We start from the raw sequence: 103,458 nt of genomic DNA on the forward strand, positions 1-103,458 counted from the left end.
ACAAAATTCGGCAGAGTTAAACATATTTTTTGGAGATCTCAACCCACCCTTATACCCTTAGCCAATGTAGAAAAACAGAAATAAGTACAGTAAAACTCAGTTTGTAAAAAATTCCGAGTCTAATGTCAGAAGAGGTAACACAACAACCTATGCAAAATGGCAATGATACATAAATTAACAAAGGACTACAAGAAGTTACTGACATGCCATCTCTAATCCCCAATTATCTTATCCGAGCTTAAGCCTTGACCCAATTTGCCTCATACGATACAGGGATCAAGCTAAGGTAACTGAATATAATCCAACTGATAAGTGATATTGCAACGTTAAGCAGGCTGTAACAGGGCTCCTTTTACGATGTGTTTCTGCTATTATAGGTATGCACAAAAAAAAAAGATAACAACTGTCATATTCTCATTAAGAAAAATTGTGGATTAAACCTGATTTTATAACTAGCTAACCCGTTCACTTGTAAAGCAGTCGCATAAAATTCCGTTAAATTGACAACGATTAGTGAACAAAACAAACAGACATATATTTTCACTCAAAAGCCGTTTTTTTAACATCAATTTTGGCACTACCTGACAGACAAAAAAAGAAATACAAACGACGTGTGCTTCAGAATAACAGAAGAAAGAAGCGTGCAATAGCGTCTTCTTTGAATTCAACTGGAAACCATGCAAAGACGTCATAATTTAGAATTACGGTTGCTATTAACGACATCTCTAAGGGGGAATAAAAAATATGTTAGACTCACAGTACAAATGAACAATATGAATAGCGACAACCATGATAGAGCAACCGACGATTCCGATTTTTCCGCTGACGAGTTTCTATGTGATGTCAACCTTATTGTAGAAGAAAAACCTCTATATACTAGTCGCAGTTTGTTAGCTTTTGCTTCACCTGTGTTTAAATGTATGTTTTCCGGGGAATTCAAAGAAAAGGAACAATCAAATATTGATCTCCCTGACAAGTCATATCAGGATGTTTCAGAAATGATTCGTTTCATTCATCCAGGATTCAGTGACGATTTAGAAGCTGGTACGGATTCTGCGTTTCGTCTATTACCAATTGCAGAAGAATATCAAATAGACAAGCTAAAGGAAAAGTGTGAAGACGTTCTCTTGTCCAAGCTGAAAAGTGGTTCATATACTCAAGATTTTGTAGCTGACAGTTTGATAGTAGCAGATAAGTATGTGTTGCAAAACCTGTTACAAGAATGCATTGAATTATGCAGTAAATCAAAAACTTTATGGCAAGTAGTTAAAGATAGTAAAACCATGTCACTAGAAATAAAGACGAAAGCTTTCGAATCTCGGTTGCGGAAACTAGAATTCGAACAGGATAGCTTTAACATCATGAAACAGAGAGTTAGTGCAGTGGCGTATAGGTTGAAAGAAATAGTGCATCCTCACGAAAATCACTGCAGGTGTCGAACAGAACTAAAACTTCGATCCCCTCTGCAGCGAACGTGTGTTTACTGTGCGCGAACATGGTGTTCTGAAAATGTCAGCACAGATTCATATCGGAACTCATACTGGTTTTACTGTAACCATAGGATAGGTTATACTGTAGCAAATGACACTATAATTAAAAGCTTCTTGGAAACTAAAGAATTCCTGAATTTATGACCAAAATAGACATTTTTACAGTGTTAATATATCATATTTCTATAAATTATATTATACCGATCATTGGTCTTAGTTTGTTTTCTTTGTTTTGCTTGCAAACCATGATGAAAGTATTCAATTGCTTTTTTGATGTGTATAATTTGTAAAAAGTTTTGCATAACTTATAAAGGCAACGGAAGTATTGACTGGAATCATACGTTAACTTGATAGTATTGCATACAAATCATTTTGAGCTATTTTTGGTTGTTCACATTTTCAACGGTCTTCTTTTATTAAAACAGATAGTACACATGGCTTTTACAGATTTTTGTCTGTAGTTCACATGACTTTTAGGCCTATCATACACATACATGACTTTTGTTCTCAATAACAGAGTCTAAGGTGCTAGTACACTTGCCGACTATTTTTCTAATAACTGACATTAGGCTCTAGTATAAACATGACTTTTTGTCTAATAACAGATATAGTTGTCTGCAGTACACCTGACTTTTTTTCTTCTAAAAGCAGATATAAGTCCCTAGTACACATGTCTTTTTTCTAAAACCAAATATTAGGCCCTGGTACACATGTCTTTTTTCTAATAACAGTAATTAGACTCTAGAACACATGCCTTTTCTGGTGAATACCATTTGAACTTATCAAATGTTTGCTATAATACTTTTATCAATGACTATAAAATGGTGTATCATCCTTATGCAGTTAAAACTCGAGAGCGAAAGTTCAAATCACAAATTTTTCTCATATTCCTTTGTACTGGTTCCATCTAGTTTATATCACCCCCCACATTTTTTTGGTGGGGTTCGTGTTGCTTATTCTTTAGTTTTCTATGTTGTGTCATGTGTACTATTGTTTGTTTGTCTTTTTTTCATTTTTAGCCATGGCGTTGTCAATTTATTTTCGATTTATGAGTTTGACTGTCCCTCTGGTACCTTTCGTCCCTCTTTTATAGTATTGAGATAACTTTTTTTTCAAATAAAGACATAAGAAAACCGTACTTTGACCTATAATATGATTTTTCTTCTGCAAATTGTGACTTGGATGGAGAGTTTTCTCATTGGCACTCAAACCACATCTTCGTATATCTATTTGATTGTTTACCACCATTACCAAGTGTGTTACAAATTAAGGATGTCCCGAATAAGCTATACAAAGGTAAAAAAAATGTGAGATCATTAATCGAAAGTAAATAACTAGATTTTAATAAATAGCACTTAATAACAGTTTTTTTTTCCTAACAATGCTATGCATTAAAACAAATTTTGGCACATATAGAGAAGAAGTCAGACGCATAATTAAACACAGAATCACTCGTGCTAGTTTACAGAACAACTTTTAACCACGAAGATTGAACAGCAATATTACTGAATTGGCATTTCGTACATATCGTTTTAAATTGTCGACCACTGGCTTTGGTCAATACTGCTTTGTGATGTTTTAGAAACAATATTTTAAAAGAACTATGACTGGAGCACCTTGATAATTGGCTCCGGAGGCAATGCTCCTGGTAAAACTAGTCTATAACATTTCGGTTCCAGTGGACTGAAACATTTCTCTGCGGTACCTTTACGAGGATTGTTTTTCTGTTGTCTCCCACGTTGACTAACGGTTTTTCTTGGTAAATTAGCGATGTCTTCTCGGATACTCTTATATTGGTCTTTGTCTAACTCTGACGTGGAAATTGTTTTGTTTTGTAACTGATCTAGGAGCTGTCTAGCTATTTGAGATTGCTTCGAATAAGGGGGTAAAGACATAATGTATGCCTCTATAGCTTTTAGAATAAGCTCATCATAAACAGATGATACAATGTCAATTTTTGGTAAATCGAGTGATTTACCAGACCTGTATGATCTTCCGGAAGACGAATGTAAGAGGCGGGTTCCTGTGAGTGACTTTAAGTCACTTAAACTTTTTGACTTTTCTGAACTGAAGTCGGGAACTGTCAACGGTCTTAATCCAAGAGAAGGCAGAATTTCATTAAAACTGCTAATTTGACTTCCTTTTATAGATGGAAGGTCAACGGATTCCGCAAAATGTACTCTTTTTTGTGAGGAATCTTGAGATACTGATTTTCGAACGAAATCGAGAGATCTGACACCATATGATCCTGCAGTTCCTAACGCTTTCCTTTGTTCATCAAGGGAAATAAACGGTAATTCCAAACACTTGGTTGACAAAAATCTTGTAGATCCACGAAGTACGACGGTTTTTCCACTAGTTTCTCTCATTTCCCTAGTTTCAACTATTTCATTGTCTTCGCATATAGTCATTTTAATAGGTTTTTCATATATAGTCTCAAAATCCTGGTAATCCCAGTCTCTGCTGCCACGATGTCCAATAGATGTAGTTATTGTTGTTGCAGGAGTAGTCGGGGGATTTTTAGGCGTTAACTTTATTGGCAGCGGAAATACTATCTGCTTTTGAGTTGACGGTCTTTCGGGTAAAACCATTGGTTGTGACGGAAGTCCAAAATTATTTAGTGTCATCGTTTTTGATTTGTCTGTAAATATTCCATAATCTTCCTTTGTTGTAAACACAGTAGATCGACTAACTAGTTGTTTCCGTTTTTCATCGTCCCTCTGTCTCTCTTTCAATTTTGCTTTCACTTTTGTTACTTTTTCCTGTTTATCTGGCGAAACGACAAAATACACATACGGTACTTCTTCGCCTGTGTTTGAAATTGGAACCATTTCCATCGCTGTTTCCGTGTCAGGGACTTTCATGTCCTTCGTAGTTGGAGTGAACACATCGGCTACATGTGGAATGGATCTTGAGCAGTTCAAGGCTTGGTTGTGTACCTTTTCAAAATGTCTAGCTCTGGATTCTTCAAGCTTTGAGCGAATTAAGGTCATTCTTTTCCGTGTCAGTTCGTTTCTTGTTATAACGAGTTGCTTGCTTTTGTTGGTTTTGTTCTTTTTCACTTGCTTCTTTTCCTTTTCGGCTTTTTCATTATCTTCGCCATCATTAAACTGGTTTGGCGGAGTCGTGTGCATGATGAAATATGAGGACACTGACGAAGCCATTTAAATCTATGTAGAACACCCTACAAATAAAAAAAAAATGCACTGAAATATGTGATGAGATTTTGTTAATTGTTAACAAAGCAATACAATAATAAATGGTAGATATGTATATATTTTATAACATTTGATAACTACACAAGACATAAGTTGCACTAATCTGGTTGAATGAAAATGTTTTGTAATTTGCCAACAGAACAGACATCTTCGATGGCATTTGGTATCTGGTGGAGAGTTGTCTCATCGGCAAACATACCACATATTCTTATTCTTATATATCAACCACGCAAGATATCGTGTTGCTCGTTTAGGTCTATTCTACCCATACCGTATGTTGTCACGTGAAAAAAAAACCAACAAAGTTAAGAGACAGAGTCGATTCCTCTCTCGGTAAGTTTTCTCTAGCAAGCTCATTTTAAAAGTTATCAAGTCTTGATTTTTTTTTCGAAATAGTTCATCTTCTTGTATATAAAAAAGAAGATGTGGTATGATTGCCAATGAGACAACTATCCACAAAAGACCGAAATGACACAGAAACTAACAACTATAGGTCACCGTACGGCCTTCAACAATGAGCAAAGCCCATACCGAATAGTATCATACTTTATTTCTCAACATTCAACAAAATTAGCATTCTTATAGTTCGATGATGATTATAATGAAGCAAAGCGAATCATAGATGAAGACAAAGATTTCATGGTAATTGTGTCAATGGTACAATAGATATATATTGTCTCTTTGGTACACATTCAGCTATTTTGGTTCCAGCTGTTAAAAAGGATAAGACTTGAAGAGGTAAACAATGTTATAGGTGTTGTTAATTACTGTTTTGTTTGTATTTGTATTTTTGTAATCTCCTTACGATTTTATGCGGTTAAATGGAAATTTTCCAATACAGATTTTAATTGTACGGATTTTTTGCACCTTTTTATTCCACCTTCTATCGAGATTAAAATAGTACACTGATATCCTGAATAACATTCACCTCGCCACATGTTCAAGTCAGGAACCTCGTCAATAGTATTCGTTGTTCTTTGTTGGATTGCTGTCTTGTTTACATGTACCCCTGATCTTCTTTTATTCAATATGCAAAATTTGCAATAATTACCGTAATGGTCTTTAACAATATTATATCACTGTTTGTTGGAAAACCCGGAGCAATTTCATGACGTGATTAAAAGTTTGTTCTAGAACTTAGCAAAAAAAGATGGAATTCGCCAAGTCATTGCAAATAAGATAGATCACTTTTGTTAAACTACAATAAGTAACAGAAACAAATCTTGAAAATATCCCAATCAACGAAGTCAATACTGTGACTTATAACAATTCCATTTAATACAGTGAGAAATAGCAGAATGAAGTTGACTCATTAGAATTGCATACGGTATTCCTTATAAATAACAATACTTCATGTTCATAGAGTTATACAGTTCATAAGAGATAATGTGTGTTTCGAACAGTTAGAGAACCCATGACGGTCAAACTCAGTAAAATGCATTCTCAAGAAAAATTCAAGTCTATACTGTGATCAGGTGTTTTGAGAATTTTAGCTGTTGATACCCTTAGGGATCAAAGACCGCATTTTAAGACCTACGCCCTGTTAAATGAAATTATAGACACGTACATAAAATAGCGTGTTTGTACTTTAGCTGAATATGTTAAATAACAAAATGTATGTGCGACTTACCTCTTACATATTGCAAGTATTTACCAATATTTCACTAGGACCATTTAAAATGGCAACTCAATAATTATGTTACCCTAACAGTTAGAACTTTTTGTAAATAGTTTAATCCCGTTAATACTTCTTTAAAATAAAATAACACAATTCTAGACACAAAGGCTAATCCGGTTAAACCTCTTATATTAATATCTGTATTAGTTCGTTAGAGAGTTGATAATCCCAGATATGTACATTACTTTATTTAACCTATATCTGTAAATTCAATATGATATTATTACATCTATTGAAACTGGTTCCTAATTATTCAGATTGTGATCAATCTTTGTTAGGTGAAGACAATGCGATAGTTTTTGTGTAATTGTTGATGATTTCCATGTTAAAATGCTAACGAATGCGGAGGATTTTTCTTGTTTTTAATTATATAATTTTGTTTGGAACACCATGCTATGCAAACATGAGTACTCCCAATTTTGCAAATCAAGTTAAACAGAATACTATATATGTCTTTTAATACATTATTTTCTACATTTTTCAATGTTACATACCAATATGACACCATGTGTTTTAAAGTCGTGACTAGTGACTACGACACGAAAGTTAATTGGAAAACAAGTACATACAAAGTTCTTCTTTACTCTGCTCTTCAAAATTTAAAGCAATAAAGAAGCGAAGACAAGTCTTTTTTAACAGTGCTAAAAAATACTCCGAGTATTAGAGTTGCTCTACAATGGCCATTTTCCCTTTGTTTTGTGTGTGCTTTGCAAGGACGTTTGTTCAAGCTACACATTCACAGATAATAACATAGCCGAAGTACCAGTCAAACGTTAAAATAATTATGATTAATGTGTAAATTTCAAGTGTAGGAGAAACAATAGTTGTTAAAATCTAAAGCCTCGGTCACACCTTACCGGATAGCTCGAACGGACGCCTAACGGATGAAAATAAAAGTTTTCCGTTGACAAAATTGTTATCCGTTGGGAGTCCGTAGATTAAGGGTCGAACGTGTCATTCTATTTGTGTTGTTTCGAAAGGAGGCGAAGATAGAAGGAGAGAGGTTTTGGGAAAAGTTCCCAGATAGTGAGAACCGTGCTATCTTACAACAGTATGCGTCTGAAAAGACTAGTAGAGTGAGTATATTTAGTATGAGTTTATTATTCATAATGTTTTCTTTCACGTTTGTGGTTTTTTTTTAATTTCTTAGTTTTTTCGGTATCACTATGACTGGTCTTCCTTCTTTTCTTTTTTCTAATATCAACCATGTTTAGCAATTTATTTTTTTAATAGTTGCATCAGTTAGAACAATCTGTTGCTCTTTTCACAAAAAAAAACTATTACGACTTAAAAGAAAAGCATGAATATTTCAGCACACACAGATACTACGGGGCGCCGAATGGGACTCTTGTGGTTTTGTACTCAAAATTCAATTTTGTATGGACAAAAGTGACTTTTGTTCAACAAAAATAAGTTCAGTTTAACAAAATTTGTATCATACTACAAATTTAAAATTTTGTCATACAAAATTATCTATCAGCGGACAAAAGTCACTTTTGTCATGACAAAATTCATTTTTGTTACACAGACTTGAATTTTGTGTACTTATTTGAAAATTGGGCGACAAAAGTCAATTTTGTATTCAAATTAGTTTAGTTTGGTTTCTGTGAACTAATTTGCATACAAAATCGACTTTTGTTACACAAAATTGACTTTTGTGAGACAAAATTGACTTTTGTCTCAACAAAATTGACAAATTTAAATTTTGTCTCAACAAAATTGACAAAATTGACTTTTGTCTCAACAAAATTAACAAAATTGACTTTTGTCTCTACAAAATTAACAAAATTGACTTTTGTCTCTACAAAATTAACAAAATTGACTTTTGTCTCAACAAAATTGACTTTTGTCTCAACAAAATTGATTTTTGTCTCAACAAAATTGACAAAATTGACTTTTGTCTCAACAAAATTAACAAAATTGACTTTTGTCTCAACAAAATTGACAAAATTGAATTTTGTCTCACAAAAGTCAATTTTGTCTCACAAAATTGAATCTTACCTCACACAATTGACTTTTGTGATTTAATTTCCATATCAGGTAACAAAAGTCAATTTTGTATGCAAATATGTTTATATTTGCATACCTTTTAGACAAAATTGACTTTTGTCATGACAAATATGAATTTTGTCTACAAAAATGAATTTTGTCATGACAAAAATGAATTTTGTCTACACAAATGAATTTTGTCATCACAAAATTGAAGTTCTCACAAAACAAGTCTGTAGCACATAGTTTTGTAAGACAAAACTGATTTTGTTGTGACAGAATTGAATTTTGTACAAAACCACAAGAGTCCCATTCGGCGCCCCGTAGATACATTCTAATCGCGCCTTTTTGTGAAAAGAAAAACAAATATGTAGAGCCCGACTCGTAATCCGGAGAGAGAAGATGCACATTTTCTTACCCCGTTAAATTTCGCTCATTCCTTTTCTTGTAAGTCCTTTTTCTTATTACCTACTTTTACAGTTTAATACATAATCCAAAAAAACAAGTTCGATCGTATTAATGATCTTCATTGATTGTTACTGTGTAGACCGATTTTTATAATATATTGTAATTGTCTGCTAGAAGCTATGTCATATATAAAATCCCTGCAATTAGCGCCCTTTATTTCGTCATGTTATATATTTCTTTGAAACATAATATATTAGACATTTTATTACTAATTGACTTAGAGAAGTTATCGAATATTTTAACAAGAAAAATGTTATCGAAAACATAGAAACGGGCTTAAAATGGTCAGACGCTCCACGTATAAAAAAATGTGGATTCGCCACTGATTAACCTAAACCCCCGTTTTCTATTAAATGGTCATAGGCCAGTGATAGCGAACATCTGAATCAAGTTGTTCGGACTTCAACTTCATTATAAACTAACTTGCTAAAAACTTTAACCTAATTCGGGACAGACGGACGAACGAACGGTACGACGCACATACCATAAAACTTAATGCGCCTCTACTATCGTAGGTGGGGCATAAAAATGTAAATCATGACTGAAACAAATGTGCCGACCAAACATAATAGGAAACAACAAGGGCTGATGATATTCAACCGACTTTTTGTTAGTCAGATAAAAAAACAAATGTTGTATATAAAAAAGAAGATGTGGTATGATTGCCAATGAGACAACTATCCACAAAAGACCAAAATGACACAAACATTTACAATTATAGGTCACCGTACGGCCTTCAACAATGAGCAAAGCCCATACCGCATATAGTCAGCTATAAAAGGCCCCGATAAGACAATGTAAAACAATTCAAGCGAGAAAACTTACAGCCTTATTTATGTAAAAAAAAAATGAACGAAAAACAAATATGCAACACATAAACAAACGACAACCACTGAATTACAGGCTCCTGACTTGGGACAGGCACATACATAAATAATGTGGCGGGGTTAAACATGTTAGCGGGATCCCAACCCTCCCTCTAACCTGGGACAGTGGTATAACAGTACAACAAAATAACGAACTATAAAAATCAGTTGAAAAAGGCTTCACCACTTTTAATTCATTAGAAAAATCATTATAATATAAATTAAATTTACAATATAAATGTTCAGTTGATATTTCTACAGTTCAGTGATTATTATAACAACAAGTGAACTGATTTTGACATTAATTGTGCAATCTGTTAATTAGCCGTATAATATTTGTTACGTTATATATTAACAAAGACTTAAGGATTGTCACAGTTAGCACCCTTTATTTCATCTCATTTAATATTTTTTGCACATACAAAATGTAAGAAATTTTATAGCTAACTGAACATTAAAAGTGTCAAGAATATAAAAAAAAGTGATATGCAGATTAAAACAAAAAAATATGGTTCTGCATACAGGTATATGTTGCAAATTGTAAAATGTTAAAAGACCGGTGAAGTATGACATGTTCATTGCAATAAAAAGCATACTTTTTTTCAACATAGTGGTGTACTCCTACCTAATGAAGGTTAACTGAAGGGACGAGTACCGATGGACTGTGCTGACCACAGCCCTGAAGGAGTAGAACACCTGTACTGTCAAAGCCACTTTGAATGTTAATAATAATTCTCATGCGCATGGGAACAGTATTAAACTGAGAGGAGATGGGATTATGTATAGGAGTAAGGGCTACGTGACGTGTCGTGTAGGGTAGGGGGAATGACGGGGTGTATTTTTGTGGTGCAGTTTGGCGGTTATGGGTTTTTGGTTAGGTGTTTACAGGTAGTGCGAAGGGGTGAGCGAGTGTGTGAGGAGTGAGTGTGTGAGAATAGACATGGGGTGAATGAGTGGTGAGTGAGTGTGTGTGTGTGAGAATAGAGACGGGATGAATGAGTGATGAGTGAGTGTGTGAGAATAGAGACGGGATGAGTGAGTGTGAGAATAGAGATGGGGTGAATGAGTGTGTGAGGAGAGAGGGGATGAGAGAGGGGATGAGAGATGAGTGAGTGAGGAGAGAGGGGATGAGGGATGAGTGAGTGGATGAGGGGATGACTGAGTATGTGAAGAAAGACGGGTGTGTGAGGAGAAAGGGGGTGAATGAGTATGTGAGGAAAGAAAGGATGAGTTAGAGTGGATGTGTGAGGACGGTGAGTGAGTGTATGAGGAGAACGGGTGTGTGAGGACGACAGTGAGTAGGTGAGGAAAGAGAGAGAGAGTGTTAGGAACGCACAAGTAATTGAGAGAGAGAGAGAGAGGGTGTTAGGAACACGTGTGTGAAAGAGAGGGTGTAGATCGGGGGTGAGGCGAGGAGGAGAATGAGAATGTGGGGGGAGAGAAGAAAGGTTGTAAGTAGGAGGATGAATGAGTGTGTGAAAAGAAATGTTGTAAGTAAGAGGATGAGTAAGTGTGTGAAAAGAAAGAGTGTAGAAAGAAAGAGGGAAAGGTTGGTTGAGGAGACAGAGTGCGAAAGAGAGGAAGCTGTGAGAGGAGAGAGACGGAGTGTGTGTGTGAGAGAAGTTAAAGGAAATGTGTGAGAAGAGAGAGTGTGTGATGTGCGAGGAGAGGAGAGTGTGTGCGTGTATTTAGAAGAGAGGATAACCTTGGTTCTATCATGGTTCTTTGGTTCGAAACCTTGGTAACTGTAACAACATCCCGGGTTGTTTGGTTATAGCAATCCAATTATTGAGTATATCCAGGTTCCTTTCTAATATTTCTGTTAAATTTTGAGAAGGTATCCGCAAGTATCCGAATAAAATGATATATTGTTTGTTAACAATAGAACGAGATTAAAACGTGTAGCAGATTTTTCAGATTTATCTCCCGGTAGTGTTAGGTACCACTTAACAAAAAAAAAATCCGAAAACAAGGTGTCCACACCCTCACTATCATTTTCTATGTTCAGTGGACCGTGAAATTGGGGTAAAAACTCTTATTTAGCATTCAAATTAAAAAGATCATATCATAGGGAACATGTGTCTTAAGTTTCAAGTTGATTGGACTTCAATTTCATCAAAAACTATTACCAATGTTATTTCAACTGATCAGGTGGGGTTTGTTTTAAAGTGCATCAAAGGAATTTACAAATCAATGAAATCCAAAGATGGTTTGGTTTTTTATGAGCGAACCGGTTAGACTCCGCCCAGTCAAGAGAAATAAATTGAGTAATACCTTGACCAAAAACGTTAACCTGAAGCGGGACAGACGAACGAACGAACGAACGACCGAACGGAGAAATGGACGCACAGACCAGAAAACATATCGTAGGTGGGGCATAAAAAGTAATTTGGAAATAAGAAGAGCGAGAATGGAATCGGAGAGAGAAAAGAACGAATCAGAACGTGTCTAAACAGTGAGATTTTCCGTTGAATAAAGAAATATCAATTGCAATATCAATTAAAAATATCTTTATCCATAGTGTCACCATATTAGCACTTTTCAATATCTTATGTCGGTGATTTATTTTGGTGTTCGGAGTCTAATCTAACCTATACGAGTTTTCATTATACAAGCTAAATTGTTGATATGTGTAAAACAAAATACCAATAAAACCTAAATGCAACCAATAAATAAAAGTAGTTGCAACGAAAATGCATGTAATAGACTTTGATTACGATTATCAGATTGGTTTAATTTATTCTAACCGTCAAAGTCTGACACAAACCTCACATTAAAGAATCAGTTTACCATGTTCACAAGCTCTAAATATGACAGAAAAAGCGGATCCACTTGCCTTTCTGGGTTATTTATCGTCCTTCGAATTTTTTTTTTTATATCACATATATATATATCGTTTATTTGCCTTCTTTTTGATATGATACATCTCACCACTGTTTATATTATGTGCATCGATTTCAACGCCAGAACACTTAACAGCTCAAACTGTCTTCGAAGAACAGATTTTCAGGAAATGCATTGGTGCAACATTAAAGAATGTTACATCGTAGCTAATGATCCGAAAAAAAAATTGACTTTTAATTTCAATATTAGTGAAGAAAGTAAGTGAAAATTAATGGATTCTGAAATAACTCCTTGCGGGCTTGTTTTTTGTTTGAATTTTTTGTTTGTAGACAGGAACAACTGCTGACCTTGGAAGCACTAACTGTTTTAACAACATACTCAAAATTTTATGGAAGCCAATTTCTTGCAGATAATTTACAAATGTATGAAGTCTACTTCCGGTTTGGGGGTTGTACGAGAACGACGAAATATAATCAACAGTGTTGATTCCAAAATTATTTTTGCTGTAACACATTAGTATTTAGAGCAATGAACCGGTATGTGTTTTTATTTATCTTCAGACTCGTATTTTAAATTTTCTCAAGAGTTCAGTTATTTTGTGATTTTACTTTTTTTTTACAAAGGTATTAAAGAACAAGTCGGAGAGCGCGAAATTCTAGCCTATGTTCTAAATTAAAGAGTGAAACTTGTATGAAATTACTTTGAATGAAAATAACTCATTTGATCTTATGCTATAGTTATTTTTTGTTTTCTTTTTTGTTCATGTTCTTTGTCTTCATCCCTTTTTGACTGATACTGGGCCGATCAAAGGCTCAAAGTATCTGATGACAAAGGATATGGTAGCTGTAAGGTAGCAGGAAATGACAAATGAGGATGGACCGATAAGGAGGTTAAAAATTAGACGGAGGCGTTTGGGTAATAACCCCAACATGTCTGCCGGTGGTATAAAAAGGTTAAAGATTGAACCTAGGCATAAACAATCAAATTCACAGAGGTAATTTTCTTGCCATTATTATAACTAATAATCAGAAAATTTGAAATTCATCTGTATTTCAGTATTCTTAAATTCCTTGTGGGCTTGTTTTCTGTTTGGAATATTTGTTTTGTAGACAGGGACATCTGCTGACTTTGAAAGCACTAACTGTTTTAACAACATCCTCAAAATATGGAGAATTTATAAGTGTATGGTGTAAAAAAGTGTTTATGTTTTGAAACGTTTCTATCATGATCATATTCTTCAATTCCTCAATTACAATGGATACACGAAACCGGGAAAATAAATATGTTTAAACTAAACGAAACAATAATCCTGTCCTGTTGACCTCGACTGTCATTTCACGGAATGAGCCATGTCACTGAGTTTGTTAAACTAACATAAGCAACACGACAAGTGCTAGGTGCGGTATGAACACAGTTTCAATGTCAATGAAACATGCCCTCCTAGAGAGGTGTTATACAGACTTTTCTATCGTAAGTCCATTATTTACACAAAGTGTCTTAATTCACATATCTCTAATTGCCACTTTTCCATATCTCATCTCTCTTTCTCCATATCCACTGTGATGGCACTTGTGCTTGTCTACATACTTTAGAAAAAAGCTGTTTCCTATCTGCTCCTACCACCACCCTAAGGTCATGAGAGCTTGCCATACTGTCTGTCTCGCAAACCCCTACACCCTACTTCAATAGCAAAGCAACACATTCTCTATGCCCTCTGTTGGCAATCTTCTACAAGCTGTTGCTATTTTGCTTTTCGTACGCCTCAACCATCCTTTTTCTTCCCCAAGGGAGTGTCAGTTACAGCAAAACTGTCTGTCTAGTTCCCTGTGATCATAGTACTATATCTAGTTTAAGCGATGAAGCTGGTATTTCTGATGGGAAACTCTAACGCTGCTGAATATCTGCAGTAAGCTGCCAGGCTGTTGCATGGATTCCAAGGCCTTCAAGTGTGCTGTTTTAGCTCTCCCCAGCCTTCAAAAAGTTTACGAAACTGATGTTTTTCTTCTTCTTCCACCTGATTATGTCCAACCTCGCTGCTATTGATTTCAGTTCACTATCATGTCTCCATATGTACCTTTCATCTTTCAGTGCCACTTGCCATGATGACAACACATGTTGTAGAGATGCTGGTTTGTCTTTGCATAATTAGATGTACCTGGGATCTTCTATCAACCCCAATGTATAGAGATTTGACGTACTTGGTAGTTCATCGTACACTGATCTCAATAAGAAGCTCAAACGGTACCCCTCCATACTTCAAATCTCACTCCAGGATAAGGCCCTCCTCCTAGCTCCTTGTCAATGTAACCAGATCCCTTGTTGTTTCATGCCTACCGCCTTGATGTTCCAAGTCTTTTTCCTAAAAAATAACAATCGAAGATCTTAAGGCAAAATTTCCAATGAAAAAATAATAAACGAAACTATCGGCTTTTTCATCAAAGCTGAAGTCCTTACAATTGCAATAAAATATTCATTCATTCATTCATTCATACAACTAAAAAACAACGAAAAACATTACTTCTTGGTAAACTTAAAATTCAGCTCCATTCAAGGTATTAAACTAAACTATCTTATTATTGTGGTCGATCTATGTGGTATTTCAATTACTTTTATTATACATCGTGAAATATTCACTTTCAGATACCGACTTTTCCACGAATTGATAAAATACAAACAAGTTCTTGGTATCAATTTTCCTTTCTGCCTTATTACACATGATATAAATTTAAGTATCTTTTGTGCAAGTTTATGAACATTGATTAATATATTTATAAATACAAATGAATAAGCGAACTGTTTGTTCCACTATAAGGAACTTGTCTATTTTTATACTGGAATTTTTCAACTATTAATTACACGGTACTGTTTACTTCAAATGATATAATAATGCATAGCTACGTCAAACATATACTGTTTCGTTATTGTATTTTCGTTTTATATTTGATACAAATTAAGGTATGTTTAAGCATTATAAAATTTCAAAGATTTCATTTAGACAACTTTTATAATAGATTTAGAAAAATATGAGTATAAGTGTATATGTTTTCTTCATATTGTAAAATTCTGAATCCTGGTGTATCAATATCAACATAAGAAATATAGTAACTGTGAACTCTATTGTTATGTTCGAACCCTTATATTAATTTAAGTTTAAGCATATAATCAACACAACTACATATATTATCGAACGAGTACATTTGTTCAAGATATATTGCATAAACAACAACAACAAAAATAACATTTATAAATTGTTTTAGGTTTCAACTAATTGACCCGTCATGGAAGAAATAATATTTAAATACTCCTATGTCAGACCAGAACGAATGACTGATATAGAAATAGCTATCCTGAACGATTTAAGTGAGAAATCAAAGGATGAGATTGACCCAGTCCAGCTTTTATATTATCTGTACAAAACAAAAACTGTTGATCAATATTTGTATGAAGATTTTCATAAAAATGCGTTTGAATTACATTGGCCAAATCGTAGGCTGTGTGAATTTTTATTACAGAAGCTCCAGAACGTGTGTTCTTTCCGTACACTGATAAAGGCTCTTCGAGAATCTGGCCACCATAATATTTCTAGAATGTTATTAGAAAAGCAAGTGTTTCCAACGTCATCAGTTGTCCGCGTCTGTAGAACAGATACTTCAAATAGAAAACAAGTCCAACAGTTTTTTAAAATGTTAAAAAGAAAGGTTTGGAATGCCGAATTTAAAGATCCATTAAACACTTTGCGATCATTGGCTAAGAGATTACAGATGTCCATGTTACGGGAAAGGGATTACATGAAGAAACAGATACTCGCAGATAAGGTTGTCGCTGTTCTTGGCGCTGAAATCGATGCACATGCAATAACATTCAATACAGAATTGTCCGATCACGATCTTTTCAAAGAATTACGAGAAATTGTTCCATATACAACAAACACTATGGTCACAGATGTCATTTTATATGGAAGACTAGCAAACGCATGTGCTATCGGGAAATACTTTTCACAGGGTGAAAAATACCTTCAAAAGGCGAAAAGTTGTTCCGCTTTTATGACCCCATGTTTAGAGCTTGCAAATATGGTATACTGTGAAGTTTGTGTTAGGCTCTGGCAGTTTGAACAAAATCCAAACCACCAAATTCGAGAGTCGTTAGTTCAAATGGCTGAAGTTGGAATTGAATGTCTAAGAGACGAGGAAGAAGAGATAAGACTTTTGTGGACCCGTATGTTTTTGTTAAGGATGGCTTTTTGTCTACTTGGAATTGGACACCGGGCAACAATAATCCAAAATTGCATTTTAACTATTGAATGTATCCAAAGGGCTAGACATGTACTTGGAATATTAGATACAACTCTGGACAATATGGATACAAGAAGAGAAATGTTTTATCTGATGGCACGCGCGAGGCTGTTTGAAATCGAGGATGAGTTATCACTTGCATTTGAATACATTACTAGGTCATTTCGTCTGGCCATGGAAGGTAAGTTCAAAGAACAAAGTTTTATTTGCCAATATATGAAATATATTGAGCAACGAATGGTTGTTCCAGCTGCATCAAATGTTGAACATGATCCAGTTGAATTGAACCAAGACAGTTTTGAAGGATCTCATATTTCTGAAGAAAGTAGTATTGGAATAGAAATGAATCGACCTGAAACTGCAATACATCATTATCCCAGTAATCATGACAACACGGATCTCATACCAGTGAGATTGGTTTCAGTTCCAGTACTAGACTCAAATAGTATTTTAAAGACATCAAATGGTACTCCATGCACCGAAAATTCGTTTTGTGAAATATTCAATGAACAGAGTGAAAACAACGCCGGAAATGAAGAAACACGATCGACGTATGAGATGATAAATCTGGAGTCGGCAGCAAACATTGATTTTAACAGTTTTGACGTAATTTCGTCCGATGAAATTTCAAATACATAAACCACCAAATTCCTGATATTATTCGTGTCTTACAGGATTTTTTTTTTGTTTTCATACCTTTAACAAAAATGAATATATGAAATTCACGTTTCGTTTATTTAAATGAGCTCAATAGTTACATACTACAATATGAATGTTTAATGGCGCAAACAAGACTTGTTTTATGTCTCTTGTGAATCTAAGAATCTCAGTGAGTTAGCTTGCTCAACTCAAGTAGAAAAGTTTTTGTACATTAACAAAAGTATTCTCATCAGAAGTGGCTTAACACAAGCAAAATGTGTTGATATGTGCCGTCATGAATGGAATCAACGAGAGATACTTGGTATACATATCAATGTTGTATAGAACTAACTGCCTTCATATCGCTGATAATGATAGCTAATTGCGCCTCTTTTTTCATACGTTGAAGAAAAACCAAAACATAATGACCTAGGACCATTTAACAACACCATTAGAAACATTCTCAATATATGTGGCGATATGTTTTAGTGTCGATTCATAGTAAGGTTCTTCAGTTTATCAGCAGAAGAGGTGCTTGTCTTACAATCAAATCGAACGGGTTTTCTCTGATTGGTTAATAACCTATTACTTCAAATTTGGTTACAATTATAATAAAGATTCTTGGGTTATCATCCAATCAGAATTAAACGAGGATCGTTTTTGATGATATTTCATCCATATATATATATATAACTGCTTTCAAGTTCAACAAAAGTTGAATTGGAAAAAGGTTAGACATTCATTGATTGCAAAAGGTCACATAGTCTCCTAGGTAAAGTAACTATGTGCAACATATGGGTTCCTGAAATAAGAATTATAAACCTCTTCAATATGAAAATTCAAACGAATCAAATCATTACATCAATATTAACAGAAACCTATAATTCAATAATAAAGAATGTTTGAATGGTATGATAACCTTTTTATTAAGACACATCTCCACAAAAGTTTGGATTGTATGAGACATTAGAACTTCAGGTGTACACATTTGCCCTCTTTGTTTAGTGCAAAATGCAGGATAGAGTTACATTAATCCATACTATTATGTGTTCGTTTATAATGTGGTTGGAGGTTTTGATTTCGGCCATTTAATAAAGGACTTTTTGTTTTGAATTTTCCTTGGAGTATTTTTGTTATTTTACTTTTTACAGTTCTGATGTGGTCAAATTCCTCCATTAATTTTAACCAAGTTTCTACTTTTAATTTATTTGTTTCCCAAACTATGATACCTGGAGTAGGTTTCACAAAAAAAGTTACGATCAAGATCGATTGTAAGTCATGAAAAATTCAGTTGCCTTAATTAAGATAAATCTTAGTCGTATTTTTTTTAAGAAACTGACTTCTGTTTACTTATTTACATCTAATGAACCATTTTGAAACAATGCTGTTTTGTGGTTAATAGTTATCAAAGGTATCAGGATTATAATTTAATATGCCAGACGCGCGTTTCGTCTACATAAGACTCATCAGTGAAGTTTAGATCAAAATAGTTATAAAGCCAAACAAGTACAAAGTTGAAGAGAAGAAATTATACTTTTCTTAATCTGAATTCTATTGGAAATTCTTAGTTCTTTTCTGTCAATACTTTCTCACTACACGAAAGAGATGAAAAAATAAAGCTTCCAAGGAGCATGATAGCTCGTCTGGGATAGCAGTAGAGGCAATATGGTCCATGTTTGGTCCAAAATATTGTAAATTACTTAAGAAGATAAGTTAAGGAAATAAAAATTAATTTATCATTTGATAAGTGCGAGGTTTGGTTCACAACAAAACCAAGTTCAACCCTCCGTGTTTTCTTAATATGTCCTGTACCACATGAACATGGCATTTTTTTTTACTAATACTTCGTTTCTATGTATGTTGCATCATAGTTCGTTTTTGATGAATTTCAGTGTTTCTTTTATTTAATTGTTTTCCCCTCAAAGTTCATGTGTTTCCCATCAGTAGAAGTTTTTTTTCTCAATTGATTTACGACACTTGAACAGCTGTATACTACTGTTGCCTTTATTGATAATTTTTCATAGTAGCAAACCATGACTTTTGTAGAAGTTGATTGAGTATTTTCCTTGTAGTGTCAACATTTGAGCATATTTCGGATTGATAACCAAAACTATATGTATTCAGTGGAATTTCATAAAAAGATTAAAGAAGTCTTCATAATAAATACTGTTATTATTAGCCTGCTGATAATGTCTCTACCAATGAAATATGGTTTGTAATCTAATTTTTTCTTCTATTTTCATAATTCATCATGAAATATGTGCATGATGAAATGTTATAACTTTGTTAATCTTGTCTTAACAAGGGATTATTTGCAAATTGAATAATTTTGAAATATGGAAATTGATATTATAAACAAATGCATGATCACTATGACGTAAACTAACTCAACTTAATATGGTTTGACATGCTTAAAAGATTTAGTTCAATTATTGAAATATTAGTGAAAGTAAAATTAACCTTAGCCATGGCTAACCCTAATTGGTTCAGTTAGTTTTCATCATTATTTTCATGTATATTTCCTAACTGGATGTATGGTCTTATATTACTATTTTTGGCAAATATGAAGTAGTTCTCAAATACTTCCTTTTCTCTGGTCATAAATGGACATTCATGCCAGTTTTGATTAGCATTGGAAGACGAGAAACTTGTCTGGCATACAAAATGTAAATCCTGGTATCTATGATGAGTATATTTACCTCTTGGTTGCTCCAGATATTTACCTTGAGATGGCTTCAAATGTTCTCATCAACCACAAGCTTTAAAACTTCTTTCCCAATAGTTGTTGAAAGAGGTAAAACATATTGAAATAGACAATCACAATCAAAGATTACTTTGTAGTCATGATTTCCATCCAATTGGAACCAAATGGAGATCTTTTGGAGGAGAATCTCCCATCTTTTTCCTAACAAACTTGCACTTAAATAAACAAAGCAGTTTAGACAAGAATATGAAATGCCCCCATTTCTGCCAAAAGATCAATATCAAGATTTTGCTTTCTAGTTTCAGCAGGAAAAAGCATAATTTATATTGGGTTTAAAGGGAAACATGTGGAACTATATGTCACTATGTTTGCTGATGGATCAACATTATATGGAGAGCTTTTGTATTCAATGATCAACCTTTCCAAATAAGGGGATTTTTCAAAGGGATATTGTATAGATCTGAAAAATTATCATTTTTGAAATATTTGGATGATAACTTAGTGCAATACAAAAATTGTGAACAGAATTTTTAATAAAATGATTAAAGTTTTTAATTATACAACCACATGATGATTTCAGTTTTTAGTGGATTTAGAATGGTTCCAACTTTTATCAAAAACAAAGCATTAAAAATTGATAACAATACACAATTATTTTCAATATCTGTACATGTATTCATTTAGTGTGTAATTCCTTTTTTTATATCTAGTGTCAACATCACAATTCATGTATAAGTTCAAAGAATAAACTCACAAATACTTCTTATTAATATGTGTCATATCAATTAAACTATAACAGGATATTCAATTGCTTCTTCTTTTTGCAACATGATATACTTTTAATGTTTTAATTCATTTGAAAGCTTTTTCACTATAAGTTTCTGTAGTATTACTGTATCACAGTGTCACACAGTTAGTTAGGGTAAAATGTTGTAGATTCAATCCCTATCAAAGTCAATCATTATAATAGGTATTTGCCTCTTTCCACCAAGCATATGGCATTCAGCTATGTAATACTACATAGTAAAATACTGGTCAGTTAAGAGTCACCATAATGTGCCAAGGTAAAGAGACATTATTCCTTTTAAAGTTTGGATTCTAGGACAATTCAAATCATATAGAACAAATTCAATTGATGATGAAGATTTTCAGTTTACATCAACACAAAAAAGGAGGATGGAAGCAATTGTTTCTCAATTTAGTTTCTATTTTTGAAGAATTGCACTTAAGGTCAAGTAACAGTAAATGGGCTATGTCACAGATTGAAGTAAAATTTTGCATACAACTCTGGCTCGATGAACTCCAACTAAAAATCGAAAAAATAATGCATTTATCTCATTTATCATTTAAAATATTACTGATTGAATTATTACAAAATTGGTGAGCATTTGCATAGAAAGCACATAAAATCGGCATAAAACCTTCTAAAATTTGACTTAAAATCGCCAAATCTCTAATTCTACTCCATAGATTTTTCTTAAAAAACTATATGTTGTTGATACATAAAATACTGTTATAATGATGTTAAATAAAGATAGGGTCACCAACTTCGTTTTTTCGGTACACATCATTCAATGTTGTGTTCTTTGTGAAAAAATCCTATAAAATGTCGAATTATCGTAATGTCGCCGTGTTGGAGGCCGTAAAACGTTGATTTTTGACGTTTTTCACTACCAACAAGGTGAAAAAATTATTATTAGACAACAAACGAAGTCGGTGACCCTATCTTTATTTTGCATCATTATAACGGAATTTTATGTGTCAACAACATACAGTTTTTAAAGAAAAATCTATGGAGTAGAAAAAAAGATTTGGCAATTTTAAGACAAATTTTGTATGTTTTTTTGTCGATTGTATGTGCTTTCTATACAAATATTCACCCATATTAAAAGAAATCAATCTGCAATATTTCAGATAATAAAAGAGATAAATGCATTATTTTTTCAATTGTCAGTTGTAGTTCACCGAGCTAAGATTGTATGCAAAATTTTAGCAAAATCTGCGACATAGCCTATTTACTGTTCCTTGACCTTAAATGGAAAGGAATTTTAAAGCAATATTTAAAAATAAAAAAGGAAATTGAAGCAAAAACAAACCAATGGGGCAGGAGTAAGATACTTAATAACTAATGTAGCCAGGTTTTTTTTTGCATTATTTTATTACATTATACTATAAAATAAACATAAAATTAGAAAAATAAATGACAAAAAGGTAAAGACATATATATTTGTGTTACCAAGGAGTATGTTATATTTTGAAGGATAAATGCCTTTTTATACTTTAAACACAAAAAACAAATTTTTGTAACACATGATGGTTACAAATAATAATGAATTAAATATAAACTTTGTTTATAAAAATACAAAATATGTAAAAACTGAAATCTATAGAACAATAAATATCACAGCCTTTAGATAAAACATACATAAAAATATCAAAATATCAAAAATACTCAATATGATAATCACAGATCATCTTTTTATATAAAACATTTGTTTAAGAAAATAAAATGTGTCATACATTTCAATAAGATGTCAACCTGAGTTTCATGCAGACATGATGACTTTTCATAAATATTGTTATGAAAAATTACTTCTCCAATAGTAATGTTGCTCTCAGTATTTATATAATACTCCTCTGAAATTTGTTAATCTGTGTATTCAAATATTACTGGGAGAATATCATCAATGTAAAAAATAGGAAAGGAAACTTATTATTCACACTAGATTTTGCATTTCAATCTTTAAAATAATATACTAAAAAAAAGTTTAGAATAACATTGCATAGGTATTAAACTTTAGTAAAGGCAAGAAAATACCCCAATATTTTTTTTAATTTAACCAAATTAGAATTAAATTTCTCTATAATGAGTAGATTTAAACATTTCTACACATATCTTTATTTTTTTTTAATTAAAGCAATGTAGATGTATTGCATGTGATTGCACTACCCTTTTAAGTGAAAACAGATACTTTCGACCATATCTAAAAACTAAATATATAAATTAAGTCCATAAATAGTTCTTTAAAAGTGCATTTATACACCAAAATTTATAAGCCACTGCATTCAACAGAATGAACCATAATTGCTAGTACACGCATGTCATTTTCTGTCTGTGTAGATACATTGCCACACTTTGAAATATTTCCAACAATTTTTGACTTTGAGCCCAAGTATGTTGAAAGTTCTGATTTCTTCATAGCAAGAAGTTTCTTGTACATATCCTTTCCACGAAATATCCTTCCAGCAGAAATTTCTTCTTCTAGAGAAATAAAATTCAAAATGAAAATTAGTAATTACAGTGCTTTAACAAAATAGAAATAATATTGATTAAGAATACTTCCTTTTAAACTGTTACTAATCCCCTTGTTAAATTTTTGGTACATGAACAAATTGAATATAAACTCATCACAGATACCAGGATTTAATTTTGTAATTACACCAGACATGTGTTTTGTTTACAGAAGTCTCATCAGTGACGCTTAAATCCAAATAATTTCAAAAGGCCAATTAAAAGTACTGAGTAAAGAGCATTGAGGACCAAAATTCCTAAAAAACTTGCCAAATACAACTAAAGGTAATCTATTCCTGAGGTAGAAATGGTTCTAAATATTTGAAAACTGAATATTAAAAAATGTGTGTATGATCAATGCTTTTAGAACACTAAAAAAGCACAAAAAGAACATGATTCTTTTTCTCCAAACTGCCAGGTAGTCTAAGAAGGCAAGATAATTTATTTATTTTAGCATTTTCTATTGAAGCAAAAACTTACCAAGTGTGTCATAATCACATGCAGTACTGACTTCATCTTCTTGCCCAGCTGATGCGCTGCTATTTGAATCTTAAAATATATAGTTATACAAAATGATTGCCCAACTTCAATTTCAAAATTTGTAAAAATGAACCACTATTTGGTGGCAGATGTAAACATTTTATTATCAATAAGTAGCCTCTTAATGTTTATTTGTTTAAGAAATAATTCCTTCATGTCATGCCCTATGCTCATTTTAACATGGGTAGGCATTATATTTGTCAATATTTCACACTGAGCGTTAGTGAGGTGTAAAATGTGGTCAAATATAATGCCTACCCATGTTAAAATGAGCATAGAGCATGACATAAAGAATTATTTTGATTCTAATAGGACAAATACAGTATTTTTATAAGTAGAAGCGTACGAAATTACCGTAAAAATGTTTAGCTGTTCCCATTTCCTCCTCAAGGAATCTGTGCATTGCAGTTCATATTTGATAAGTTTAAAAACTACGAGCAGGGTAAATATGTGTTATTTCATAAAACTATATAATAAGAGTTTATGTTAGCTGCTTAAATGTATATATTTTAAAGGATAAAGATGGAAATAAAGTAAATACAAACAGTAAGTTCATGAGCATGTGTCAAACATATTTTATGCTCATTAGAACACGGCTTGTTTATAAAGCGTAATAAGGATGTCATATTAGAATATCATTCATTGATTGGTTGCTGTCTTATTTAGATTTATCTGATACCTTACTGCTAACTTTTCTTTACAATTAAATGTTTTTAATCAAATAATAGAAGTTCCTGTGTATGTTTCTTGCACAAATATTGGAATGTCAACATATACTTCCATTTCCTGCTTCACCAAGTTTGTAGACTTTAGACGCCACTGTGTTTTTACCTCTACACTAATGAGAGTTTAAGTGCTACCATTGATCAAGAATAATGTATTCAGAAGGGGTATGTTTTAATCAACCAATAGTTGGTGCGACATTGTTATCACAAATGTTTGCTAAACTGCCAAGGATGGAGAGGAGTGGATGGTAACCCTTGGCTAGTGAAGATGTCCGTTGAGAGGATTAGCACATTTTAAACCTACCTCCTACGTCTGATGCATTCAGTTTGCAGGGGGCGCTGACCCCATCTAATGCTGATTTATTTTTTATATCTGATACCAAAGTCAAAAACGCCAGTTCTACATTTTTGGATGTCTTTGCACTTGTTTCAGCAAATGATAAACCTACAGAATCTGCAAATTTCTGAAATATAAGTTCTTTTTTGTGTCAATGAGATCACAAGTTCATAACAGGAAAGAAGTTAAAGTCATAAGAAACGAGTGACCGGTGAAAAATTATGTTCTTCCAAATCTTGAACCAATGCATACAAACATCATAAACTTAGTCTTCTGTGCACGAATTTATCATTTTTTTCGTGTAAATTTCGTATAATCGTTTAATTGTATAAATTTTTTTCTCAATCAGTCAGTGTTGTTGTGAAAATATGGCAGGTAATTAAAGTTCGTGTTTTGAAGCCGAAGTTTAACGATGGTCACCTGTTTGTCAACAATCGACAAAAAATAAACAAAAAAGCATGGAAAGAGAGCACGTGTTTAACATGTAAATTCAGATAATAGTTTATTTTAAGGACATCCATGCTTATTGTGATCACCGGATTTTTACGAGATGGGTCACACTGAGGTCACTTTGCATACGGAAAATATGTCGGGGGAATTGTTTGCTGGAAGCAAGCTATTAAAATAAAGTAAACTTCTTCTAAATATGAATAAATTAAAGAATTTTCTTCAGAAAAAAGTATATGTACATAAGTTTTATAATGAAAACTATCCATTGAGTTATAAAAAACATATGCATTATTTTTTTTGATTTGAGGTTTCTTATCACTTTAATACAATTTTAATCCAATCATTCATGAATTGTACAGAAAGAATCTTTTTCTTTTCTGAGAAAGTATACATAATAAGCCGATATTTTAGACTTTTTGTATGTATTAAACACTCCTTGAACTGGACGTGACTGTCATAATTGATATATGTAGCATTAATAATTTCACAAGTGCAATCAATTAAAAAGTTCTTTAAATGATTTTTTGAATATATTGAATTAATGTGGAAAACCGAAAAAAATGCTTTTTCACTTTAAAATGTGTTTTCTTGAAACTTTGTCTGCAAATTTTTATTTTGAGTTAGATTTTATTGCATTAAATATTTCAAGTTTAATGATAAACATGTATTAGAGTTAACATGCAGTTAAAAAACTGCATTAGCAGTTAAAAAACTGCATTAAAAAATAAATGAGGAATGTGTCCATAGGGACGCAGATGATGCCCCAGATGGCATATAACGTTATAAAGGGACATAAATCAAGAACTGTAAAAGTGAAGCTGCCAAAATTTGAACTTAAATGGAGTTAAGTGATAAAAAGCATTATATATTCATTTCATTAAAATCAAGTTGAGACAAAGTTACGATAGAGAACGGAAACTGCAATTTTTCCATTTGTAAAGGGGCATAACCCTAGAAAGGTAATCAAAGTGCTTGTAAGCACTGAATGGTAAAGATTGTTTTAATTTTTTAGTCAGATATATTGAATTTTCGTTGTATAATGCATTGGTTGTAGTTGATTCAACTACCATTCTGGACAAAGAAAGATAACTCCAATTTTCAAAGAAGATTTTAAGAATGACATAATTTATATTTTCAGAACAGCTATTTTACTTTTGTAAAAAAGGCATTACTCTTGAACTGTAAAAGTGATGCCAACAAAATTCAAACTTGACCTGTATTTTGTGGTAATATGCATTGTGTATCAGTCTTAAAACATTTGGTTGAGGCAAACTAAAGTTAGAGTACAGACAGACGAACAAGGGTAAAAATTAATGTCCCCTCCGCTACAGCGGGGGCATAAAAATAATAAAAATCTGAAATATTTTCGAATTCTGTATACTTTGCCTTAAAATGAATATGTATAATCAATAATTCATTTCAAACTTTCTAACTTGATCAATTTGTTTGACTAACAACTTTACTTACTTTTGCTGTACTATAATCTACTATTCTCTCCATTTCCAAATCTCCTTTGTTTCCCATCAGTATTGTTTTGCTATTTGGATTAGCATAGCTCTCAACTTCTTTGACCCATTTTGGCACATTATCAAAAGATTTCTATAAAAAGAAGAAAATACTATAAAAGTCATCTATAACAAGAATGTGTCCATAGTACATGGATGCCTCATCTGCACTATCATTTTCTATGTTCATTGGACCATGAAATGGGGGTAAAAACCCTAATTTGGCATCAAAATTAGAAAGATCATATCATAGGGAATATGTGTTACAGAGTACTGAGTTTCAAGTTGATTGGACTTCAACTTCATCAAAAACTACCTCAACCAAAAAACTTAAACCTGAAGCAGGACAGACAGATGGTACAACGACAAATGGACGCACAGACCAGAAAACACAATGCCCATAAATGGAGCATTAGAATAAATTAAACAGTAAAGCATAAACATAATGTACAAACCTGATTTGTTATGTCATAGATAATAGCCACACCGTTAGCCCCTCTGTAATAACTAAACATAATGTACAAACCTGATTTGTTATGTCATAGATTATATTATAGCCACACCGTTAGCCCCTCTGTAATAACTAAACATAATGTACAAACCTGATTTGTTATGTCATAGATTATAGCCACACCATTAGCTCCTCTGTAATAACTAAACATAATGTACAAACCTAATTTGTTATGTCATAGATTATAGCCACACCATTAGCTCCTCTGTAATAACTAAACATAATGTACAAACCTGATTTGTTATGTCATAGATTATAGCCACACCATTAGCTCCTCTGTAATAACTAAACATAATGTACAAACCTGATTTGTTATGTCATAGATTATAGCCACACCGTTAGCCCCTCTGTAATAACTAAACATAATGTACAAACCTGATTTGTTATGTCATAGATTATAGCCACACCGTTAGCTCCTCTGTAATAACTGGTTGTTATACTTCTAAATCTTTCAGCACCTGCAGTGTCCCACTGTCAAAACAGTTTATTAAAACGTATATATATAGTCTCAAATTCTCTTCAACTTGAATTTAAATATTTGAAGCTAAGTATTGTGTATATGCAGTTTTTATCCTGTTAATTAATATTTGTTTGTTTGTTACTGAAAACTATTAGAAAGATTTAGACTTAAATATGATCACTGTGTTTGTATTAACCAAGGACTAAATGAATACATTTGTACTTGATTTTGTTCTATAAGGCGTTCTCATTCTGCTTGGTGTAATTTGATTGTGACTTCATTATTCAAACACTGTTGTGATTCAGTTATGTATATAAAAAAAGAAAATGTGGTATAATTGCAAATTAGACAAGTCTTCAAGAAGGACCAAATGGTACATAAAATTAAAAACTACAGGTCACAGTACGACCTTCAATAATGAGCAAAATCTTTTGGTATAGATTAAAGAGCACAGAAATAAAATTGTGGAAGATTGAGAGATGATAACAATAAAAATCATGTTATTTGGTCTAGACTATTGTTTATACTTACAAGCTGCAACTTAATAACTCTTCCTTCTACGTTTATGGTGCGTATTTTCTAGAATTGAATAATATACTAGTAATAGGGTTATTGCATGAATATTTGGGAATATTGTTCTGAGTAGAATTTTACATTGCACAAGCATGCAAGAGCTTGCGAATATAATATTTGAAAGTAAAAATTGGTTTAAACTAAGATTTCGTGGTTGATGATGTCATGAGTTTTTAAGATTTATTGCACGCTAACTTTTGGTTACTTTCTGTGGGAAATATTATACTGCTATGCAATATATACCCAACAATGTAATATATAACTATAAAAAAGGATATTTAATAAATAACTATTCAATTTTGATGGTGCATATTTTCCAGAAATGAATTACATAAGTATTGAATGATATAAAAGGATATTTAATATATAACTATTCAATTTGATGCAATTCAACATTTGGTCTTGTTTTGGCTTTATAACTATTTTTATATGAGAGTCCCTAATGAGTATGTAGATGAAACGTGTGTCTGGCATACTAAATTATAATCCTGGAACCTTTGATAACTATTGATACAATTCAACATTGATCAATTTCAAGCTTTTTAAAACATCTAGACTGAAATTTCTAAATAATTAAAAATTTACAAAATAGGTTACTTTACTAGTTTGTAAGAAATAAAAGTTTACAACTGGTTTTTTATGACACTTTGTATAAAATCTGTCAACAATGCCAATTGATATTTCATGTACATTTATTACTTACAAAATCTACTCCAATTGTAGGTATATAGTTGGCAGTATGCATGTATTGTTTTCCCTCCTGAAAAAAATGGAAATAAATAGTGTATATATCCCTGTGGTACAGGAATTGGTTAATTGTAGAAAAATAAATTAGATAACATCAAATTTTTACAGATTTTGTAATCTCCTAAGAATGAAGAGTCGCATAATAATGACATCATTATAAATTCAGATATTCAGAAAGTATAATGTATTTTTGAAAATCTATCACTGGTTTAAATGTGAAATTTGAGGGGAAAAAAAACCAAAAAACCAAATACATCTCCAGCTTCAATAATTAAACTGTGAAAAAAGACATGGTTTGATTTGTACTGATCTTTTGAGTTAAACTAATTCAATTGCAACTGATTTTCACAGCTTGTTCTCATTTTGTAATGTTTCACCCCTGTGACAGTCTGTCCCAGCTGCAGAAGGGTTGAGTGCTCATAAACTGTTTAACCCAGCCACATTCTATAAGTGCTTGTCCTCAGTCAAGAGACTGTAGTTCATTAGTTGTTGCAACTAAAACTGTCATACATGTATATTTTTTTTAATTGTTTTATTATAAATTTAGGTGTAACTATAGTTTCCTCAATGGAATTGTTTTAAAATTTTCATAGCTGAAGGTAGTATGGTGGCCTATAATCTTGTATCCACTTCATTTTTACTTAGGTGGATAGTTGTTGCATTGATAATCATACATGTACCACATCATTTATTTTTATAATGATCTTGATATTTCCTAAACTTACTCACAGCAAAGCTACTCATTAAGCATGATTTTCCTACGCCATCGTCTCCAACAAGTACCATCTTAAACAGGAAATCACTGAAAAATAAAGATTTATATATATATACATTTACATTGTAATACAGCAGTAAACAAAGAATTGGAGACTTGCAGATGAATGAGCTTATCAGTTGATATTATTACCTAAGAAGACTTCATTTTGATATTCTTTTATTCATAAACAAAACTTATAGGCTCTTGTCACTGAGGAATGTAATGATGTAATTTTGAATTCAGTTTTGTATTTTTGATTTCTGTGGTACATCATGTATATCTTTGTGGTTTATTGTTTTTAAGTACCAGGTAGTTCTATGTTTTGTGGCTATATGGTGATCTGTGCTGGAGAGTGGTCTTATTGGCAATCATACCACATCTTATTCATATATACTGTATTATACTAAAAAAGAATAATAAATCTGATCAATATATCCAGTTGTAAGTTATTTGTTTATATTTTTGGTTTATTTGTGTTACAATGTAGGTATTTGAGTCATGTGGCTCTGAGAGTTTGTGTTCTTTGTTTGAAATAAAAAAAAAAATAATGATACATAATTATTATCTCTCCACTTACAAATGATTAAGGAATTAATCTTTTCATAAACTTGTACATAGCTACAGAGAAAATAACAGTTCATATATATAGAATAACCATACATTGTCTCGAAATATCAATGTTATTTGTTCAAGGCTTAGAAACAGGTAGAAGCGAGGCTGTGCCGAGCATTTCTACCTGCTTCGAGCCAAGTACAAATAACAAATTGATATTTTTAGACAATGTATGGTTATTCTTTATATACTGCAACTCTTAAAAATGTTCTAAATGAAGTATTTTGGGTAAAAAACATCATTTCTTAATTTGAAGAGGCCAACGTTAAATTTCCACGAACCTGTATGTTTTATTGACGTCATAGATAAAACTCTACGGAAACCCTTTGTCAACGTCATAAACAAGGTGATATACGGTCATGGACTGTATATGACATACATGTATGAATATACAGTCAATGCAATTTGACTGCTCAAATAGCACAGCTGCAGTATATACATATATATATACATTGTAATACGCATTTGTTTCACATGTGTGAAAATAAATAACAATATAAGAGGGGCGTAAAGTTTAATAATGGTTGCATTTTTTTACAATAGTGTTGTAAATATTTTTCTCTTTCTACAGTAATGGAATTGGACAAAAGTGAGTTCCGAATCAAAATATGTCCTATCATTTCAACTAAAATCAGTATTTAAAATAAATTAGTACAAAGTGACTTTTTGAGTTATTCTATAATAAAGATACCAAAAGATGTAGAAATGTCTGAAATTTGATTGTTTATTTGGTCATAACTTTTGTGAGGGATGTTTTCGTTATCTGATGGGTTAAACACAAATGCACATTTTTATGATTTTAATTTGGTTAAAATACATAGTAAACTTTTCCAGAAATATTTTTGTCTGTGTTCACCTTGTCAGAAAATTAAAATGAGCCTGAATAATATAAGGCCAAATAAACAATTAAACTTTAAACATTTCTACATCTTTTTGTATTTATTTCATATAAATCAGTCTTGTAGTTATTTGAAAATATTTTTTTGAAAAATATTGATTTTAGTTGAAATGATAGTACATTTTTTAGTGAGAAATCACTTTTGTCCACCGACTGTATGCTGTACCACGATTTCCTGAGAAATACAAGAACCTTTATAATATCCCCAAAACAAACTGATATATATATAAATGTTTAAATCCCGATAACAAGATTTTTTATGGTGTGATTTTACTTTTTGATATTACTCCTTTTTACTCAATAAAAGTTCATTTCAATTCAAAAATTCCATTTGCAGGTCTTGTTTACAAAATATCATGTCTGCCATATAGTTTTCAACAAGGAATTTGCATACAAGCATATATATAAATCGATTTTTTAAAGATTGCATGTACTTTTATCAATAATAAATGCCTTAGACCTTCATTACAATTGTATGCTCATAGGTTTTACATTGTCCTCTATATAAAGACCTTCGAGAGAAGTTTGATATTTTCAAAAACCTTTATAATGATGATGATATTAAATCAACGATCTATTTACTTAACCCAGTAAATCTAGTTAACACCAGACAAATATGTAGTTATTTAAGTCAAGCTTTTGAAGCTCGTAATAATAATCTAATGTCAGTTGGTCTACCATAAGTATAATACTATGTAATACTGTGATATTATATAAATAATTGGTACTTCAAATGTTTTCTTTATGTTGTATTTGCATAAATTGTCATGTTTAATGTGTTTATATCTTGGAATACGCATTGTATCATATGTGCTTTGTCCAATAAAATATTTGAATTTGAAATAATGTAGTGAAATTCATCGCCAATATCTCTAGAGCTGCAGAGATGACAAGACCTTTCCGATCTTGGAATAGTTTGGCACTTAGAAAGCTTTAAAAAAAAACAGACAACACCTACCACTCCATCAAAAAATGTACCACCAAAGACAATCTGTTGTTTTTAAAGGGGGCTAAAATCGACATTCTGTAAAAACATTACAGGTCAATCTTTACTTACTACTCTGGATTAGCCATTCTCTTAACAAATCTTAACAATTAATGTTTGACATCGATTACTAGTAAATTAAAAAAGTTAAAAATAAATGTGACTGTTTTTCTTGGAGACCGAAACCGGAAACTATAAATAAACTATAAAATTAGGTCTGGATCCGGAATTCCAAACTGATAAGACAAGAGCTCACATTTATAAAGTTTATGTGATATATTTTAGGTGTCATAATTAGGTAAAACTATATTCATATTGGGAAATAAAAATGAGTTATGCATGATTAAGGATAAAAAGATTAAGGGATAATGGAGAACGCATTTAATCTTTAAACACCTGCAAATTTTCACTCACCATGATAAACTGATAAAGGCATCATGCATGATCATGCATGGCCCAAATGATTTTGTCTCCTTTGTATTTAGATTGAAGCTGTTCCTTTAATGTGGAACCTAAAAATGATAAATCTAAAACACTCTTGTCAGAAAACACAGTGGCAGGTCCAGAAATTACCACTAAAGGGGGTGGGGGCTTCTGACTGCCATAATATTGGGAGGGTAGGAGGGGTCCTGATCCAGAAATCTCTGGCTTATAAATATGAAATCCTGAAATCCCGGGTTTAAAAACACAAATTCCTGAAGTCCCGAGATTTGAAAAAAGAACTCCCGGATCCCGAAAGGGTCAATCCCGAAATCCCAAACTTAAAAATACCAGATCCCGCCACTGAGTCCTGATAAAGGTCCTATCTCCCCTCAAAATAGGATCCTGCTCTGTTTATGGCCTAAAGGTCCCATCCCCCCTCATAATAGGATCCTGCTCTGTTCATGCCCTTATATATATAAATTTATAACCAGTTCAAATTATCATGATTATTATAACATCTTTTTTCTGTGACAGCTTCCTAGAGAGTATGAATGCACTTTACTGTGGTTCTCATCAGGGTCTCTTCGTGACACGTGAAAGTCAAATTATAAAATGACAATTGCTAACATACGTGTAAGTGGGATACGGGAATCTGACAAAACAGTAAGCGGGATCCGGTATTCAAACCCCTAATGAGACCCCATTTGCCAAGCATCAAACGGTAATTTTTCATGATTCGGTCAAAATATGCCTATCATGATTCATTACAGGTCTTAAATAATCATCATAACCGTTATTTTTCATGGAAAAAAATTAAGGTTATTCAGTTGATTATTTTATCCTCTAAAAGAAAGTGCACATTTTATCTTCATGCACCAAAAATTACGGTTAGTGTCATTTCGCAAGAATTTTTACCGCACGGTTTGTTGTCATGTAGGTAACCCAATTACTACCCTCTTCCTATGACTTTCAAAATGTGATTATTATTTGAACTTAAGAGTCCATTTTCACGTTTGCAATTATAAGTCTCATGATGTTTTTGGTTTCTGTAGACTGCTAAGGAAGAGATAGCGCTTTTGTTGTGAAATCACAGGAAAAACAAGATATTAGAAAATCCCTTACAACCATTTATTACATATATTCCAAACATTAAAGTACAATGTTAACAATGATAAATTGAGTAAGACAAAGCACAAATAATTAACGATCAAAATAAGCGCACATAAGAATGGTAATGAAATAAAACGAGCAGGCTAATGCCGCTACATGGCAGCACTTCCCACCTGCAAAGTGGAAAGGGATTAATATAAGTTGCAATAACTTGTTTCCCTATCCATTATATGTAAATGAATATATTTAAACTACTAAAACAGCACATCTATTAAGCACTTTAAAATTTACATAAGCAAGCATGATTTGAAGCAAAGGCCTAGTACTTAATATCTATAGTTAACAATGGTTAAGGGCATACGATACAGTTTTGATCCTGTATTTACAAGTTCGTGAAAATTTGCATATAGGCTGTTTTTTACCTGATTGAATCAAATATGTAATAAAAATTATACCTTCATGTGCTACTTTTTGAGTAAAATGAGGTCGAAATTTTGTATATTTGCTCAAAATTCAGATTTGAGGCCGTAATTTCTTTTTCGAAAAAAAGACACAACTTTTTTGTTATAAAAGATAATCACAAATTGTTTTTTGTTCTATAATTGGTTATTTCTGTATTTTATAAGTATCATAAAAAATTATGCATTTTTTTAATTCAGAAATAACTCATATTCATCAAATGTTCATGAATTGAGGAAATTACATCATTTTTTACTGCATGTTTATCAAAATTTTAAAAAATCCTCTATTTACATTTTTATAAAATTTGGGTCACATAATCTCCCTGCAAAATGAAACAAAATGCTGTTTTGAAAAATAGGGGTCCATGAACTCGTTTTCAAATTAAATCAGTTTGAATGATAAAAATCAGTCGAAAAATGCATCTTTTCCAGATATATGTCACAGTTTGACGTCGCGAAAATAACATTTTACGTTAGCAACGTCATTACCTCCCCTGTAACTGTATCGTATGCCCTCAAGAGGGAAGACATGATTTACAAAATGATTTATAAATTTTAGAGTTGTAATTGGCTTTTAATATGTTCAGTATTTTTTAAACTGCCAGTAAAGTTCCTAGTTGGTTACTTTTTGTCTTTTTACTTTTTCTGTTGTTTTTGTGCTTCTGTCGATCTCTGAAGACAAGCCCTTTCTAATTGATTCAAATAGTTCTTATGTTGTGCTTTTTCAACATTATTGAAGGTTAAAATAGGGTCCAGTGCTTTTCCTCTGAGCAGTGAAAATCTGATTAGAAATAAAATCAGCTACATTTGTATGGTAACTGCTACAGTCTGTTAGAATGTAAAAGATAAATTCAATCTCACATTGGATTAGTGTAAACTGAACTTGAATAAAAAATAAAACACTTACTGTGAATTCATTATTATTCGTTGGATACTAATTTTTGTGGGTTCTGTGGGTACAGGTCAACCACGTCATCATATGTTCAACAAATAGCATATTTTCAATAGGCTTTGCATACAGAGATAGGCAAAACTAAGAAATCAAATATCTATGAAAATGCAAGTTTTCAGCAATCCACAAAAATTGATACCCACAAAAAATAATTAATTCTAACAAATTAAGTTTGAAAATAGATTAAACATACACCAATTTTGTTAGATAAATGTATTTTTTTAAATTATAAAACCTCATAGAAATTAGATTCAAACATACATATATAAGAACCAAAAATCAAACCTTTTTTGATTATACTCAATTGAACATAGAAAAGTTATTACAGAATTCCATGCTAATTAAAAACTTTATGTCAACATTAAATACAAATAACATTTTAGCTAGCTCAACAAATATATCATGTTTACAAATAATAGCCATGCTATGTTTTATTTTTCAGCATTAAAAAAGTACACTATGAGCCACAGAGTAGGATTTGCCTTATTTGGGCTTGGCAATATGGGTATGTATATTAATAGTTTTAAAAATTTCTTGTTTGAAGCATAAATATATATGCGAGACAAAATTAGTGGTGTCTGACATACTATTGTCTATTATATGAACATTTGATAAATGTTATTTTGTAGACTTGTAATACATTTTGATTTTTAAAAGGGGCAAAAAATTAGATTTATCTTTTTATTTCACCATCCTTTCTCATTTACCTATGAAAATGTGCTAATATAAGAGGTTTTAATCTATGTGGATTTCGGAATAACATCACTTAATGTTGTATTAATTAATTAACTAGGTAGGTATCATTATTTAAAGGTTTTGACATAAAAACTTGTCAAATGTTTGCCAGTCTTCATTTGACATTGGCAATATGATAAAAATATAAAAAAGAAAGAAAATCAACAAAATGGAATTATTACAAAGTCTTTTTAAATAATGTTAAAGACCTGTGACCCATTTCACAAAAAGTCTTAATAAAAAAGATACTCTGCAGTCATAAACATTTCATGATATATTGCAATTGCTTTTGACGTAAGACATTTTAGGGAACAGAGCCAATTGTCTATTATATTGTATGGGAACACTCATGCCACATCAAAAAGTTGAAGTACTGATCTACAAATTCAAAATTTTCTTGCAAAGAATATTCCGCTTATTTACAAAATCTGAAAAGATATATACTAGGGGACAAAAATATTATGAATACATTTTGTTTGATTGATCCACTATTTAATCATATAATCACATTGGTGGCTATTTTTTCCATGATTAGACAATTTGAAGAAAAAAATCAGATTCTGAAAAATGAGTTTAAAAGCGAATAGAAAGAGATACATGTATACTCAAGGAACTTATTAACGAATATTCCTGCACCAGATCAGTAATTCAAATCCCTTGGAGCCTCTTGTTTGAAAATAAGGCACATCCAATATATTTTCATGTGACATAGAAGAATCCCTTTGAGCCTCTTGTTTGAAAATAATTGCATTTGACCTAATAGATCAAAATCAAAGTTGTATGTAGGAGTCAGAAAAAAAACCCAGAGCACCTAAAATGATGAAGACAATTACTGCAATAAAAACTCATTATCAAAATTATTTTTCAGGCTTGGCCCATATGAAGAATATTATGCTTTCACCCAGAGCTACGGTTAACTGGATCATAAGAAACAAGTTAGAAGATGCTGAGAAATTTGTTAAAGACCACAATCTGTCAGCTAAATGTACTACACCAGACAAACTAGAGGCTGTTTATAATGATCCAAAGTAACAAAAAGTTTACCTTATTATTTAGCACAAAATTTATACTCAACAAACTGATATGTTTAGATTATAAGATTTTTAATTGGATTTTCAAATTTAATCCAGTTGTGGATTTGTGGTCTCAGAAGTATATGATAGTGATTTTTTTGGAACAGTCTGTTTTCTGAAATGAAGCCGACATTCAAACATATCACCCATCGACAGTAGCTTTGTAATATATGCAATGCTTTCACGTTTGAAATTTCATACTACAACTGAAAAGTGGGTTCATAGACATGATAGATATCTAATGTATACCCTTTTCAAATGAACTTTTTTCCCTAGTAACAATCCAAATTTTGACTTTATCTAAACATTCTCATTTAATGTGTTGTGTCATTTGTTCTCTGTCTGAAATATGTGAAACCTATACCACTGGAGAATTCACCAAACAATAATCAATTACTGTAAATTCAAAAATTATTGCTTGCATTTATTATTGCGATTTTGTTATTTTGGACTAAAAAGTAAAATGCTATTTAAATTTTTGCCATATTCAGAAAAATCCTGTTTGATTCAAAGAAAAGATTTCAAAATGTGAGTTCTAATTATTTTGATGATAACCCTGTTGCATTCTTGGCAATAATAAAAACATCGCAATAATTTCTGAATTTAAAGTATAATAATCGACTATGATTCTATTTCAGTGTGAAAGCAGTGTTGATATGTTCTCCAACAACAACACATGAAACTATCATCAAAGATTCTTTAAATGCAAGTAAGTATTTATTTTTTGTCTTATCTTCAGAAAAGAATGGCAAAATGGACACATATAAACTTTAATCAAATGTTTGAGATGCAAAAAAAAACCTCTTAAATTTTAAAATCCAAAGAAGAATGTCTTTTATAGTTTTAGTAATACAGATATGTGTACTTTCTAATTAGCGTGTCTTTTAATGAACAAATGTTGAAAAGGGTTACATGAAGATATTTCTGATATAATGGTAAAATTAATTTTATTTTTATATATTTCTATCAAGTTTTAACTTTTAATATTGAACACCATAAATATTTCTTTCAGACAAGGCAGTATTTTGTGAGAAACCAATTACAGATAACATAAAAACTACAGAAGATTGTTACAATGTAGCAGCTTCTAAAAACAAACCATTGTTCAATGCTCTACACAGGTATGATTTTTACTCAGATTACTGTGGGAAACTGTAATTGTGATATTGTAATTGCTTATGGATTTTGTGCTGAAATTAAAAAACACATAATTTTCATGAATTTTGTCATCAAAAAGTAATGAAGAATACATCAAAAGTATGGAAACAAAATTTCTCTCAGAAAATGATTAGAACTCTACCAAAAAAAGCCTGAGTGATTTTACCTGAAGGACATGGCTTAAAAAACTCAGTTTTTTTACAGATTTTTTATACGACCGCAAATTTTGAAAAAATTTTCGTCGTATATTGCTATCACGTTGGCGTCGTCGTCGTCGTCCGTATACTTTTAGTTTTCACACTCTAACTTTAGTAAACGTGAATAGAAATCTATGAAATTTTAACACAAGGTTTATGACCACAAAAGGAAGGTTGGGATTGATTTTGGGAGTTTTGGTCCCAACATTTTAGGAATTAGGGGCCAAAAAGGGCCCAAATAAGCATTTTCTTGGTTTTCGCACTATAACTTTAGTTTAAGTGAATAGAAATCTATGAAATTTTGACACAAGGTTTATGACCACAAAAGAAAGGTTGGGATTGATTTTGGGAGTTTTGGTTTCAACAGTTTAGGAATTAGGGGCCAAAAAGGGACCCAAATAAGCATTTTTCTTGGTTTTCGCACCATAACGTTAGTATAAGTAAATAGAAATCTATGAAATTTAAACACAAGGTTTATGACCATGAAAGGAAGGTTGGTATTGATTTTGGGAGTTTTGGTCCCAACAGTTTAGGAAAAAGGGGTCCAAAGGGTCCAAAATTAAACTTTGTTTGATTTCATCAAAATTGAATAATTGGGGTTCTTTGATATGCCGAATCAAACTGTGTATGTAGATTCTTAACTTTTGGTCATGTTTTGACAAAAAATGAATCGGTTGGGTTCTTTGATATGTTGAATCTAATCACAATATTGTGAAATAGCAAATTTTGTTTTTTAATTAGAGTTATCTTTCTTTGTCCAGAATAGTAAGCAAGAAATATCTTATTGCAAGAATTTTTTTTAATTGGAGTTATCTTTATTTGTCCAGAATCAACTTAAATCTTTGTTATATACAATATACAATGATATTCACTTTTTACTACCAACTGATAAATTTAAATAATCTTTACCATTCAGTGATAACAAGCAGTTTTTTTACATCTTAATATTTTATGATGTATTTAAATGAGTTGTTATTGTTGCAAACTCCATTAGAATATTTTAATTGAGATTAGTTTTGGAATAAGGGAAAGGGGGATGTGATTAAAAAATTGGGTTCAATTTTTCTCATTTGAAATTTCATAAATAAAAGGAAATTTCTTCAAACATTTTTTTGAGAGGATTAATATTCAACAGCATAGTGAATTGCTCTAAGAGAAAACAAAAAAATTAAGTTCATTAGAACACATTCATTCTGTGTCAGAAACCTATGCTGTGTCAACTTTTTAATCACAATCCAAATTTAGAGCTGAATCCAGCTTGAATGTTGTGTCCATACTTGCCCCAACCGTTCAGGGTTCAACCTCTGCGGTCGTATAAAGCTACGCCCTGCGGAGCATCTGGTTTCTCCTAGGATGAATTGATCAGTAAGTATATTATTAGTTACATGCATTGCTCTCACCTCATATGGAGTTACTCATCCCATATATTGTATTAGGTCACTAGCACACTCTGTAACAAATTTATCTTACTGACTATCTTCACAAGTGTTTTTTTGACAAGCGGTCTATCAATAGTATATCAACTAGTATATATTTGTTTAGGGGCCAGCTGAAGGACGCCTCCGGGTGTGGGAATTTCTCGCTACATTGAAGACCTGTTGGTGACCATCTGCTGTTGTTAGCCCAAATCAGTGTCCAAAATTAAACTTTGTTTGATTTCATTAAAAATCGAATAATTGGGGTTCTTTGATATGCCAAATCTAACTGTGTATGTAGATTCTTAATTTTTGGTCCCGTTTTAAAATTGGTCTACATTCAAGTCCAAAGGGTCCAAAATTAAACTAAGTTTGATTTTAACAAAAATTGAATTCTTTGGCTTCTTTGATATGCTGAATCTAAACATGTACTTAGATTTTTGATTATGGGCGCAGTTTTCAAGTTGGTCCAAATCAGGATCCAAAATTATTATTTTAAATATTGTGCAATAGCAAGAAATTTTCAATTGCACAGTTATAAATTCAGCTATAGCAAGAAATCTTCAATTGCACAGTATTGTGCAATAGCAAGAAATCTTCAATTGCACAGTATTGTGCAATGCAGTCTTCAAACTAAGCCCTTCAGAGTGAAAATTTCATATCTTCTCTCAATTATAAAATGGTTTAAGTAGAGATATAAATATGTCATCCACTACTGATTAGGGGACAGATGATATTACATAAAACAGATGTTTAAAACAATAACTGAGTGTGTAAATTTTTTATAAACCATCAAGTAAAGAAATTACGAAGTAAATAGTATAAAATAGTAAATATTCTGATTTAGTTTTACATCTTCACATGCACAATTAAGTTTTGAATAATGTATTAATTTTTATAGTTTTATATGTTAATATATTTAAGCATTGAATCTTATGGTAAAATTTCAACAGCTTAATTAAGTTCATTACAGATGCATAAAGGTGTTACTAAAATACTATGAGAGCTCTTAATCATAACCTCTTATTGCAATTTTTTTTGGGGGGTGGGGGTGCTCCAGTCCAGTTTCAGTGATTCCCTATGTAACCAACTAAGTTTTACCAACGAAAAAAAAGGGGGGGGGGGGGGGTTGAGGCGACCCCTTTGATAGTTATATAAATATTTAAGAAAGAATGACCAATATACTTATACACAAATCAGAAGTTATATTTCAAGGGTTCAATTGGAACTTCTTTTAAAGATGAACTTTCAAATAATTGGTTTAATTCAATAATATTGATCATTAATAATTTAAGATTACGAATAGCATATTTATATATAATATACCCCAAATAAATATATAGTTATCAAACATAAATACATTTTTAGTATGCAATAAAAAAAGAGGGTAATTTTTATATAAAACCTTGCAAAAAAGAGGGAGACAGTGCTGTGTATTTACTATTAAGCCATTTATGCAACAATTACCACTTGTGAATCAGAATAACATAACATGTGGTTCCTGTCAACTAACAAATTTTAATTGGAGTGACAGATTAATTTGAAATTATGGTGTTTTTCTAAGTGGTGCAGATGATAAGCCCAACATCATTTTGATGTGATTTCTTGGGCTTAGATGCTACACTGAATAGCAAATATTTTCAATTGCACAGTATTGCACAATAGCAAGAAATATCTAATTGCACAATATTGTGCAATAGCAAGAAATTCCAATTGGATTTCAATTGAAGTTATCTTTCTTTGTCCAGAATAGTAGTTGAATCAACTTAAATCATTGTTTTATACAATATACAATATATATTTACTTTTACTACCAACTGATAGATTAAAACAATCTTTACCATTCAGTCATTGTCAGTGATAACAAGCACTTTTTTTACATTTTAATATTTGATGATGTATTTAAATGAGTAGTTATTGTTGCAAACTTCATTAGAAATTTGAATTGAGATCAGTTTTGAAATAAGGGAAAGGGGGATGTGGAAAAAAAAATGGGGGGAGGTCAATTTTTTTCATTTCAGATTTCATGAATAAAAAGAAAATTTCTTCAAACATTTTTTTTGAGAGGATTAATATTCAACAGCATAGTGAATTGCTCAAAGGCAAAATTTTTTTTTAAAGTTCATTAGACCATATTCATTCTGTGTCCAAAACCTATGCTGTGTCAACTATTTAATCACAATCCAAATTTAGAGCTGAATCCAGCTTGAATGTTGTGTCCATACTTGCCCCAACTGTTCAGGGTTCAACCTCTGCGGTCGTATAAAGCTGCGCCCTGCGGAGCATCTGGTTTATTTGGTCGGGTTGTTGTCTCTTTGACACATTCCCCATTTCCATTCTCAATTTTATCAAAGTGATTGAGTCTTCAATACTTTATAGTAGTAAGAACCTACTTCCATTTGTCTATATAAAAAAGTGCCAAATGCAAACAATGACAATTTGGTAGCTTTAAATTTGTTTTATGAATTTATTTCAATCCTTCATCACATGTATCAATTATTCATTTGTTGAAACCTTTCAGATTTTTTTTTTTTTAAAGGGGAGTAACTCCTTAATTCCAATAACAACTTCTTAACTTTGAATGTGTTTTATGAGTTTATTTCAATCATTCATCACCAATTTCTTCGTCTGTTGAAAACTTTAATATTTTTCATAAACACCTGTTGTTTTTATAAAGGGATGTGCCATCTTTTTTGTTTTGAAAGGGAAGTAACTCCTTACTAATCCCATATAGTAGCTAACCATGATTTTTTTACGACCACCACCCTATATCAAATACATATAGTCACCATATGTAGTCCTTTAACGAATCATATCCCTATAAATTTTTAGGAGGTAAGATAAAGTCATAATATACAAATTTTCAGATCAAGTGTAATTTCCCAATATGAATTCTAAACTCATTAAATTATTCCTAATGGTAGGCACATTGCATATACAGTACATTGATATAAATCATATAATAATTTCATTGTTTTATATTTTTGCAGGAGGTTTGATCCTGATTTTTATCAGGTATACTCTCAGATTCAAGAAAAAAAGCTTGGCAATCTACGTTTGATAAAAACAACAAGCAGAGATTTAGAAGCTCCACCAATATCATATATAAAAACATCGGGTGAGAATGACATTTCCTCTACAAGTAAAGAGGTATATTTCATTGAAATTAATACTAACAGTTTATATCTAAATGTCTGGGTTATTGTTCAGATGCTTATATTCTTGATAAAAAAAAATCTTATTCCATCCAACTCAGAGGGTGTTTCATTGGACATTTCCAAATTCTATATTAAGCATGACAGTCAACAGCAATATTGTGTTTTGTTTGTTGACACTTAATAATTTTTTCTCATAAAATATATAGGCTTTTAGTACACAACAACATGTAATTGTTATATTTTGTTACATGTATATGTATCCACAATTGTAAATTGGTTATGGAGCACATCAATAAAGATCATATGAATAGCAGATTCATATAAGCACCTTTTTGTTTATGAATGAGATCAATAAATTAGAAAGGTCATTCTTTAAGATATAAATTGCAATTATTGATATAAAATTAATGACATGCAATATTTTCCAGTGTGACAACTATTCACATAAGACCAATAGGACAAGTATTTGAAAATCTACATATGGAATCCCAGTTATTTATTTCTGTTTCTATTGACATTTGTTTTATTATGAAATTATAGCAGATGATACTATTCTGCTTCAGTAATATCTTAAGACTTGTATTTAAATTCACAGCTGGAATTTTGAATGATTCAACAATCCATGACCTTGACCTATCATTATGGTTATCTGGGTCCATTCCAGAGACAGTATATGTACAAGGGAATGCTTTTGATCCAGAGATTGGTAAATGTAATGATATGGACCAAGTTATAGTGACTATTAAGTATAAGAATGGTGTGATAGCATGTCTGGAGAATGGCAGAGTATCTGGTTATGGTTATGACCAAAGACTTGAGGTAAAAACTTAGTTTTCTCAAAAAAAATATTTAAAAAGAATTTAGAGTGTTTAATGTTATCATCTTCAATGGTGATTTGATCTTTAAAGTGTTCCTCAAACTGAAATTAATTGCTATAGAAAATGTTTTACTTTTCTGGTTGTAAAAGTTTCCAAATTAAGATACCTTCTATTTTGGTGTTTATAATCCGATGTAACCAGATTGGTTTACATGATTGATCTTTCAATGATTTTATCTTTAACAGTGTTTCTTTGCTTCATACAGATTGTGATGGTCATTTTATGCAAAAGAAAACAGCATTCAATTCTACAGAAAATGTTTTACTTATTTGGTTGTAAAGATTTCGAAATTTGGATACCTTCTATTTTGGTATTACACATTGTGTTAGAATTAACCATATTGCTTTATAATGGATGAATTTTACACACATATAGGACTAAATACTTTGTTAAAACAGAAACTTGTGTATGAAAAATTCATAAAATAATGTTTTTTTTACAGGCTTTGTTTGATAATGGTATGCTGAAAGTAGAAAACCCTAACACCTCCTTATTGACTACATGTACAGGCAATACTACGTTAACAGGTCCTATACATCCACATTTTACTACCAGATATACACAAGCCTATAACAATGAACTGGAACATTTTCTTGATATAATGGAAGGTATGTATATAAGAACTTGAGGAATATTTTTAAAATGATCAAAACATGGCTCATGAATAAGCTATAGAAATAAAAATTAAAGACCCTGTGCTCGAAATTTACTCATTTTATTGTTTTAAGTTTGCATTCTGTGTAATTAAATCCTGGTTTAAATCTGAATTTAATGTGATTCTTGAAAGGTGAAAGGAAACTCTCAGTATTTCTGAGTTTTTGGATATATGTCATGGCATGCCAGCTATTCACCTTCAACTTGATAGTCAGTAGAAAATTTAGCATAAATATACATTTTTTAAAAAAATTCACCCTTGATTTATGTGTACTTTGTGATAAAGGACATATAAAATAAAAGCCACATATTATTAATTGAAAAACTCTTCAAACCTGATGGTTTTTCATCTGTTATCATATTTTTTTCAGTTTTAGTTACTGTTTTGAATATTTGTTATTTTTAGGTAAATGTGAAATGAGAGTTACAAAAGAGGACACAATCAAAGTAATGAAACTAGTGAAAGCTTGTCTCAAATCAGTACAGACTCAGGGACCAGTAGGATTTGATGACTAGGAATGACAAAACCATTTAGTATTTTGATTGGTTGAAATCTGAGTCTAAAAACAATATCCATATTTTAAAAATTGATCTCTGAAATCTTTTATGAATATGTAATTTTCAACATTGATTTTCATTCAAGTAAGTCAACTCTATATATTTTTTTTTCTAAAAATTTCTTGATAGCATGTAGGTTAACAGTTTTCATTTCTTTTGGAACACATTTTATAACAGGTTGTATCAGTATGTATTTCTGTCTCTTTGTGTATTTTACATCATATTATTGTATGAATGTGTTACATGAAGATGATATATTTATGAAGACTTTATTCTCTTTTCATTTTGGTTTAGAAATTTTTGTACATTCATGTTCATTTTCAAGTCCCAATTTTTGCAGCAATTAAAATCATTGCATTTTTTTTTTGATTTACAGTCCCAGCTTTAGTGGAGATGAAAATGTATTAGTTTAAACAAATTTACATATTTTATTTATGTTTTATTGCTATTGTTGTATGTTACAATAGTGTTTATTACAGTTTAAGGAAATGATGAGTATAGTTGATGCTATAAACAAATGCAAATTTTAATTTTGAGATAGTTTTCCAGTTTGAATTCTTGTATTAATAAAAACAGAGCAAATTTAAGTAAGTGTTTTTAAAAAGCTTTGGTATCCAGATTTTGACTTTACTTAAGATCCTTTATTCATAAAATTTTCCAATTTTTTTATGTCATTTTTTGGATTTTGCACCATTTTGGCATCAAGCATCACTCAATAGGCATCAATTGTGGAAATGTACATCTAGTGCATGATCATTGGTACAGTTAATGTTGTTTGATGTTCTTATTTACTGTTTGCATTGAACATAAGAAATATTGGATTGTTATAAATGTTTTTATAGAGTTGACTTTTAATGTATATGGTGTTTTTTTTGTATTGTTTTCGCAATATATTTACATATTACTGCCAATAGTTTTACTTTGATATTGTTTTAATATGACAGAAACTACCATTGTATTTTGGTGTTATTTTTACAAACCTTTTATAAGGTAACAACTGTTATTTTATTATTGCAAATAATATATTTTCAATATATATTCCTCTTTACAAAAATGAAAATATTTCTCATTGAAAAAAGAATAAAAAACACAGAATTTATCATTAACCTATCAGTCTTTGCCAATTGGGGTTGATTCATCAATAATGACAATATTTACAAAAATTCTCAGCATATGATGAAACACTTACCCCGGTTGACAATGAGGTCATGGTCCTTCTTTAAGGGAGCTCGCTTCTCAGTTTCAAAGTAATTAACTTTTCAAAACACTAGTTTATATTGATAAGGGACTAATAAAGGAATCCAAAAAGTCAAATAAATATATATGTCACCGTGCTTGTTTTCGAGATAAGAGTCATTGAAATTTTGGCGGGAAAATATTCTCTCTTGACTTTTCATAGCTTTATCATTGACAAGTTAAACTTCTCAAAAACTGTTAAAAAGTAATTAAATTTTTATAAGACTTTTACAGATGGCTTATCATTATACATGTTAAAGAATTTCAAAAAGAAAAGTGGGGGTCACCGGGCAAATTTTTTCAAGGCATTTAAATGGATAAAACCAGAGGATTCTGAAAATCTGACAAAAGATCCAAAACATGACAAGCCAGCTTCCTTAACAAACAAAAAATGATAAAGAATGGATAAAGATTCAAAAATTATTACGTGCTTTGAGAAAAATAAATATGTTTACTTCATATGTATTCTCTCCTCCCCTTTTGTGGGAAATATTTGGTTGATTATATAGAAAATTACTGAAGCATGACAGGAGCTGCCCCCTAATAGGGTCATTCACTGGTTCCCCCCTCTTATAATAAATTTCTTGATCCCCCACTGGAAGGGGACAAGGTACTTGTATATCCCTTGACCATTAATGTATGATTTATTTTTTATATGTATGCCAAATGAAATAATTGTTACACAAGTTGATTGACAAAATAGGGCATACGGTTGTATAATGTTGTAACATTGAAATTGTTTATATTAATTTCAACTCTATAGTCTTACAAGTTTATTTTAATCAGAAGCAAATCCATATGATTATTTACTCATAATTATTATATTCATTGTTAAATATTATATACTTTTAATTACTGTTGATTAGTACAATAAAATTATTTTTGATAAAGAACATTTTCCTTCTTTAATTGGAAAAAAAAGAAAAGAGCCTAACAAATGTAGCAACAAAAGAAAGAAATTACAGGAAGAGTATGACAAAATCATTCTGACCAAACATATGAATGACACTGGAAAAGAAATTAATAAATGAGTTAGTTGATATGATGGCATAGAAATTGTATCATTCAAGGAAAAGTACAAAACAGAGCTGTAAAGTTATCAAACCTTCTCAAAGATGACAGAATTCTTAATTTTAATGCTTTAATTTGTTGGTTTCTGAATTGTCTCGCCTTCTTTACTAATTATTATACCCCCGCTTTAAAAAAAGGGGGGTATACTGTTTTACCTCTGTCTGTCAGTCTGTCAGTCCGTCGTCAGTCCGTCAGTCCGTCCCATGAAACTTTCGTCACATTTTTCTCAGTTGTTGATATTATGTTGATAATCATAAATATAAAGCTTTATTACAACTGTCACATAAATCAACATTAACAAAGAAGACTAAACATTGATGAAAGTGAGGTCAAGGTCAGATGAACCATGCCAGGCAGACATATACAGCTAACAATTCTTCCATACAACAAATATAGTTGACCTATTGCTTATAAATTAGGAAAAATAGACCAAAACAAAAATACTTAACACTTAGCAATGAAACATGAAAATCAGGTCAAGGTCAAATAAAACCTGTGCGACTGACATACAGATCATAAAATATTTCCTTACACCAAATAAAGTTGACCTATTGTAGAGAATTAGAAAAAAAGACCAAAAACTCAAACACTTAACTTTTACCACTGAACCATTAAAATGAGGTCATTATCAGTAACAACATATTAAAATTTAAAAAGCTTTGGTAGAATGGTTCATGAGAAAATGCACAGCCACGACTGGAAACACCATTTTTCAATCTTTCAAGAACCATAACTACTGAACAGTAAAAGTCAAAATCATCATTATTGAACTTGACCTCTATTTTGTCATCAACAACAACATATAAGAATTTGAAAAGCTTTGGTTCAACGGTTCATGAGAAAATGCACGGACACGACTGGAAACACCATTTTTCAATCTTTCAAGAACCATAACTCCTGAACGGTAAAAGTCAAAATCGTCATTATTGAACTTGACCTCCATTTTGTCACCAGTAACAACATATTAAAATTTAAGAAGCTTTGGTAGAACAGTTCATGCGTAAATGCACGGACACGACTGGAAACACCATTTTTCAATCTTTCAAGAACCATAACTCCTGAACAGTAAAAGTCAAAATCGCCATTATTGAACTTGACCTTCATTTAGTTGTCAGTAACAACATATTAAAATTTTAAAAGCTTTGGTTGAACGGTTCATGAGTTAATGCACGAAACATTTGATTGCCGCCCGCCCGCCGAGCATCCCCAAATCAATAACCGACATTTTTGTCACCAAAATCCGGTTAAAAATCTAAAAATGTCATTTCTCAAAATCTAATTTCAGAGCAGCATCTTAACTTCATTTTTAGGGGTGGGGCCTTGGGGTATAGGTCTCTTTTTGTAGACTGCTCAATTTTTTCGTAGCTCTTTTGTAGAAGAAATTTGACTGGCAAACAAAGTTATAAGCCTTGTATCTTTGAAGAGTTTTAACATATCAATTCATTATGAAAACTACTAATATTAATTAATCCAATTTGTGATCTTAAGCTTAAATGAACAACATGTGTTTGTTTGAAAAGCCTTTGAAGAAAAACCTTTAAAAAGTTGACAATACTGACCTCATTCATGAATGGGATGAACAACAAAGCAATTTTCAGGTGAATCTTTTTATTGCCCTATGGACATTACATCAATCAACAATAAAACAATACAAACAATTATGTAGACTTCATATTTTACAGAACAAAATATTTGTTTTTTTAATTTTCATTTTTACCATAAAAGCGATGTTTTTGGCAGTTTGTAAACACATACAGAACAACAGATAGTGTTTTACTTATTGAACCTTTAACTGTCTGCAATCAGTTCCTATTTTTACTATCTTATCACAAAATGATGAATTTAAGTTCAAAATCTAGAACACGAAAAAATAATCATATAAATTCTCAAATGTTTTAGTACTTTATCTATACTGCAACCCAACTTATTTTTCACCGACACTTTGTCATAATAAGCCCTTTCTTGCCAATAGTGTTTACTTTTCTAACTTTCTGACATTTTTTATTTATTCATATAAAAGATGATCTATAGAATGCCATGTTTCCAACAATTTATATTTGCAATATTTTTCTACTCAGTAGAGTTGTGTAAATGAATCTCAGTTTGCTTTATAAGTGGTTTACATTATATATAAATCTCATATGTTACAAATTCTTCATATTTAAAAATATTACCAAAATTCTTATACATGTACTAGTTTAACAATAAATGGGGGAAAATAATCTGCTGGGAAAAAAAACATGTAAAAGAAAGAATTTCAATGTTTACAAAAATGCATCTGATTTATAATACAATGGGGCATTTTCTAATGAGAAAAATCATTATTCTATTGTGAATATATCATATTGGATGTTACCTATTAAAAATATAAATTAGCAAAAAAGTTAAATGTATTTTTATCTACAAACAACACCTCAAGAGCATTCACTGAATTTCATCCTATACATAATGCCTGTTTCTGCAACTTTATTTAAAGTTTGACATGAGTTCATTATTTTTATTTCAAAGTTTAACGTAATAAATCAATGTTAATGCAAGTATTCAAAACGTAAAGACCTAGGCTGTATTACTCCTTTTGTGGCTGTAGCTTGTTCACATTCTAATCCTTGTGATCTAAAGTATGGCAGAACTTAACTAACTTTTAAAAATTTGTTAGGGACATTCAGACAGGACAAAAACATAATCATTTAACATGAGGCCCACAGCTGTATACAGGACAAAGAACTCTGCTGTGTTTCATTCAATTCCCATTATAAATTGCAGAAGAATTTACACTATAAAAATTTTGTGAAGGAGGGACAAAATGGACAAAAATAAGCCTCCCATGTATGACAAGGGTGACAGAATATATATATTTACTGAAACAACAAATAATGAATGAATTCCTCACAATATTAATCAGCAATTTAATATTAGTTTTATGAATTATATAATGATTAAATTCTGTGGTTTTAGTACAATAGTTATTCAGAAATTGGAAAACACATTTATATTACATAGTTTTTACACAGAATAATACACATATCACAGATAAATAGACAAAAGGCAGCAAAGCAAACGTTACAAAACTAATATGTAATTTACAGTAAAACCTTCATAATTAATCTTTCATTCAGATTTGGGATTTTTCACATTAAAAAAAAAGAAACTTTATTGACTTTTTATTATTGCAACAGGATAGGTTTTGCTAAAATTCTATTAATCACTTTGATTGTATTAATTGTATGCAAGCAGCAATGACTAAATAGTAAAAATTCATAAATTTTTAGTATTGTACAGACAATTTGAAGTTTGCTCATGAAAGGTATTTTTCTTCAACTTAATTTTCATTTGAAAACAAAGTACCTTATTATTTTTGTGTCATTATTAATCAAATTTTATCATACCATATTAAACTGTATCCGGGGGAAAAGTTTTATAAGACAAAATAAAACAAATGTTAGTTTATAAAAAAAACATTTTCACAAAACTTTGTAACCTAAGGAAAAGCTTAACAACAAATATTTTGAAGCCATATCAAACTCATTTTCCACTACATTTGCAGAAAATACATTATAAGGTAAATATTTCAATAAAATTTGTTTAAATTTGCTTTCATACTTACAATCTCATCTTAACAATGGCACACATTACACTTCTATCTAATATTGTCCAACATTTGTATCTATTTACAGCCTTACACAGTACGCTAGTAATAGTAATGAAATTCATAATCTCATAACATTATTCTTAAAAATAATAATGAAACTATACTGCACCAAAAAAAGCATGTAAAAAAATATAAAGCAAAACATTCTTCCTAGATTCTAAAATCAAACAAAATAATGCTTAGGGGTCATCCATAATTGCCAACCATTTTCCAAAGTGTACAAAGCGTTAAAAATTCAACATTTTTACCGTACACATTTTTTTATCACTATATAAAACAGTCAGATATTGTTTTTTTCAATGCAAATTTCTATATTAAACTAAACTATGATAGACAGGATATTTTTTTTTATTAAAAATGATTGCTTCTTGTCTTGAAATCTGAAAATGGTTGATGTACACTTTTTGAGGGAGGGTGGGGGGTTTGAAAAAGTGTATGTTTTGTACACTTTGGAAAATGGTTGACAATTATGGATGACCCCTTAAATAATGACTACATTCACTAACACAATTAACTACCAGAGTCTCCTTAAAGAGTAAAAGAAAGCTTTGAAATGATAACTATCTACTCAATAATGATGAATCTACACTATTCATAAAAAAAAACTTTTTCAAACTCTAAAGCATTAATTATGGGTAATTTCACTGTTCCCTAAAATAAAAAAAATAAAAAAATGCTAAAATATTTGCAGAATAAATCCAGTTTTTTTTCTGAAATTGTAAGCCAATATTACAATATTTTAGTGTATACCTTTAAAAATATTACCCAGAATGCTTTAGATTCTGAAATGATTTTATACAACATGACTAGATTAATTCCTGGATTTTTAACATGTTTCACTATTACTAGAGATAGACCTTTTGAATATAACTTTCAGCAACATGCTATATATATCCTATAGAATAAAGCCTTATTTCCTTTGAACTTTGAGCAATCGGATTGAGAGGGTCTCTTATTCATTATTCAATAGCCATTGTCCATATTTTAAAAAATTATAAATAATTCCTACGTTATTATTTCTACTCTTGAAATCCCCTCTAACTAATTTTTCATGAAGCTAATAAACAAATAAATTGGTCCCACCACTTTGGTCTACTTCCTAATTACAAAAAAAAATAAAAGTTTCGAAGCACACAAAGAGGGTCAATGTCAAAGTGAGCAAAATGATACATAACAATTTTTTTTTCTTTATTATTTGGATTGCTACTATTGATTCACAAATTAATATTGGCATTTAGTAGTGATAACTGACAACTGCGAAAAATGCAAGTTTTATCTAATGTGATGGCACTTTAAATGAAATTAAATATTTAAAATTAATAGATCCAATTAATGTTTTCATCCGGTTGCATTTTTGTATTCCCTTAAATGTCACCACCTCTCAATTTCTGAAGAAGCACAAAGATTACATCTTTATATGGACTTCAGATGTTGATCTGACTTATACTAGCAAACGGTAGAAGCAAAATCTTCTTCACTGAATGCCATAAATCATATATTTGTAGAAAAAAAGTTAACAAATAAACAGTTTAAGCTGTCAACTCTTACTTAACTCTCAGCAGTTGTCTGGTTGTTTTCATAAGTGAGCAAGTTATAATGAGGATTTCCAGCAAAATAAAATGATTGTCCCTCAGCATTATTATATGGAGGGTTTATCTATCTTTTATATGTCTACAGTATTGGTTTAAGTCACATGACAACAAGTCATGGTCACATGATTACATCAAAATAAGGTTTTTGTTCTGTGTTTGTTTCTACATTCTAATACAGCAATCTTCAATGCAGGACTTGACTTACATCCCATATCTGTAAAAAGAAACAAAAATGACCTTTGAATAGTTGTGATTCATCTATAGTGACTATTATAACTTCATCTTTCATCAACTGTTTGACCATTAGATTTTTAACATTCAGAAGTGTTGCTACAATGATCGTGATGTCCAAAAGAGTTAATCATCTATCAAATTGGTTTTAAAAGATTTTTGTTAATTTTAATTTGTTTTAATTTGTTAAGAGGTCGTGTGATTCATATAAAAATAAATGGGGAATGTGTACATGGGATACAGATGATGCTCCCACTTGCATATGACATTAAAAAGGGCCATAACTCAAGAACTGTAAAATTGATGCAACCCAAACTTGTACTTGATCTGAGTTTTGTGGTTATAAGCATTGTTTATTAGTTTAATATGATTTAGTTGAGGTAAACTTAAGTTAAAGAACAGAAACAAAACAATTCAGCAACTTTAACATTTATAAAGGGGCATAATTTCAGAACAGTAAGAGTGACACCACCAAAAGTCAAACTTGATCTGTGTTTTGTGGTAATAAGTTATAACATTTGGTTGAGGCAAACAAAAGTTAGAGAACGAAAATCAAATTTGATTGTTACTGACGACAGACGGACAAGGTTAAAACTTAATGTTTCCTTCACTACAGGATCAGGGGCATAAAAATTAGTGATGGGAATAATATTCAAACTTTCCATTAATCAATCTCTATAATAACTTACCTTGACAACTCTATCTTTTCCTACAGTAAGAAGTCTTTTTCTTGTTTCCTCTAAATACATATACTGTATAGGATGCTTCATGTCATGAAATGTTGCTAGTGGGGCTTTCCTGTAAAACACAATCATGTTAGCAATCATTCTGTTTGAATATACATTTGGTGCAATTTTAACAGGTTTATGCAAAACTCAATAGGCTTGTATATCTATAATAGGAATAAATCAAAGAAAAATAGATTGTAAATGAGGATTAAATACACATGAAATTCAATGTATAAATACATGTTTTTTTGAAGTTAAATTGTAACATATTAAAGAACTACTTCCGTTTTCTCACCAGCTGGGATGTGGACTTGCGATTTTGAAGAAGACTAATGTGTATTTAAATATGATCCCCAACAGTAAAAGAAGAAATATGACTTCAACTTTCAAGCTTTTAAACAAGTAAGCTACATTAATGATTGATTTTGATTCATTAAAATTTCAAACATAAAAAGATTGATGTTAGAATAACTAACAGTAGAAAAAAAAATCTACAATTCATTTTTAATATTAGAACCCTCCCCAAAATCTAAAATATCATTTCCACTCAGCATATTTGAATATATATATGTTTTGAACAAATATCCATAATTTTTTTTAAGCATACTGTGGATTCATTATAATTCATTGGATATCGATTTTCGTGGGTTACATACTTTATTTGTTTTTTTTTAACATTTTTTGTTCAAGTGTCACTGATGAGTCTTTTGTAGACGAAACGTGCGTTTGGCGTTAATAAAAAATTGCAATCCTGGTATCTATGATGAGTTTATTTCCTTGATACAGGTGACACATGAATTTAAATGTTTAATGAATTGCAAATTTTTCTATAGGCTTTGTATGGAGAGATTATCAAAACCACAAAATCAAATACCTTGACAATGCAAGTTTTCCTCCATCCAGGAAAATTGATACCCACAAAAATAAATGAATACACAGTATATGAATACCAGATATGGTGATGATGTGAACTATTGACTGACCACTTTAATTCCTACAATTTAGACTTACTCTTCAGGTGATATGCTGGCAAAACATTCTTCACATACCCGTACATCATACTCAAAACCTAAAATTGGTAGTCTGGATTTCTTTTCACTACATTTATTACAAACAGCTTTGCCACATTTTCTACAATGATGCTGAAATAGAAGAACAATATTTTTCACAAATGTTTCCATTTTATTAATATATTCTTTACCAATTTGTCACATATTATTTAGGATAGGAAAAATTCATGTATTTGGTGCCACAGTAGACTCAACAATCCATTGCAAATATGTACGGATTAAATGATAAATAAGAATATATATTAATAGAATTATAGAACATCCTGCCCTGCTCATACTTTCATGTTAACATTCAAACCTGGTAAAAATTTAATTTGAACTAAAAAAATTAAAGTTTGCATTACAACGAAAAAGTGTTTTAAGTATTCAAGGAGATATGACCTTAACCTCATGGTAAACTACCTAAACCAAAAGCTTTACTTAACCTGAGAACGTGCTAATTTCACAATATCACATCTCTATACTCAGTGCACTATAACATGTAAATTTGGTATATAATTTTAAAACTTTTCATCATATTTATACTAAAGTTTAAAGATGAAGTGAACACAAATCATAACCTGGTTATCTACCTTAATAACAAAATCTTACAATACTTTATGAGTTAGATTATCATGACATTTTTCTCATTCTATTTGCGTAACACTTCTGTTAAGCCTGTAAGACTATTTTAATCATTCTATGTGTCTTGTTAAGTCTGAAAAATTACCTGTCGTACACCCATTGTTTTACTCTCCCAAATTCTCCTAACATTCCAGAAGAATGGTGATTCACATTTTTGACAAGTATCACTTTCTTCCCATCCTGGAGTCTGAAAGTGAAAAAATTGGGATATACAGCAACAAATTACAATATGCATAAGAACTGGTATACATTTTTGATTAGGGGCCAGCTGAAGCACGCCTCCAGTGGCAGGAATTTCTAGCTGTATTGAAGACCCATTGTGGTCTTCAGCTTTTTTCTGCTGTTTGGCCGGATTGTTGTCTCTTTGACACATTCCCCATTTCCATTCTCAATTTTATAAAAGATAAAACTGCTGTTTCTCTGTCAAACATAAAAGGAAGCCTTTATTTTCCATTACCCTTATTATTTCATTACATTTTCTACTTAAAATAATATCTGCAAAATAAAAACATGAACTACAGCAGATTCTTTTATTTTGTGGGTACTTGTTGATTGCAGAAATCTCGTCTTTTGGTGAATACATGATTTTGGTGGTTTTTACATAATTATTCAGCATACAACCTGATTTTTTTTATTTGGTTGAATATATCTAAATTTGTGGTTGATCTGTATCAACTAAACACGACATTTGGTATCCAACGATTTATGAATCCACAATAGTAATACCTTAAGAATTCTTATGACTTATGATTTAGACTATGCAATTTTAAACAGATGATGTTAGTTCACGTAAAGTTTGTTATCTCTTTAGTAGGCCTTATGAAACTAACCTCTTGTCTTTCAGCTTCCATATTCCATATCCCTAATATACAATCATCTGAACCAGTCAGTAATTGTTTACAGCCTGCTGCATACGCCAAACCTAATACTTTATCCCTGAAATAATCAAATATACAGATATGCTAAAAGATTTCTTTTGTACCATGTCCTCATGTCATGAGATTTAAACATCAACCATATCAATGCAAGTCAATACTACCTTTATCATTTGATATCAAAAATGAAACTCTGAAATGAAAAAATACTAAATAACTAGTACACATTCTTTTTAGGAGCCAGCTGAACCCCACCTTTGGTGAGGGATTTTTCTTGCTGAGTTCGAAACCCATTGGTGAGCTTGGGCTGTTTAATGCTCTTTGGTTGTGTTGATGTTGTCTCTTTGACAAAATTGACAAACCTTTATCATTTGTTATTAAAAAGGTACTCACACATTCATAAATATTTTAAGTGCATGTCATAATTCAGGTATTCCCACAGGGTTTGTAACCTTTTTAGTTTTTGTTCCTACTTAGAAATTGTTTTTGATATTAGATCTTTGCCTTCCCTCTTGAATCCTTCACGTTTTGTATTAGGGGTATTAAGAACTTGCCATAAGATGTACAACCTTGTCCATAATTGAAGATTCTTAAATGTAATGTGTTTATTAATTGGTCCAAAAAATACAAAGCTCATTATTGAAAGCCATACAGTCCCGTATAAATGTTAACATCCTCCTCTTTTGGATCTCTAATGGATACTTGCCTCCTTTCAATCATACCAAATCTCCTTTTTTTTTTTAATATATATATGTAGTATGGCGTTCATTATCATTGAACTAGTATATATTTGTTTAGGGGCCAGCTGAAGGACGTCTCCAGGTGCGAGAATTTCTCGCTACATTGAAGACCTGTTGGTGACCTTCTGCTGTTGTTTTTTTCTATGGTCTGGTTGTTGTCTCTTTGACACATTCTTCATTTCCATTCTCTATTTTATGTATAATTGTTCTTAAAACCTTTAGCCTAAACAATAAACCTACCTGTGACCTTGTAATTCAAAAGCTGTACCTCTTCTTCCCCCTATATCCCAAACTATAGCAGACTGATCAAAACTTCCAGAGAATAACCAGCTTCTATTGATGTCCCATGATAAACTCCTAACACTACCTGTTAATGGATATAAATAGCATTCATATGATAAGCCATCAAACATTTTTTATTATATATGATGAAACAGAAATAACACAAGATTCTAATATGAGGCGCTTCTTTTGCTTTGTGAATAAACCCATTCTCTATATCCAATAAAATTTGTTTGCAAATGTGTATATTGACTACTGCGGCATAATGAATTTTATCAAATTGGCATGCATTTAATATATTTCATTAACTTAAAACACTTCCAAACTCTTAAATGATGCACATCTTGTTACTAATTCATTTATTATGACTGTAATGTGTTGCAAATGGAAATTGACATATTCGACCTAGATATGACAGCTGTTCATGCTGGCTGTTCAAACTCCTCCCTCTGAAAAATCACATTACCAGTCATTTGCTTTTTTACAAACAAAAAAGGGAGGTTCATAGAAGAGCTTACACAAACGCTGTACACTTATATACATCGGACATAGATATTACCTTAATTGTCCTAATCAGAATCGAAATAATTGATGCAAGCAATACTTTATTGTAGTTTTAACATGGGTAGGCATTATATTCTTGTTATTTTAGCCTTCACTATCCCTCAGGCATAATTAATCACGAATATAATGCCTACCCATGTTAAAACTACAATAAAGTTTAGCTTGCATCAATTATTTCTTAAACAAAATATCATAATGATCATATCTGATCAAAATGCATCATCTGAACGAAATTTTAAAATGAAATTTGGAAGAAGTTATATTTTTAAAATGAAAATGTTAATATACATACAAATATATTTAAAATAGTATAGTGTAAGAATGTGAATGATTTTGATCTTTGCTATGGTTATACTGTTTAACGGTGAAGGTTGGTTGAATGAAATAAATATTAAACATACCTGAATGACCCTTTAAAGTCACTATTAAATCAAAATTTGTATTTGAAATTTTTAACACTGATATCTGCCCAGAATAATCTCCAACAAAAGCATATTTTGATTGTTCATCAAATCTGTAATATTTATTAAGGATACATTGATAAATGATATCTAAGACCTATAAAGTTCCTAGTTTCCTACATATTGTGAACATTTATGGTTATTGTATGAAAAATTTACTGTACTTGTTCTTTGATATGCTGTTTTCTTTCTGTTAAAAAAAATTAACATCTTAAAAAAAAATGTTTACAAGAAAATCTGATCAGTCAAACTGCAAACAAAAACACCTAGGTTTGATTTATTTTCTTTATTACTTATTTAGTAATAGTGTTCAAACTTCAATGGTAATATATTGTAAACCAACCAATTTTGGAAAGCTATTTTAGAAATTTTCAGAAGTACAAAAATAATGCTGATATAAATTGATCCTTTATGTGTTCTTTGAGTTACTTCTGATCTAGATATCTTCCGTTATAATTCCAAATGTAAACAGTTTATGTTTTTTAAATACCAACTACATTTCTATTACCTATGATGAAATACTATAGGAGTCTTTAACAATATCATGAAATTTGACAAGCAACATTCTAGTTGAACGAACATTTTGAACTTTTAAAATTAGAATTGTTCAAAGGATACTCTACACAAAGGCACCATGCTGATACTTGGTATCCACCTAATCGTCTACCAGTCTCTGAACAATGCCACTGGAAATATTTATCTCGGCTACAACTAAGCACCCATTCACAATTCAAGGAAAATTTTACACAATTTACTCTTGCTTGATGAGCTGAAAATAAAACAATGTTGAAGAAAAGCTAAATAAATACGACTCTTATTTATATCAACTTTTGGTTTCTAACTATGTGTTTTTCTATCATACTGATATGATGAGTTTGTACATTTATACCTGACTTTGATTTTATCATTCTAATTGTATGTGGAAGTCTAAATTAGATATTTCCTGTTGATCAACCGATTTTCCACTATTAAAATTCAGTCATTAAAATAATGAGACTCTTAAACTCTTGACAGGGAAATTATTTACCTACCTTATTTTCAAATTGTGTTTGAGTCCTTATTAATGAATTTCAAGTACTTTTATTCAAATTGTGTTTGAGTCCTTATAAATGAATTTCATGTACTTTTTTTTCAAATTGTATTTGAGTCCTTATAAATGAATTTCATGTGCTTTTTTCCAATGGTGGTTGAGTCCTTGTGGGTTATAGCTCTTGACTTTTTCATAAGTGTATAGACATTAGACAAATGATTGGTAGTAATCATTGTTCACTTCTTCTTTGCTCGAGTGATTTGAATGGTTATCTTCCATTTTTGTCAAGACCAATTGCAATAAAGAAAAGAATCCTATCATAGTTACCTAAATAATCTCTCATTTGTGTAATTTTATTATAGTCTTCTGATAACAGGAATTCCTTGAAAAATAAAATAAATGTATTTAATTTCATTACAATTTTATTAACAAACACACATATGTTACAGCCTTATGATAGTTTGCAGTTATTTTCATTCTCAATTAATGTTTCATTTGTTATAGAACTAAAGACTTCAAGGGATGGGATATTTTCACATGATATATATCATGTATATTTCTACCTAGTAAGGGACAAGTTCAATGAAGAAACTTAATTCACACAGCTTTTTCATTGACCCCCCAACCCCCCTCTCTAACTTAATTTGGGAAAAACTGATTTTCCTATATGGATATATTTTAAATCGATTTTGGATTAACAAAACTTGCAGCAATGTTGAACCCCACCCCAAACTATTTGATTTAAGTTTTTTATCCTACATCGATCTTTTGTCCCTAAAACTTGAGCTATAGAATTAATCATTAAATGTACTGCTCACATATCAGATTATAGTGGATTGGAGCTTTACCTATATCAAGTAGACATTATACATTTTGTAAATGAATGTGTTAGTAGATTATAAACTGAATTTTTCCAGTTTTTTTATTTCACATTTTTAAGTGTTAATATATACTGCTGTTTGGTGTGAGCCAAGGATCCATGTTGAAGGCCATACCTAGACTTATAATGGTTTACTTTTATAAATTTTTACTTGGATAGAGAGTTTCCTCATTGGCACTCCTACCACATCTTCCTATATCTATATAGAAAATAAAATGCAAATAGTTACTATTTCATGAAACATGTATACAAAGTATAGTAAAGGAATTTCCTCCAGCTGTTTATAATAAGAACTCCAGGGTCATAATGTCAAATACTTTGCGACAATTTTTTACTTATTCTAATATCCAAAAAATTAGACTGTTAAAAATACAGGGTACATTATATGAGGATCTGATACATGTACTTACTGAAATGGTTCCATTATTTAATCCAACAAATAGTCTCCTAGTTTCTCCATTGTATGTTAATGATGCTGCCTCAGCTGTAACAATTAATTTATGTATTCAAAAAAACAAGTCTACTTTTGAAGCTGTCCAATAATCTAAATATACACATACTTTTTCACTGATTATAAATTTGTATACAAGAATGCTCACTCTTGGCTTACTTGTATCATGTCTTGTTTTTAAAATTGGTTAGCAGCAAAATTTCCCAAAATAATCTTCCAAAGTTGCTTTTCATTCATTTTTTGTATATAAATATTGGCTGCTAGTTTTCTTGTTTGAATTGATTTGCTTTTATTTTTATTTTTGGGCCTTTTGTAGCAGCTGACTATGTGATATGGGTTTTTGCAATCATATAAAAAAAAAAGAAGATGTGGTATGATTGCCAATGAGACAACTATCCACAAAAGATCAAAATGACACAAACATTAACAACTATAGGTAACTGTACGGCTTTCAACAATGAGCAAAGCCCATACAGCAAAGTCAGCTTTAAAAGGCCCCATTAAGGCAATAAGACAATGTAAAACAATTCAAACGAGATAACCCATCTTTTTTTTTCTAAAAAGATTTTAAACTGTTCATTCTTCCAATCACCATGTGATCTTCCAACATTGTTTGTCTTATTTGTAACACACATTTATTTTAGATGATGTAATTATAAACTACTGAATGTAGTAGAGACCTAGAATATTGTTTAACAGATATTTTAAAATTTATACAGAGGTGAAGCCGGTCAAATCTGAAGGGACACAAATATTTCATTTAATACAACTTACAAGGCAATGTGTGACAAATACTTGGCCAATACTGTCCTGTATCTCTTTTTAACCATACTCGTAATGTCCTGAAGATAAAAATTTAAGAATAAATAATTAGTTTTCCTAACAAAAATTGTTCTTGAGAAATTGTAATAATCTAATACTGAGTTCACACGTAACCCGAAATTCGATTCGCATTAACTTATTAAAATTAATTTAATTAGCATTCAAAACGTTTTACATCCCAACGTCAACATAAGAGTTCAGAATTTTACTTGCACTGTTTATTTTATGTTCATTTGTGAAAGTTTACAGTTCACAGATTTAAATTAAAAGAGGATCAGAAAATTTGATTTAACCACTGGTCACTAGAACTATAGCAACAGGAAAATTTCTTCCTGATTATTTTCCCCAGAAGAATTAGAATAAAATGCCAGGACTACATCAAATTTTGTTGGCAATCACAACCTTCCTGTAGTGACTTTAAATTTCACTTTGCTTTATTGCATAGCGCTTTTCCTTTCCTGATTTTTATTGTATGTTCTTGTATGCAACTTTAATAAAATCTTATGATAAAGATTAAGGAGACTGGGTTAAAATTTCATAAAACTTAACTATACATTGTAGGAAAGTTAAGTGCCTTTCACAATACAGGGACTTTTTCAATACTTTATTAAATATCTTTATAAAAACTTCTTTATAAATTACAGAAATAAATTAGGAATGAACACAGATGATGGCTTTGGTTAGGCATTTGACATTATAAAGGGTCATAACCCAAGTACAGATAAACATGGTGTATAGGTTTCAATACAATTAGTTGAGACAATCTTAAGAGAGCAGAAACAAAAAAATCAGCAATTTTTACATTTGTAAAAGGGCATAACATGAGAACTGTAAAAATGATGCCACTAAAATTCAAATTTGATATGTGTTTTGTGGTTATGAGCATTGTGTTTTAATTTCCATAACATTTGTTTGAAGCACATTAAATTTGAGAACAGGACAGAAAAATTCAGCAATAGATTATTTGCCAATTCCCGTAATCAACCCTGTAATTAGAGATCCCTCTTTCAGTTGTCTCCCTTATGAGGGACATTAATTTTCATTTATAATGGAGAGCTAGCAGAGTGAGCAAATTTACCTCAGGAGTGTAATGTGAGTAATATTTAAAGCTTTCAAATCTTTTAATTACATTAATTTGTTGTTATACTAAATACTTTTGACATCAGAAATTATTTTTTATAAAAAATATAGTTAAACCGCCAATACATCGCTTTCAATTCATTATACTTTGCATTGGCAAAAGCCAATTTTGTCTGGTATGGAACCAGTCTACGATTGACAAAGGGAAGTAATTTGTTTAAAAAGTGTGTAATAACAGAATCAAATCGGTAATTGGCAAATGGACTATTCTTGAAGCAATTTTTCCTTTTTAAAAGTCCATAACTCTAGAGCTGTAATTGTGACGCCACCGAAATTCAACCTTGATCTGTGTTTTGTTGATAGGAACATTGTGTGTAAGTTTTATAACATTCAGATGAGGCAAACTTAAGATAGAGAACATAATACCAATTTTGGGATGTAGGGGCAAGGGTAAAACTTTGATATGCTGCACTACAACATGGGAACACAAAAATAAAATAGGACAGTGGTTAAAATGCCCTATGGAGAACCTTTTATGTATATGATTAATTATGAGTCACAGTGACAGACATTGATAAAACTGATATGTATAGACATACAAACAATCATTAAACCATCAATAAGCATTACTTTAAAAACAGAACCCACCCCCTATTTTTAATCAAAACCAAATGAACAACAAAGCATGGTGGTTTTGATAAGTGTTATTCAAGGCAAAAGAAACAAGTTTATTTCGATTTTCAACAAGAGGCGTAAATGGTGACGATTGTACTTGGTAGCAACAGCTTCCGGATTGGATTGGTTATAATGAACAATGTACACAACGGGCACCTGTCAATTTTTGGGCACAGCTTACTTGTCATCGCTGACAGTGACAACTCCGTCTTCCCGAGGGATTATAACTGCCATATTGACGTCATCTTGAAAACCTTCTAATTTACTTATTAGAACAGGTTTTCTTGTGTTTCCTTGCTTATTTTGTGATGGCTTTATTTCTGCTGCCATTTTGTTATCATCACGTGACAATTATATTCTATTTATAGAATTGTTAGTATAAAAACAAATTCGTTGGAAACAGCGATGATAGGTTTCCGGTTATAAATTCCTCATTATCCAAATGGTTAACTTTTGGAAGGGACATTAGCTGTAAAATCATGTTAACCAACTTGACTCAAGTTATCATGTACTTCATAAATAACATACTCATGTACTATATCATACAACGAATCAAATCAGCGTTTAAATCATAATTGTTCAAAAGTGTCTAAACTTTGATAAACCGTGACAATTAACAATGAATTGACTTGTTAATTTGTATGTATCAACATTTCGTCACGGCGTAATTTTGTCTAGACTTCATCGAGATGACCCCCGAGGACTGCCAACGGTCATATAACCCGATTACCATAACTTATAAATAGATAACGACCACGTGCAATTGGTGTTAATAGGTCTGTTTGATTTTAGATTGTCAGTGGTTAAAGGTCCGTTTATCACTGATGAGTCTCATGTAGACGAAACGCGCGTCTGGTGTACTAAATAATAATCCTGGTATTTTTGATAACTATTTACACCACTTGGTCGATGCCACTGCTGGTGGACGTTTCGTACCCGAGGGTATCGATCACCAGCCCAGTAGTCAACACTTCGGTGTTCACATGAATATCAATAATGTGGTCACTTTTATAAATTTCTTATTTACAAAACTTTGAGTTTTTCGAAAAACTAAGGATTTTCTTATCCCAGGCATAGACGTATTTGGCACAGCTTTTTGGAATTTCAGATCCTCAATGCTCTTCAACTTTTTTTGTTTGGCTTTATAAATATTTTGTTACGAGCGTCACTGATGAGTCTTATGTAGACGAAACGCGCGTCTGAATCATTGGCGGATATAGGGGGCGGGGTCCGGAGGTTGGAACTCGCTTTTTTTGGCCGATCAATGCATTTGAATAGGGACATATAGTTGGAACCCCTCTTTTTAAAATGGGTGGATCCGCACCTGCTAAATAATAATCCTGGTACTTTTGATAACTATTATCAACGTTTTGACAAATTGTTTCACTTTCAATGTTTACATTCTTTTTATTTTAATAGCTGAATACATGCGTAACCCATCTCCAGCTATAAACGCTTAACCGAAATGTCATATCAATTCTGGCTCAATGAGGCCGAAAGTGAATCATTCATCAGTGATATTTAATTGCCTATCATGTTTGACAAGATTGAACCAAATTGGCTGCTTAAGGTGAATTATTATTTCACTATTTTACTTTCATTTATTTCGAGCAATTTACCACATGATTGTTCTCTATCCTTTAATTTTTTTGTCATTTTTTTTCTCTCTTCGTTTTTTTAGGGCATTATTCATAATTCTCTACACCTTATCTAGACTCTCATACAAGCAGAATTTGAGCCGAGATTATTTCAATATGTGTTGTATAGTAGTCTTAGGAAGAAGTACGACCTATAACATGTACACAAAGCATACATTAGAAAAGTTTAACACCACACTAAAATTGTGATGGACTCAAAGACCTTTAAACGTAGACCCACCATATCCCTGAAAACAGGGAGTGATCAGGTTGACATAATTCTACTGGATTTTGCCAAGGCTTTCGACGAAGTGCCACACCAACGCCTTTTGTACAAGCTAGGTTTTTATGGGATAAGAGGAAACACCCAAAAGTGGATTTCATCATTTTGGTCATCTCGAACTCAAAGAGTGCTAGTAGAAGGCTCTATCTCAGACAAGCTAGATGTTCTTTCTGGAGTTCCTAAAGACATTGTCCTAGGTCCACTCTTGTTCCTGATATACATTAACGACCTGCCTGACACAGTATCATCTTCTGCAGTTCGCCTTTTTGCCGATGACAGCTTGTTATATAAGCACATCAGAAATCAAGCAGATGCAAATAACGTTCAACAAGACATGACTGCCCTATTGCAATGGGAACATGTATGGTAGATGAGCTTTCACCCTGCTAAATGCACAGTCATCAGAATAGGCACCAACCGAAAAAACATCTTGGAGACACAGTAAGTACTACCTACATGGACACCAACTCGAAGTTGTGGACATCAGCATATATCTTGGTGTTACTCTTAGCGAAGACCTAACTAAGAAAAAGCACGCAGAGATAACAGAAGCCGAAGCATCAAGAACTCTAGGATTCCTGCGCCGCAACTTCAGGGACTGTAACTAAACAGTCCGAGAAACAACCTACAGATCCTTGGTCCGACCATTCTTGAAGTATATGTCTGCTGTATGGGACCCATACAAAGTGGAAGACATAAAACGACTCGTCAAAGTGCAAAGAAGGGGAGCCCGTTATGTCTGTAAAGATAAAACCCCTGGATGTGTCACCAACATGATTCAGCTTCTCAAATGGAAATCATTACAAGACCGACGTAAGGACCATCGCCTATTGATCATGTACAAGGCCATCAGTTGCATGATTTCCATACCAGAAGCCGACAGTATCATCAACAAAAGTGACACCAAACCAGAGGGGCAAACAGATTGAGGCAGATATACATCAAAACAGAAGTGTACAGACAGTCCCTCTTTCCTCGCACTATCCAGAATTGGAACCAGCTGCCATCAACGGTGACCAACTCAACCACTCTGGACGACTTCAAGGCCAGCTTCCAGGCAGCGGCGGCCCTGAGGACAACCACATAAACCAACATTTGATGCAGATAGTTTTAACTGTAAATACTAGCTTTTTATTTGTACATTAAAGCTGTGTGGAAAATGGCTCCCTCAGACCTACGCCTGGTCATTTACTACGACTCCTGACTATTATTGGAAGATGATGATGATGATATCATGCTTTAAACCCTTCCACTCCTGCATCTTATTCTTGTTACTCTACTTTGTCATGTACCTGTTATTAATAAAATATATAGCTTCACAATTTAAAATATTTCTCAATAAATGTATTTTTCCACAAGACATACATGAAGAATTTTCATTTGATGTAGCTGCTTCAAGTCCAGCGACAAATATATCAATCATAATACCAACAGACAGCAACATGAATTTTTTCCAGAACATTGCTTTAGTCAATTTGAAATTCCAGTTAAAAGATTCTACAAGGTATTCAAGATAATGTTTTATTTGATGAAGCTGTTTCATGCCCAGCGACAAATATATCAGATAGTAAAACATTACGTTTATAGTCAAATTGAAATTCCAGTTTATAGATTCTTGTTTACCAAACCAACCAAAAATAGGTGTTGGAAACGTCTGAAATACACATTGATTGATGTTATTGGTATGTTGGTGTTTTGAGTAATGCCGCTTACACCCATATAATCATATAGTATTTGAAAAATAGTCATTATAAACGTGAAAACTTAACATTGACGAATGACGAAAAATATTGAATGTGCAGACTAAACTATATGTAGGATTTTTTTTTATAAATATCAAAAGTTCAAACTTTGCATCTTACGATAGGATCTAGGACTAATATAGTATGTAATGCAACAGTCCTAGATAGGATTAGAGACATACTTGTAATACTATTTTTGTATTACATGTCTCTGAAAGATTATATGATGTTCTAATTTTCTTTTGCAAATTCTATAGTTCAGATTAATCAAATGAGTGTAAATATGTTTTCTACAGACATTCACGATGTAATGCGTATAATTCAGAAAGTAAACACATTTCATTTCAATACAAGACATTGCAAGTATTCTATATTTATGGATGTAAAGAAGTGTGTGATTTTTGTCATCTGTTGGTAATCAACAGACATTTATCGTCCTTCGACGTTCATTAATAGATACTACCATAAGACGAAATAGACAAAAACGATGCCAACATACGGTTTATTTATCATTCTAATTTACGTGTCAGTGGTTTCTGTTAGTGGTAAGTACTAGACAACGGACTTCTGTAAAAATTAAATCATGTCATGATATCTAAACTTTTGTAAAAATTAAATCATGTCATGATAACCTAAACTTTTGTAAAAAATAAATCATGTCATGATAACCTAAACATTTTAAAGCGTGGTACGTTCGAAGATTAATGCTTATTAAACTTTTTTTTTAATTTCATTACTGCACTTTCAAAAGCTATACTTGTTCATGAATTATAGTAGGTAAGGTTTCAAAGTCGACCTTTTTTTCGTTTGAATTGTTTTACATTGCCATTTCGGGGTCTTTTATAGCTGACTAAACGGTATGGGCTTGGCTCATTGTTGAAGGACGTACGGTGACCTATATCTGTTAATTTCTGTGTCATTTTGGTCTCTTGTGGACGGTTGTCTCATAGGCAATGATCATACCACTGTACCACATCTCCTTTTTAATATATGCCAGATCAGAATAGAAACTTTGAAGGGTTTTTCAATTGCCATTTTACAGGATTTTTTTCAGTGTATCTCCAATTAACTTTAGACGTGTAAATCTAACACATCTTTCAACTGTCAAAGTGCTAGCAAAGAAACATATGATCCATGTGTGGCTTCATCCGACAAAAGATACCAACAGATTTTCAAGCTACAAAATCTCTCAGTACTTCAAAATATTGGGTGCTGGCCTGGGAATAATAAAGGTCGTATAGTTCCAGAAACTAGAGGCTCTTTAGAGCCTGTGCCATTCACCTTGGTCTATGTGAATATTAAACAAAGGACGCAGATGGATTCACGACAAAATTGTGTTTTGGTGATGGTGATGTGTTTGTACATCTAACTTTACTGAACATTCTTGCTGCTTACAATTATCTTTATCTATAATGAACTTGGCCCAGTAGTTTCAGAGGAGAAGATTTTTGTAAAAGATTACTAAAATTTACGAAAAATGGTTAAAAATTGACTATAAAGGGCAATAACTCCTAAAGGGGGCAACTGACCATTTCGGTCATGTTGACTTATTTGAAGATCTTACTTTGCCGACATTTATTGCTTTTTACAGTTTATCTCTATCTGTCAATAGAGGCTCTAAAGAGCCTGTGTCGCTCACCTTGGTCTATGTGAATATTAAACAAAGGAAGCAGAAAGATTCATGACAAAATTGTGTTTTGGTGATGGTGATGTGTTTGTACATCTTACTTTACTAAACGGTCTTGCTGCTTACAATTATCTCTATCTATAATGAACTTGGCCCAGTAGTTTCATTGGAAAATGTTAATAAAAATTTACAAATTTTATGAAAATTGTTAAAAATTGACTATAAAGGACAATAACTCCTTAGGGGGTCAATTGACCATTTTGACTTATTTGTAAATCTTACTTTTCTGAACATTATTGCTGTAAGTGTTTACAGTTTATCTCTATCTATAATAATATTCAAGATAATAACCAAAATAAGAAAAAAATCCTTAAAATTACCGATTCAGGGACAGCAACCCAACAACAGGTTGTGTGTTTCATCTGAAATTTTCAGGGCAGATAGATGATGACCTGATAAACAATTTTATCCCATGTCAGATTTGCTCTGAATGCTTTGGTTTTTGAGTTATAAGATGGCCGGGTCACCGGACACATTTTTTAAACTAGATACCCCAAAGATGATTGTGGCCAAGTTTGGATTTATTTGACCCAGTAGTTTCAGAGGAGAAGATTTTTGTAAAAGTTAACAACGACGACGGACGACGATGAACGACGACGGACGCAAAGTGATGGGAAAAGCTCACTTGGCCCTTTGGGCCAGGTGAGCTAAAGATGTATACAAACATAACAGAGCGAGGTGGTCATTTATATTTGGAGTATTTTATGCTTAAAATGATGTATTTTCCAATAACTAGAGGCTCTAAAGAGCCTGTGTCGCTCACCTTGGTCTATGTGAATATTAAACAAAGGACGCAGATGGATTCATGACAAAATTGTGTTTTGGTGATGGTGATGTGTTTGTACATCTAACTTTACTAAACATTCTTGCTGCTTACATCTATTTTTATCTATAATGAATTTGGTCCAGTAGATTCAGTAGAAAATGTTAGTAAAAAGTTTACAAATTTTAATGAAAATTGTTAAAAATTGACTATAAAGGACAATAACTCCTTAGGGGGTCGGTTGACCATTTTGGTCATGTTGACTGATTTGTAAATCTAACTTTGCTGAACATTATTGCTGTTTACAGTTTATCTCTATCTATAATAATATTCAAGATAACCAAAAACAGCAAAATTTCACTCAAATTACAAATTCAGGGGCAGCAACCCAACAACAGATTGTCAGATTCATCTGAAAATTTCAGGGTAGATAGATTTAGACCTGATAAACAATTGAACCCCATGTCAGATTGCTCTAAAAGCTATGGTTTTTGAGTTATAATCCAAAAACTGCATTTGACCCCTATGTTCTATTTTTAGCCATGGTGGCCATCTTGGTTGATTGGCCGGGTCACGCCAAAGATTTTTTAAACTAGATACCCCAATAATGATTTTTGCCGAGATTGGTTTAATTTGGCCTTAGAGTTTCAGAGAAGATTTTTGTAAAAGATAACTAAGATTTACGAAAAATGGTTAAAAATTGACTATAAAGGGCAATAACTCATAAAGGGGTCAACTGATCATTTTGGTCATGTTGACTTATTTGTAAATCTTACTTTGCTGAACATTATTGCTGTTAACAGTTTAACTCTATCTATAATAATATTCAAGATAATAAGCAAAAAAAGCAAAATTTCCCTAAAATTACCAATTTAGCAACCCAACAACGAGTTGTCCGATTCATCTGAAAATTTCAGGGTAGATAAATTTAGACAATTTTACCCCGTCAGATTTGCTCTGAATGCTTTGGTTTTGGAGTTATAAGCCAAAAACTGCATTTTACCCCTATGTTCTATTTTTAGCCATGGCGGCCATCTTGGTTGGTTGGACGGGTCACGCCACACATTTTTTAAACTAGATACCCCAATGATAATTGCAGCCAAGTTTGATTAAATTTGGCTCAGTAGTTTCAGAGGAGATCTTTTTTGTAAAAGTTAACGACGACAGATGATGGACACAAAGTGATGAGAAAAGCTCACTTGGCCTTTTAGGGTAGGTGAGCTAGAAAAGGAGGTTACTCCCTAAATGTCCACTCTCCCCGAATTCGCCACTTGTCAACACTAGTGTTGAATTTGAAGCAGTGATTTAAACTATACACGTTCAAACAATTAGAGTTAAAATGCTGTACAATACTATAAGCTAATGTGTATACTTTCAGATGCAGTAATATCCCCTGACAGTACTCAGACTACCAAGGTGCCATGTAGACCAGTTTATTGTAGATTGTACTGTGTGTATGGGTTCAGAACTGACCCTACAACCGGGTGTCAATACTGTGCATGTAATACACAACCGCCATCTTGTCCACCCGTTTTGTGTAAAATGTATTGTGCCAATGGTTTCAAAGTCAATCCAACAACGGGGTGTCAATATTGTGCTTGTCAAGAATAAACAAGTCCATTGAGACTAATAAATCATGTGTGTGTATGGTTTTCTTTTCTAACTACTAAAGTATGGAGACAATCTCATCATGGGGTATGATGACCAATGAGACAACTATCCATCAAATACCATAGAACGATGTTGAAAAGAATAAGAAGTTGTGGTAAGATTGCAAATGAGACAATTATTTAACATGGCAAAAGACACCAAACAGGCTTTACCAGTATAAACTAAACCATACACTACCACAGATACTGAGTTACAATAATTTTGTATATCTAACTACAGAAACATTTAATGTACAAGTCGAACGAGAGTGCACATGCTGAAATGTTTCCTTTACTTTATATCATTATTGTTCTGGACAGATATTTGAAAGTGTGTACTATGAAGGCATTACTACAAGCATCACCTAAACTAAACTTTATCAATAACCCATTTAATTTAAATGAGGTCACGACCAGAGGCAACCGACGTCAGACATGTACAAATAACAATCATACCATACATCAAATATAATTAGGTTATTGATAACTGTATCTTAGAAACAGACCATTGAACCTTAAAAAATATGGTATAAGTCAGATGCACACTGCCAGACCAAATGATCACCTTGCAATCATTATATGCATGAAATATAGTTAACAAATTGTATTGATTTATAAGTGTCTGAGAAACAGACAATGTATTTACATTGTGCCATAGGTCAAATTTATTCTTTCAGTGTATGTTCACTTGTTTTTGTTATTTTTAAAGTCTTTTGATTAAATTAAAGAATTTCAATTGCATACTTGCTAACTGTCACTATTTGCGAGGGATTTCCCCCATGAAAGCACTCAAATGGAAATTTTGTAAGAGCAATTTTGTGTACAATTTTAAACAAATTTTACAATTGCTATAGGCTTTTAATAGTGTAAAGAAGCCAAAAAACAACAACATTAATTTACATTTGAAGGCCCCAATGAAGGTTTTTTTAGAATTATAAGAAACCACCAAGGGCATTTTGAAAAGTTGGCAGGTATGCAGTTGATATTTTATAGTGTGTCACTTTCTATGTTGTGATGTTTCTATTATTTCAGGTTGGGTAAAGGTTGACGCCTATTGAATTATTTAAACCAAATCATTTGTTTGCACCTGTCCAAGTTAGAAACCTGAAAATTAATGGTTGTCGTTGGTTCATATAGTATTTTTTCCCCTGTTTTTTATAAAGATTAGACTGTTGGTTTTCCCGTTTGAATGGTTTTACACTAGTCATTTTTGGGGGCCTCTATAGCTTTCTGTTTGGTGCGAGCCAAGGCTATGTGTTAAAACTGTTGTGTTTGACCTATAATGGTTTACTTTTGCAGATTGTGACTTGGATGGAGAGGTGTCTCATTGGCACTCATACCACATTTTCTTATATATATTGAGGTCAAGGTCAGATAAACCATTCAGACAAATATGAACGTCTTGAAAACATTATTTCCAAAAACATTAGTGGACCAATGATTTGTATTGTAGTTCTATACAAATCCTTGAGTTGACTTAGAGAAAAAGACCTAATTACCAAAATGAGTTGAATGTCAGCTAAACCACATATGAGCTTGTTTATATAATAACCATCCTATACCTCTGGTATAGTGATATATAATTTACTCATAGCATTGGAGAAACTACATTTGCTTTCTATGTTGTTTAAGTTCTGTGTCATGGATGGATATCCCATATTCCTTGTTTTCTTATTTTAATCATGAAAACTTAATGTTGACCAAATGAACCATTTTGAAGTCCAGGTTAGGTGAAACAAGCCAGATCCATCTCAAAATTATGTCATATAGCTATATCTAATGTTGCAATTCCCTCAACCAGAAAGTTATTTAATTAAAGATGTTGGCTATTTTATTATGCTCTTTCAGATGTTATGATCTATAATAATTTATATTTATGCCTTTCCACTCCCCAAAGTTACCCTCAAATGATGCATGTTAATTATAATTCTGGCTCAATGCCATTAAGTGAAAATATCTCTTATAAAGAGGAATAATTCTAATTGAAGTAGAAAAAGATAACTTTAACATCCCGAGGATTTAATAGGGTATTTTCTCTGACAGTGTTTTTTTTTTAAAAGATATTAGGCCAAAAAAAAATATATGTTTGTTTAAGGTTACATCATCAAAATAAATAGGGTAGGTAGGTCAATATTTCCATTTTATTTTTTTGCGCCATGATTTTGAGTTAAGTGGTCCGTCTTGCCGTGGTCTGAGTTGTCTGTGGGCAGAGTTTACCCGTTTTATTAAATTATTGAATTATTTCCCTTTGTTATTGATTGGGTAAAAAAATGGCGGCAAAAAATGCGGTCACACGAGTCGCGAATTTCCTTAAAGCAGCTAACATATTCATGATTATGAACATTGGGATGTATCAGGCAACACTATCTTCACCGTAAACAGACACATATATTTTTTTAGCCTTTAATAGTCAATTATTAACATTTAATCTTGTGACTTTTAGACGTAACAGACATGTTGTTTGGTTGTCTGGGACAAATGAAGCAACAACTACATTTGCACCGGATACATAAAGGATCATTCTGATTCATGTCAAGTATGGTTGAGTTTGGTTATTTGGTTTCATAAGTGATGATATTTGTTTATATTTAGAAAGACTGAAGACAATTGAAAGTGTTGCATTATCTCTCATGGTCCATTCAATTAGGTAAGCTAACACGATGAGCAACATTTAAGGAGGCTTGCGGGTCTATTAATATTTTTTTTTTATTTAATATAAGATTTCGCTAATTTTTTCTATAAGTGAACTTTATCTTATACCTAATAAATAAATAAAATAAAAAAGGGGGGTCACCGATCATTTACGCTCACAATCTGCCTTCGAAAGAAACATACATTTTTCTAAAAGCATTTTTTTTTCTGTTGACTAATAGGAAAAAAAGAGGGAATATGGAAATAAAAAAACAACCTAATTACAGAAATCACTTAAATTTTTAAATTATTTAGTTAATGTATAGCTTATTTGAAAACAATAATAAAAAATATAGGTCACCGATGAATAAAACTAGAGGCTCTAAAGAGCCTGTGTCGCTCACCTTGGTATATGTGAATATTAAACAAAGGAAGCAGATGAATTCATGACAAAATTGTGTTTCGTTGATGGTGATGTGTTTTTAAATCTTACTTTACTAAACAGTCTTGCTGCTCACAATTATCTCTATCTATATTGAAATTGGCCCAGTAGTATCAGTGGAAATGTTAATTAAAAATTTTAAATTTTATGAAAATTGTTAAAAATTGACTATAAAGGACAATAACTCCTTAGGGGGTCAATTGACCATTTCGGTCATGTTGACTTATTTGTAGATCCTACTTTGCTGAACATTATTGCTGTTTACAGTTTATCTTTATCTATAATAATATTCAAGATAATAACCAAAAACAGCAAAATTTCCTTAAAATTACCGATTCACGGGCAGCAACCCAACAACAGGTTGTCAGATTCATCTTCCAATTACAGGGCAGATAGATATTGATCTGATAAACAAATTCACCCCAAGTCAGATTGCTCTAAATGCTTTGGTTTTGAGTTATAAGCCAAAAACTGCATTTTACCCCTATGTTCTATTTTTAGCCTTTGTGGCCATCTTGGTTGGTTGACCTGGTCACGCCACACATTTTTTAAACTAGATACCCCAAAGATGATTGTTGCCAAGTTTGGATTAATTTGGCCCAGTAGTTTCAGAGGAGAAGATTTTTGTAAAGATAACTAAGATTTACGAAAAAATGGTTAAAAATTGACTATAAAGGGCAATAACTCCTAAACAGGTCAACTGACCATTTCGGTCATGTTGACTTGTTTGTAGATAATACTTTGTTGAACATTATTGCTGTTTACAGTTTATCTCTATCTATAATAATATTCAAGATAAAAACCAAAAACAGCAAAATTTCCTTAAAATTACCAATTCAGTAGCAGCAACCCAACAACCAATTGACTGATTCATCTGAAAATTTCAGGGCAGATAGATCTTGACCTGATAAACATTTTTATCTCATGTCAAATTTCCTCAAAAGGTTTTGGTTTTTGAGTTATATGCCAAAAACTGCATTTTACCCCTATGTTCTATTTTTAGCCGTGGCGGCCATCTTGGTTGGTTGACCAGGTCACGCCACACATTTTTTAAACTAGATACCCCAATGATGATTGTGGCCAAGTTTGGATTAACTTGGCCCAGTAGTTTCAGAGGAGAAGATTTTTGTAAAAGATTACTTTAATTTACGAAAAATGGTTAAAAATTTACTATAAAGGGCAATAACTCCTAAACGGGTCAACTGACCATTTTGGTCATGTTGACTTATTTGTAGATCTTACTTTGCTGAACATTATTGCTGTCTACAGTTTATCTCTATCTATAATAATATTCAAGATAAAAACCAAAAACAGCAAAATTTCCTTAAAATTACCAATTCAGGGGCAGCAACCCAACAACCAATTGACCTATTCATCTGAAAATTTCAGGGCAGATAGATCTTGACCTGATAAACATATTTACCCCAAGTCAGATTTGCTCTAAATGCTTTGGTTTTTGAGTTATAAGCAAAAAACTGCATTTTACCCCTATGTTCTATTTTTAGCCCTGGCGGCCATCTTGGTTGGTTGACCGGGTCACGCCACACATTTTTTAAACTAGATACCCCAATGATGATTGTGGCCAAGTTTGGTTTGATTTGGCCCAGTAGTTTCAGAGGAGAAGATTTTTGTAAAAGTTAACGACGACGGACGACAGACGACAGACGCCGGACGCCGGACGCAAAGTGATGGGAAAAGCTCACTTGGCCCTTCGGGCCAGGTGAGCTAAAAAGATATTTCAATTTTACTGCCACAAAATAGTATTTTTGCACCAAAGGGAGATAATTTGGAGCTTTTTCAATGATATAAACATTTTAAAAGTCATCTGGGCCCAAACCAAATCGATTTTTTTTGTTAATTTTTGTATCTTATCATAAAGTAATAGCTAATAGTGTAATAAATAAAATTTGTTATGAAAAAACAAATGTTTAATTGTTTGCTGAAATTTTTGTACCCGCAAGCCTCCTTAAAGCAGTTTTTATCCTGTATCATTGTAATTGATCTATCATTTTAAGATTTATCATTTTATTTTTTATACATTCATTCAACAGAGACAGGCTGTTCACTATCCTCTTTACTAAGACTAGTCTCTTCATCTATGCCTATTTCACCATTTGAGGCAGTCTTAATAGAACTTTTGTCTGATCCAGAATGTTTCTTGCTCTTTTTATGCTTGTGCTTCTTTTTCTTATTTGAATGTCTACTTGGCGATCTAGAGGTTGATCTACTCCTTGAAAAACTCCTCGACTTAGAAAGTTTTTGTTTTGACACTTGGCGTACACTTCTGTCTTTAGAAATTGCCTTTGACTGAGACCTTGACCTTGATCTTGAGTATCTATTTCTTTCTCTCTCTCTTGATCGTGATTTTTCATAATTCTTCCTTTTTGAATAATGACTTGAACTCCTTTCAATAGATTTTCTTTTAGATCTTGATCTAGACCTTGATCTTGAATATCTTTTACCCCTTGAATGTGACCTTGAGTGTCTATCTCTTGACCTTGATCTGGAATGTCTATGAGATCTTGATCTATATTTGCTTCTTGACCTATGGTCATCTTGAAACCGATCTCTGGAGTATGAGTGTCTGTCATGTGATCTTTTATAAGGTGATCTTGATCTTGATCTATTAGATCTGCTTGATCTCTGACTTCTTATCGATCTATTATAAGAATTATTTTGAGGTTTATCATACTCCCAGAATTCATTCCTTGGATTCTTAAACACGTGTAAAAAGTTACAGTTCCTTCCCTTTGGACATCTTCCTCGTCCAAACAGTCCTAAAAATAGGCAAATTTAAAAATTAGATTATTTTCCTATTCATGTCTGTTAAGTTTTGTTTCAAGTTAATTAAAACAGCAGAAATTGTTGTTCAACTTCTTCATATTTAGAAAAAATGCAAATTATACAATATGCATAGGAAAATCCCAGTACCAATCTGATTTAATGTACATGTGAAAGATGTGGTATATAGATTCATTCTATTTATATGTAAACTAAAAAAATAATGCAGTAAATGTCACCCTGATTGTTCTTCTACATTTTCTATCGTCCCATCTTGCATTAAATGTGGAATGTGTCCATGGGACATGGATGATGCCCCTGCTTGCATATCATAAATAAAGTTATAAAGGAACATAATTGAAAAACAGTAAAAGTTACAATACTTGATTTGAGTTTTGAGGTAATAAGCATTGTATATTATTTGGTAGAGGTAAGCTAAAGTTCAAGAATGAAAACAAAACCATTTGTAAAGGGGCATAACTCTAGAACATTCATAGTGACGCCACCAAAATTCAAACTTGATTTGGGTTTTGTACTAATAAGCACTTTGTTTAAGTTTCATTACAATTGGTAGAGGCAAACTAAAGTTAAAGAACAGAAACCAACTTTGGGACGTACAGACAGAAAAGGATATAATTTAATACCCGATCTGCAAAAAATATTGAAATCATTTTCAAAAACAATTATAAGATTAAAATCAATAGATTCAAAAAGAACACATCCCTGAAAATCAAACAACAAGAATGGTCCATAGTACACAGATGCCCAATCTGCACTATCATTTTCTATGTTCAGTGGACCGTGAAAATTGGATAAAAACTCTTTTTTGGCATTAAAATTAGAAATATTATAACATAGGGAACATGTGTATTAAGTTTTAAACTTATTTGACTTCAACTTCATCAAAAACTAAATGGAACCAAATAGTTCATTTGACAGAAGAACGGACAAACAAACGAATGCACAGACCAGAAAACATAATGCTCTGGCCGATAAATGGGGCATTAAAAACAAAATTAAGACTTTACCACATATGGCTGATTTCCATGATTTGATTAAAACTGGCTCACAGCTGATCTGTTTACTAGCATAGAAACGACCATTCATCTTAACCATTGCAGCAAGAGCCTCTTCATCGCTGAAAAAGAAAAACATTTTTATACTGATAGGGAAATAAAATTGTATGTAATTGATTTGAATAAAATCCAAATAGGCAAATAAATGAGGTGAGCTTACATTGTTGACCACACCATCAAACTTTTTATGGTTCATTTTTTTATGAAGTTCCTTGTTAATGTTATGTTTTCAGACAGCTGGACATTAGGCCATCATCCATCATCATGTATCCCACATTTCCTCAGAGATGTGGTTCATAATTACAGTACACTATTTAACAATGTATAACCAAAAGTATAATCCTTTATGCACATATTATATGGTATATTAAGGTTTATGTAGGTGTGTTTTATTTTCCTTCATTAAAAATAATATAATCCATGAAACAATACCTTGCAGATTGTATGTATATTTCCTCTGAGATATGATGTATTGTTACAGCACAATACGGTAACAATTTCTTTGTAGAATAAACCAAAAATTATCTCCCTTTACACACATTTTATATTGAGTATTAAAGTTTATGTCTTTTTGTTTTATTTCATTGCATCAAAACTAGTAATTATATCCATGTAACAGTACATTGTGAATTATATGTATACATTTACTCTGAGATTTGGATAATAGTAACAGCTACTGTAACAATGCTTTTAACAAATCATACCAAAATTATCTCCCTTTACACACAATTTATAAGGTGTGTTAAGATATATGCTAATTTTTTTTTATTCAATTTCATCAAAAAAATTAATTTATATCCATGTAATAGTACCTTGCAAATTGTATGTATACATTTCCTCAGAGATGTGGATAATATTTACAGCCATGGTAACAATGCTTCAAACAAATCATTCCAGATTATCTCCCTTTACATATATTTTAAATAGTACTTTGAATGTTTATACCCATTTTTTTATCTTATTTTATTTCATAAAAATAAGAATTATAGCTATGTTATAGTACCTTGCAAATTGTATGTATACATTTCCTCTGAGATGTGGTTCATAATTACAGCACACCTTAACCTGTACGACCTTCCCAACAGCTTTAAATTCTGGTACAATGTCATCATAAAAATCTCGAAAATTATTGTACAATTCTCCTTCTTCATATTCTAAGATTAGGTCTGCAAAAGATATAACATTCTTCTGTGAATTCATCTTAAATACATAAAGTTGAAAAGACTAGCCAATATTACATGTAGATTGCATATTAAGTAGACATATTTCAATAAATGATCCAATGAGCAGGAGACTATTATTTAGTCTATAAAAACTAATATCTTTTCAAAATATACATATGTGTAAGACTGTTGTTCAAGTCTAAATATCTATAAATTATCTTTGATCATCTCAACCAGATTGATTTTATTATTGAGCTAGTTATAAGCATGAAATCATAATAATGTATCATTAAAAATGACTTATTCAAAACTATAAATACTGGTATCTATCAGACTTATGTCTAACCGACCGTGCAAGGGCTGTATAGCCAGTCAAGGTCGTAAAAAACTTCCATTTGTTGTCTTATGTCTAATGAACATCTGAAGGATGCTTTTTTGTATATTTTGAACTCTTTGTATTTAAAATCAAGGAACCAAAAAGTAGCCTGATTAATCCTTCTCCTTTCTAAACCAATAGGTATAAACATAAACATTACCAGTGTCATTTTCATCAAGTAATCCTTGTTCCAGCTCAAAATGGCTGTACATTCCTCTCATCAAAATCGTCGTGCTTGTTTCAGGTTCTGGATGTCCTCTTGAACATCTGAAAAAAACCCAATACTCTTTGTAATGTTTAATAAACAAATGAATGTGTGTTTCACTTAGGCCAATTTCAATACATGTAATATGAAGTGTACTGATTGTTTGGAAGTTGTAAATAAATATTTACATTGTTCTTGCATGTGCTTTACATTTCCCTCTTAAACCGGGCCAAAAAAGGAAAATCTCATATTTTTTGTCAAGTAATAATTAGATTTATTCTATCTTTCACCCACGAAAGACAGTGACAAATATTAATATTCATTAAAAAGGTATTAAGAAAGCACAATAGATATTCTTATTAATTTATGAAAAGATGCTTGAATACCACTGCTGAATTTCTTTAAATTTCATACACTCAACAAATTTACCTTTCGTTGAATCTACAAGCTCCAGTTTTGGCAAAGAATGGACAAGTTTCTCTCTCTTTTCCTGGTATAAGTGATGCTATAGGGTTATGCCATGGTCCTTCTGCTTCTCCTTCCTTTAAAAATAATTTGCACACAGTATTAAAAGAAAAACTTCACTTCGTTCAATTGAAAACAAACCTTACTGTGCAACTGTAATGATTTGAAAGGTCCAACTATGACACCTGAAAGTTGTGACAATTGGAATCACAATTTCCTTTTAAGATCAGTAATTCACTATTGTCTACACATAAACATTACAAATATTCATTAATTTATTGAAAAATCTTCCAATGAGACATCTTCTACAATGTATTAAAAAAGACATGAACCAAAATGTTCTTTGTTACAAATTGCTTTGGAATAACAAGAACGACATTTATACTTAACCTTTTTACTAAATGTAACCAATAAAAGCTTTGAAATATTCTGCATGTTCTTACAATTAAAAATTGATTAATATATCTCACCTTGTTTTCATTAGCTGTAGCCTGCTTAAGCAGTGAATCCTAGAAAACAGCACCATCATACAATATTTATATCTGATACTGAAAGTTAAGCTTGTAAACTTTCATTAGAAAAGTCACATAAAATTATTTAAAAACAATTAAAACATCTTTGCACACATTTTTTTTTGTATCTTTAAACCTGTTTGCATCAAAAACTGCAGAGTTTCACTTTATTTCAAAAGACAGTTTAGAAAAATCTTTCATCATCTGTTACAGTATTTTAGATTACCAAATGACATGCAAGTTAATTTGTACTTTTAATTTTTTGTAGGCTGATAAAAACCTAACATATTATAATAATATACAGACACTTAAATATGTGTGAGGCTGAACATACTATTCTGATCTATATCATATGTATAAATTAAACAGTTTTGTTAAAAGATACACTCCATCTGAATCATCTTTCCTCATCTCTACACATGTATGATAGTTAAGGAAACATTGGTATTTTCATTGGAAAAAATATGTGGCCATAATACTATATACATGACAATATGCAAATGATATAAGTACATGATACATATACCAAATATATAATACTAATTATGCGGAAGAAATAAAAAGTATTCTAGATTTATCTAAACTTAAAATATTTAATTCTAATCTAGTATATTTCAACAAAAGATACTTCCTAAATTTGATATTTTAGGCATTTTTTTTTTTTAATTTCCAAAAATTTCTATATCAAATTTCTAGTAGACTTTACAATATGCTTCTCATCATGAGGTCTCTGGTGGAGAGTTTATTATTTGGGAATCATACCAAATCTTCTAATTTTTATATTTGGAGAAATTCAATTTAGTAGTTATTATTTCAGAGGACATCTCATCTAGATTTAAATGCATTCATGCTAAGACGCACTTAGCAATTGCAAGCAATATTAAGGGTATTTTAATAATCAATTTGATGTATTTTAATTATCAATTTGATGTACTTTAATAAACAAGTTGATCAAATTGAAAATCACCACTGCTGGTGCTGAATGAATCGCTATCAAACTGTGTTATCAAATCAAACAACATTTTGATATCAATACTAGGTCATATACTACCTATTTGAATAATCATACATTTCAGATTTCATACATTATTAACAGCAGTGACAGTGAAGTATTACCATTCAGAATATTTTTTAATGCATCACCATGCATGAACTGTATCATATAAATCGTAAACTAGGGCTATCTGAATAATTTATTAGTAACACAATCAGAGATAAAAAGTGAGGATATCCTTGTTTGTTTTTAACCTGCTTATTCTTCCTTTTTTCTTCCTTTTCTTTTTCTTCTGTTTCTTTTTTCTGCCTTTCTTCCCATTCCTCTTTGATCTTTTTCTACAATAAATTTTTAACTGTTAATACAATGAACCAATAGTTCAAGAGGTATATGCTTCTTGGTTAAAACAGCATTGTAAAGTTTTTCACCACTTATTCATTTTTCCTTTTCAATGTATGCATATGTTTTTATTGTTTCTCAAATAAAAGGAAGAGGATCACAAGAGCTTACCTGTCAAAAAAGTTAGATACAGGACAAAAATTTGTAAGGAGTTCTGTGGAACCATAGTGTTTTGCCTGCAATTGCTGCTGTCAGTGCTAAGTGTTTTGTTGCATTGAAAAGTGAGTTCATTAATATGGTTTTTTTTTAAATCATACTTTTCTATAAAATTCTCAACTGACATGAATGAAATCTTACCATAGATTTATAGATTAACATTTTGTTTTAACACATGATAATAACATCATATTCAAATAATTTTGAAATATATTCGTGACAGTATAATTAATCCCAGTTTTCCATTTAAATGTCAACACATTTGTTTAGGGGCCAGCTGATGCACACCTCTGTGTGTGGGAGATTTTGGCGGCATTAAAGACCCATTGGTGGGTTTGGCTGTTGTCTGCTTTTTAGTCAAGTTATTGTCACTTTGACACATTCCCCATTTCCATTCTCAATTTTAAAATTACACATTGTTTAATCAACTGTGGATAAATAAATATCTATCTGTTCAACAGAAAATCACTTTAAAGTACTGTAATACATGTACTCATAAACAGCTGCGCCATGAGCGCATGATAAGCCCGACGTCTTGTGTGGAAGTTTAATGCAATAATCATAAATAGTTTTTGAGAAAGTTTTAAGCAATAACCATATATTGTTTTTGAGACACGGCGGGACTTGTGAAACCCCCAACCCTGTTTTTTTTTTTACAAAAAACTAAATATCACTAAAATAAAATTTTGAATCAAAACCAAAAAGTATACAGATCTTTAGATTAATATAACAAAGAAGTGTGTAAAGTTTTAAGCAATAATCATAAATTATTTTTGAGATACGGCGCGACATGTAAAAAAAACCTCCCCTGTTTAACAAAATACTCAATAACTCAAAAATAAAGTTTTGAATCATCACCAAAAAGTATACAGATCTTTAAATTAATATAACAAAGACATGTGTAAAGTTTTAAGCAATAATCATAAATCGTTTTTGAGATATGGTGCGACATGTAAAAAAACTCTCCCCCTTTTTTACAAAATACTCAATAACTCAAAAATAAAAATTTTGAATCATCACCAAAAAGTATACAGATATTAAGATTAATATAACTAAGAAGTGTTTAAAGTTTAAAGCCATAATCAAGAATCGTTTTTGAGATACGGTGCGACATGTGAAAAAAACCCACCCCTGTTTTAGTTACAAAGTGCCGTAACTCAAAAAGTTTTAATCTTATTTTCACCAAAAAGTATACAGATCATTTGACCATCATAAGAAACAACTATGTTAAGTTTCATGAAATTTGGATAAGTCGTTCTCAAGTTACGGTGCGACATGTTTATGCCGGACAGACAGACGGCCGGTCGGACAGACAGACGGACGGACACCGGACATTTGTATACCATAATACGTCCCGTCAAAATTTTGACAGGCGTATAAAAACAAGAAATCTGTCATGTCGTTCCAAGATACATACCTCCATTTCCACTTGTCTTATTTTTTCATTCTCTTCCCATTTTTTCTTTCTTTCGAATTCTTCAAGAGCTAGTCTTTCTTTTTCCATCCATAGTTTATTGAAGTATATTTTCTCTGCTTTTTCTCTCTTTTCTTCCAATTGTTCTATTTCTTTCCTCTGTCTTTCTTTTGCCTGGAAAGATGGACTTTCTTCTTTTTTCTTTTGTTCTGTAAAACATAAGTAAGGTTTTTATTTAGTTTTAAACTGAAAATTCTTGGTGTCAGAGTGAGAAAAAAAAATATTATGATGTTCCCAACTATTAAGTTAAAACAATAAAAAAAAATAACCTGCCTTGTGGTCCAAGGACACATTTAATGTCCTATGGTTTTAGTTGTCTACAAATATAGCCCCTAGTGTAAACGGTGTATAACTTGTTAATTTTTTTCATACACTTTACCAATTTATTTCTAAAAGTGTCATGCATGAAATATTAAGTAAGGGGTGGATATGCATGTTATTTAAGTAAAACAATTTGGGTGCTGAATCTTATGTTAAGGGGTGATTTCATTCCATTCTCAATTTTATTTGATTTAGTGAAAAAGGTAAAAGAATTGAATTTTAGGCCCTCACATAGAATAGTCCATATTTTGAGTTACAGCTGGTAGACTTTTCTATAACTTGATACTTTTTGTCCCAAACACTAAACTGTAAAAATCTTTTTAAAATAGAGCTAGTCCTTTTTCTAAAATTTGAATTAACTGTCTAAAGAAATGCACTACGAAATAACTGTGTTCAAGAGTCTTCTAAGGTCTAGTGAGAACATGATTTTTTTCAAAAGAAAGATTTTTTTAAATCTAAATTATCATTATTTTTGACGCAGACTGGAATGACCATAATTACTGGGGAAAAAACATCTCATAGCACTTGAAAATATTTTCTCCAAATTAATAGAAAATAGATAACACGACAGTCTTTATTGATAAAAGATATTATTGGATCAAAAATAAATATTTCAAAAACCTAATATAATGATGGTAAATTCATAAATGTGCTTTGGATGCACCAAATTTATGAGTAAACTCCGGAAAATTTTCCGTAAATCTTTATTATGGGTCAGATACCTTAAGTTAAGTAAGTATTACATGTATAAATATTCAATTTTATATTTGTTCTGGAAATTAAAGATTTGATTAACCTTCTTCATCCTTTTTATCTCTCATTAATGCTTCATTCTGTCTTTTTCTTTTCCTTTTCTGCTTCTTCAATAATGCCTTCCACTGCTTGTGACTGAAAAATAAGAAAAAAACATAAACCATATAATACATTCATTTCCATCCACCAATATAAATACTTAATAAGGAGGCTCTCTGGAGCCCGAATCAATCACCTACAAATGTAGCAAAGATACAATGTATGTCATATTGCTGTTAAATATATAGGTACAACGTCGGGGCAAAATAATCCTCTGTGCATTCAGCCACAACTTTAAATGGCTTGTCTATCTCAATTTGTTTGTTTATCATTTTGTTGCAATTGTTAACAGTTTCTTTGATCCAATTGCCGTTCATATAAATGATCAATAAAAGGCAGTAGTCAGTTACAGTCATGTAAATGGAACTAAATAAATCAGTCAATAAAAATTCTTCCATTTATTTAAGTGTATTAAACTGTAAAATAACTGCTAAACACGGTTATTTCGTTTACAAAACCATTACAATTAGTTGGCATCTATGGAGTATTACTTAGTATTACTTAGTGTTTTTTTATTGACTGGTGCATTTAAATTGCTTTTGAGGCAGAGGTATATCCCTTACACTTTCATTTTTTTTTTACTTATAATCATGATAATACATGCATACCAAGTAAAAAAAGTCTATAAATTTCCTTCTCTTTACTAGTGTCTCATGACTACATTTGTACATTGCACTTATAGTTTTTAATTGCATAAATTGGCATGATTGATCCTGGTTGTGGTTTGATTCTAGTTAATAAATGTTACAAATGTAATGCATTTTTGACCTCTTTTTTACCCTTTAATTCTAAAACTGTTCGCACCATTATCCCCAAAATGAATCCAAACTTCTACTTGTAGTTTTTAAACAATGGGATACAATTTCAGAGCAATAGATATAGAAGTTTATGTTTTAGGGCCCTTTTGGGCTCCTTATTCCTAGACAGTTCATCCCCAAAATCAATCCCAACTTTCCTTTTGTGGTATTGGACCGTCTTAATAAATTTTAAAGAGATCCATTCACTTAAACTGAAGTTATTGTCTGAAAACCAAATGTGTTGGACCACGACAACATCATAGCATTAAATGAACCAAAAAAATTTGCAGTCGTATAAAAGTATGAAGAAGCAAACAAACATTATTAAAATAAATTTGAAAGGTTTTGTGGGGCGACAAGGGGGTCTCGGATTCCTGTATCAAGCTTACACTATGTACGTAGGCAATTCTCTTTATTTTAGTAATTTCCTGTGTCCTGCTATACCTCATTTCCTGTTTTCACAACACAATCATTGGACTTTCATGTGTCACACTTACAAAAATCACCAATCCCGCATCACACTTGACCCAAAATTATGAGACCCACCTACAAGAGCCATACATGCCATATTTAAAGGTTTAATGCTGTTAAAACTTTCCTTGAATACTACTTGCATGGTCTGTTGTTTTGTTACTTAATTACCAATTACGGTAGAAAAATTCTATAAAAAAAAAAAAAGTTGGGGAAAATTTCCCCAATTTTTCATTCTACTAACATGACTAATGAACTCAAAATCGTTAACTTTTTTTTCAGATCTACTTCCTGTTCCAGTTTTTCGCCGAAATCTGTCGTGTTTGCATGAGGCTTTCATTCTTTTTTATATTTTATTATCAGTCTTGTATAAAATATAAGATTGGAACTCAATACAAATTCATTTTTAATAATTGTTTGATATGTAAAAAACGTAACCTGATGGAAAGTGTTTCTTTTGTTTACATTGAATATGACGTCATAACTTAAAGAACATCACAGCTAAATCACTAACAACAGAACCAAAATCGGGAACGTTACGGTATTTCTGCGTCTTTTTTTAACATGTTTCAATAGGGCTCTTCACGGTTAGTTCGGCCATGTTGGATAGGGGGCAGATTTTTTAGAAAGAGGTGGAAATAGTATGAAAGTATGGGAAATCCTATGTGTGTTTCCAAGCAACTGCTCTATTTCTATGATGTTTTCCCGTATTTTTGCCCCCTATCCAATATGGCCAAACTAACCGTGAAGAGCCCTATTATGGGGACGAAGTCCCCAATTACGGTAGAAAAATCAATAAAAATTTTTTTTTTTAAATCGGGAAAATTTCCCAATTTTTTAATTGTACTAATGAACTCAAAATCGTTAACTTTTTTTTTCAGATCTACTTCCTGTTCCGGTTTTCCCCGCATTTGCGCAGATATCTGTCTTGTTTGCATGAGACTTTAAAAACGAATTATATTTATCAGTCTAGTAAAATATAAGATTGGATCTCAATACATTTTCAATTTTAATAATTGTTTGATATGAAAAAAACGTTACCTGATGAAAGCGTTTCATTTGTTTACATCGAATATGACGTCATAACTTAAAGAACGTCACAGCTAATCCCCTAACAACAGAACCAAAATCAGGAACGTTACGTACAGTATTTCGGTTTCTTTTATCAACATGGTAAAAAAAAAAATACATACAGACTTCGTCCCCATTCACAGGTTATGCTAGCTGCGGTATCGTAGCTTTTTAGGTCCTTTTGAAATTTTTTGACTATTTATGGTCCGCAAATAGTCAAAAAATTTCAAAAGGACCTAAAGAGCTACGATACCGCAGCTAAGGTTATGCCTGCCTCATATTAAAAAAATAATACATACAGACTTTGTCCCCATTCACAGGTTATGCCTGCCTTATATTATGCTTAAAATGAGCTATACTATTAAGGGGATAAAAGATTTTTTAAATAAGTTTTTTTAACCAGTTTTTTGGGGATCCCAGTCTTAATGGACATTTAATTATACCTAAATTTAACCTGCTGTGGAGTTGAATTGTTATCTAGAATTTGATCTGAATCAGATATAATGTCTTTATTCTCCATTTCTGACAAACTTTTATCAGGATATCAATTTAAACAAGTATGAAACACAAAAAGCACATTCCCAAAAATATATTTCAATGTCAATTTACATCTTGTAAGCTAAGTAATATGAGTCTTTGGTTAATCGTTGTAGAGATCCTGTTCCACTTCATGACATTTCGGGATTTTTCTTCAAAGCTGTTAGTTGAAACCCGATGAGCTCAAATGAAAATTACACATGAAATGGTGACGTTTTACACAAGGACAAAAACAATAACAAAGCCAGCTGATTTCACGACGCCAAATTTAGAATTCTTTATGCAATCACCAAAGAAAGACACATACTTTATCATTTTGTAAGAATCGATATACAAATACCTGATATTTTATACATTTCATACAATTGAAAGCATGGATTTAAGTCAGTGATGTTTCTGAAACATATTTTTTATACACATTTTGTAATGCCTATGAGTAAATTATAGACCTCATGGCCTTTTTTTGGAGTCTGCAACACTTGACCTGAGACAACCCTTTGGCCAAGCTAGACTAGAGACATATATCTTTATTGATGGAAAACCTTGATAGGGACATATGGTATTAGGTCAGTTCCATTGTATCTCTCAAAAACAGAATCTGGGTCTGTTCGCGCCCAATCATGTTCGCGCCCACTCATGTTTGCCCCCTTTCACCTTCGCACCCTACACGTTCACACCCAAAGTCCGTAAGCACCCTACAGGGTCGCGTCCACATTTTATTTTAACTATCATATACTATGAAATATACAAATCGTACATTGTACCTTCATATCTTTTTTTTTGGTAAAAAAAATAATAATGATCCGTTAATTGGTTTTGTGTTTAATAATTTGTAAAACAAGTTTTGGAAAGTGTATTGCAATAAATATTAAAACAATTATATTTCATGTTTTTAATTTAAAATCTTCAACAGTTCAATGGTTTTAGTCATGCCTAGCTAAATATATGCAGTTATTCACATCAAAGTAAGACTTAAAACAACAATCATGATTTTTAAAAAACAGATTAGGCTGTGTATAAATACAAATTAGCAGTAATCATACATAACTAACATTTAATAATTATTAATCATCTAATTTAAAAAAATAAATTACATGATGATTCCTCAAATTTCATTCAAGAAAATACAATTACTTGGTGTAAACATATAAAACATATCTTATAATTCAGCTGAAATTTGACCTCCCTATTACTGATACAAAATGGGCTCGAATGTGTAGGGTGCGAATGGACTTCGGGGGGTGAACATGTGAGGTGCGAACGTGTAGGGTGCGAAAGTATATTGGGCGCGAACAGACCTGATACCCTCAAAACTCATTCACACCCTACATGTTTGCCTCCGGGGTATGTTCCCGCTTTATTTAAGAAAGCAAAGATGATTTCACATATTTGATATATAACACACTAAGTAAACACATATTCATAATAACAATTATACATTTCTATTCTCAATTTTAGATAAAATGTATCAGAATTTTGAGTGTATTTTAGCATAGACTTCATCTAGAAGCTAGCTATTTTTTACATGTAGATAAACACTGAAAACTGATGACGGTCATATACCAAGTATACATATAAAATGATAAAACATTAACATAAATAATATGAGGCAGGTATTACATGTACCTGTGAATGGGGAAGATGTCTGTATGAATTATTTATTTTGAAATCTACTCATTGTTATAAAAAAGAAACGGAAATACCGTAATGTTTCCGATTTTGGTTCTGTTGTTAGGGATTTTCTTGTGATGTTATTTAAGTTATGACGTCATGTGCAATGTAAACAAAGAAACACAATGCATCAGGTAATGCAATTCATATCAAACACCGGTGTCAACGTGATGATCGTAACTGCAATTATGATCATCCCAATATGGCGGACACAAATTTAGCAATATTTTATATTGCCAATTTCTCCACTTTAACAACTTACTTTCAGATTTATATTATGTCTAGAAACATCTTTATAAGCATTGCCATTGAAATATTGTTTCATACATGATGGAAAAGCAACAAGAAGAATGAAAATCGACATACAAAAAATCACGATGATGATCGTAACTTGTATTTATTTTTATCAACGATGATCGTAACTTCTATTTAAGATGATCGTAACTGTCTATTCCAACGAAGCATTTTCCGGTAAGAAAAACTGTCTGGTACATTGAAAAGTGTACATTTATTATTTATCGGCCAATATTGTGATAAAAATGATGAACGATCACTTAAGGGAGGGTAATGTTCTATTGGTAATTGCATAAATGGTTATGATTTCCCGAGATTTTATTTCATTTTTTATCTAGTTCAAAATTAAAATGCATTGGTAGTTAACAACTTTGTATTTATTACATATACAAGTCACAGGTAGTACTGTATCTTATATTAACAAGGTTAAGGACATTTCATATAAATGGCCAGTTTGGTGAAATTAGAGAATTTTTTTATTTCCCCCCTACACTTTGTAGGGACATTGTCACCGTGTATCATCGTACAGCGGATATAGGTATTAACCAAGCGGGCGTGAGCGATTTTGATCTTACACGGTAATAAAAAATCTATGTTTTGTTTACATAATATCAATGTGTACTTCAATCTAAACATAATTGTTGTTTTAAGAAATTATTTGGCCGTAGGTTGATGATTAGAGATGTCTCATTATTTTCCCAAAACAAGAACGATTACTAAAAACATGTGCAAATACTTGTCAAAGATGTTGCCACTCGTCTCATCCGTTATAATTCTATATTCATTTCAACTCTTTTTCTGATAAAAGATCAATGTGTGTGTGTAATAAGTATAGCTGTTTCAATAATTGGCATTGAAATCTTTCATACATATGTTATTTTTCGATATTTTATCCGTAAAGAAGCGTTGTGTACCGTTTTAAGCTGACCACATAAATTCTTTTATCTTACCTCCTATACATTTCTAGGAATATGATTGGTTAAAAGCGACCTTAGGGAGGCGGGTCTTATTTCAATACACGGTTAGTAGTGAATTTGCGACTCAGTCACTGTTTGATTAATTTAAAATATGGACACCTTAACACTTTAATAGAGAAATAAGAAGATGTGTTATGATAACAAATAAGACAACTTTAGTCTAAATTCAACAAATAACTTGAAAGATAGTCGGTAAGATAAATTCGTTACATAGTGTGCTATTGACCTAATATGATATATACAGGGTAAGTAAATTCCATATGGGGTTCGAGCTTCGCTCTCACCCCATATGGAATTTACTGACCCTGTATTTAGCTCCCTTATCGACTAACTTCAATAAATAATGTCAAATACCGTAAGTGTTAGGAATTATAGCTTGAAAAACACATGGAATCTAATAGGAACGCGTTTACCATCTATATTTCAGCTTTTTCTTCTGTACATGAATTGCCAACCCATGGTAAATATAGGTGGAGACAGGCTGCCTAAGAGAAGGTCCATTACAGTCATGCGTCATTGATTCTCTTTATAATCAACCATATTTTCCACACAAAAATAGGGAATGTACGCAACCTGGCCCTCCCTCTAAACCCGTCTCTGTAGCCTACCAACACTTAATGGGTCAAAGTTTGATAAAGCAAATATAAGACCAGGAAACAAGTTAAAACACATCAAAATGATACCATTTTGAATGTTAACTAAATAACTATTTAGAAAAAAATATTGAGGACATTTGCATATATATAAGCCTACTAATTCAACCTTATGTCATTTCTTTTTGACAAATATAGCGGTTTACATTAACACTCATTTTGGTTAGTTTTAAAATCATACTATTTTCAGTAAACCCAATTTTTCGTGACTGATAAAATTGGATGTTCATTTTTAAGAAAAAACATTGTAAATTTTGAGTTACGATCATCTTTATATAAAAGCAAGTCCAAGTTACGATCATCCATAGACGAGGTTATGATCATCATCGTGTTTTTTTTAATCTCGATTTTCGTTCTTCTGGTTGTTTTTCTATCATTTAGGAAAAACTCATTCAATGGCAATGCCTAGATTAAGAATTCTTTTGATACAAAACAATTCTGAAAATAAGCTTTTAAAGTAGAGAAATCGGCCTTCTAAAATTTCTCTAGATTTGTGTCCGCCATATTGGGATGATCGTAATTGCAGTTACGATCATCACGTTGACACCAGTGATCAAAGACAAAGAATTATTAAAAAATGAAATATTGGTATTGTATTCCTTGAGTTCCCTCTATATTTTACTAGACTACTCAAAGTCTCACGACAACGAGATTGGAAGAAGGAAGTAGATTTCTGCATTCTGCGCAAATGTGGGATTAAAAAAAGCGACAAAAAAAGTTTGAACGACTATGACATTAGTACAATGAAAATTTCGGGAAATTTTCCCAATTTAGAAAAAATATTTTTTTATTGATTTTTCTACTGTAATAGGTGACTTTATAATTTGTCCCCATATAAATATGTGAATTAAGTTTTTTTATCCTACATTGAACTTTTGATGTCGTCCCTTACCTTTAAATGCTGTTACTTTCTTATGAATGCATAAACAATAATAAAAGAGGTATATATAGATAGATAAAAGATTAAACTTTAAAATGAATGCAATATTTTTATTATGTAATCATTATGTGATCAGTTATTATGAAATTGTGGCAAAATCTCGGTCAGTTCGTCAGTTCGTTTGATTGAATTTAGCTCTATCTTCTCTTTAACTATACAGAAAATTTGAACGCAATCTTAATCAACACATCATGGGTTTCAAAAGGGTGTCTTAAATCATTTGTAAATTGTCCCTATGGTATTCCATTTTCTCACAAATCTCTTATTAGTGTGAACATCCTAACCGCAAAACAGAAGATAATGTTTAATTAGGTGAAAATTTGTTCTATACATTCTATCTTAAATCTGAGACACCCTTTTGTAGATAATGGCCATAGAAACAACATATAATAAAATCAAACCTCTAGGAATACCTATGTAGAAGCTAATTTCAATTGAAAGTTGAAATTTGGGGGGAAATATTTAAGACACAGTTAACACTATAATTGGTTACATGATTGTTGCATAATAAAACATTGTATTCATTTGAGAGAGAAATCTGTTAGCTATCCATTACTACCACTTTTATAAATTTTCAAGCATAATTAAGAAAGTTACAGCATTTTAAAACTTGGGAGTTGGAGTTATAAAATCTTTGTATTTAATGAATATTCTTATAATTTGCATACATTCTTAACAATAATTATAATATTCAAATGTTTTTTCCTTTTGTTAAAAATTCTGTTTGTCATTAATCTTAGACTGATTATGTCATTATGAGTACATGATTGATATATATAATGATAAAGGAGTAGATCCGGTAAGACCCCTTTTTGGCCCCAAAATATAGCAGTTTTACAAAATTGTTAAACAGTAAACTTTTAGATATTTATTGGACAGTAGAATGCTTCTGCTACATACATGTAAATATGAGCTGTTTTTGACAATGCAGTGCACATATATCGGGTACTAGCACCATTATAATCATGCTAAATCACTGAAATCTTCACAATTCTAGCATTTTAGTTAAATTTTAGAAAATTGTTGTGAACAAAAGAGGCCGCATTCGTGTTCATCCTTAATATTAAAATGTAAGTTGTATTTGATGATTATACATAACATATATAAAGGTTGAGGATGAACACGGATGCGGCCACTTTCATTTTTGACAAAAAACATCTAAAAAGTGACATTTTTCAGCATATTTTGTAGATTTTTCATATTTGAGCTTGAATCTGATCATTTTTAATGACAAAATCAGTTTAAATCTTTAACATAAACTAAGAGAATCAAATAAAATAGACACTTAAGTCTTTAAAAAGTGGTCAAAATCTTTCGTCAGATGAACCTGAAATTTGAGTCCAAAATCGGTCCTTACCGGACCTACACCTTTTTTTGTTTGAATGGAACTATTTGTTTTCCCTCCCTTTATAATCAAACTGCAAAACCATGGCTAAAGTGGCTTTACAAAGAATGGCTGAAGATGGGCTTACTGTCTTGCATTGAAAGTATGCTTCTTTATGATGGTTGACAAAAAAAGAAAAGAAAAAAGAAAGCGGTACTGCTTAAATTTTTTTAAATGGTGTCTGGTATAGACCAATGTAAACCCTTCTTTCATTGATGTTTAGGTGAATATCCCATTTCCTTATAATAAAATACAAACAAAAAAGTTTTACCATTTATATAAAAATCACATTAAATGTATAATTAACAGTCTATTATTTGAACTTGGAATTATTTTTAATTATGGAATTTGCTTGATTTCTTGTTATTGAAATTTTTGATAAATTCCATGTTAATTCTGTGCTGAAATGTTCTGTGCTGCGCACAACACTTTCTAACCAAAATATATTGAATGGAAAATGTTATTAACAGCTCAAAAGATCATAATACCAAATAAACATGGAATTTATTAAAAAATTTAAACACAAGAAATTTTACAAATTCCATAATTAAAAATAATTCCAAGTTCAAATAATAGCCTGTTATTTGTTCTTTTAGAAAAAAATGCAAAACGGTAATTGCAATTTGCTGATGTTGTGAACTTCTTCAATTAATATTATTGAATTGTATTTTAATTTTTTTCTAACATGTGTTTACATTTCTTTTCTTAGATTAAAAGAAAGCACCAACAAGATAAAAGACTACTCATGACAGATGCAACCCTCTCAACTGACAGATGGCAAACTCCCACTGTTTGTCTTCCCATCAAACCTGACATTTTATTCAGATGACCAGTCATCACATAAACAAATACTGACTGTGTATAATCCTTATGACTCTCCTTTAAAGTTTAAAGGTTTGTATAATGTACTTTTAAGAAAAATATGGAAAAATTGTTTGTGTCAATCAATCAACTTTTAATGCTGGGCTTGACAACCTGATAACTATTTTGATCTGAGCATCACTGATGAGTCTTGTGTAGACGAAACGTGCATAACTGCGTATTAAATTATAAGCCTGGTATCTTTGACTATTTACACCACTGGGTCGATGCCACTGCTGGTGGACGTTTTGCCCCGAGGATATCACTAGCCAAGTAGTCAGCACTTCAGTGTTCACAAGGATATCATTATCATTGATATGGTCATTTTTACAAATTTCCTGTTTACAAAAAATTTGAATTTTTCGAAATACAAAGGATTTTCTCATCCAAGGCATAGATTACACTAGCCATATTTGGCACCACTTTTCGGAATTTTGGGTTCAAAATGCTCTTCAAGTTTGTACTTGTTTGGCTTTATAACTATTTTGATCTAAGTGTCACTGGTGAATCTTGTGTAGACAAAATACGCGTCTGGCATATTAAATTGTAAACCTGGTAACTTTGATTACTATCAATATGTGAAAATTGCATTTACCTATATAGATATTTCATGACAATTCTTTCTGCTAAAGATTATATACATACATATGCATGTATAGTATATAGATTACTTTATTGTTCTTCTTATTTTGATTTAAGTGTTGTGTACAGCACCTAGAAGATACACAGTTGTTGATTCAGAAGGAACTATTAGGCCAAGATGTTGTGTTGATATGTAAGTAAATTTATGTAATGTAATGTGCACTTAAACTTGTTGGTCAAGTCATTACAGTGATTGGTTACTACTACACTTTATCATTTTGGATTTCAAATGCAAAGACAACAGATCTCCAAAAACTGGGTTTTCAAAGGCTTGTATACATCTCAAAAACTGTCACATCGATTTATATATCCTTATTTTTCTATGATTTTGTGCAATAAATCTGACAACTTTATTTTGTATATGAAACAATTGTAAGGTATACATTGTGTCTGTCTGGCAGGGTTATTTGACTCCGAACTAGTTTTCAAAGTTAATTGGTAAAATTTAAGTTTCAAGATAAGATTATTGATATGTGGTACATGGAAGAAAATATAAGGTATACCTGACAGTCAGGTACATTTTGTATTCATAGTTTAATATGAGGCAGGCATTACCTGTAAATGGGGAAGAAGTCTGTATGAATTATTTTTTTGTAACTTAAATATTTGTGAAAAAAAAAAGAAACGGAAATACCGTAACGTTTCCGATTTTTGTTCTGTTGTTAGGGATTTTAGTTGTGACGTTATTTAAGTTATGTTGTCATATGCAATGTAAACAAAGGAACGCTTTCATCAGGAAACATTTTTTCGTATTAAGGAATTATTAAAAAATGAAATTGGTATTTAGTTCCTTCCTATTTTATACTAGACTGATAAATATATATTTTACTCAATGTTTCATACAAACGAGATTGGAAATTGACTTACTTTGTAGATTTCTGCGCAGGTCCGGGATTTCAAAACATGACATAAAAAAAATTGAACGATTTTGAGTTCATTAGTACAATGAAGAATTCGGGAAATTTTTATTGAATTTTCTAATTTATTGGGGACTTCGTCCCCATATAACTATTTCTCAGATACATGTTCTATAAACAATAAGTTATTTATATGTGGTTCATAGAATGATTGGATGGTACATGTCTGTCTGGCATTAAACTCATTATCATTGAAAATCCCTCCCAAGTCATGTCAAATCAGCTTTTATATAACCAGTTATTATTCATATTTGTTGATAAATTCTGATAAGTCTGTTCTTTCATATTTTCAGAGTTGTGAGACATATTGATATTAATATAAACAATGAAGGGGTCGAAGATAAATTCAGAATACAAGTGGTGGAACATGGACAAAAGAAAGTTATTGGTAAATTACCATTTTATATAAAATTATAAATTGATAAAACTTTATATGCATGCATGACATTGATGTTCTTATCTCCCTTTCTTACTAAGTGTATATTTCTCAGTGTGTTGCTATGCTTGTGTCTGTAGTCATGTGTTTGATTACAGGTCAAATAAATCAGCTATGTCACATATTTTGGTAAAATTTTGCATACTACTCTGACTTGTTGAGCTATAACTGAAAAACATCGTTTTCAAATTGACAAATAAGATAATCTTTCAATGGTTTCATGGCTATAGGAATCTACACACAGCATAGTTTAAAGATAAAACTTGAGCAGATTATTATAGTTACATCTGATGAATTTAAGTGTTATCTCAATAGGTATTTCAATAACTTAATAGAAAATGCCACACATTAAAAGCTTATGAAAATCTATTCTTCTTTTTTACAGGAAAGAAAGAAATTATATCAGTATTGCTGCCTAAAAAAGAAAGATCTGTACAACCAGAGGAAAACTTCCAGTCTCTGCCTTCATCTACATTGCCTGCTGATAGATCTCAAAGCCTTTCATCCAGACCAAGTAAGTCTTATTATGCTTTTGACCAAATAATGGCATCTTTTTCATGTGTCATTTATCACTAAGTGCTTCTAGTTTACTTCCCCCCTCTCAAATGCAATCCTAGTTTACTGTTCAATGCAATCATGTGTATAAATTCATATGTTTATGAAGAATTTGTCCACTTCTGATATGACAGATCTATATTCTTTTGTTCTGTTTAAAATAGGAAATTTTCTACCTATATAGGCTTTTATGCAGTCTTTAGCAAAACCACAAAACATTATTTTTCTTCAATCCAAGAACTATTTGATATCCATAAACATAAATGAATTCATGGTGGTATATTTCATAAAGCTTGAAACCAGTGAAGCTGTCATGAATTAAGGTAGAATTGTTTCCATATCTCATAATCTGGTATGAATTTCGATAGGTATGAACTTGAAAGATGTTAATATATACAAGAAAATGCATTTTTGTTTTCAGCTCAAGCACTTAAACTGTACATGTATTGATAATTTTTTTAATTTCAAAAATATTTGTTAATTAATACATGGTTATCATGTAAACTATATGCTATTGTTTGTATCATAGGTAGATCTGAGAACAGTGGTGGACCCAGTCTGTTTGTGATTATTACTGCCCTAGTTTGTATTATTGCCCTCATGCTACCACAGCAGGGAGATATTGCTTCCCGTCTTCCAGACTACTTGCATTTGTCAGTACCACAGAAACTTATAGCTGCATATATTTTAGGTAAGGCCATTATAAGTTCTTGTATTTGTAGTCATTGAAGACTTTCATTATTTTGCTATAACCATTTTTGTCTGCTGCGAAACTCATTGCAGGCAACATAGAAACATTGTGCATTCATCCTTATAGTCTTGTTAGCACTCTCACTTGTACAATTTTTGCCAGATCTTAATAAAACTTATATTATAGGTTTATATATATCAGAAGTGTAGGACAAGTTCAAAAATCAGTACTGATCATTTATTTATAGAACAATAAATATATGGAATATTGCATTGTTAGCACTGTCATGTGTTCAATTCTTGCCAGATTTTATGAAATTTATATTATAGCTTTATATCCGCCATGTCTGACAAATTCCAAAATTAATGCAGATCAATTATTTTAAAAAGAGTTATTCCACTTTGAAGTTTGAAATATTAATAACATGTATACAGAAAATTGCCCGATGAGTGCTCTAATGTGTACAATTCTTGTCAGATTTATAGCATCTATGTATTTGACGAGTTTAAAAATCAGTGCTTATCAACTATTTTTGAAAGAGTTATGTCCCTTGGATATATTTATTGTATGAAAAATTGCGTTTTTAGTGCTCTTATGTGTACAATTCTTGCCATAATAGTATAAAACTTATATCATAGGTTTATAACAGTAATGTCTTTGGTGCTATTGAAAATCAGTGCTATCAAATATTGTTAGCCCCTTTAAAAAAACAAAAATATAACGGAAATTGCATTGCATTTTCTCTGTACCCTTCATTTCTCTAAATATTTTTTTATAAATTGTTTTATAAAGTTATTGGCCTTGAATAGTTTAAATATGAGTGATGTGTGAAACATTGGAACTCTGTTCTTTAATAAGGATTGTTATTTTTAATATTTAGGTAGATTATTTGGCCAGCACTATCCCTTCAGTTGTGGTTCTTTGACTTTGAATGTTTGGAACAGATTACATGTTTTAATATTACCATTTTATCATCTTTATTTCAATATTTGTTTATACTTTCAAAATTACTGAATAGGAAGAAAAATTACCGTTTAATGCAAGTTTTTAGGAAATTAAAGGTGATAGAGAGAATCTTTTGTCAGTAAAATTGTTCAACAAAATATGATCATTAGATTAGTCAACATGAATGAATTGTCAATTAACCTCTTATAGGAGTATTGGCATTAAAAGAACAATTTTAGTCATTTTGTGGATTTTTGTGTAAAACATATAAATTGTCAAATAACCCCTGGAAACAGTTATTCCCCTTGAAAGATGCTTTTTTTTAAACATTTTTTAAATCACGAACTATTATAGATGGAGAGAAACAGTAAAGAAGCAAATATTTTCAGCACAATAAGATTTACAAATCAGTCATCATGGAATAAATTGTCAATGGGATAGAGTAAATTGTCTCCCTTGATCGTATTAACCAATCACAATATGTCAGTTTAACATGGAGTATAATTAATATAGATATTGGTTTTGCAATAACAAAGGCATACAGAAAAAAAACATCTTATTTTTACTTTTACTTTTTGTATCTACCTGTAAATTTCTTGAAGCAGTACACAATAGATTGCAACAATAACAATGTGGAGCTTTTTTATTTTTATAAACTTTTTGTATACTTAAAAGCGTAAATGTTATCTGAAACTCTCCAAACCATTTTATAAGCTGCAAAATTAAGTTTCTATTTAAACAATAAATGAGAACTTAAATTACAGATACAATTTCTTAAAAACATGTTTGATTTATTAATAACTAGGGATGGCAACGAGTTACTTGCTCGGAAAGCTGAGTACTCCAGTACAGTTTTAGTACTCAGATACTCGTTTGCCTGTTATACATCTTGAGATATTTCTCTTCACATTTCTGCTCACTTTTGGTCTCTTGAAATATCCCCTTCGTAATACTTTAAATAAAATCAAATAACAACATAAATATGTTTATACTGAGGCTACTATTTGTTATAGTAGTACCAGTAAGGTCCTTTCCTTCCGATAGAAAGTTTGTATGTGCATTACTTAACTTGTAACAAAAAGTAGAAAGTCAAACAGTCTTTCCTCTAAAAATATTTCTAAACAAGAACAAAATAAAAGTGACATGCGGTGAACCCTATGCAGCTCTTTAGAGACATTTTAAACGGTTTTTGTACACTGATCAACACTTACATGGATTAATAATTCACTCATTACAAGCCGTAAAAACTTACCTTTGTTTGTTATAAATCTTCTAAGACTTCTATGTAAATGTGATTGGTATGAGATGTACATTTTAATTAATTTAATTACTCTGTATTTGAAACTTTACTATAATTGTTTAATTTACAATTTAAAGATAGGCGAAAGAACAAGAAAGCAGACAATAAACTGACAACATCATGGCTAAAAATATATTGAGAAAATTAGACAAACGATAGTGCAAAAAAAATAAAACATGGAAAAAGTAAGACTGAGCAACACGAAAAAGCACAAGTAATTTGAAGTCCAATATTGTTGTTGACAATTAAATGGACAAGTCGTATCATAAAAAATACCAACTCCTCAGGATTGATTTATTGTTGGTTTCTTAACGTCCAGTGGCAAATATTTCATGCATGTTCAGGATGAGAACAAGTTAGCAATTAATACAATAGGTAGGTCTTGCAATAGAGGCCATCAGGGATGATGGTCAGAGAAACTCCTCAGGAACATGAACACAAACAATAATGCTATTATAATAGGTTATTTGTAGAAACGTTTGTCTTTATTTAATATGTTTATGAAAGGTAATACCAAAAACACTGCATTCCACTTAAAATCTAAACATTTCAATAGACATTTAAGATTCATCTGAGTACTCGCGAATACTCAACTATCAGGATCGAGTATCCGGGTATTGAATTGTAGATCTTTTGAAATCCCTATTAATAACACTTTTTTTCAGCAGTATATATACACATACAGCTATCAGCTTATCTGTAGAAAAGATAAAATGTAGTTTAAAAGGATTTTATTTTGTAATTGTTTATACCATATTCATAGGAAAAACTGTTATCAGATATTATATTAAAGTCCATTGATTAATAAGGTGTGTGTAAAATTTACGTCAGACTTCCTGTAATGCATTAACATGCTTGTAATTTTCTTATCTGAAAATTTTATTATTAGTCATAGCTAAAAATATGTCATCCAAAGTTGATTAACTTAGGTGTTAATGTACTTTAGTCCAATACTGGTTTTAATGTAAATTTGTATTCAAGATATAAAAGAAAGGTCAACTGTTTTGAAAGAAAAATAATTTATTGAATGCAGTCTTATTAACATAATTTTCATTTCTTTCTCATTACAGGATTGGTTACTATGGTGATATTACATGTGTAGTGAATGAATGAAGTTAGTGATGCTTTGCCTTTTTTGAAGCTACCATTTTGTGATACAGTGTTTTTATTACTGTTTTAATTGACATATTTATAAAAGCCCTCTGGTCTTGTTTAAGGGTAAACTTTTTTATTGGTATTATCCAAAACAAACTTAAACCTATGTTTAATAACAATTACAATTTCTGATTACTTAGTTACAAATGTATATATGCATGCTTGCTAATGACTGAATTTTCAGCTCCATGATATGTTTTGTAAAGATATTTAAAAAATTTCCATAAACCATGAATTGAATATGGCATTCGTAGAACATTATATCTTTTTGTTAGCAGCATCTTGAAATGACTATCAGGAAATGGAATAGAATAATCATTCATGAGAACATTTCTAAACAAGTATTTATAAAGAAGGGAGATAATTCATTAAATAAACTTAAATATTTAGAAATTTCAAATGCAAATATGACCTCAAACATATAATAAATGAAGAAGTGGCAATTATTTAAAGTCAGAAGGACCTTATAATACATATATGTAGTGGCTGTTTGGGTCTTGAAAGTAAAAATATCATGAAATATACAGAAAATTTATTAATTGGAGAGTATGACATTAATGGTTTAAATAATATTTTCAAGTTTTTTTGTTGGTTTTAGTACAATATTTGTATGATTTATTTCTCTGTACTTTTGATTTTATTTCATCGTAAGATCAGTAAGTCTTCTGTTTTCAAAAAAATACTTGTTACGTAGTATTTACCAGTGTTTGATTCATCTTGAAAAATGATCATCATTTTAGCATTTGAATAAGTGAGTAACAACTTTTATTTGGACCAATTGATTGCAGAATGTGTTGTTTGTGAAATATTTGTGTTCATAACTTATAAAGTACATTTAGTAGTATCATATAAACCTTAATTTGTTGTATGTAGTATTGTATTTTATTTATATGCATTCTGAACATGTGCAATAAATGTGTTTTAAAACAATGTCTTGCTATTATAAATGAAAAGTATGTATGAACTAGAATTGCTTTTTTCAGATTTCTGGTATAGTTTATTTCTATATCTCATCTTGACTACACACCTTCCACAAAAAATGAAAAAAAAATATTAATCATTATGATAGGTGATCACATTTTTCACACTGATGCACCCTCGTGCAATATATCACTAATAAACCACAAAAAAATGCACAAACTATGACAGAATTATGAAGGCTGTAAAGTGACCTATGACTTTAGGTTTGCACTCTTCATGATTTTGTTAAAATTACTTTATTTGGTATAAAGCATATCATTGCAAAGCCTACATATCTGTCAGATAGGGTTTACCTTACCATAACCTAATTTCATTGCTCATTGATCAAGGTTAAATTTTTGTGGTCAAATCTTTTAACTATATTGGTGGTATGGAATGATATGTACATGTCCCACTTGCAGGTTTCATTTGACCTTGACCTCAGTTTCATTGTTTATTGAACAATAATAAGTTATGGCCTTTTTCTTAGATGCAATAGATCAGCTGTATTTAGTATATATGGGTTGATTGTAAGGTTGACATCTGAAATTTTACATGGTTCATTGGAAAATGTTATGTTTTTGTCGAGCCTGCAACTTTTGTTGCAGAAAGCTCGACATAGGGATAGTGAATCTGCGGCGGCGGTGTTAGCTTACTTTTTAAAAGCTTTATATTTTAGACGGTGGAAGACCTGGATGCGCCACACTTTGTATATAGATGCCTCATGTTAAGATGTTTCCGTCAGTCACATGTCAAATGCCTTGACCTCATTTTAATGGTTCAGTGACCACTTGAAAAAAAAGTTCAGATGTTTTGTAATGTTAAATTCTCTCTTATTATAAGTAATAGGATAATTAAATTTGTTATGTGTGTACCTTGCAAGGTCCTCATGCCAGTCAGACAGTTTTCACTTGACCTTGACCTCATTTCATGGATCAGTGAACAAGGTTAAGTTTGGTGGTCAAATCCATATCTTAGATACTATAAACAATAAGGCTAGTATACTAAAATGCAGTCAACTTTAGCATTTGATAGTTCATTGATAACATTCTGGCGTATCATAAACAAACAGCTTGTTACGTCTCATTTCATTGGCCGAAAGATTTAAATACAACAACAATGTAGTTAGTGTGCACGTGAATTGACACAGGTGACCGACAATGGAATTTACTATGTTACT

General features: G+C 31.4%; 7 protein-coding genes across 9 annotated transcripts; 3 read left to right on the forward strand and 4 right to left on the reverse strand.

The window, feature by feature from the left end:
- The first annotated feature begins 609 nt into the window (after positions 1-609).
- LOC134711564 (kelch-like protein 8) lies at positions 610-1,695 on the forward strand. Its single transcript, XM_063572221.1, has one exon. The coding sequence runs from the start codon at positions 678-680 to the stop codon at positions 1,632-1,634; it is 957 nt and encodes a 318-aa protein (XP_063428291.1). The 5' UTR covers positions 610-677; the 3' UTR covers positions 1,635-1,695.
- Positions 1,696-2,812: 1,117 nt separating this feature from the next.
- Positions 2,813-8,896, reverse strand: LOC134709456 (uncharacterized). Of its 2 annotated transcripts, none has more exons than XM_063569615.1 (2): positions 8,794-8,896; positions 2,813-4,674 (listed from the first exon to the last, which is right to left on the reverse strand). In XM_063569615.1, the coding sequence occupies exon 2, from the start codon at positions 4,652-4,654 to the stop codon at positions 3,092-3,094; it is 1,563 nt and encodes a 520-aa protein (XP_063425685.1). In that variant the 5' UTR covers positions 4,655-4,674; positions 8,794-8,896; the 3' UTR covers positions 2,813-3,091. The 2 variants fall into 2 exon arrangements, with proteins under 2 accessions (XP_063425685.1, XP_063425684.1); XM_063569614.1 differs by lacking the exon at positions 8,794-8,896 and adding an exon at positions 6,339-6,442.
- Positions 8,897-22,472: 13,576 nt separating this feature from the next.
- LOC134711556 (uncharacterized) lies at positions 22,473-32,773 on the reverse strand. Of its 2 annotated transcripts, none has more exons than XM_063572209.1 (9): positions 32,653-32,731; positions 30,054-30,130; positions 29,285-29,341; positions 28,540-28,587; positions 27,924-28,019; positions 27,000-27,131; positions 25,050-25,209; positions 23,961-24,029; positions 22,473-23,450 (listed from the first exon to the last, which is right to left on the reverse strand). In XM_063572209.1, exons 3-9 carry the CDS (start codon positions 29,324-29,326, stop codon positions 23,239-23,241), a joined length of 759 nt encoding a protein of 252 aa, XP_063428279.1. In that variant the 5' UTR covers positions 29,327-29,341; positions 30,054-30,130; positions 32,653-32,731; the 3' UTR covers positions 22,473-23,238. The 2 variants fall into 2 exon arrangements, with proteins under 2 accessions (XP_063428279.1, XP_063428278.1); XM_063572208.1 differs by having other exon boundaries at positions 22,487-23,450; positions 30,058-30,130; positions 32,653-32,773.
- A 26-nt stretch (positions 32,774-32,799) lies between these two features.
- LOC134709458 (inositol 2-dehydrogenase-like) lies at positions 32,800-45,922 on the forward strand. The gene is made up of 9 exons (XM_063569616.1): positions 32,800-32,878; positions 35,969-36,031; positions 37,130-37,289; positions 37,973-38,043; positions 38,347-38,455; positions 43,095-43,222; positions 43,858-44,081; positions 44,583-44,748; positions 45,201-45,922. Exons 2-9 carry the CDS (start codon positions 35,986-35,988, stop codon positions 45,308-45,310), a joined length of 1,014 nt encoding a protein of 337 aa, XP_063425686.1. The 5' UTR covers positions 32,800-32,878; positions 35,969-35,985; the 3' UTR covers positions 45,311-45,922.
- A 6,375-nt stretch (positions 45,923-52,297) lies between these two features.
- On the reverse strand, positions 52,298-63,756 carry LOC134711557 (WD repeat and FYVE domain-containing protein 2-like). The gene is made up of 12 exons (XM_063572210.1): positions 63,595-63,756; positions 61,611-61,678; positions 60,796-60,869; positions 59,833-59,887; positions 59,094-59,244; positions 58,416-58,528; positions 57,409-57,535; positions 56,384-56,489; positions 55,639-55,740; positions 54,871-55,001; positions 53,821-53,929; positions 52,298-53,114 (listed from the first exon to the last, which is right to left on the reverse strand). Exons 1-12 carry the CDS (start codon positions 63,741-63,743, stop codon positions 53,085-53,087), a joined length of 1,215 nt encoding a protein of 404 aa, XP_063428280.1. The 5' UTR covers positions 63,744-63,756; the 3' UTR covers positions 52,298-53,084.
- Positions 63,757-76,007: 12,251 nt separating this feature from the next.
- On the reverse strand, positions 76,008-87,986 carry LOC134711560 (U2 small nuclear ribonucleoprotein auxiliary factor 35 kDa subunit-related protein 2-like). The gene is made up of 10 exons (XM_063572212.1): positions 87,804-87,986; positions 84,966-85,057; positions 83,792-83,997; positions 82,074-82,157; positions 80,784-80,822; positions 80,278-80,390; positions 79,804-79,910; positions 79,108-79,270; positions 78,057-78,166; positions 76,008-77,024 (listed from the first exon to the last, which is right to left on the reverse strand). The coding sequence occupies exons 1-10, from the start codon at positions 87,878-87,880 to the stop codon at positions 76,288-76,290; spliced, it is 1,728 nt and encodes a 575-aa protein (XP_063428282.1). The 5' UTR covers positions 87,881-87,986; the 3' UTR covers positions 76,008-76,287.
- Positions 87,987-88,072: 86 nt separating this feature from the next.
- LOC134711559 (motile sperm domain-containing protein 1-like) lies at positions 88,073-102,248 on the forward strand. The gene is made up of 7 exons (XM_063572211.1): positions 88,073-88,215; positions 94,526-94,710; positions 95,377-95,452; positions 96,530-96,624; positions 97,058-97,186; positions 97,757-97,918; positions 101,234-102,248. Exons 2-7 carry the CDS (start codon positions 94,569-94,571, stop codon positions 101,263-101,265), a joined length of 636 nt encoding a protein of 211 aa, XP_063428281.1. The 5' UTR covers positions 88,073-88,215; positions 94,526-94,568; the 3' UTR covers positions 101,266-102,248.
- The last annotated feature ends 1,210 nt before the right edge of the window (positions 102,249-103,458 follow it).

Source organism: Mytilus trossulus, chromosome 3 (genome assembly GCF_036588685.1).
Source record: "Mytilus trossulus isolate FHL-02 chromosome 3, PNRI_Mtr1.1.1.hap1, whole genome shotgun sequence".
Taxonomy (NCBI): Eukaryota; Metazoa; Mollusca; class Bivalvia; order Mytilida; family Mytilidae; genus Mytilus; species Mytilus trossulus.

Coding starts and splice junctions, on each gene's coding strand:
- LOC134711564 (XM_063572221.1), top strand. CDS start 678: ATGCAAAGACGTCATAATTTAGAATTACGGTTGCTATTAACGACATCT.
- LOC134709456 (XM_063569615.1), bottom strand. CDS start 4,654: ATGGCTTCGTCAGTGTCCTCATATTTCATCATGCACACGACTCCGCCA.
- LOC134711556 (XM_063572208.1), bottom strand. Junction 28,020..28,539: donor GAGTTATTAAGTTGCAGCTT/GTAAGTATAAAC, acceptor CTGTTTTGACAG/TGGGACACTGCAGGTGCTGA. Junction 24,030..25,049: donor GAATGCATCAGACGTAGGAG/GTAGGTTTAAAA, acceptor ATATATTTTAAG/ATTCAAATAGCAGCGCATCA.
- LOC134709458 (XM_063569616.1), top strand. CDS start 35,986: ATGAGCCACAGAGTAGGATTTGCCTTATTTGGGCTTGGCAATATGG. Junction 36,032..37,129: donor ATTTGGGCTTGGCAATATGG/GTATGTATATTA, acceptor ATTATTTTTCAG/GCTTGGCCCATATGAAGAAT. Junction 44,749..45,200: donor TTTTCTTGATATAATGGAAG/GTATGTATATAA, acceptor TGTTATTTTTAG/GTAAATGTGAAATGAGAGTT.
- LOC134711557 (XM_063572210.1), bottom strand. CDS start 63,743: ATGGCAGCAGAAATAAAGCCATCACAAAATAAGCAAGGAAACACAAGA. Junction 61,679..63,594: donor GTCACTGTCAGCGATGACAA/GTAAGCTGTGCC, acceptor TTTTATCTTCAG/GACATTACGAGTATGGTTAA. Junction 57,536..58,415: donor GACTTTAAAGGGTCATTCAG/GTATGTTTAATA, acceptor ATCCATTAACAG/GTAGTGTTAGGAGTTTATCA.
- LOC134711560 (XM_063572212.1), bottom strand. CDS start 87,880: ATGGAGAATAAAGACATTATATCTGATTCAGATCAAATTCTAGATAAC. Junction 83,998..84,965: donor AGATAAAAAGGATGAAGAAG/GTTAATCAAATC, acceptor TATGTTTTACAG/AACAAAAGAAAAAAGAAGAA. Junction 79,911..80,277: donor GCTTGTAGATTCAACGAAAG/GTAAATTTGTTG, acceptor GGTTTTTTTCAG/ATGTTCAAGAGGACATCCAG.
- LOC134711559 (XM_063572211.1), top strand. CDS start 94,569: ATGCAACCCTCTCAACTGACAGATGGCAAACTCCCACTGTTTGTCTTC. Junction 97,187..97,756: donor AAGCCTTTCATCCAGACCAA/GTAAGTCTTATT, acceptor TTTGTATCATAG/GTAGATCTGAGAACAGTGGT. Junction 97,919..101,233: donor TATAGCTGCATATATTTTAG/GTAAGGCCATTA, acceptor TTCTCATTACAG/GATTGGTTACTATGGTGATA.